The sequence below is a fragment of the Microtus pennsylvanicus genome, chromosome 6, assembly GCF_037038515.1.
Source record: "Microtus pennsylvanicus isolate mMicPen1 chromosome 6, mMicPen1.hap1, whole genome shotgun sequence".
Lineage (NCBI taxonomy): Eukaryota > Metazoa > Chordata > Mammalia > Rodentia > Cricetidae > Microtus > Microtus pennsylvanicus.
In genome coordinates, this window is record NC_134584.1 from 72589613 (window position 1) to 72733791 (window position 144179).

The 144179-nt window shown below is 40.8% G+C and overlaps 1 protein-coding gene, 1 long non-coding RNA gene and 1 pseudogene across 2 annotated transcripts; 1 reads left to right on the forward strand and 2 right to left on the reverse strand.

Annotated features, from left to right (window-relative positions):
• Nucleotides 1-13026: 13026 nt before the first annotated feature.
• Ell2 (elongation factor for RNA polymerase II 2) lies at nucleotides 13027-82024 on the reverse strand. The gene is made up of 12 exons (XM_075976442.1): nucleotides 81753-82024; nucleotides 64905-64952; nucleotides 40492-40613; nucleotides 35037-35200; nucleotides 28577-28836; nucleotides 23492-23616; nucleotides 23310-23394; nucleotides 21227-21794; nucleotides 19142-19208; nucleotides 15710-15881; nucleotides 14690-14734; nucleotides 13027-14609 (listed from the first exon to the last, which is right to left on the reverse strand). Exons 1-12 carry the CDS (start codon nucleotides 81897-81899, stop codon nucleotides 14493-14495), a joined length of 1920 nt encoding a protein of 639 aa, XP_075832557.1. The 5' UTR covers nucleotides 81900-82024; the 3' UTR covers nucleotides 13027-14492.
• Nucleotides 82025-94516: 12492 nt separating this feature from the next.
• On the reverse strand, nucleotides 94517-94637 carry LOC142853215 (small nucleolar RNA SNORA24; annotated as a pseudogene).
• Nucleotides 94638-95896: 1259 nt separating this feature from the next.
• On the forward strand, nucleotides 95897-129089 carry LOC142852872 (uncharacterized). The gene is made up of 3 exons (XR_012911011.1): nucleotides 95897-96000; nucleotides 125712-125814; nucleotides 128926-129089. It is a non-coding gene; the product is annotated as an uncharacterized LOC142852872 (long non-coding RNA).
• Nucleotides 129090-144179: the final 15090 nt, after the last annotated feature.

A 144179-nucleotide genomic window follows, 5' to 3' on the forward strand; every position in this document is an offset into this window, starting at 1 on the left:
AATTTTGTGAGCAGTAAGAGCCAAATTTGCTCCGCTGACTCATCTCCAGTATTTGATTTAGCAAGCCAGGAGAATCTCTTTCCTTCAGAACTCAGCGGATTCGCATGTACTCACACACGCCAGGAACGCCAACCTCAATGAATACAAAGTCCCCAAACACTAATGTAAAGACATTCTGTACCACAAAGGATCGTCTGGAGGCATTACCATCCCTGACTTCAAACTCTACTACAGAGCTACAGTATTGAAAACAGCTTGGTATTGGCATAAAAACAGAGAAGTCGACCAATGGAATCGAATAGAAGACCCTGACATTAACCCACAAACCTATGAACACCTGATTTTCGATAAAGGAGCTAAAAGTGTACAATGGAAAAAAGAGAGCATCTTCAACAAATTGTGCTGGCAAAACTGGATGTCAACCTGTAGAAGAATGAAAATAGATCCATATCTATCACCATGCACAAAACTCAAGTCCAAATGGATTAAAGACCTCAATATCAGTCCGAACACACTGAACCTGATAGAAGAGAAAGTGGGAAGTACTCTACAACACATGGGCACAGGAGACCACTTCTTACGTATAACCCCAGCAGCACAGACATTAAGGACCTCATTGAATAAATGGGACCTCCTGAGACTGAGAAGCTTCTGTAAAGCAAAGGACACTGTCACTAAGACACAAAGGCAACCCACCAACTGGGAGAAGATCTTCACCAACCCTGCAACTGACAAAGGTTTGATCTCCAAAATATATAAAGAACTCAAGAAACTAGACCGTAAAAGGCTAATCAACCCAATTATAAAATGGGGCATTGAGCTGAACAGAGAATTCTCAACAGAAGAACTTCAAATGGCCAAAAGACACTTAAGGTCATGCTCAACTTCCTTAGCGATCAGGGAAATGCAAATCAAGACAACTTTAAGATACCATCTTACACCGGTCAGAATGGCTAAAATCAAAAATACCAATGATAGCCTTTGTTGGAGAGGTTGTGGAGAAAGGGGTACACTCATCCATTGCTGGTGGGAATGCAAACTTGTGCAACCACTTTGGAAGGCAGTATGGCGGTTTCTCAGGAAATTCGGGATCATCTTACCCCTGGACCCAGCAATACCACTCTTGGGAATATACCCAAGAGAGGCCTTATCATACAACAAAAGTATATGCTCTACAATGTTCATAGCAGCATTGTTTGTGATAGCCAGAACCTGGAAACAACCTAGATGTCCTTCAATGGAAGAATGGATGAAGAAAGTATGGAATTTATACATATTAGAGTACTACTCAGCAATAAAAAACAAGGACTTCATGAATTTTGCATACAAATGGATGGAAATAGAAAACACTATCCTGAGTGAGGTAAGCCAGACCCAAAAAGAGGAACATGGGATGTACTCACTCATATTTGGTTTCTAGCCATAAACCAAGGACATTGAGCTTATAATTAGTGATCCTAGAGAAGCTAAATAAGGAGAACCCAAAGAAAAACATATAGGCATCCTCCTGAATATTAACCTTCAGCAGGCGATGAAAGGAGACAGAGACAGAGACCCAAAATGGAGCACAGGACTGAAATCTCAAGGTCCAAATCAGGAGCAGAAGGAGAGAGAGCACGAGCATGGAACTCAGGACCGCGAGGGATGCACCCACACACTGAGACAATGGGGATGTTCTATCGGGAACTCACCAAGGCCAGCTGGCCTGGGTCTGGAAAAGCCTGGGATAAAACCAGACTCTCTGAACATAGCGGACAATGAGGACTACTGAGAACTCAATAACAATGGCAATGGGTTTCTGATCCTACTGCACGCACTGGCTTTGTGGGAGCCTAGGCAGTTTGGATGCTCAACTTACTAGACCTGGATGGAGCTGGGGGTTCCTTGGACTTCCCACAGGACAGGGAACCCTGATTGCTTTTCGGGCTGGGGGGAGACTTAATTGGGGGAGGGGGAGGGAAATGGGAGGCGGTGGCGGGGAAGAGACAGAAATCTTTAATAAATAAATAAATTAAAAAAAAAAGACATTCTGTACCTAAAAGGGTGAAGGATAACCTCTTATTTTTTTTTAATTACATTTATTTACTGGGGAGGTGACACATGTGTACCACAAAGACAGCAGAGGGCCTTGCACTCAGGCCATCTGGTTTAGCTGTAACTAGCTGTAAGGACTGGACTACCTTGAAAGCCCAAATACACTCTTAGGAAAGAAAGATTGTTCCAGAAAACAGTTTCTTTTGCATATTTGTCTACATTCTCAAAAGAAAAAAAAAAGGTAACTCATGCCCTCTATCACTGACCAATATCCCCACCATCAGGCAATTACTTAGGTAAATGTTTTCTCCCAGACCCAGGGCCATTCACCCTGTACTGATTTTTCATCTCATCTCACCCCGAATACACTAGGAATTTAAAATCAGCTTTGAATGAAAATACTAGAACAAATCTGGATTTGTAGATATATTTTACTTAGTTTTTGACTGCTTTTCTATTAAGATGGCCTTTAAATTGTTGATGAATTAAATGAAATTAAATGAAACATGGAAAGAAATAAATGAGAAACTCAGTGAAAGAAGACAGAGAAAAGAGAAAGTAAGGTAGGAGTAGCGGAAGAGAGTGAGGACGACGAAGCCATCAGAGTCACGACAACCACGTTAGGAAAGGTCTCCTGGAAAATGTCCTCGATGGAGGGAGGTCAGACGACAGAGAACAAAGTAGCCTTTAAGCAGGGGGCTAAATAAATGAAATTAAGTAAAAAGAAGATGACAGCTGATACATACAGCCCCCTGCCAACCAGGGATAATGGTTGTCTGAAATGAGAGAGCAGGATAAGGAAACAAGGAAGAAAGCCCAAAGTAAAATCAAAACTCCACTGAAGTCAAGTGTGCTACAGCTGTGCAGATAAGAGGAAGCCAGAAGGGAGACACACACTAACACCAGTCAGCTCTGACGCACGGAAACAATACAAGGATTGGTGACTGACTTGGCGAGAGCAAGCTTCATGGAAGGGAAGAAGAACAGGTTGATCTTGTTTTCTGCTCCCCTCCCCCAACAGAAATAGTCAGCAAAGGGAGAGGAGGGCGTAACAAAACTTTGGTAAATAATGAGTTAAAATAGTCTCAGGAAAGGGGAACACAGAGTACTGGGTCATTTTAAACACAGGGCAAAACGAACACATCCAGAGTCTTGGTTAAAGAAGCAAACTCATTACTGGAACCCTAGACTATAAACACCACGCGACATGGACATGTAATGTGGTACAATCCAGAGACACAAAGCCTGTGTAGGAAGGAAATGAAACAGCCTCCATTTCTCCCTCTGGATTCAGTGTAGAGCTATAGCTCCAGAAGTTGCCAAATTCAAGAAACAATCATAATCTTGTCTTTTCTACTTCCCATGTATATTAGGTTTTTAAGAGATTTTATAAGGCAAAGTAGGGCAGAGACAGGACAAGGGGTCAGTTATTAAATGTGAAACACTTAGAATCACGGAATTCCTCTGAATATTGTTGCTGAGAATTCTAGAGTTTCACAATTAGGGCCAAATAATCTAAAACTCAGAAACGGCTATCACATTAAAACCGGCTATAACTCATTGGCATATAGGTGTTGGAAAGAATGAACCAGGTCATGAGGAAATATCAGAATAATGGGCAGGCATTGCTGGTAAGTGAAAACTTGCATTTGATATCTTATTTGAACAACAGAAAGAAAACTCATGGATGTGTTTTCTTGTCTGCTGCACTGGAGTGGGGGATTTCTGCTTTTACTATGTCCAGTATAAACTGTTTGGATTTTTGCACAGTGCATTTCCTATCCTTTTCTGTTTGTTCTAATTCTTTTCTTGTTTGAGACAGGTCTCTTGATGTAGGTCTGGGTGGCACGGGACTCACTATTAGGACTGGGCTGGCCTTGAACTCACAGAGATCCACCTGCTTAGGTCTCCCAAATGCTCAGGATTAAGGGCGTGTACTACCACATCCCACCTAACCTCTCAATTCTTAAATGTTATATTAGAGAGTCTTTTTCCTTATAAAAATTAATTTTGTTTCTTACATTTTTTTTTTTTTTTGTTTTTTGAGACAGGGTTTCTCTGTGGTTTTGGAGCCTGTCCTGGAACTAGCTCTTGTAGACCAGGCTGGTCTCGAACTCACAGAGATCCGCCTGCCTCTGCCTCCCAAGTGCTGGGATTAAAGGCGTGCGCCACCACCGCCCGGCTTGTTTCTTACAATTTTTAAAACTTTTATAGTCACATAAATTTCCTTCTACCTCTCCTCTCCTCAACCCAAGCCATACTCCTTGCTTTGAGCCAAGTTCATGGCCTTTTCTTTTATTGTTACATGTGTATGTGTACGACCTAAAACTACAACCTGCTGGGTCTGTTTACTATTGCATGTATGTATTTGGTTTCAGGGTTACCACTTAAGTGTTGGGGGTTCTCTTCTTCCCATTAGTTCCCTGTAGTTTTCTGTTTAGGGGCAGGGCCTTCCATGTCAGCATGTGTTATTGTTGAGGTCTCATAGGCAGACCTTCCAGGTCGAGACATGACCTCGAGGCGGACTTTTTAGGCCTCTGGCTTTTATAGTCTTTCCATTCACTCGTTTGGGATGTTCCTGAGTCTTGTGGGGAGCTGTTTTGGACATGGATCAACTGGGGCTGTGCATCCCAGGGTCAGTTGCTCTCTGCATCCGAGCAGCTGTGGCTTCTGTCTGCTGCAAAGAGAAGCTTTCTGATGAGGGCCCTTTAGCTGGACTTACCTGTGGATTTAAGGATACATATTTCGAATGCAGTTAGGAATTATATAAGGTTAGTGAAGTAGTGTTAGGCCCTTCTCTAAGATACATGATCTCATTAGACCTGGATGGTTGGCTAGGTTTCCATTACCACAATGATATCCCTCTGTCCCAACATCCTTACATCCTTACATCCAATTAGCGGCTCTTGGTCACCTCCAAGATATAAGTGCTACTATTGCACCTTCAGGAATATCCCCATGCTGGCTACTGTTGTGGCTCATGGGCATCACAGTGGGGAAGACTGATTCCCTCCCTCTCAGCAGATTGCACAGCACCTTCTCATATTGGGAAGGCTTGTCGCAGGGAGGAAGTTTCTGGGTCATAGCTGGTCCAGAGCATATTTTTATCAGCAGACTAAAGAAGGCAGAGGCCATGTTTTAATTTTATTCTAGAGTACTATTGTCATGGGCTGGGAGTCAGAAGAGAATCAGGTCAAACTATTTTGCTTAAGAGTTCTCTGTTGGCTCATTTTCTGACCCTATCCTGGCCGAGTTGCTGGGAGACACTCAGGACCTGTTGTCCAAACTTGAACCTTTTGCCCTGGCCTGCTTTTGCTGTCACATAGTGCTGTGACCTGATAGGCCTCTCGTGTCATTATTTGGTTTCTAGCATAAGCTTTCCCTGGGCATTCAGTTTTGATACCTGGTAGTTGTTTTCTCTTGGCACTGACATTTGGATTGCAACTTTTGGATAGCGTTTTGAAGGCAATGATTATGCTTTGTGTGTGTGCGAGCATGTGCGTGTGTGTGTGTGTCTCTCAGTGTTGCCGTAGGGCAATTGTGTCATGTTTAAATGATTTTTCCATTAACGGCGAGAGTCCTATAGACAAGACATCACATTTCTCAAAGTTGATTACTGTCATGTTTTCTTCCTCTTGGCCTGGGGTAGGCAATCAGAGGCAAGACAATGACTAGGCATATTATAGACTGCTCTATGGCATTCAGTCCACAGTTCCATACTTTCTTCAGAAATAAGAGTTCTGAAGAAAATAAGAATCCAGAAAAAATAAAGAAAACTCCAGAAATAAGAGTTCAATTCTACTATTTATTTTTTAATTAACAAAACACGTGGACATAGGGCTCCCAACCCAGCCCTAGAGAGAGGGAGGCTGAGGGCTGCTGTGGACCCAGTAGAGAATGCTTCTCTAGCTCGAGTCTGTAGCCCAGGTATTAGGTGGTAAACTAGTGGCTTTCATCTTGGGTCCCCTCTCTCTCCGTTCCTTTGATTACTCTCTTCATATGAGGACCCTTGTCTCAGTTCAGGCAAGCTGAACATGGCTACAGCTGTGGGGTCAGTCAGGAGGCAGATTCTCTGGACAGGTCAAGACTGGAGGCAGCTGCAGTTCCAGCCAATAGTTTGACTCGAACCTTTCAAGTGATGTTAAGCTAAGCTGTTTATAGAGTTCGGATGCTCGGCAACCACTTGGGATAATAGATGCTAAATACATAGCCACAGCCATGTGTTTGTAAGTACCTAGGCATTTGTGGACAACAATCACAATGACAATAGAGAGGCAATTTCAGAAATACCCCTGTAATCGTCATCATACACAGTCATCTCAAACTTTAGGTCACCACTGCACCAGACCTCATAAGACAAAGGAAATGGTACACTGACCATTCTGGAGTTTCTTTGTGATTCAACTTTCCCTTTTTCTTTTTAGAGAAAGAAAACCCAAAGAAGTACACAAACTATTCCTTTTTAAATATTATATAAAAGCTGTGCATCTTTAATCTCCTGCATAGGGTTTAGAAAAGCTAACAATGAATGCTGCCAAGTCATAAATTAGTTAAGAAAATGAAGACATCACGAATTACAGTTGTGGGGTGAGAAAGCATGCCACTTACTTGAATATGAAGGTCGGTTATGCTGGAACTGAACACACAGAGCAAACATCAAGGCAAATGAGCAGCGATGTAGAGTTGTGTTCAAAGCCGAAGGGGGTTCCACCCACAATGCTACCAATGTCAGCAGCAGTGACCATACTTGGCACCGAAGGTGGAAAACTAGCCTGGCCATGGTGAATGCATCTCACTTCCAGGCTGGGCATGATGGGGTGGGGTGGCGAGGTGGAGGTAGACATCTTAGAGGGCTACTCGCAACCCGTGGAAGAGGGATGCGCTTCCAGAAGAGGCAAGTGGTCACCCTCTGGGAGGAGACATAGCAGTGAGGAGACTGTGGCTCCGAGTGTAGGCAGGATGGTAGATTTCGCCTCTCCCCAGAAAAAGTTTACTTAAGTTTTCCCTGGGAAAACTTCATGGAGGAAGCATGCTGGTGGCCTGTGAGATGTTAGTGGGTCCTGCTTTGGGGACCGCCACCAAACCAGAGGACAAACTCTGAAAGCAGGCTGACAGGAACTGGGGTCTAGTTGAAACACTTGCCCTGTATTCTTACCTGCCACCCACTCATCCAGTAGGACATTTCTGGGCCCATTTCTTCTTTATAGATCATTCTGCCTCACACTAAAGATGGTTTAAAGCAAGAATCAACTGATGCCCCTGGAAGACTGTTGTCAAATGGTAAATAAATACTGCCATTTCCTGTCTTCTCTAACCCTTTGGCATTTTTTTTTCTTTTCTTTTTTTTTTTTTTTGGTTTTTCGAGACAGGGTTTCTCTGTGGTTTTGGAGCCTGTCCTGGAACTAGCTCTTGTAGACCAGGCTGGTCTCGAACTCACACAGATCCGCCTGCCTCTGCCTCCCAAGTGCTGGGATTAAAGGCGTGCGCCACCACCGCCCGGCGCATTTTTTTTTTCTTGCTTGGTTACTTGAATCCTATCTACCCACTAATAACAGAATCACTCAGATGACCTGGCTACTGATAGCAGAGAGAGCTGGTGATAATTTTAACTGTACAGGCATTCTCTTTTTCTATGTGGCCTAGATTTCTTGTTCTAACTCCAGAAGTGTCTACCCAGAGAAGGTAGCAGCAGAGCTGGTTGCTCTCACCCAGTGGAAGACAGGCATCACGACTCTCCCTGGGAAAGAAAGTCGCCAGCCTTCCCCTGCCCAGATCTATGTGAAGCCTCTTGGGCCAGTTGAGATTCATTGACCTATTAAAATGATATCAATTTGGAAACTTTCCTCTGCAGGAATTAGCAACACAAGGACACCTGATAAGAACCTCCAACTGAAATGTCTGGCCCTCAGGAGAGAAGGATTCACCTTTCTGGCTTTACTTCCCCAGGAATGCTGAATAAAGGCGAAGCAGCAATAGAGGAAAAAACACAACAGCCAAAGGGAAAGACCTGCCACGACTTTTGCTAACAAGAAGTGAAATGGATGGACAGTGGGTGCTAATCCTCTCTCAAGCACCTGCCCTCAGCTTCCCGCCGCTCCCTCTGCGAGGCACGCCTGTTCCTTCGTCGCTCACCAAACCTACTGTGTCACACTTGCTCCAGCTGCAGTCATTTCTCATAACTCCCATTTGCCTTATTCAGTGGTGTTTTCCTGCTTACAAACACAAAACGGAGAAGCACATAAATACTCACTGAACACAGCCTAAACTCAACAACTATGCAACAAGGCTTATCAGAGGACTTCCTGACAGTCTTTGTTGTTGTCCCAAGACAATTGACACCATCTACTTCTGTCTAATTCCGTAACAGAAGTCAGACCCTGAACCATGCAGAGGGCTTTGCAGAGGATATATCCCTACCCTTGGCTTCTGGGTCCTCTCATTGGTGTAAGGAACACAGGTGAAGAGCCAGCTAGTGCCAAACACTTCCTAAAGGTCTCCAGAGAGAGCAGAAGGCATGCTCTTCCTTACTACAGGCGAATGGAAGCCTCTTTTTTGACTGGTGACTCCTTAAGCTGGGTGAGGGACTCTGAAGGTTGACGTGTGACTTATGCTTGATGTAAGTCTATAGTAGAGTTGGGATACATCTGGGAAGTTGCTGTGTCCTCAGTGTCAGGGTCAGAGTGTTAATCTAAGGGCGATAACCTAGGTATCATCGCTCTAGTTTACACAATAGTCTAGCTATTTAAAAAGAGGCGCTAGATGTCTAGGTTCCCTGTTCCCCAAAGCCAAGGACTGTCTATGCATGGGGGTGGGGTAGGAAGGAATGGGGACTGCTGAGGCTAGCGAAAGGAGGGGCTTGGCCAGAGGTCAGAAGCCACAGGAAGGTTTGAGATGCTTAAGAACTTGACAGCATTTGGAAGACACCAAGGCCACTTTCAAAGGCATCACCCAAGACCTCTCTTGCCCTATGGACCCCATCTGCCCTCTTCCTTTCACCCCGCTGCAAGCTGGATGGTAAGAGGAAAGAGGATGCAAGAATTGTGTAGCTGTTAGCCTACAGCTAGCTGAAACTGGAAGAGAGGGGAGGCTCTAATTGTAAACACAGTGTAGAGTTTTGGCTATTATACAAGACTGTACTGACGGCACTGAAATGAGACCCATACTACAAGAGTCTGGGTAGCTGCTCTGGAGAAATTAGGGAACCCACCAAGGGTGAGAACAGGTAACGCTGCTTTAGATGGCAATATTCAGTCATTTCACTTCAATGCTAATCTATCCCAAATCGTGATATCCTAAATTGTCAGAAAGCCCAAAGTTGAGACAAATTGCCATGGGTCACATGTTGGCAATTTGAGAATTAAGATTCGTAGCAGGGTGCAGGCCTACAAAGCATTTCAACTGCTACCCAAACTTTTGGGGTGTCACTTTGCAGTCTTTGTTCTGAGCTGGTGGCCTTCTTACTATCTGTAAGTCTTCATCCTTCGTCAAAGACAAATACGTAATGCTGAGATATGCATATGAACAGAACAGAGGAGTAAGGTTGTTCATTCAGACAAGAGAGGGAGGAACAGGCAAAGGCAGTATTGGGCTCCCGCAGGAATAGAGGCTTGTCCATAGCCATCTCTGAAATGAACTCAGTGGGGTTGTACATACAAATAAAAGATGGAAAGGAATAATTCTCAAATACTTAACAAAACACATAGAGAAAATTTACTAGGTTCCAGGTGTCCCTCTACATATGTATTATCATAACAACCACTGAACTACCTGTCCCGTTCACAGGAAGAGCAGAGGGTCTTCTTCACTTGATCACAATCTGTAGCTTCTGAGTGGCAGAGCCCGGATTCTAAGCCACCCGTTTAACTTAACTACATGCTCTGCACCACATCAGCTGATGCCTGTGCTTATCTGCTTCTTATACCACCTCCGGTCTGTGTGCTGGTTTCCAGCAGCGGCCGCACCCCTACCCTCCTGGCTGCTCCCCTACCCTCCGGTTTGTGTGTCGGTTTCCAGTGGCGGCTGCTCCTCTACCCTCTCATCTGTGTCGGTTTCTAGCTGCGCTGCTCCCCTACCTGGGCCTCATGTTGTTTGGCCATGTGCTGTCACTGAACTCCAATTAGTTAGAAAATGAGGGAAGTTTTGGTGACTGTGAGTACCATGCTCCTCCATCTTCACCCTTACAGAAGCACCACAGTCCTTCTGTTATCCTCAGTGTCTACCACTTGGAGGGCCGAGCAAGTGACAAATGGAAAAGAAATGTCAATCAAAATGCATGCTGAATTTAAAGAAACCTCTCTATAGCTGCTGTGACTATGTTGGAGAATTGGTGTACCATTTTTAGACTGCTATCTTCTACCACATCCTTGAGAAACAGGAGAACGCTATTGAGAGAAACTATTGGGCCAGCTAGATAGCTCAGCAGGTCAAGGTGCTAGTTGCCAAGCCTGATGACCTAAGTTCAATGTCTGGGACCCACATAACGAAGGGAGAGAAATGATTCTTTAAAATTGTCTTTTGACTACTACATGTGTAGCTGTGGGTACATACACATGTGTATATGCATATACATAGACATAAATATGTAAAAGGCTAATTTAAAAATTCAGAAAATGAAATCAGAACCTATATGCAAGATGCAAGTTGTGGCCAATGAAAAAAGAGCTCAAAACATTTCATTTCAGATTCCAAAGGAAACTGGAGGTATGAATGCAGAAATTGGAAAGAGATTCCCCCTTTGAAAATATTCAGTTAATCACAGCAAAAGGGAAGTGCCACTGTGACCAATGGCTACATCCCAGCTCTGAGAAGGCAGCAGTGGGGCACAGCCACCTGGATGATCCAGTGGACCCTTGGCAGTAATTCACATCCTTTCCACTTCAATGGTAAATATGACCTCAGTCAAGAGTCTGCCTTGCTCGTTTTTCTAGAATAGCATTAATGAGCATTTCTATGCCAGGCCCTAAGCCAGGGGCTGCGGATACTAGAATGATCAGGACAGTCTCCATTCTGTTTTAAACTAATTCTTATAAAACTAGTATCCAGTCATAATTGTGACAAGCGTCATGAAGGACAGACACGGAATCAAGCAAGACTTATCAATATGGAAAGTCAAGTGGAACATCAGGATGAGGACTCAGCAGAGCGAGGAAATGGAGCATAGAGCTAGCGGTGCAATATTTGTTTAACATGGGAGTGAGAGTGGAGAGGCCGAGCAGGGCAACCATGCAACCCAACCATTAGCTGTAAACCCACTGAGGAAATCATCAAAAGTGAAGGACAAGCAACAAGTCCTAGGCTGGCTAATACAAACCCGCCAGCTAATCATGTGGGCTCATCTTCAAGAAGCTCTTTCCTGTACTTCATAGACCTAGACAGGGAGTACTTACTGTCCATTTGCACGTTCCCATGTTGTACTAATAGTCTAATTAATCATAGTAGGGAAAACCAGCCTGGTGGGTCAGATGAATCAGGCAGGAAGAAGCTGACCAAGACCGGTCTCAGATGGTAGAGAATTAGGCACTCATGAAACGTCAGGGGCCCCTGCGGCCACTGCTGTCCTCCCAGTGCAGCCTCGGAAGAACAGAAGCAAAAGGGCAGTACAGATAGGCCAAGCCCCTACAGAAGGGCAGTACAGATAGGCCTAGCCCCTACAAAAGGGCAGTACAGATAGGCCTAGCCCCTACAAAAGGGCAGTACAGATAGGCCAAGCCCCTACAAAAGGGCAGTACAGATAGGCCTAGCCCCTACAAAAGGGCAGTACAGATAGGCCTAGCCCCTATAAAAGGGCAGTACAGATAGGCCTAGCCCCTACAAAAGGGCAGTACAGATAGGCTTAGCCCCTACAAAAGGGCAGTACAGATAGGCCTAGCCCCTACAAAAGGGCAGTACAGATAGGCCTAGCCCCACAAACTCAGACTTCTGAGCTCCACTCTTCAAGCCTATTCCTGCCTTTTCCTCTTTGCAGCCAGTTAAAATGGATTTACTCTTGTCTGGAAAGCAATGTTTCCACAAACATCTATATTTTCTAATTTTGGTGGCTTTGGCTACTTTTCACTGAATTTTCCTAAGTTTTATGTAATGAAACGTCCACCATAGTTTTACTTTAGGGCTGAGGACAAGAGGTAAATGTTTAAGACAAACACAAAGCTAGATGTCTGATGGTGATGCTGACCCTCGTTTATTTTTGAGGATCCCTGCAGACTTGACCAGCATCGCTGTTGACACAATAGTTGCAGGTTTTTAATGCCAGTGCTCAACCGAGGCCTTTCCTTTCTTCTGCATTCTCTTTTTCAGAAAACGTTTAGAAGCTACAGATTCAGCTGGGTAGTTTTATGCCGAATCCAAACTGGGTATTTGCTAATTTCAGATCTCAATATTAAGGGACTTAAGACTCAGACTTCACCCAAGTAATTCTCATACATCAGGTTGCAAATGTCCCTGCAGGAACTGTGTAAAAATGCAGATACCTGGGCCCTACCAAGAGACTCTAGTGTGGGTAATGCAAGCCATTTAAGAAGCCCACTTTTGAGAAACATTGTTCATAGCAAAACCCAGCAGCAATCTTTGATTAAAAGGCCACCATTTCACTAGAGTATTCCACTGGACTCTGTATGTCCCCCAAGAGAGACTGACTCTACTGGGTAATGGGAGGCCCCAGTTTAGCACAGCTAAGCTTCTTCCTTTTAACTCAAAAGTCTGAGATAAATTTCCATTTAATAATGATTGTACCAATATTGAGGTAAAAGAGCACCAGGGATCTCAAAGGAATTCTCTAGACGGACCATGCTACACAGAAACGGAATTTGTGCAGTGGCATCTGAGTTGCAGACTGAAAGGTGGTCTCAGTGGTTACAAGGCCTCTGCACTTCTAGTACATTGGCCGGTCTTTCCAGTTAATGTTTCAGAAAAACTCCAGAGGAGAAAGTTCATCAACAGATTCTGCCACATGACCTTAGTACTAACATTTTTAGTTTACAGTGATACACAACAAAGTTACTTTTTTTTTTCGGATGCTGGAGACAAACATCTTTATTAAAGATACTACCAAAATTTTGGCAAACATTTCAAAACAGATTTGTAAACATAATGCTTCCCTTTTCAACCGGCAGCACTTTGAAAAGACGATACAAGACAACACAACCTGAATCAACATTAGTTCAAACTCCTTATATTTTGACCACATAACTTACGTTCCCACATGATAAGACAAGAGATAGTTTAAATCAACGTTAACAGATAAACTCCATGAAATGAAAGTTTGTGCTGTCTGATGAATCACAGTATGTTATGGTTAAATATTCTACTATTTTTTATATTCCTGGTATCCAGGATGAAAAAAATCTTTAAATATACATCTGATGTAGGTAATAGCTTCTTTGCATATCTCTTTCCAAAAATACTTTATAGCAGTATATAAATAGGTTACCTACACATTTAATTTTATCATTTTGCCCCAAAACTATAGATCTGTTTCATTTTTAACATATAAATTTTTTGCCCAACATTAATAAAGCTGACAAACTGTTGAAATGGAAATGCTTTTTTTCTTCCACAATAGAAGTAGCAATTTGACAGAAACAAACAAACAAACAAACACCAACAACCTACGGTAACACTCACCAGTTGTTTAACCTGAGCGCCTGGCCTACTGAGTATCAGCTCTTTACCTTCATGCAGCTCACATCCACATCAGTTCTGCAGACATACAAGCTGAACACACATGGTAGGCCACAGTGTACTTCCCATGGCTGTTAGCGCAGGGAAGCAGTGTAGCTACTGATTAACCACACAAGGTACACACGAGCAAACACCTTAAGGCAGCCATTGCAATGGGGGGTTTAATTTGCAGGGCAGATTTAACACTCTTGAGCCAGTCAGCCCGCATGTATGTATGCATGTACGTGCATAGAAAACTACACACACATTCACACAACTTTCTATTTTTCAACCCTCCAAAACAATGTTTTGATTTTTTTTTTAAATTTTGTGCAAATGTCTAAATATCCTACCATTTAAGGCAAAGAGTTTGCATTAGGAAAGGTCAGAAAATAGGCTTGTGAAAAGCATTTCACCTTGCACATTACTGTTTTGTTTTAAACATAAGCAACTCAAGTGTGGACACTGCATCCCTGATACCTAAAAAAAAAAAAAATCATCTCTAATGACAAACACAAGTTTTCAAGGAAAAATTGATTTGAAGTATAGACACTGGATCCCCAATATTTAGAACATTGCTTCTATTAACAAACAAGTTTTGGGGTGGGAGGAGAACGAGAAAAAGAAAGCAGCTTCACAATTCAGGGAAGCAAAGTAGAGTGAAGAGAAAAAAAAGGAACTCAAGTTCACTAACACTGAAGCTTCCACAAGCAAGTCTCATCCTTTAGAATCTAGAGCAACTCATCTGGAATTTTAAATAAATAAGTTTAAGTTTATTCACATCTTCTGGTTCAAGCAGAGTTCTAGTGCCATGACTCTGCTTGCTGTTGGTCAAATTCACCTATTAGTCTTTTGATGTGAGCCAGCTTGTTATGAAGATACTCGCATCTGTATTTTTCTTCATGGTAATTGGGACTGGACTGCAGACAAAGGAAACAATAAGGAATTAGGTCACAGAATTTACAGTGCTTCGCAGGCCAGATGGCACAGTGGTACCCACCTGCTTGATCTTCTGATATTCTTGTAAGACTTCTTCATGAACATTCTGCAAAATTAAAAATTAGAAATGAGAACATAAGGCCTCGGATGGGGGGTGGGGCAGCACAGTATCTAACAGGCATCTGGCAAGGTGTGGGCAATACTGATGAAGAGATGTAGCTTGGGACATTTTCACGTTAGGCAATTTGGCAGCAGTTATCAAAATAGCAAATGCAAAATTGACTCAGCAATTCTATAAGTTCTGCACGTCTACTTACCTAAGTGTATGATACAGACAGATATAAGATTAGCAGCTCTGTCCAGCAAAAGACATTTCACACTACGGGAATGCCTCCCAGGCAGTACAAAGGATACCAGGGATGACAGGGGAAAAAAAAGCAACCAAAAACCAAAAAACCAAACACATAAGTGCTTTCTGAGCTGATTTAAAAATTCCCTATGAAGCATTACACTAGTGAAAAAAATCAAAGTATAAAATAATATGGGTAGTTTGATACTATCCTTAAAAACAAGACACAGAAAAAAAAAATGCCGGGCAGTGGTGGCGCACGCCTTTAATCCCAGCACTCGGGAGGCAGAGGCAGGAGGATCTCTGTGAGTTCGAGACCAGCCTGGTCTACAGAGCTAGTTCCAGGACAGGCTCCAAAACCACAGAGAAACCCTGTCTCGAAAAAGCAAAAAAAAAAAAAAAAAAAAAAAGACACAGTACTATATTTTAATTATTTAGTAACTTTTAAGATTTCTTCTAAATTTAATGAGACCAGGAAACACAATAATGGTTTAAGTTACTAGAATGTAACACACTGGTGTCTCATCCTATGTAGCTGTGGTTGTATGTTTTACAATACAGCATATATATATATTGGACACTCCCCCCCCCCCACTGTGCTTCCTTATTTAAGAACTATTTCAGTACATTTGTTTCCTAAAGCAGGACTGAGGCTGGTCTGCTAGGCAGCTTGCTCTAAAGCTAAGGCGATGGCCGGCAGGGAAGGTGAGAGTAGACAACCAGCCTATCTACCTGGTACTCTTTTGAACCCGGAGAAAGGCGTTTTCGTTGTGCATCCAGTTTAATGAATCTTCTGGCTACCGTCTCCATCCTGGCATGCAGAGCTCTATACTCATCATACTCAGCATTGAAGTCATCTTTGTAATTCTGGCGCTGCTCATAGGAGACAATAGCAATATATTTTCTAATAATAAAAGAGAGAGAAACAGAATAAATGGAGAGAAAGAATAAACCTGGGATGTCATCTTCTTGCATGTGTCTCCAGTAACTGAATGTCACTCTGTCTCTGGTTTGTTGCAAGGTCATTCAGAGAGCCTCAAGAGCGTCCATGGAGAACAACTGTGGCAATGGAATTGAAAGGGAAGCACACAACATGAAATGTGTTCTTCTAGGGTCAGTCCCCAACAATTTACTCCACACAGTGGAGGAGACCAAGCCATCTGCTCGCAGTCATCTCAGGACAGAGGTGCTTAATGGGTACCATGACAACAGAATGCCACATAGCCACTGAGCACTCAAGCCATAGCTGGACCAGGACCCCTTGCTTTGTGATAGAAGGTGCCTTTTAGACCCACGAAAAGCAGACATTTTCAACAAGGGGCTTCTGATTTGCTCTCTCCATTCCTTTCTTGACGTTTCTAACTAGACAGATTAAAAAAATTTTTTTTTGACAGAGTGAGGCTCTCCAGTTTTATACCTCCCTCCTACTTAAAGATAAAGAAGGATTTAATATGTGTACATGTAGTTGCCTGCATGAATGTACCACATGTGTGCCTGATGTCCATCCCATGGAATCTAGAATAGGGCATTGGCTCTTCAACAGGACTCAGACGGATGTAAACCACTTAACTTACGTGAATGCTGGGAACTGAGCCCTCGTCTTCTTGAAGGGCAGTACATGCTCTTCACCACAGCGTCATGTCTATAGACCTCCCTTTGGGGATACCCAGGCTGGCCTCCATTTTACCCTGTAGCTGAGGCTGGCCTTGAAATCCCCATCATTCTACCTCTACTTTTTAAGTGCTAAGATTACAGGTGTGCGCTGCCACACACAGAGGGTTCTTCCAGCACTTTCCAACACTAAGAAGGCCAGCGCCGTGCTGCTTAGTCTGATTTACTGTCTTAATCGATGCCACAAATTTGTGACTGGTCTTAGAATCTAATCAGTGAAGGCCATCTTCACAATACGCCAGGTGATTCGGCAGTACATCAGTTACAAGATCATTTTAACAGTAGAACAGGCAGTATCATTAGTTCCCAGTCAGCCTTCTGTTCTGCCCTCTGTTTTCCTGCCATGGAAGCCTCAATTTCTTTGATTATTTTGGGTCAAAATTGAGATGAGGCAGCTGGTGGGAGCTGCAGGATGCATGCTGAGGCACACACTTGGGCCTTATGGTGGCAACATCTTAGAACTGGGGCCTCTTCCAGACGGTTTTATATAACCCTACCAGTTTTATTTAAGTTGCTGTGTCACAGATGCCTTTCCTGGGAAAGTGGGAAAAGTGACGCAGTGTGCAAACCGAGCGTCCTCATTAATATTTTTATTTCTGCTGAGTTAATACAGTGTGGAGGTTGGGTCTTTCTAAGTGTAACTGAGGCAGTGGCAGTGTTGATGACCTAAGCTGCCCTGCTGGTCTGAGCTGCCAGCCACACTGGAGCATCTCACAGCGCCAGAGGAAACCCCGAGGGCGAGTGAGGTTCCTGGGAACAAGCATGCCGAAGACCAAGCCAATCTTGAAACTCAGGTTTAAGTCATCATTTATTTCACTTTCTGAAAATCTGACCTTTACTATTTTATTTAATAACCTAGTTAAGGAAAACTACCAACTAGGCCAATAATTGTCATGCTCTTTGATACTGGCATTTTAGCAGTCAATATTTTTTAACAAATTCTTATGATTTTACAGTTGGTTTTTAATGTGGTGAAAGAGTAAAAATGTATAAATATGGGATAACTTACAACCACATAAGCAACAAGAGCACTCTTAGGATATAAATTAGTAATACTGTAGTTACAAGTGAATTATTCAAACACCAATCATAATAGGTTTTACTGAGTCTCCTTTTGGTTTTCTTATGAGGTAACTTAAGTTCTGTGTTTTAGAAGTGTTCTTGTTACTTTTAGAAAATAGCTGTACTGGATGGTATAAAAGTTAAATTTTTAGTTTGGGTAAAATACATTGCTTTTATTTAAGCAAATAAAGCACATGACAAGAGAAGGGATTTGCGGAAGCAGAGGAGCAACACTTTCTGCTGAAAGACTACATTAATACATTAAGACTAACCTAAACATTTCATAAATACAGTTATGCTGGCAAACACAGCAAAAGCTTTGAGTTCATGGTAGAAGTTTTAGGATACGCTATTAATAAAAGGATTTAAAATCTATCAGAGAAGAATGCTGTGTGACTCCAGGGCTCAGCTTTCAGAAATCTAAGGAGAAACAGGGGGGTGAAAGGGTGAAAGCCGTCAGCAGTGGGTCTGTGGGACTGTCATGGAAGACTGGCTTCCTGGAGGATGCTTACTCTACCGCAGACGGCAGAGGACTTAGGAAGGCTGTTCAGGTTCCTGTGAGCTGAGGGTGATGATTAGCACCATGCTTTCCCATCCTCCAGCAAGTGCAGCTTTCACACTGGTGTTAGGCTGAAGTGACAGCTTTGAAAATCTAAAATATTCTCTTCTGTGCAAGAAGCAAGGTAAAAGTATCGCCTAACTTTGCCCTTATGAGATGGCGTTAACAGAAAAGCTTAGATTATATCTTCATGTTCCATGTTGTACCTATTTTGCAAATTTGTTTCATTTTGAAAGCTATCTGATATCAGAGCTTTTGATTTTCCATGCCCCACCTTTCCAGGCACTTGCAATTTAATAATTTTCTTCTTACAGAAGCCTTTGATTGTATGAAAAAGCTAGAATTATAAGTCCAAGTTATAATTTCTGTGATAAGCAGTTACAAGCAACATTCCTAGCTCAGCATTTAGCAACTTGTTGTCACAAGAAAAACATACCTAGTACTAAAATGAAATAACTTTACTATTCTTCTCTCCTAAAATTGAGAAAAGACCTTTATTTACATAGAAATGAAATTATGCCTGCTCTGTACTGTTCAGCATGGAGGTTCAGGCACTCTGCAGCACTGTGGGCCCCTCTAGGGGTTATGCACTGATGGACTATCAGCTTTGCAGGCTGTGATGCTCAGTCTGGCCCTGGAACAAAGACAAGCCTTTCTATTCTTAAAAACCAACTCTGCTCTGAGCAGGGAAGGCACAAGCTGCCCCTTAAGACAGTGGTGGACTGTGGACAGCAGGCTTAAGGGCGGCGCTTCAATTGCAGAAGATTCTATTTCTGGAATTTCTTACTTTTTTGATTTGCAAATTATGGGAAAAGAATTTGCAAACTTTCTAAAATTAAACAGCTTACTCCATTGGCAGACAGAAAACTTACATCAAATAATCTGGGAGTTCAATTGTTGAAGAAGGCTCCATGGAGGCAGTGCAACCTTCTTTAACTCCTATGAAGGGGGAAAAAAATCAGTGTTCATCAACCAGTATGGTTATCAAATGCCTCTAACTTTAAAATAGATTAGAAACATCTGGACAACTTTTCCTCAAATTCTTTCCTTCCACCTCAGTAAGCAACAGCAAGCAAGGGATACAATCGAACACAAACAATGGAGCCTGTGACCAGTGCCAGGAGAGCTGACGCCAGGCGTTTACAGCACCCTGGCTACTGCAGAGTCTGCACAGTAAAGGAATTCCATCTTAACCCAGGGTCGAGCTTCTATGCTTTCATCAGCAGTGTGGCATCTGCCTAGCAATTCCAAGACTGTGGTGGCAGATGCAGCCAGACAATGGAAGGTAACATTTTACACCAGCATCTACTTTTCACGAGATCCAAACAAGGCAGGAGAAATAATAAAGTCTACAGTAGCCGCCTGTTTGGATCACTGTATTTTTACTGCCACCCTTTTGGAGCCAGGCAGTGGGGCTGCATAGGAAGTTTTTCCATCAGTTCATAACAAGGTGTTAATGAATGTGGATGAACACTCCTCTCACCTTTGGTTCTTACAGTACTAGATAGAGGTCAGGGAAAACAACAAAAAATGTTGTAGTTATTCCTGACCATGCTGTTAAAAGGTCAAATTCCTAGGACTCCATTGTTTAACATACAGCTTCCAGGGGCATTGTTTAAACATTTCATTAAGGTATTTTTTTTAAAAAGCACACTTAATAACTGAAACTTTAATTTGCTGGCAAAGCATATACTCACTATAAAACACATGTGAATATCTGAATTTTTAAATCGTTTGAAACATAGACTCAGTGGGCTCATTGTTCACTTATATAACTTTGACTCAGGCATGGCCACACAAGAGCCTGAGTCTTCAAGGAAGAGCATCAGGGAGAGAGTCCTTCTTCCTTGCCATAGATGGCGGATACAGAGGATGATAGGTCTGGATCCACTTGGGATGATCACACTTGGTTCTGAAGTTTTTCTACATACCACAAATGAAGGACGTAAAGACATTAGGCCTGTTTTCCCAAGTCTCTAGCCCCGAAAACACAGTTTCTGTGGTAGTCTCAGCATACTGGAATCCAGTCCTCTTGGTACTAGGGTGACTCAGAACCACCCCTAAGGGTGGGAGTGTGGAAGAGAGAGTACCTAGGAATCTCGTTTATTAAATCCAAACATGAAATTTTACTTCATGGTCCTATCCTGACTTGACAAACTCAAGTACAAGAAGTAGTCTAAGTGGGGGGAAATAACTCACACTTGGGCCATTATCCACTATTATGCTGTTCTACACACTTCAAGAGATGGGCTTTGCCATGACACACCCAACGCAGGTCAACTGCGTCTTACTCTTAAGCCCTCCTCTGCAAACTTCGCTAAGAGAAAATAATGAAAACTTCCATTTGGTAGAAATGGTCAGTTAAACCCCAGGATTTCAAGCCTTCGGTGTTACGAGAAAGAGAGGGAGTAACTAGAAATGTCAGTTTCCTAACAAAACACCCTGGTCTCTATCAGCTAGGAACCTTGTGAAGCAAATGATGACGATGTGGGCTTGGCTGCTTTACAAAGAATTTGACAGTCTTTCCATGCTAATATTAACTACAGCAGGAGCACCTCTGGCTTCTCAAAAAAAAAAAAAAAAAAAAAAGGAAAGGAAAGGGGCATCGCTGTTGCCTATTGTGTATCTGTTTCAATCAGTTCAAGAATGGGATGTACCTGCTACACTGAGGTTGTACAATATGACAGAGAAGGACAACGCACCAAAGGGGGATCTTTGGAGAATGGCAGTCACTTTAAAATGCCATTATAAATCCACATAAAGAATTCATGTTTAATACTTGCTAAAAAGACTGAAGTGACAGCTACAAGGTGGAAGAAAACCAGATGCTACAAAAGCACAGTATTAAGATTAATTCAATAGAAGGTCAATTGCTTAAAAAGGATTATTCTACAGAGCATCACCTACAGCTCATGCTCCCCCAGTTCATTTTTACTCTTTAAACAAATGTAAAATACCTTCACTGGGGTTCGGACTGGAGCTCCTCAGCTTGGCAGGTTCTTCTCTCTGAAGGTCTTCCTCCTTTTCCTCCATTGTCTCAACGTCATGCTTTTTTATTTGGTCCTTTTCCTTGTGTTTTTTAGACTTCTTTTTGGACTTCTTGTGAGACACTGGTTGGTTTTCTTCCATAGGCTTTGGACACTTTAGCAGAACTGAGCCAGGGGGCAAGGTTTCCAGACAAGTCCTAGAGGTATATTTGTCTTGCTGGTCCTCAAAAATGCTACCGTTTTGACTAAAACTGTCCACAGGTAGGTCTTGAGTCCCCCGGCCTTCTGGAGTGCTAGGGGAATTGGAGTTGGAATTTACAGTCTGAGGAGGATTTGAGACAGGCAGGTGGGTTGAAGGCAGTGGTGAGGGCGTGGGAATGGCTGCAGCTGCAGGGGGCGGTAGGAGGCCTGCAGAAGATTTTTCACTGGTGGGATTCAAATGGCCATTTAATGTTGGTGGGACTCTGTTTGTCAGGTGAGATATTCGAGCTTTTTTGTTCATTAAAGGATCAATGAAATCGGAATCCAATGGCCGTTTCTGGAGGTGGGGGAGGAGAAGGATGAGTAGCCTTACTCATCATACTATAAGTTTACTCAAAAAAGAACCTCCCAGAAAACACGTGCGCGTGCACTCACTCTCTCTCTCCTCTCTCTCTCTCTCTCTCTCTCTCTCTCTCTCAGAACCCCAAGCAAACATAAAATCCAGTTTTAGTTCCTCTGTCAAAAGAAGAATAGGGGAACAGTGCCCAAATAGTACTTTTATATCTTGCAGGCTCCTCTCAGTCCCAGAGACCATTCTGATTTACGTGCATTAGACACTCACATCCTCCATGCTAGCGCAGCTGTCCTAGTTCCAGTAAGTGCAGAGAGAGCAGTTTGCACCATCTGACTCTGTGAGCACTAGTAAGGCTGGCAAAGGGCAATGGACACACTCTGATTGGCTAAAGCGCTCCAGTTGTAAATATGTTGACTGCCACTTATGTCTTAACATCACACTGTGAACTAGCTCATCTTTACACTCATTTCTCTAAATACAGCTATCATTTTTGAAATGTCATCTTAATTTTTCACTGTACATATGTGTTCATAATGTTGTAAACTCAGTCTATGAAGACTGGCTCATTAAAATGAGGTAGATATACTTATAAATCTTGCTTTATTTGCTCATCCCAGTACTCGCAGTAACACTATGTAAGTTACAAAGGAAAATGAACAATTGAAAAGTATAAAATTACAAGCCAGCTATATTTTGTACTTGAACTTAAAAAGAATAATCAATCTGTTAATTCATTTCTGTTTCACTTTAGTATGGAGTATGTAATTCGATCAGAGATGAAATAGCTTCACAGTAATTGTCATTAAAAGTGATGTCTCCACAGACTCCCAACACGTGAAACTGGACCAAATCATTTGTCGTCGGCTGTGCAGGACCCTCACAGTGATATCCAACACTCTGAGACACAGCTAGCCTCTTGCTGTGCTCCCCAGACATCTGTCTGCTTCCCCCTAGGTATGGGGGTGGGGTAGGGCACTCAGAGTAGGGGATCTCCCTGAGACACCCCAGTGAGAAGCTTCTAAACTAGAATACGGTCTGATTATGAGTCTTCTGATTACTGTCAAATTGAAAAAACTTTAAAGAAATGCATTTAAAAACTGCTACCACTTTTTAATTTGTCCAAAATATATTTTCTACAAGAATGTTCCTCCAGACACATTTCAGACAAAATCAAATATCTTCAATTTTCCATATAACCTGAGAACTGGATGTGTATGTGTCTTCTAGTTAGAGACCAAACTGAAAAGCAGATAATTTTACAATAAATTTGAATTTTAAAAGTGGCAAGCAAGGTCTACGCATTAAGCCCTTTGACGAGCAAGGCAGCACCGTGTACAGCATTCTAAATGAGGTCAAAACGGCAAGTTTGGCCAGGACTTAGCTCTGGGCTTTGGCCAGATCATCTGTGCGGTTTCCGTCACTTACAAATTAGAGACTGGCTGGCTGACTGCACTGAGCTGCAGGGCAGGCCGAGGGTTTTGTAACTTCCTGACATACCTGAGGAGATGAGGCAGCATCTTTGTTGGAGCTCATGGGAGACTCTGACCGGCTAGTGCCAGCATTCTGAGACGGATTTAGTTTCCTGTAAGGGAAATGCATTTTCCAGGTAATAAAGAGGACTTTGACCAGAATATTACTTATCTGTTCCATTTGTAAAGACAAAGGGAGGAGGGTCTGACCTGGAGAGAACCGATTCCAGTGTGCGTCTGTCTGATTCACTGTAACCCGGCCAGTCTCGCTGCAGGTCCTTAAACACATAATCTTTTAAGGTATAGGAGAGGTCCTTAGGATTCAGATTGGCCACCTGGAACACAGTGCAAATGGCGTGTCAGCTATTTTTGTTGGCTATATAAATCATTTTTCTGATTTTCCAGGGAAGATACCCAAAGGACCCCACATCCTACCACAGACACTTGTGCCTAACGTTCACTGCTACTGTATGCCTACCAGAAAGGAAATGAAGCCAGTCTAGCTGTTCACCTACTGAGGAAGGGATAATGAAAACTTTTTTAAAGACATAACATGCGCGCGCACACACACAGAGTTTTATTCAGCTGTTAAGAAAAATGAAATTTGCAGGGAAAATAGCCTCAGAAGACAACCATCCTCATGTTCTTTCTTGTATGTTTTCTTGAACGTTTGATGTTTGTATACATATAATTTTGTGCGCTAACACATGCCATGGCACTCATATGAGGACAACTCTGTGGAGTCAGTTTTCTCTTACACCTTCGGTGTGCTCCGAGGACTAACTCTAACAGCCAGGCTTGCAGAGAAGCACTTCTACTCACTGACCAGCTTCCAGTGCCGCAGAATCACTATAAAATTCCTTGGTCACTTCTATTTCAGCAGAAATCAGGATCCTAGATGGCAAGTAATCACTTCTCAACCAGCAGCACAAAGTGTCTCTACAAGTAACTACCAATTTGTGATAATCTTGCTTTTTATTTCTTTTGTGATAACTAATTTTATTTCTTTTATCTGCCAGCTTTCCTGAAGAACTGATTATTCAAGATCCTTGAAATCACCTCAGACCAATAAGCAGAATCACAAACTAAAGGCCCCTCAGACCTTTGTTAGAGAGCTTATTCCCAAGAGAGATCTCTTCCAACCCCTAACTACAGTCTCTAGAAATGTTCAGGTCAATAATGTAGTCACTTCACAAATCTATGGCCAAACCAAAAGCACTAAAAATTTTTATTGACAGCTTCATACTTTATGAATTCTAGTCCTTTTAATCCTGCATTCTTTTTTCTCCTCCCTCTCAACAAGTTTCCCTCCTACACACCAAAAATACTTAAGGCTAGGGAAAAAGTATTCCTTCCATAAGTTTGGGGATGGTCTTTTCAGTAATTTGAGTTCTTGTTGTGTCTTTTAAAAAGTTTGTCAGATTTAACAGTCTGTCTCATATGAGAACTAATGTAGTATTAATGTTGTCATAAGGCAGCCTTTCAACTTTGTAAATAAATGCATACAAGATGCAGTAGGACTTTCTTTGAAGTGGAATGTACAGACAATGGCTTTCCTTTTCTCTGACAACATACAAACTGACACCACTTCCCCTGCACAGTCACCTCTTGAGGTCTGTGAGGACAACCTCTGGTCACTTCCCTCCCCTGAGGGCCTTTTCTACGGCTCCTATGCTCATGCCTTTATATGGGGATGCACTCAGTAACTTCCTCTTGCCCTGTTTTCTTCTTTTTTTCTCCTTCCTGAGTTCACTCATTAAAATTTACAATGCCCAATCTATATGATAATCCCTAAATGTATGTAGCCCCAAATGTCCTCTGAATACTTATGTGCACTTATGAACACATCTATTGGATCTGTCTAATCAACATTTCCAAGGAGAATCTCAGTGGAGCTCCTGGCTACCACACCCTCACACCTGTCTCCTTTCTGCACTTCTCCAATCAGTAGCTCAACATCCACTAACAAACTGCTCTGGTCAGAACTTACCCAGAAGCTCAGGCCCTTTTCTTCTCTTCATCTCTGTTAGGAAGGTCTTCTCAAAATGTAGCTCTAATCTACGAAACCAGCTCCACCAGACCAAGCTGTCAACATATCACACCTTGATTTCTGCAGTAGACTTATTTAAGTATTTGTTCTCTTCCGTTTTCAACCCTTGTGCCATTCTTGACACGAAGGTGAGCGTTCTTTTTGAAAGATCAGATTACAGCATATTCTTGCTTAAACTCCACTGCTACTTCCTATCTCTCTCAGCACAATCTCCTTAGCCTTGGTCTGCAATGCCTTCTGGGATTTAGTCTCTTCCCTTTCTGCCAGGCTTCCAGAAATGATGACTCTTCTTGTCTTTTGCTTTTCTTTTTTTTTTTTTTGGTTTTTCGAGACAGGGTTTCTCTGTGGTTTTGGAGCCTGTCCTGGAACTAGCTCTTGTAGACCAGGCTGGTCTCGAACTCACAGAGATCCGCCTGCCTCTGCCTCCCGAGTGCTGGGATTAAAGGCGTGCGCCACCACCGCCCGGCCTTGTCTTTTGCTTTTCATTTCAGCTAAGAGATAACCATCCAAGAAAGAGTTTCCCTAAACTCACCTTTAGTAGTAGATTTCTTGCCTAGCCCCTTGTAGATATACTTCAGAAGGCCAGGGATTACCACATGGTGGGGGAACATGTTATCTGCTATAATCCAGGCGCCCTGTGTTCAAAGGGGATGGCCCCATATCCTTCACGTAAAATTATATAGATTTAAAGTATCTTCCATATACTATAAACAACCTCTAAGTTACTTACAACAGCCAATAAAATATAAATTTATATACAAGGTTGTTACATACTATTGTTTGAGGAATAAAGTCTACATATGTTCAGTATAGATGCAATTAAAAAAACTGCAGTCTTCAATTAGTTGAAGTCATAAATATAGACCCCACTGATACAGAGAACCAGCTGCACTCAATGGACATATGAATGAGCAATGAATGTGAGCTTGACACAAAAACCCAAAGGTTAAGATTCGGGTTAATTGAGTTGTTTTGAATTTTTTAAAAAAGGCTTTCCAGGAAAAGTCATTCTAAGGAAAAGGAAGCTATACGTTTGTGTATCAACTTAGTGGCAAACAGTTTTAAATAACATCTAGCACATTAATAAGTATTTTAATATTTTAATTCACAACATTCACAGGGTACTCAAAGAAAACTACAATGTAGATAACAAATCAGCAAAAATACCCACTGGCATGGGTAAAACAGAACTGATCATTAGCTAGCATGTTGGTGACAAAATAACCATTTTTTTTTGATAATTTGCTTATTCTGTTACCTATTCCTTTCCATGCCAGTTTTGGTTAGTTTCATGAAGCAGAAGTCATGGTAGCTGTTTAGGATAAGGAATGGACACGTAAGAACTGGTTTCAATCAATGTTCTTACTGTGTGTCCGTTTTCTTTCTTCTGAAGATGAAATGATATGAGGCACATAGTACGAGCATCCCAAGTGGTGGGTGCTCCGGGCCTCTGTCTGTTCTCACTGGGCTAGTGGTTTTAGCTCACTCTGAGCATCCAGATTACTCGAGGGTTATCCACACTGTGCTCACATTTCTCTTTCAGGCACTTCACTGGTTTGTGTGGGGAGGAATCTGCCACAGGCAGATTAAAAAGATTTTTGGGATATTCAAATATACAGCCAGGATGAAACTGTACTCAATGATTTTTCAAAACAAGCTGACCACTAACTCTCGTATCCAAGTGTTCAGGGTCAAATATATCCATTTTAAGATATGGCTATCTATACTCCCAGCATCACAGAGTTACTGCCATGTACAGTGGTAGCTTCTATGAGGTTACTCTCCATCATTTTGCCTTATTTCTCTTCTACCTTAGAAGGTAATCAATATTTTCTGTAGATGCATTTACCAATGAATTTACCATGTATTTTGTGATATGCAACCTGACTCTTCCCTCAACAGAAGACTGAACTAATACACACTCTCATTCTCATTCATTCTCCCTTTTATCCTTTCTCTTTAGCTTTAATAAGGACTATGCGACATATAGATTAAATAAAGATCCCTCCAAATGACCAAGGGATTAGCTAATCCCAACCTGCAGATGATGGTTTTACTCTCTTATAACATTATAGCACTATGTTTTGAACATAAGCTAAAACTTAATGAAACAGACTTAAAATTGTATTTCGTATTATCAAATAAAACATGGAATCTTAAAAATGATGAAATTTAAGAACAACTTTGAAAATGTCATTACTTTTTAAGAAAAAATAGATGGAATTGTTTAAGATAGATCTGAATATCAATTTATATTCATCACCTGAAGTATGAAAAATAAAGGAAACCATTATCTGATAGTTCTTTAATGAGGAACAAATGCCTACTTCACACTGTAGTATGTATATATAAAGTAACTGATCATAGCTACTCCTGAAATACTCATCTCCATTAATAAAGGCAAGTGACTGATCTTGCACACAATGGCCAAAAGATACAAGGTAATAAGGGCTCAAAGAATATGGGAGTAACCGCACATTCTAAACGATTTACTAGGCAAAAGTATTATTGTGCCTTATACCAACGGAAGACCAACAGAGGACATCATACAACTTTGCCTCTATAAACCAATGAGATGTAGGCAGTATATATAGTCTAGGTGTCTTAAGATGAAAACAAACAAAAACTTCCCCAGTTCTTAATGAAATTTTGGGAAAAGGTTTTAACCAAATGAGGATAATGTTCACATTTCAACCAGCTTTTAATGAAATGCTTTAAAAAAGATGACTTAAGCTGGACATAGTGGTACATACCAATACTATGAGCAGTCAGGAGGTGGAGACAGGACGATCACCAAAACTGAGTTTAAAGCAAGCCTGAGAAACTTAGCAGTACTCCATCTTAAAACAAAACAAAACAAAGCAAAACAAAAACAAAAAAACAGCCCATGATGCCCTAACCTAATAATATTAAAGAGTTATATTTATACATGAAGTTCCCCTATCTCAAAAACAGTGACAATATTAGCAATAGGCAGAGATTTTATATGTTGTTTTGAAGACAGGAGCCTACCCAGGCCAGAATTCACTCTGTAGCTCAGGATTATCCTGAACTTGTGATGGTTCTCCTGCCTCCACGTCCTGAGTACTGCTACAGGCATGTTCTGTTTATGCGGTACTAGGGATCAGACACAGAGTTTAAAGCACACTGAGGAAGTACTCTGCAACTAAGCTACACCCATAGCCATCATGTGTTCTTAAGTGGATCTCCTCAAAAGGCACACACAGAAGCCTAATTGTCCTTACCTGTTGCAGAATTGCTCCCAAGGAGTTCTTGTCCTTTTGATTGACACCATCTTTCTGCAGGCGGGCAAGCAGCTCAGGTTTCTTGTAGGCTTTCAGCGCCAGTAAGTGAATGACCCTGTCCCTGTATGGCCTCTGAGACACACCGCTGCTGCCATGAGTCTTCCGAATTGTATTTGCAGGGTTCATGGGGGTTGACCTTTTCCTCTCAGGCACTGCATCTGAGGTGGCTTGAGGCGCTTTCCGAATTTGCACTCTTTTCCCTGAAGTCCAGTGGGGAAGACACTGTTACAAATCTGTGCGCTAGAATATAAGGAGCATGTCAGCTTCCACAACCTAATTTAGGTAACTTTTATGTCCAGAAGAAAGAAAGATCATTTTATTTCAATTTTTACCTTAAAGAAACATAACAACAGAAAGTATTCTAACAGAATTCCTATAATATGGAGCAGGAATTTTTAATAGAATTATTTCTTAAAATTAATATGTATTATAGATGTACTTTTGTCATTTAGCTATATGTGGATAATAATCAGTGATACAAACAACAGAATAGAAAATTTTAGATTGTTGGCTATTTGATGACGGGCAAAAGTAAAGTAACTTCAATGCTTTCCTGTGTACTTCACAGTATTTAAATCTGCATGTAATGCATCACTTATAAAAAAGTGAGTAGAACCAGGAACTCATATACCAAGAGGACATTGCCTCAAAAGCACATGGAGACATACATGCCAGACTTCATAAGAAAACACATTTGACAAAGCCAAGGATGTAGTTTTATAAACCCATAAACACAGCCACCACAAAGAGCACAGAACATCTACAAGGTGACTACTGGAGATGGTCTTTTTGGTGGGCAACAGCACACATGAGGAGTAAAGTCAGACCAACTGACCAATCAACCGACCCACATTCTCAGAAGAGAACACAAATCCATCTATCTTTAGAAACCACACAAGCAGGTCAGATAGGCATGGGAAACAGCACAAGAAGGCACCCCATACCCTCAGGGCCAATGTCACTGTGTCGGTAACATTTTCTGCTTGGACAGAAGACCAACAGTTGGTAACTTCTAGAGAATGTGTGTGTGTGTCAGAAGTGACCCGAGGACTCTGTACTCAAATCTATCCAAACAGAGCACCTCACTCAGCCTCAAGTGGGACAGAAAGCAGTATGGATCTCTTTTTACAGTTCTGAAGTAGAATCTCTTAGCTTCTTTACCCCACACCATAGCCAAGGCCACTCCCTATTGGAGAGGGAGAACTGGGGTGACGCATCATCTAGGGTGACTTCACCAGGAGCAACACCGAAACGTAGAAATGACAGACAAGTAAAAGCCACTCTCATGAGCTGGGTGCACAGATAAATCGGCTTCAGGAGCTCTGCTTACTAGTGTTTCTGTCCAGGCTGGGCCCAGACAAAACGTAGATATCATCCTACCTCATGGTTGGAAAACTTCTTTGCAATTTGAACATAAGTGATGGCAAGCCTCAGATGAAATTACTGCACAATGAAGGAACACAACACTACATGGGCATTGCCTCATGATAAGGAAAACTAATCATGTAAAGTTTTAAGAGACGATTTAAAGCTGTTTTTTATATATTTTATATTTTAGAAAAAGTTGGGTCAGATGGAAAAAGACTAATATTTATCATGTACCGATTATGGTGTAGTGAAAGAAAGGCTATGTATCTAAGGGCTTCATGCCAGTGATTTCTTCAAGGTAAGCCTTATCTCCGTTTCACAGTTGAGAAATCTGGGGTTTTCAGTGGGGGATGCTCAAAATAGCGAAGTGCTTACTTAGCACGGTGGGCAGGTCCATGGTCACACCCAAATCGCCTTACGTGTCCCTCTTCGTGGGAAAGGCTTTATGAACGAATGCCTAATGCTTTCCTGTTGTTTCAAGTGGGGCTGTAAGCTCTGTGAGGGCAAGGCCGTGGCTGCTTTCCACCAGCAGAATGAGTCAGTGTTAAGACTGCAAACGCCAGCAAGCCAGCAAGCACAGAGGCCAGAGGCTGTACTTTCCCACATTGCAGACTGCCAGTTCGAAGACACATACAAATCTCTAACGCAAACCCTTTAGTCTATCATTTCTCAGCTGTGGCAGTGTTAACATCACATTCTTTGATTATTCAATAGAAATTTCTGGGGAAAAATAGGGTCAATGTCGTGAAAATTTAGGAAATACTCTAAATTCCACACTTCTGCCCTGCCTGCCAATTTCTGCAGAAAGCACTCCTTAACTTCTTTCCCAACCACGCTGTCATGTAGAAGTCACTCGGCCCTTGTCACGCCGTTTCTACCTCATTTACCTCAGCTCCTTGTTCTCAAAATGGCTCCCAGGGGTTGCTGGGTTTCCTCTCACCCTCCCAGAAGGAAGCACAGGAAAAACAAAGGAGGCTAACAGGCCCAAAGAGGGAAACCAGCATGAAGGTGGTTACAAGAATGGATTCTGATGAGTGAGTGAGAGCACAAGTGGGGCCTAGTGCTGGCTGCTGCCTCTTCCCAGTACACCAACGTCACCTAGTGCTGGCTGCTGCCTCTTCCCAGTACACCAACGTCACCTAGTGCTGGCTGCTGCCTCTTCCCAGTACACCAACGTCACCGTTCTTTCAGTCTGGCTGCTGGGTGACCATTCCTTTCAAATGATTGAAAGAACAACACAACAGTATTGGTGCCGAATTACATTTAAACATCACTTGCCTCTGTCTCTCCAAACCTCAATCCAAATCTCCAATCTCTCAATCAGGAAGGAGCTCCAAGACTCAGGAAAGAGAGGCTACAGATGAAGAAAACTTCATGATATAAATACTAACAGAATTGTAATGCTAAAGAAAAAGAAAGTAAAGAGGAAAGATTTTCAAAGAAGGCAGGGCAGCTGTATTTTTTTTTTTTAAATATTTGCCTCAGAAAGGCCCTTTTTAATAAAACCTGTGGGAAAACCTAATTCTCTTTCCAGACCCAACTGCTAATCAATTCCCCAGGCTCTTTTCTATACAGCACAGTGGTACCAACAGAGTCGGCTAATCTAGGACTATACCTGAGTAACTGTTACACTTACGAGTCCGTCTCCAGTTCCTCCATTTAATACCAGATGGTAAAATTATTTATTTATCCTTCAGCCAATGGCTCTGAGTCAAAAATATGACAGGAAAATGTTAACATAGCCATCAGGAAGAAAGTAGCAACTATAATCATCTTCTATCCTACTTTTCCTGCTTGATGGAAACGGGCTAACACCTGGGGCAACAGAGACCAAGGTGCAGATACTATCTACAGGGGAGGGTTAAATATATAATCTATACAACAGCCTCAGCTGGTACCATTTGGCACCTGTGGGACTTTTCAAAGTTTCAGTACACACACACACACACACACACACACACACACACACACGCACGCACGCACACATCCTCAACAGGCCTGAAAATGTCAGAGCTACAGCACACTTCAGATGTTCTCTAGTTTGTATAATTCCTTTTCTAATATTTGAGAACAGTAAGGTAGCCAATGACTAGTTCCATCACTCAGATATACTAACTCATCAAAAATAAGGAAGGTGGAAAATTGCGAAGACAATCATAGATATTAGATCTGCTGGGCTATTTTATATACCTGCGTAAGTATCAAAATATACAAAAATGGTAGTTCAACAAAATTCCAGAATTTAGGTAGGCATCAAAAGGTGGGGATTAGTGACTTTTCCTTATGAAAAATATGCTAATGTTCACCACTGACACAAACATAAAGAGCAGAGATGAAGTGTTACTAAAGAAGATGCCACGACGTTGTCTAAGTAAAAGCATCCCCGGTTCCTCTCCAGACAAACAGGATTTGTTATGTTTCCCACTGGAAAGTTTCAGAAGCTCACAGTCCAGGAAACTAGGCAGATGACCCCTAGATCCTAACAGTTCAGACTTCATCCCTTAAGCATGGCTTGTGTGGCCTAGCTCAGCTGGCAGAGGCCCAGCCTGGCACCGCGCCACACCACACCACAGCAGGACCAGCGTGACTCTCGTCTGCCTCCACCCAGGCTCACACCACTGAAAGAAACCTTGTTCTGCAGGTACCTATGTTGGCAGAGGTGAGTGTCTGGTGTCATTTTACATGGTACAGTCAATTATAAGCTGAGCGGTAACTTGCTGTTTAAGAACAAGAATACATTTTGTTCATGAGGACATGCCTATATTATGATTATTATTTTTTTCTGAGCCCAACAACTTGATGTGTAATATGGAGAGATAGGCATAACCTACTTCATAGGGAAATCATTGACTGACACTTTAAAGAGTTGAATGAGCCAGGTATTACAAAAAGTAGGAAAATACAAATGAGCTGCCCAGCAGGAAAGGACCATGTTGTAAATAACAGACGATAAAATGCTCGAATGTAACATATCCAGGTAGAATAAAAAGTAAACAAAACAAAGTCCAATGGGACCATAGGGTCTTCAGAGTTGATCTAGCTTAATTCTGTTTGGTGAGGAACTGGAGGCAGTCCAGATATTACAATACGAATAACTAAAAGGTTGTGACACAGGCCATACTAAGGAAAATTAAAAGGAGCCTGGTTATGTGACTCAGAGAAAATGCCCAAGGAGGTTAATGACAAGATTTAAGATCAGAGAAGAACACTATATAGTGATAGTTGAGTGGTCAAGGAACTGAGGACAAAACTGGGAAGAAAAGAATAGAGAGGACACACCATAGGATGGCAGAGATAACGGCAGGGCTCTGATGAGAGGAGTGAGAAAGCATTTTGTTTAGTTCAAGTTTGATAAGGCAAGTTACCCCTAAAGTACATGTAAACTATAATCCCTATAAGAAAACTTGTAAGCTCTAAAATTCCTGGTACCATTACAAAGTTAGAGGGATTCCAGATGTTGAAATGTTTGTCATATGAACTAGATATGCGGGCCCATGCCTGTAATCCTAGCTCTTGAAAGCTCAAGGCAGGAGGTTTGCAAGTTCAAAGCCAGCCTGTTTGATAAGTAAAGTCCAGTATACCCTGGAAAATGGTGTGAGATTCTCCAAAGCCAGCTAGCCAGCCAGCCTACACTCCGCACAAGCTAGCTGCATAAACTCTAAGTGGACTGACTTACTCTCCACACTATCAAAACATACAACATTCATCATGAACACAGGAGATATCTAAGCACCAACCATAGGATGAGTACAGTAGTTTTTGCTGGTTTTGGGTTCCCAGCTAGTTATATTAGGGGAAAATCATTTTGATGATCTGAGTTCCTACAATTGCTTCATTGTTTATAAAATGGTGGGATTAGATTAAAACAAACACTTTAAAGACAGTGATAGTTAATTCACATTTTATAGTAAAAATGTTAAGCGGAGGAAAAATGTTATGGACTTAAAAATAATTTTGAGATTTAGGTTATTAACACAGACAACTAATTAAGTTATTTAATAAGGAGAAAGGAGAAGAAAGAAGGCTGCGGACTGTTACTTCACTCCACAGGAAAGGGAAGGGAGAAGTCTCATCGTTGGTAACAGTCCGAGTCAGGGTGCTGGGTCCTGTGGGTATAAATGTCTGGGGAAGCCAGGAATTGTTGTTAAACCAAACTAAATGTATCTAAGCTGAGCACCAAGTCCCAGGAGCATTGGCTTTGTTCCAAAGACACTTATTAAAGGCACTGGTGGAGTCTCTCAAAGCCAAAGGCAACATAGCTGGATCAGCAAGGAAACTGCTTTTGGAAACATTGACATTTCCAAATTACTATCTGTTCATCACTTCTACCATGGTGATTTGAGCACAAAGCTGGCCATCTCCACTCTATCTGTCCTCACTGTGAACTGATCCCTGCTCACAAGACCCCTGGCTGATCTGGTCTTACTTCCCTTCCATCAGTTGACGATAAAGACAATCAGGGTGGGAGAGGGTCTTAGTTAACGGGCAGATGAGGATGAGAGGATCACAATTGTGACTAGAGAATCATCATCCTGCTGCTTGCCTGTGACACTCCACCATAAGCTCATTTTATACTTTTACAATAAAAATTCAGTACCGTATAATAATCCTGTAAAAACAGAAGCAGAATCTACAACAATGAGGCTATCAACTTATATTTGTCTAAGAGATTTTGATTATAAAAATAGCTCTATAAAAGTACAATCAGGAAACACACTGTCCATCATTGAACTTAGATCATCCAACGATGTAAAACACAAAAGACCACTGCCACAACCTCATTTGGTATCATGACCAGACCCCAGTATTATGAAATAATAAGTAGACAACAGAAAGCTCAAGAATTCCAAAAGTAATAAAACTTTACAATATGTTTTTCAACTTAACCAGCAGTCTGAAGAAAAAACATGACTTTTTTATGTACTGAAAATTAATTTCTGTGTTTCCATCCTTAGTATTACCAGTATTTACCTACAGTCATCTTGAATTAGTCCAGTCAACCAGTGTGAAGGAGAAATATGTCCATACAAACCTACATATGGTCCACCGGGTTTGATAACTTTGGTGCTTCGATTACGGGATTCCTCCTCTGCCTGGGTCATTCTTTCTCTTGTCATCTGATAGGAGTCATTTGTTGCACACACTGTAATTTTATCTTGTATAAATCCCAGGCAATTGAGCTGGGAGGCTCCAGAGCTGTCAAGTGAGATAGTGGCTTTGTTAGAGACGACTACCATTTTTCACAATAAAAAAAAAACCAAAAATTTTATTAAAACCTAAAATAGCTTAAATAAGTTAGCAGTCCTAAAATAACTGATACTAATTTTAAAACAGGATTATTTAAAATGCTTATTTATTTATTTATTTTACATTATGAATAAAATGGGTAAAATGAGCTCCTGGAGACCACATCACACTTTTAAACACAGTAGGGCGAAGAGCAGCAGTCTAGCAAGCCCTGAAATTCTACTTTCATTTCATCAACTGTTTTAACAACTTTCTTGCTACAGACATGAGAAACACTCAAAACCTTTTTTAGAGAAAAGATAATGTACATGGTTTACAAAGGACAATGGAAGACCTTCCCACGATTCTTTTTATTTCCAATAACATATTAGTAGTATAGCTAAAATTTGTAGAAGCTATATTTATCACTTTTCTACATAGCAAACACTAAGAAACCAGTGGTTCTTGCTGAAACATAAAAAACAAAATAAAACACCAGAGCATGCTGGGTATTGTCCCTGACTCCGGAATGACTTGTCTGAGTAACATGGAACAGTTTGAATACATTGCAACCCTAAAACCAGCAATGTTAATCTTTAAATGTAACGGTTATTTAAAATGTTTATGTTCTTATATTTAGAACTAATATTTTAAAGAAATACTATACATCTTCAAAGTAAATGGGAAATATGTAGTGAGGGTCGGCACTCCTACTTCTCTACTTCCAAACTAAATTGGAAACAACTTTGCTATGATATTAAAATGTTGATTAAAAATTTGGAAATTTTGCTAAAAACTCTCTCTATAACTACTATTATTTGAAAATGGTTAATTCATCTCATAAATGTAGGGCAGAACAAAACCCAGGACAAAGACAAGGCAGACATGGTATCTCCTTCAAGGAGCTGCTTCTCTAATAGGTGACAAAGACAGGCAAAGGGGACAAAAGGCAAGAGATGGGGACTATCTGAAGGGACACTTCACTTGGCCCTTCTAGAGGAAGTGGTATCTGAGCAGATCATAACGCCGCCTGAACAAGAGGGGAGATGGGGCAAAGTATGCCAGAGGGCTAACTACCTTGTACAGGCCCAGGCTGAGCATAAGACACAGAAACTGCAATAGATATGAAGCTGAGGATAGAAAAGTGTATCACACAGGGCTTTGGGGCCATGTTATGGATTCTGAAGAGAATAAGAGACTGAAAACAGAGAAATAGCTCATTTATGTTATAGGAAGACCACAAAAATGGAGAACAGCCAAGCAGGAACTGGGCTGCAAGAGTGAACAGTAGGAGACCAGTTTTTAACTATGCAGATGAGCCAGACGTGGACTGGTGTTAAATCCGCGAAAGGATTAGACACAGAAGTGGAGTTTGAACAAGAGCAGAGTAGTCAGAGATGTGAGGGAGGCAGAACTGATGGGATGTGAACAGTGACAGACATGGAAGGAAGAGGGGAAAAAAACAAAATAAAGATAGCTGATGTGGGAGGTGATGTATGCTGTGAATATGCTTTCTTGCCATTGGCTAATAAAGAAGCTGCTTTTGGCCAATGGCTTAACAGAGTAAAGCCAGGCTGAAAGAGATATATATAGAGAGCGAGTAGGCGGAGTCAGAGAGAAGCCATGCAGCCGCTGCTGGAGCCTGCCAAAACTTTGCCAGTAGGCTACAATGATGTGGTGATGCACAATTAATGGAGATGGGTTAGTTTAGGCTATAAGAGCTAGCTATTGGCCAAACAGTATTGCAAATAATATAGTTTCTGAGTGATTACTTCATTGTCTTGATAGCTGAGAATGAACAAGCATCCTCCCCTAACAGATAGTGTTCAGGTCGCCGGTCGTAAGGACCCACCTACTGCATTCAAAAAGGGCAGGTTAAGGGATAGGTGTGGAAGACTTCGAAGAAACAAGAGTCTTAGGAGACAGCAATTAACATGAACAGGAAGAAAAGAATGACACTGTTGCCAAGGATGCAGGAAGCATTCTGCCCTGTAGAAGCCACTAGGACAGCGACTTTGTGACAGCAGTGTAAAGTGGCCCAGAGCTGAGAATTATAAAGCGCTGTTTTAGGACAAGGAAGGGCACAGCGCACTTGAGGGAGTAGTTGGTGTGAGGTGGTGGGGGCTGAAGCCAGGCTCTCGGTGGACAGGTGCATGAAAGCAGTTCCTGTTTCTTGTTAAACAGGGAGACTTGAGTATCTTTGAATACTGATATAAACCAATCAAAGAGGACCAGGAAGGAGGTTTAACTCCCAGAAGAGAGAAAAAAAGAGTCTGAGTTTTAGCATATCTCCCTCCTTCTTAGGAAGGAACACACACAAAGTGAGAATGATGACCTAGAGATCTTAAGCAGTGCTCCCCTGTGAAGGACGACAGCTTCACTCCACAGAGTTTTTTCCTGGGTTACTGAGAGGATTTCAGCTCGCCTGTAAGGTTGTTCTTTGTTTCTGTTTGGTTGGGATCACTGTTTCCCACACTTGAGTAGACATCACTCTGTGTCTTTAGCTGCACATTTTCAATAAGCTTGTGCATAAGTACATTTAAGGAGTCTTTGAAAGGTGATTTTTGACTTGAAATTTCCTCCATCTTCTACGTGAGAAAAATTTTGAAGGTGTCCAGCCTGTGCTGAGGAAGTCTAGGCCTTTGAAGACATGGCGTTACCAATCAAGACTAGAAAGGATGGAGCAGATGACTGAGAATTAAAAGTTTTAAAGACAGGGTTTTTCTACATAGCCTGGCTGTCCGGGAGCTCAAAGAGATCCGCCTGCCTCTGCTTCTAAGTGATGGGATTAAAGGTGTGTACCACCACACCTGGTTGAGAACCAAAAGTTTTTAGTGCTTTTGTTTTCTGGTGGAAAAGACACTAACATAATTGTCTGAATTTTCTCACCATTCTTAAGTTTTCTTAAATTTCTTAAATTTATAAGTAAGTACAATACAAATAAATACACAGTGTCTATGTTATTTAAGGATAAAACCATATTACTTATTTAAGTATGTTTTACATTAAAACTTTTATTTTGTATGTGGGTGCACGTGTGTGTGTATGCCATGGTGTGTGTGTGTGTATGCATGCACATGTGAGTGTGTGTGCCATGGTGTGTGTGCGTGTACATGTGCGTGTGCACATGTGTGTGTGCCATGGTATGTGTACGTACATGTGTGTGCCATGGTGTGTATGTGTGTACATGTGAGTGTGTGTGCCATGGTGTGTGTGTGTACATGCACACGTGCACATGTGAGTGTGTGCCATGGTGTGTGTGTGTACATGTGTGTGTGCACATGTGAGTGTGTGCCATGGTGTGTGTGTGTACATGTGAGTGTGTGTGCCATTGTGTGTGTGTGTACGTGCACACGTGCACATGTAAGTGTGTGTGTGCATGTGAGTGTGTGTGTACATGTGTGTGTGCCATGGTGTGTGTGTGCACATGTGAGTGTGTGTGCCATGGTGTGTGTGTGTACATGTGTGTACATGTGAGTGTGTGTGTACATGTGAGTGTGTGTGTACATGTGTGTGTGCCATGGTGTGTGTGTGCACATGTGAGTGTGTGTGTGTCATGGTGTGTGTGTACACACATGCATGTACATGTGAATGTGTGTGTACATGTGAGTGTGTGTGTGTACATGTGTGTGTGCCATGGTGTGTGTGTGCACATGTGAGTGTGTGTGTCATGGTGTGTGTGTGTACACGCATGCATGTACATGTGAGTGTGTGTGCATGTGTGTGTACATGTGAGTGTGTGTGTACATGTGTGTGTGCCATGGTGTGTGTGTGCACATGTGAGTGTGTGTGTCATGGTGTGTGTGTGTGTACACGCATGCATGCACATGTGAGTGTGTGTGTACATGTGTGTGTGTGCGCGCCATGGTGTGTGTGTGTGTGTACACGCACACGTTCACTCGCGTGTGCAGTCAGAGAACTTGGGGAGTCAGCCTCTCCTTTCACTTTGGGTCCTGGAAACAAAGCTGAGGTTCCAGGCTTGCCAACAGCACTTCCATACACTTAGTCAAATACACATACTTTATGAAAGAATATAGGATTATGATGTGACATGGTTTTGAAGGAAGAACAACTTTTTCATGTGGTTCCTCAGGGCATAGAGTTCAACTCAAGTCCTTCAGTTCTCTTTTTGCCCAGCCACAAGCTAACACATTTATATAACTATGGACAGGTCACCTGTTAAATCAGACCCCGAAAGCTGGTGTTTCTACATTCTACGGTAGTGCTATCCAGGAGTTCCCTGCAGTGGTAGAAATATCCTCTATCTGTGATGTAGTAACTGTGGTGACCACATCTACGTTGTGAGACCATAAAATGTTAGTGAGCTTAAACAATGAAATTTTAAGTTTTATTAAAGTAATTTTGAAAACTGAATATCACAACCACAGGTAGCCAATAGATATGGAAGTGAACATAATATAAAAGGCTATATAACCTATAATGGATGCAGTTCATACCAAAATTTTATTTTAAAGCAACACTTAAACATGGGCAGTTTAAGTCAGACTGGAAGAGCAACTGGGAGCTTTCAGGAAGGTGTCTTGGCTCTTTCAGCCTTCCTTCTCACAGTGGCTCCTACAGATTCAAGCACCATATGCAGATGAGTCACAGACATGGACTGGTGTTAGTATTGTGCTCCAGAGTCAAAGCCATACACTGGGGGATGGATACCACCAACCTTCCATCTTCATGGGGCAGAATACAAATTCCTGCTCAAGGGTTCCCACTTTCCACAAACAAACACAGCAAATGGCTCATAGTTTTCTAAGTCAAAGTAGGTGAGGGAGTAATGGCACTCTTTCATTCTTCTTTTATTTTATGTTAATTTTTTCTTATATTTTTGTTGGAATGAATGGTGTCCAGCAGGCTGTGCAATAAAATGAGAAGAAAACTCTCAAGGCAAGACTTTATAGAGCAGAGGCCTAGGAAGAAGACATGCAGGACACATATTTTTCTTCCTTACCATTACAAAAATTCTTGGGTACAATATAAGATAGCCTTACTTAAATACAATTATCATTTTAAAAATCTTCAAAAATTGATTTTAATTTAAAAACTCATTTTATAATACTTTTGAATTCTATAACTTTGTGATTATACTCCAGTGACACACACAAGTTCTAGTATATGACAGATGGTCAATATGTTTAAATAAATGAGTTGTATAATTCAAATAGATAAACATCAAGGGACTAGTTGATTAAAAAGTAAGCATCTGAACTGGGAAGTGCCCCCTGTAGCATGTCCTGGACAGTACTTACCTGGAGAGTGTTTGCTGGATGCAGTCAAAGCTGCCCTGAGGGTTATCTTTCCCCACGTTGGACAGGTAGAAGTTAAAGTTGTGGACTTCACTGAGGGGATCATTTTTGGGAATTTTGACAAGCTAAAAGGTGGGAAAGAGAGAAACACTTCAGTGCTTATGAAATTCTACCTTGCTGGTTGTCCAAGTGAATCATTCATTTCTATAGCATTTAAATGACCAAATAGTTCAAGCAACCTGACAGACATGCCTGTAACTCAGCACGATCTTGCTTCATTTCTGCCCTTACATGTGGGTAAAAATATCACTCCTGTTCAGATATGAGCCCTGCCTAACAGCTTCTAAATGGTCAATCTAATCTTTTGCTGTCTTAATACACATTTAATATCTTTAGTTCTTACTTTTTTGAATAGTATCTTTGAAGAATAACTAGCAGCACAGGCAAAAGTTCAGACAGCCTGGAGCATGTCTTGATGTCCCATGATTCCTTCATTTAATCTCATGCGTATACAATAGGGTCAACAGTCCACAGAGGTCATATTGTAAGTCCTGCCCAGACTGAGTCCTGGGCAGCAACTTTCAAATGGGCAGACATGGTTTTCTTTCTATTTGTTTTTGAGATAGGGCCTCAAGTAGCCAGGCTGGTCTTCAACTCATATAAAACTGAAACAGGCTTTGAGTCCCTCACCTTCCTGCTTCTACCCTCCCAAGTGATGGGGTTATAGATAAACATTTGGCCAGGTTTTTTCTGAGGCCTTGCTCAAGTTATTGTTTCCCTGCTAGGTGAGAACAGAAGACCTATTAGTAAGGATTCCTTCTGATACCCAGTGTCTGAATCAGATAATACTTCCTGTATATAGAAGGAGCTCAGTAAATTTGTGTCAAGGAATTAGAATCTTCTATCAATTCTACTAATATACACTACTCTTTCACCAAGAAGTTTTAGCTAACTTACACCTTTAGCTCAGATATCTAATAAACATAGTGTAGCTCTACATCTTTTAAAAAACATTAACTTTTGCATATGCATGTGTACGTGCATGTGTGTGTGCTATTATCTCAAATTGGAGAATCCCATCACAAAAATATTTTGCATGAAGTAATCACTGTGCACACTACTCATCATGTTCAGGTTTGTTCTAAGGTAGATATAAGAGACTTTCATATTATGATCATGACCAGAATAGGAAAGAATCACAATGAAAAATACGTTTGTATAACTGGCTCCATGCCTTCATGGAAGGGTTTGAAATTTATTGCACACAGGTTCAAATGGAACAAGCAGTGATTTAGCCATTCCTCTAAGAGGTCTGGGAAGATATTTCTGGCACCTAATGGGAAGTCAGAGATATTGACAAAACCCTACAGTGCACAGCCTCAGCAACAAAGAATTGGCCAGACTGAGAAGTCAAAGGCCATACAGAAACTTTGGTTAGAAACAGGTAAGTGGACGTCTTTAAAGAGAAATTGGAATTCAGAGTCCATCGATTTCTAAATAGAAGAGAAAATTAAACTTTTAAAGAAATAAAGTATCTATTTCAAATGAAAGGAATCACTTTACTATTTGAACCCTTATTTCAATTATAACTTCCAATGAGACAACTGAAGAGCAGGAAAGATAAGCAAGAAAATATGAGCCACAGAATAACTAGATATTCTTAAATATGGCTTATGCACACTTTTTTCTTTTCTTTCTCTAATTGGAAGTTACAAAACTTAAGGTATTCAGCTAAAAGTTTCAAATAGATCATGAGTCCTTAAAGACATTCCCCTGACTAGAGGAAAGCTTAAAATACTTAAAATTAAAATTGAGAAGCTTCTCTCTCACCAAGGATGTTCTTGCTAGATTGCTTCTAAATTAGGCCCCAGAACTGATTTCCCATGGTAGTCAGTTACCCAGTCCTCAAGGTTGACCCTAAAGTCTATGAAAAGCAGTACATGCTCTCTCCATACCACACTGCTTCCTGGGTACCACCAATTTGAAGGCTGGTTCCTAAGAAAGTGAAAAGAAAGTGCTATCCATATAAACAATGGGACAAGGTCCCTGGCACAGGGGAATAGAGCATATTCTCAGTTCTGCTGCGATTCTACCTCTCTGTAATGGCTCTGAATTAGAGAAGGTCTCAGACCTACCCCAGATAGGGCCTTCACTGAATCCTCCCAGTTTAGTCTTTTGTTCCCCCACCAGCTCTAATTGTCATATATAGCCTGCCATTTCCAGTATGTCAGTTTTTCTGCTCAGGGGCTATGGTGCTATGCAAACTTGCCAGTTGTAGACCTAATTTCATTCTTGAGGGCACACTTAGATACTTATATAAATAAACTGCATCTAATTTCTCCCTTGAGAATAAATACTATTAGAAAGTATTAATGATTGCATAATTTCAGTTTCTTATTTAGAATTAAGGGTATAGAAATGTATCACCATATCCAGATAATTGGAAAAGTAGTTATTACTTTTCATTCCAAAAACAAGAGACTAAACATCAAAGACTTAGGTCCACAATCCACAACCTTCCTTCCCAACTGCAGTCTGTCTTTAATAAAAAGCTACGAAGAAAATGTTCCAGGAAACTTTCGGACATTCATAATTAACAGAGGCACTGTATACCATGGTGTGTTAAGTCAAGGCTCTAATTATTCAGATATAGGCTCAGGCATGCGGCAATGGAGTACTGTTAAAAGGTTATTTCAACATCACTCACAAACTTGCTCCCTCAAGGACCCAGGGCAGAAGCGCGTGCACATACTGCCCACACTGCACACATGCACACATGCACACGTGCACACTGCACACGGATATTTGCTTATCAGCAGTTGACACCTGTGCTGCAGAGGTTCCCCATGGTTAAGTAAAATACTTTCCACTCCATATGGGATCAAAGTATATGCTAGATTAAAACAAAAACAGTAAGGCCTTTCCATTTAATTAAATGTTTTATTTTGTGGATATTACAAAAGTCTTAAATGGCAGTGCTGTTCTTTGACAGTAATTATATGAGCATCCTAACCTTTTCTGCTGCAGTGATATAAATGCATGATGAGACATTTGTGACCCAGCAGTGCCAGTTTGATATGGCAGTTCTTGGAGTTGAAACTGAATCACAGGACCAGGGGAGACCAGGTCATTTTTTCAAATGTCTTCATTATATAAATTAGAGACAAAGAGGATCAGTGAGCTGTTTGAAGTTATATTCATATTTAAAATCGCCACCCCTATACTCTCAGACCACTTTCTCTGCTTCGTGGCTGCCTGAAACACTCATTAACTTGTGATATTAACGTATTTTTTATGTTTACGGCATTTCTTCCTCCACTAGAATATAAGCTGCTCAAAGAAAGATGCCTTTGCGTGCTTGTGAATGCACTGCCAGCATCTTACATGGTGCAGAGCACAAAGCAGTATTTGCTAAGTCAGTAAAAATGTCGATCAGTGTCTCAGGCAGAACTAGAACTGGTGTCTGCTCTCTTTCCACCAGGGCTTCCAAAATATGCTGGAAAGTTTTATTTAAAAGGGGGCACCTAGCCGGGCGGTAGTGGCGCACGCCTTTAATCCCAGCACTCGGGAGGCAGAGGCAGGTGGATCTCCGTGAGTTCGAGGCCAGCTTGGTCTAAAAAAGCTAGTTCCAGGACAGGAACCAAAAAGCTACGGAGAAACCCTGTCTCGAAAATCAAAAAAAAAAAAGGGGGGGGGCTTCTATCTTCAAATAAGTTTAGGAAATGCCAAGTTAAACAAAATGGCTATGCTGGCTGTAGTGTGACCTAGAAGTCTACCTCTTCCAATCCTCCAGTACCTCAGAAAGTCAGCATGTCTCTTGGTACCATCTGACTGCTCTGCTTACCACTCCGCTCTACAGTGTCGAGACTGAACACCAAGCTTAAATACAGGTGAAACTTGCTGGAAGCATGTAAGCATTAGAATTCGCTGTTGCTTTCAAACTCTTCCCGAACTTTTATTGACTCTGATTTCCTAATAACATAGAAGATAGTTTAGAGATGTCTTTTGAATGCACAATACAGGTCCCACAGTACTGGTGCAGAATCGGGACAGAAAATAGAAACCTCAACCTGAAAGCCACAGCTCTGATGAGGGTTTCTGTTCTCACTCTAGGCCCAACACAATAGGTTTAGGGAAGTAAAGAAATGGCCTCAGAACAACCCAGATGTACAAACCAATGTGGGGCAGAAAAGTAGGAAGTAGAGGTACCCATTTATGACAGCAGAAAAAAATGAAGTCTAGAAAGACAAGGAAAAACTAAGGCAGGGGCTGGAGAGAGTCTAACACACACCAGAGCCATCTGAAAGCTCATGACAGACACTTTGTTGATGAGGGTAGTGGAAAATGTCAAATGCAGCCAGCACAAAGAAAAATCCTGGAAATTCTCCCAAAAGTATATCAAGTAGCAATAAACATAAAAAATTAAAGATAATATAAATCCATTTGCTTCTTTGATTTAACCCTTAGCAAGATGTCTGCTAAGGAAGGGAAACAGAAGAGATAACAGCATTCTCTTCTAGTCTCCGCACACCTCACCTCAAGCCAGCAAACCCTTTCAAAAGGGCAGCAGCCCCAAACTGGGTGATTCCTAGCTTAACGCTCTCACACTTCTAATGTGTTCTTTATAAGCTGTCACCACTGTAGGGGAAACACTGATTAATGGTAGTATTTACAACTCGTATTATTTGTAGAACTATAGTTTCATTAATCTATTCCACAAGTACTCAGTGAGGGCTACTATGTTGGGTACTGTTTAAATTTCTATGGCATGCTGCTGAATAAAACTAAAATCTCTGCCATTGTGTCTATGTACAGACATCTATAAGTGTGATGGTGGTGGCGAGGAGTGGGAGACAGGGAGCAACAGAGGGCAGCAGGACTCCTAGACATAAGAACTGTGAGGAATGAGGAGAACTAAATGACATACATGGTCTTCTGTCTGAAAGAACGGAACCTCTTCAATGTGTGCATAAATATGAACATCTGATCACTTCCTTTTTTTTTCCTTCCATCAATTTTTTTAATCTTAAAAGTAATGATCAGAGCCGGGCGGTGGTGGCGCACATCTTTAATCCCAGCACTCGGGAGGCAGAGGCAGGCAGATCTCTGTGAGTTCGAGGCCAGCCTGCTCTACACGAGCTAGTTCCAGGACAGGAACCAAAAACTACGGAGAAACCCTGTCTCGAAAAAAATCAAAAAAAAAAAAAAAGTGATGACCAGAATCCACTTACAAGCTGGGCATATATCTTAAATACAACTGACCATTGTTGGTTTCACCAGCTAAAAAGGGCTTCAACACCAGTTCTGTTATGACTCACTTTGCAGCATCATGGCTAAAATTACTTAGAAGACACCAGGTGGCTAGGAGTAAGTTGGTTAGTCTCTGGGCATTTCCAGGAAAAACTGGGGTGGGGTAGGGTAGGCAGTTATAGTCAGGGAAAAGATGCAAATAATAGATATTGGAGGCACACCAGGGTAAAGCTGTGTGGCCTAAGGAGCATGAGAGAATAAAAACATTTTATTTAAAAATGAATGGAAATTAGAGCCAAATACTAAAGCAGCTTTTGAAAAAAAGTGAGAGAACCATGGGAAAAATCTGAGTGAGTTCTTTGTTCAAAACGCAGTAGTCATGGCTGGACTCTACATGAAGAGCCGGAGAGCAAGAACTCCAAACCTCCAGCAGTTAGTTAGCTCAGGACTCTCACCGCTCTTTTTAGAAATCACCTTAAACATCTAAAAACATAACAGAGGATTGATGCCGACATCGAAGAGAACGGAAGTCTCTTCACATCCCTGAATCGTCTCTGTAGATACTGAGGCCACTGTTATCTTGACGACTCAGCCTCCACTCCTCTTCTCAGACACCCTTCATGTTCTACACGTTCTACTCCTCCTCCCTGATGATTCCTCAAGTGTGTGCTCTCAGCTATCTCCCCTGCTTTGGTTCAAAGCCTCTTGTGCTTTTTGACAATGTCTTTCAGCTTCTATTTTGATCCCTTTCCAATGCCATCCTTAAATCATTCAGCTCTTTCCCCCTACATCGCTAAGTTTTTAAATGGAAACTATTCTCATATGCCAGTCTGAACACAGCAGTCCACACAGCACAGCACTGATGTTTTCCATCCTGCTCCCCAGCCCCGTCCGTGCACAAGTGAAAGAAGCAGGACTGGGCCTCACTCTCAGAGGCAGTACTGCTAACCAGAAAGCACTGGGCTCCATCCCTACTTCTTGTTTACCTTGTAGCAATATTTCTCTTACTTAGGACTCAGTGCAGGTCCTTTTCTCCTTAGGGAACCTTGCTTTCTATAGGAGGTGGGCTCAGTTGCTCCTTTCCTGGGTCCCCACAGTCTCCTCACCCTTTCCTGCTGTCTTTACTAAGTTGAATACTGAGTACTGGTTTATGTCTGTCTCAACAGACTGAGTTGTTTAGAAGCAAGGGCCATGGACACTGTAGATACCTCATAATACTTGCAGGATTTATCTGAAAAAAAAAATGCCAGCGATTTAAAAAAAATCACCAATGAATTTGAAATAGCTCCCTTAAGGGTCTTTGGAAAACCAGGATGCTCCAGAGAAGACACAGAGCGAGGGTAGAGATGCCTGCTGTGAGGCACCAATGTCAGGAGGAGGAAGTTTTTAACCTCTTCTGCTATGTTTAGCTCCAAAACCTGGGGGGAAGTGGCTTCTTGGGTTTGTGGTGCTCAAATTTATATTGCACGCTTGTCTTTTAATACAAAGTATAGTTCATCTTTACTAAATGCAGAAACTCTGGCCTCACCAAATTCCATTTGAAAACACTCCTCAACTTCTTAAAAACACACTGCATCTTAAAGGTCTCAGGGAGAGACTAAACACTTCTCAAATGAGGCATTCTCCTGGTAAACTATAAAGCAGAAATTGGTCTTTTGAAAAGATAGTTTGTTTAAACAAAGCTCAAATCTGAATTCTATAAGGAAAAAAAAGTTACACGTGATCCAAATCCCCTCAGGTCTCTTCTCTTCCTGTTCTCCTGGGGCCCTGAGGGAAGCCACACCAGCCATGCCAGGAGGAACTGCAGGCAAATACTGGCGGACCTCGGGTTTATGCCTGGCAGTCACCAGCAGTGGTGTAAATCTAGTGGAGAGACTGGGACTTGACAGGTGGGAGCTGCCCTCAAGATCAACAGAAAGGCTGGCATTGGCCTGAGATTTTGCAAAATGCATGGTTTCAGTTCAATTCAATCAACATCACCACGAAAATTTGTATGCTGACTAATATAAACAACACGGGGCTTGAAGAAGAATATTTCCAAATTGAAATGGAGGGGTGGCTAGCTCTTAATTCTGTGTTCCACTCTCAATAGCAAGACTTTTTCTTTTAAAGCTATTTAGATTTTTAAAAAATAATCTAAATTTATTTTTTAATAAATGCGCATGATGGGACATGTCTTTGATTCCGGCGCCCATCCTCCCAGCTGTGTGATGGAGTTGGTTGTCCTTACTCTCCTGCCACCATTGCCACTCCTTTGCCTCCTGACTTGACTCCTAGAAGCAGGCTGACCTTCTGGCCTTTTAAATTTTTAAAAAAGTAAATGTAAAAGAATGAGGTCAACTAGTTGTTCAGTTATTATTACTATTTTAATATACATTTCTGAGGTTGACCTGTTGGCCTTCATTTTTTGGTTTTCATGTTTCATGTATCAAAACATAATCCTAAAGATGAAGCCTGCTAGTATTTGAATTTTTATAGATCTTTCTCCAAATACCTGCTCCGAAAATAATAGATACATAATTTTACAAGATGTATTTCTATTTAATTTTCATGAGTCAAAACCACATATTAAACCTATGAAGGATTAAGAACTATTTTTGATTTCACAGCTATGGATACAGAACATCAAGTATTAAATGAGAGATTGGAGTCCTGATTCCTAAAGAGCCTTAGCAAGCCTGATAGAAGATGGAAGTAGGAGAACCTGTCAAACCTCCAGATAAGTTCATTTAAGACTGTGCAGCCATGTGGGAGGGGGGAGATCACTAGCTTTCTAAGTTTGTTATGTTCCTTTAGAGGAGACAGCCATCAAAGGAGAGTGTAGAGACCCAAGCATGTTAAATTATTAGGACTATAAATAATGGTATGCAGAAATGTCAAAACAGTAAACTATGTAAACAGTTACATAAAGCACTATAACTATTTTTACAATTACTGAAATAGGGTAATTATCTCAAAAAGTCTCTTACATTATGAACATAAAGATTATCCCCACTGTTTGGAGGAACATGAAGAATTACAAATTGCAAACAATTCAAAACCACCCCTTTTGGTATTATCAGATGGGGACTGACAAACATCTGGTGATACTTCTTAGCATCTAAAGATGCTACAGCCAGGCAGTGGTGGCGCACGCCTTTAATCCCAGCACTCGGGAGGCAGAGGCAGGCGGATCTCTGTGAGTTCGAGGCCAGCCTGCTCTACAAGAGCTAGTTCCAGGACAGGAACCAAAAGCTACGGAGAAACCCTGTCTTGAAAATCCAAAAAATAAAAAAAAATAAAATAAAGACACTACAGTGTTTATCATGCGGCAGATCACACTGCTAAACACACTACAGTGTTTATCATACGGCAGATCACACTGTCAGTTTGTAAAAACTCCTGAAAGCACTAAGAAAAGCTGTGGGCCCGGAACCCAGCACCCTTCCAGGGAGTCACTGAAAACATTCATATCTTTTGATCTAATGTGTTCCACATCTCTGAATCTACCCTAAGGAAACAGACAGGAAAATAAAATGAATGACCGGGCGGTGGTGGCGCTTGCCTTTAATCCCAGCACTCGGGAGGCAGAGGCAGGCGGATCTCTGTGAGTTCGAGACCAGCCTGGTCTACAAGAGCTAGTTGCAGGACAGGCTCCAAAACCACAGAGAAACCCTGTCTCGAAAAACAAAAAAACAACAACAACAACAAAAAAGAATGCCCAAGGGTGTTCCTTATTCTTATAGCAGAAGTAATCAAAGAACAGTTAAGTGGGTGATAGTATATTCACATAATAAAAGGTTAGGCAGCTATTTCAATGTAACCTTTACTATAGAAAAATGCTTCTAATATAGCTTTAAAAATAAAATATTTAAAAAGTAATCAATAAATATACTGCCTATGAAAATTTAAAATTTTATTTACTAGATTTTTTTTGTGTGTGTTTTGCTTTTTAAGATGAGGTCTCATGTAGCTCAGTCTAGTCTCAAATTCACTATGTAGGTGAGGTTGGTCATGAACTCCATATCTTCCTGCCACCAACCCCAAGTTCTAGGATTACAGACATCCACCACCACATCCACGTGGCTCTGCAACTTTTAAAAACATGTATGTGAGAATGGAAAAAAAAACAAAAATAAAAAGACTAGGAGAAATCCAAGCTAATTTCTTTGACTCTTGTCTCATCCTTCTTCTTGTCTATACTTTATAGTTCTAACACGTCCATTCGCTTTCTTTCTCAAACAGAAACAAAAAGGATGAATAAAAATAGATTCTAGACCATCACTATGAAATTTGTCCTTCATGACTCAATCAGCTTAAATATTTTGAAAGCTGCATTAAAAAAAAGTGTCTTCAACTGTAAAATGCTGTTTCTCTAACATCAACCTTGGACTTCCAAGTCTGTTTTCTTCAAGTTCCCTGAGGAAGACACAGAGTACTACCTTCCCTGAAAACAGGAAACAAAACTGCAAGCATCCCAAGAACTGTTTTTCTACAGCCAAATAAAGAACTTTCAGACAGCTGTGGCAAAGCAAGTCAGCACATGCTCACTGTCAGATGGAAATGGAACCTCCCTTGACAATCTTTGAAGACAGACTTACCAACAGAGAAAACCAAAAGTATCTACTTGAGTTGTACAGATGTGCCCAGTATTGGTTAGTCGAGTATTACTACATTCATAATGTGGCTACAATTTCTGTTTCCATTCTGATATATCCCCAACACAACACTGAATGACTATGCAGGACTATCAGTTTTTGGAATATTTCAGAGACTGCTTTTCTTTCAGGGGGTGTATGGAGCAGGCCAATTTAACTCTTAATCACTTTCTACTGAACTGAGTTTGATAGCCTAACTCTGCTAGCACACCCTCTCTGCAAATCTAACCAATGCTGCAGTTTATTCCCTAATCTGTCTTTTCTACGCTGAACACCCCACCCCTCGGTGGCCCTCACAATACCACTGCCCCAGCCTTAACTCAGAAGGCACACACCTCTCCTCCCACACCTTTGATAAGGCTAGCAACTCGGCATGGAAAGGGAACAGAAAGGAGGCGTTCTTCACTGATAGATGACAAGGCAGCTCTGCGAGCGGCCGAGGAGCACATAGTCAGCTGTGTCTAACTACAGACAGTCCTCAAGGCTGCCTTCTCCATCCTCCTTGGCAGCTTCTTCTCTTTTTTTTTTAAACCTTTATTATTCAGCCTTTTACCTAGATTTTCATATTAAGCCTGACATCTCAGAAAATTTCTTTTGTGTTTGTTTATGGTACATTTAGGAAATAGAGTTAACAAAATTTTGAGGCCCTCTATTGAAATATGTTCTGGTTTTCTTTTTCACTTAACCCACGAAGGTAACAAATTACATTTAAGTTAGTAATACCAAGGGCAAACTTTAATTTACATACTTAATTCTACAGCAATCTGGGTCTCCTCTGAGGTTCTGCCTGCCTTTCCCTACCAAAGGTAACCAGTACTGGGCCTTCTGCTGTTCTCACTGTGTTTGCTTTTTAATACTTTTATCGTAAGAAAAGCACGTGATATACCTTTTGTCTATACTCGTTAGATAAAAGTGACATTACCCTATGTGGTCCTCTGCTCTCTTGGCAATTTCACTGCCGTGTTGTAGAGCTATAATGATGCGCCTAACTGTTGTGTATCCCAACACTGAGTTAGTACACACCCTAGTCTGTTGTGTATCCCAACACTGAGTTAGCACACCCTAGTCTGTTGTGTATTTCAACACTGAGTTAGTACACACCTAGTCTGTTGTGTATTCCAACACTGAGTTAGTACACACCCTAGTCTGTTGTGTATCCCAACACTGAGTTAGTACACACCTAGTCTGTTGTGTATTCCAACACTGAGTTAGCACACACCTAGTCTGTTGTGTATTCCAACACTGAGTTAGTACACACCCTAGTCTGTTGTGTATTCCAACACTGAGTTAGCACACACCCTAGTCTGTTGTGTATTCCAACACTGAGTTAGTACACACCTAGTCTGTTGTGTATTCCAACACTGATTTGCACACACCTAGTCTGTTGTGTATTCCAACACTGAGTTAGTACACACCCTAGTCTGTTGTGTATTTCAACACTGAGTTAGTACACACCCTAGTCTGTTGTGTATCCCAACACTGAGTTAGCACACACCTAGTCTGTTGTGTATCCCAACACTGAGTTAGTACACACCTAGTCTGTTGTGTATCCCAACACTGAGTTAGTACACACCCTAGTCTGTTGTGTATTCCAACACTGAGTTAGTACACACCTAGTCTGTTGTGTATCCCAACACTGAGTTAGTACACACCTAGTCTGTTGTGTATTCCAACACTGAGTTAGTACACACCCTAGTCTGTTGTGTATCCCAACACTGAGTTAGCACACACCCTAGTCTGTTGTGTATTCCAACACTGAGTTAGTACACACCCTAGTCTGTTGTGTATTCCAACACTGAGTTAGCACACACCCTAGTCTGTTGTGTATTCCAACACTGAGTTAGTACACACCTAGTCTGTTGTGTATTCCAACACTGAGTTAGTACACACCTAGTCTGTTGTGTATCCCAACACTGAGTTAGTACACACCTAGTCTGTTGTGTATTCCAACACTGAGTTAGTACACACCTAGTCTGTTGTGTATCCCAACACTGAGTTAGTACACACCTAGTCTGTTGTGTATTCCAACACTGAGTTAGCACACCCTAGTCTGTTGTGTATTCCAACACTGAGTTAGCACACACCCTAGTCTGTTGTGTATTCCAACACTGAGTTAGTACACACCTAGTCTGTTGTGTATCCCAACACTGAGTTAGTACACACCTAGTCTGTTGTGTATTCCAACACTGAGTTAGTACACACCTAGTCTGTTGTGTATTCCAACACTGAGTTAGCACACCCTAGTCTGTTGTGTATTCCAACACTGAGTTAGCACACACCCTAGTCTGTTGTGTATTCCAACACTGAGTTAGTACACACCTAGTCTGTTGTGTATTCCAACACTGAGTTAGTACACACCTAGTCTGTTGTGTATTCCAACACTGAGTTAGTACACACCCTAGTCTGTTGTGTATCCCAACACTGAGTTAGCACACACCCTAGTCTGTTGTGTATTCCAACACTGAGTTAGTACACACCCTAGTCTGTTGTGTATTCCAACACTGAGTTAGCACACACCCTAGTCTGTTGTGTATTCCAACACTGAGTTAGTACACACCTAGTCTGTTGTGTATTCCAACACTGAGTTAGTACACACCCTAGTCTGTTGTGTATCCCAACACTGAGTTAGTACACACCTAGTCTGTTGTGTATTCCAACACTGAGTTAGCACACACCCTAGTCTGTTGTGTATTCCAACACTGAGTTAGCACACACCCTAGTCTGTTGTGTATCCCAACACTGAGTTAGTACACACCTAGTCTGTTGTGTATCCCAACACTGAGTTAGTACACACCTAGTCTGTTGTGTATTCCAACACTGAGTTAGTACACACCCCAGTCTGTTGTGTATTCCAACACTGAGTTAGTACACCCTAGTCTGTTGTGTATTCCAACACTGAGTTAGTACACCCTAGTCTGTTGCTGTTCTTAGTAGTGACGCTCCCTGAAGGAAAGGCATGTTCTCCACAGCTGAGAAAGTCCATCAGTGCAGCTTCATTTCAGAACCCTCTTTTCTATATCCACCTTCTCTTTTTACTAGAAAAAAAAGTACCTTGGAGTTGCCTTTTGCAAACCCTTTTGGTACAAGTTTCTGGTGATGATGGCAACCAGACAGCTCCATTTTGGCAGAAGGCTGGCAGAGTTATGGGAGAGCTGACAGAAACAGCTCCTACACAGCGTGACCCAAGCTCATCCACCTCAATTTTGAGTACGACTTCTCCATTCAACCGAATACTCAAGCAACAAACACAGAGCTATCCTTGACTTTCTCCTCTCCACTGTTCCCATTTACCTATTCTCTCATCAGCCAAATCCCGGGAATCTTGTCCAGCAGCTATTGGCAAAGCATGCTGAAATGCAATCTGACCCCGTGATTCTTAGACTAAAACTTAAAAAACAGATGATGGTCTCCTGCAGGGTTTGAAAACCACTGGGTGTAACCTCCTAGAAGGCAGTGACATTAGTTCAGTGGACTGGGACTGAGACTCTCTTTTTATTTATTTATTTAGTATGTGGGTATTCTGTTTATATGCATGTCTGTGTACCACATACATGTGTGCCTGATGCCTGCAGAAGAGGGCATTGCAGCCCCTGGAACTGGTGTTAGAGATGGTTGTCAGCCCCAGGTGGATGCCAGAAACTGCAATAGCAGAGTTAGCTCCTAGCTAAGGTGCCATCTCTCTAGCCACACCCTCCTTAGAAAAACTCTCTTTTTATTTACTTACAGGATTCTTTTTAAATGAGAGAGAATATAATAAAAAAAAAAACACGGACAATGCAGGTGAGGTTAGGATAAAATAAATCTCATGCACTGGAACTTCTGTTTCGGCTTCATGAATGTGCACATCCATGTGTGTTAAGACCTCAAGGTAACTGTTTTCTCTTGGTGCACGGTCATGTGTGTGTCATGTATGATTGCTTATGTGCCTTATATATGATATTTGACTGTGGGGCCAGGTCTACATGGGCATCTTCCTCTCTCTATCACTTTCATTTTTTCTTTTCTTTTCCTCCTCCTCCTCCTCCTCCTCCTCCTCCTCCTCCTCCTCCTCCTCCTCCTCCTCCTCCTCCTCCTCCTTCTTCTTTTTTCTTTTTTGGGACAGCATCTCTCACTGAGCGACATTTGCTGGACATGGAGAGCCCAAGATCCCCATACATCCCCCCTTCTAGGGATAGGGTCACAGATGTACACTGCCACACCTGTATTTTATGTGTCAGAGATCTGGTTTTAGGTCTGTCTTACAAAGCACAGACTTCACCCATGCAGACTGTTTAATATTAATGTGAATAATTTGTAAGTATGTTCCAAAGAAAATCATCTGCAGATATAGCTTCCTCCCCGTAGAAATAGATGACAGATATAAATCATCTCCTTAGAAAAGTCTATATATTGGCATACATATATATTCTTATAGTGAATCCTGCTATCATAGAAAACCGGAGGAACGGTTTTCAAAGTCCAGATTTCCAGTCCTCATCACAGACCTCCAAAGAGAGTGCAGACAAGTAGCACTGGTCTGCACATCGGAACCTTCCATCCCTGAGAAGGGGCGCCACCTGCCACACCTATTTCCACTTTGCTCATGCTGTGAAAGCTCAAGTCCTCTCACCAGTCAACTCATGGTGGCCCTTTGAACTCAGTTCCAAAAATGTTTCCCTGATGTCTTCCTGACCACCCCTCTGCTCCTTAACAGCTGGACAGCGGTCAAAGAATGTGTGTGTGAATGTGAGAATAAACATAAATATTGAACACTTATCACAGAAAGGTAGTGATGAGAACAGATGCCGACACCTGAAGGCAGCCAGCCTCCTCCACCAGATAATGGAACAAGTACCACCTGTTGGCACTTCAGTACTATCGACTCTGAAGCAACAGTTCATATATCAGAGAGAGAGAGAGAGTCTCCATAGCACTGCTGTAGCAATTAGACAAGAATAATATATGTAAATTGCTTAGCAGTAACAAAAAATTATAAAGATATTTCTTCTCTTTAAATTGTCTAGCTTTAGCAACAATGAGGAAACAGCCCAAAGATGAAATCTTACTCATAGCTTAGACACTTGCACTGCACTGTTAGAGGAACCAAACCCAAGAGTCTAGCAAGCTGGGGAGGAGTCACGATTTGATGGAGAGCTACAAACTTCGAGGTGTCCCCAAACGATGACAAAACAAACGAGCTGCCGCTGCTAAGGCAATGCATTCTAGTTCATAAGACTTACATGTTCAAATCGAAAGCGCACACACACCAGAGCCAAAGCCCAGCTTCCTTTAACGTGTAAAATGTTGTTTCAAGTAAGATCTGGGGCACTACTGTTTTATTTTTATTTTCCTGGATTAATTTTTTTCTTCAAATACAGTTCTTAAAATCTTGTCATACATGCACACAGGGCATAGAAAGAGGCCAAAACTGCTATTTCAATATTGCTAATGGTTCCAATTTAATTAACTATATATATATAGGACCACCGGTGCCACTGAAGGACAAAATTACTCTTTCCAAGCTTTAATAACTGAGTGCTATCTAAATGATAGTATATGAAACAGATGACTCAATTTCATAAATTTTAGTGTTTAATGGGAAACAAGATACAAACCTCAATGCTATCAATGACAAATTTTGTCAGCAAAGAATGTATTCCATGTATTCCAGCGAGGCAAGAGAGCCGCACCTGAAGGTCCCGTTTGCGCGCTCGCACTGCGACACTGGGGCCTGCATGTTGCTGACAGAAGGCTGGAATTACTCATTTATAGCATCTGTGACCCTTCAGATCAGTGAAGAGCAGAGCAGGGTGAGCACCCCTCTCCACACGTGTGCTTTGGGGACCTATCTTACTGGACCCCTTACTGAGGTTTCTGCAAAGCTATAGTCAGAAAACACTGTCAGATAGTTCCAAGGCCCTGAAGACATGGACAGTCTTCCCACTTCTGCCATTCTGAACTCCTGGCACTCTCTCTGTGTCTCACAAGCCTACGATAGCAGCCGCACTATTGCTGTGAAGACACTGAATTTAGCTTACTGCCTCTGCTCATTTAGCAAGCCCAGAGGCTAGTCCTTATCCAGAAAGAAAAGCAGGGCAGAGACGAGTGGCAACATAAAATTAGAGAAGCTGGTTAATTTACAATAGCTTCAAACTATGATTTCATTCATTGGAGATAATGAGTGTCTAGGGGCAGTTCATATTCTTGGCTAAAATGAGATTTTTTTAAAAAAATGTTTGTGTGCATAAGTTAAATAATTAACTAACCTTAGACAGTTACCATGTAAAGAATTGTAATTCAATATAAATACTAAAATAAATGTCTCTATGTATAAATCACTATAAAATCCAAAATGTTAAAAAAAATACCATTCTAGGGGAATATAACTTTAAGGGTCTTCTAGTATTAGTCACATACATGGACAAGAGTATCAGGTCCTCAGCAGCAACTTCTGGGCAGACTGATTAGACACAATCGTGCGCAAAACTAGCGGGCTAGCCAAACCAGAAACAGCAGGGGAAAGAAAGCATATCATCTAAGAGGAATGGCAGTGCTGGGGATTTATTTTTGTCTTTGCTGCTTGTTCCAAGCTGATCGTTATCTTTGCTTTCCAGGTACCAAGTCGGGAAGGGAAGGGCTGTCTGCGGGAAGCATATTCAGGGTGGGTTGAAATTGCCTACTAATTTCAAATGCTGTGTAATTTAGCCTTTTAAACCCAATCTTCTCCCCAGGCCCTACAAAGTAAAATAAATAATTAGCAAAGTATTCCTAAATGTTATGCTAAATTCAGAGCTTAAACAAAAAAAATTTTTAAAATCCAAACCTCTGTGCTTTGGAGTTAATGACTCTACTGTAAGAATTCCTAGCACTATCCAAGCATTTTTTTTTTTTTTTTTTTTTTTTTTTTTTTTGGATATCCAAGCATTTTTAACGTCACCAGTTAAACCCATTCAGGAGGTCACGTTGTGCCTTTCTGGGAGGCATACATTTAGAACTTGTTTGGCTGGCTTGTTCTGTCTTGAAAAAGTGATGTGTGACTGTGTTTCCTTCAGTTTACAAAATACATAGTATATAGAAAATGTTTTTTTAAATTTTCAACAGTTTTAAGACAGTTTCTAAAAATTGCATATGCAAAACTACTATCAATTATAGCCTCTGGAACTGGTCAGGCAGAAAGTAAGCAACTAAATAGGCCTGTTAGCAATCTCAGGATAAATAACTGAGTCAGAATGGATTCCTCAATCTCACACCCTGACAGTGTTAATATAATTTCTCATTTTCATGTGGCAATCACTCCCTGGACATCAGTCCTTGGAGTCACAAGCAAATCAACTGCAATGGCACCACTGCCAGCAAATGTGGCCTTTATTTGCTGTTGAAAATCTTGCTATTTCAGATTTTACCCCAATTATCACATTTCTCACATCTATTTATGTGTGTAAAATGTTGTGCGACTACACAGTTCTTAATCAGGCTTTTAGAATTTTATATGTTTATTGCCAAGATACAACGTTCCTTTTTCTTTTCTTTTTTAAATACAATACCTTGACGAGTCGCTCACGTGGGTCTTGAACTCTAAATTCTCCTGCCTCAGCATCCCAAATGCTGGCATTACGAGGTATACAGCATCATGTATAGCTGAAATATACCATTTCTGAACCCACAAAAATCTTTGTTTAAAGTGTTGATTCATAGCAGTCAGAAACAAAGCCTTGTTATTGACAGTCTCTACAGAATAGTTCTTTCTATAGAAGTGCTGTGTGAGGGTTCTGGCTAAATCCTTTCTTTACAACTAATCCTTTCCTAAGTATTAGCCTGCACGTGTTTGTCAGCTAAAATTCTCTAAAAGTAAGACCATGTCTTACCTAGCTCTATATTCCTTCACACTAACCCAAAGCTTAGGCATGCTTTATGTTTTGGAAGTCAAAGTCAGGATCTCAAGGTCCAGGCTAGCTTGGGGAGTCTGGGGAGACCTCACAAAACAAAAAGATAAGCTGAGCAGGTGGCTGAATGCCTGTAACTCCAGCACTGGGTGGTAAGGAGAAGTTGGAGGACTCTTTCAAGTTCAAGGTCAGTCTGACCTACACTAAAAGTTCCAGGTTAGCCTGGGCAACACAGAGAGGCCACATCTAAGAAACCCAAACAAACAAAACATAAAACACCATAAAACCAAGAAGCAGGCAGAGTAATAACTTACTCTACTAACTGTCAACTAGGCACTAGTTTGTGAAATAAGTGTTAGTTGTCAATTTTATCAACAGATGACTGTGTTAAACCCTGACTGAACTTCCCAGAAGCACTCTTTTGGAGCTCTCCAATGCAGTGGGAAGAGTTTGTCACCTGCTACATAGCTGACCTCCACTAACCGTGTTCTTAGACGTCCAATCCCCATATCCTTCTCCAGGTTGGTTTTCCCACTTCGCTGGAACAGATGTCCTTGGAAAAGTCACCTGCTTCACTTGCAGTGTTTAGAGGAAGAGAGAAGAGAGTGCTGCTTTCAGAAAGCTTACTCGACTTTGGAGATGCAGCTTTTGGAAACTGGTACACTGTGTTGTCATTCTACTCTGAATCCTCTAATCTCAAGTAACCTTAAAATTACAAGTAGGTACTCCAGGTATGGATTAGACCCACACTCGAGAAAAAAAATGAGGATATTTTTAGTTGATGGAATTCAGTTCCTAACATTCATGAACTTAGATCAGAACCAACTACTCCCCCTAAAGAAAACATCCTCAGTTGAGCATCTAACATCCTGTGTGCCCTTTCCCTCTATGGGAAGTCCTATAGAGATGACTCTGAAAGACACAGCCTTCATTTTCTGCTATGAAAGCTACTGCCCAGCTATAGATGTGAAACCCAAGTAATCAATGACTTAGAATTCCACCCTCTAACAGCATACTGCCATACTTTAATGTTTCAGTCTGTATTTATGTAGAAGTTAACATCAACCGAACAGAACATGTTCAAACAAACGGAAAAGCAAATAGGCTTAAAAGCAAACTGCCAAGACCAAAAGTCTGACCTTCTATAGACATTACCAAAGTGGGAAGATCCTGTAATTAGCAATGAGAATAGCATATCCATGCAAACTCAGTATGAATTTCATCAGGCGAACAGGAACTATCTGTAACACAATATGTTCACTTTTAAAAGGGTACTGAACAATGTTTCAGTACACTTCAAATTTGCTTACAGGTGGCAGGATCATGGCAGGTAAGGCACATTTCCAATCACACTTGATGGAAAACGACAACATCTCTCACTAAGGAATAGTATCTTTTGTGGGAAATCTAAATTTAAACCTTCCAATTTAAAACCCTAAATATTTTCCACACAGGAAAAGTCTGTAAGCATACTTCTAAAGGGTTTAAAAAGCAATCAGCACAGGCAATGTTAAATGATCAGAACTCTAAATAAAAACAGAGGAGCACTGTATAGAAGACCCTCACAGTTATGGCTCTGCTTATTCCCTGTGGGCTGTGCCAACCCACTCTCTCCCCTGTAATGAGGCTTTGTTTTTACTAAGTCCCAAAGGGCTGGGGAGAGCTCTGCAAAGGGAAGGGGGAAGGGCAGATGGAATGCAGCTGCAGGCTCTAAAACAATGCTGAGTCCATAATTTTGTTCCCAGGAGAATAATAAAAGGGACAGGGTGTTGATGAGATACAGAGAGCGAGCAAGGTGGAGCCAAACATCCCACCCTCAGTCTACAGTGTGTTCAAGCTCCTTCACTACCCGAAGATAATCTGAACTGAAAGCTTATCTGTTAATCTGTCATTTTACGACTAAGTTAACTTTGGTGGCAAAGTATATTCAGGCAAGGGACACAGTGGTAGAAGCAAAGATAAGTAGTGGGGAGAGGGTTGGACACATGGGCTCGAGGATAGCTGTGCAGAGGGGTAAGGTATTTGGAAAAGAAAGCCCAATGTCTGTCTATCTCTTCTGTAAACTGCCTGCTTTGTGGTACCCAGGACCCTCTAGAGTAAGTAAGAGGTAGACTGTAGAAACCCAGTCCTCTGTGAAGACTGCATGTCTGAATTGGAACCAGAGTCTGGTAGACCCAAGGATTTATTCCCTATCATTTAGCCTTTGTCTAACTTGGTGCCTCCTAAGAAAATGTCCTTTACTTGCTTCTTCTTAGTCTGAGATCTCAACCTAGTTAAAGAGAAAATCAGGAGAAGCGGCAGTCGCCGAGAGCAGTGGCCCTGCCAGCTCTGAGCAGCACAGCTCCGACTGCACCTGATGTGCTGCTCTCCCCTTTCCTGGGAAGCCGGAGCTCTTCAGGCTCTATGACTCAGGCTTGCCAGGGAGCTTTCCTTCGAATATTACTGATGCCATTAAAATCTGCAGGGAACTGCAGAAGCCTTAAAGAAACCACTGACACAGCCTCAAGTACAGCATCAGTATGCTTGTTTCAATTAGGGCCCATGCATGCACACTTAGTTACTAAGGAGGAAGAAAGGACTTCATTGTAAAGCTGTCATATAGAAGCAAAGCTGACACCCATACAAATATCCCCTTCAAGTAAGCATTATACAAAAGACTCAGTAGTACACTGAACGATATAATTAATCTGGTTCCAGAGATTTTCAAATTATAAGGTTTGCAAAGACTGCGTTTATTCACATAGGCACATTTTCATATTTCTGATATTACAAAAAGTCACAAGTATGTAATTTACAGTGATCAAGCTTATGACCTTCTCCTTGAGCTTGTCTTTTCTCTAGAGGCGCTATAAAATCCACTACTAGATAATCCAAATGACCATGCTATATAGCTAGCATATAGGAATAGAAACACCTATTTAGTTTGTTAATCTTAAATATCAATAGCAACAAGTAAAAATAATACTAGGGCTGAAGAGACGGCTCAGCAGTAGAGAGAGCACTTGCTGCCAGGCACCTACTGGTGGCTCACAAGCATCTGCAACTCCAGCCATCCTCTTCTCACCCCCGAGAGCACCAAGCATGCATGTGATGCACATATATAAACACAAGCAAACATTCATACACGTAAATAAAGTAACAAATCTAAAAACATAAAAAGGACCACTAACACTTTACCTATAAAGCTAACTATCCATTAAAAACACAAAATTCATAGGTCCACTTAATTAAAAGTTATATATTATGCTGATTGGTTTTGGTACCATACCACCTCCAAGCTACCCCCAAGTGTAAAATAAGACAGACATACAAAACTGCCTATATTAGCAAAGCTCATTCTCTACATATACATTTACTTTCCTACTGTGTCACATTAAAAGATTAAGCACATAGCTACATTTTATTAATATGAACAACTGTAGTACTAACTTGCATAGAATTGTTTGGTTGTGGTAAATACAATATATTTCCATAAAGCCATGATGTTTAATCTTCAGTAAAAAGGTTCAAATGCAAGAAACCCTATAACTGTCTCTGAATTGTGTTTTCCATAAAGATAATCCAAGCACCTTAAACATGACGGAAGATCCCATTTAGTCATGAAGCTCACAAGAGACGTGATGGGGGAGTGTCATATATCAATCTGTTGATTTCCTTGGTTAAGCAATAAAGAAACTGCTAGGCCCATTGGATAGGCCCACCCTTAGGTGGGTGGAGTAAACAGAACAGAATGCCGGGAGGAAGAGGAAGTGAGGTCAGACTCCGCAGCTCCGCTCTCCGGAGCAGACGCAGGAGAGACGCCATGCTACCCGCTCCAGGGAAGACGCACGCCATGCCCCAGCTCCGACCCAGGATGGACTTAGGCTAGAATCTTCCCGGTAAGCGCACCTAGGGGCGCTACATAGATTATTAGAAATGGGCCAGAGCAGTGTTTAAAAGAATACAGTGTCCGTGTAATTATTTGGGGCATAAGCTAGCCGGGCAGGGCAGGCGGCTGGGGTGTTTGGGGACGCAACCCCGCCGCCGCCCCTACTACTACAAATGACGCCCAGACGTGTGGCTAACTAAACCCACTTAAAAAACCTGAGAAGGCTTAAAAATAAGGAAGAGAGCATTTAACACAGATTTTTGCTGTTTGTTGGTGGCGTGCTGTAGAGAGATTTCCTGATTCTGCAACAGCAGCAGAAAAAACGCTGTGTCATTTCAAAGCATAGCTTCCTGGGGCTGTGCCACCAGTGCGAACTCTGGCTTTATGTTTGTGTTCCCGCTTGGGATCTGAAGGAGAGTGCTCTGAGACCTTGACGATGACTCAGAGCTCCCCGCCTGCTCCTGGGCAGAAGGCAGAATCAGGCTTAGGCAGGCGGAAGAGCATGGCGGATTCCTGCCGCCATACAGGGACGTGTTTTCAGACTGCGCAGTGCTCTGCGTGTCAGATTTGGATGTAACTTTGATGAAAAGAATTTCTGTGCTGCATGCTCAGTCTCAGAATTAAAGTGCTGAGTGCCGCTCCTACCTGGTAGCCCCAAGAGGCTTCCTGACTCAGCTTTAGCTGCAAAACCCTGCAGCTCATTAAGAGGTCCTGCCACGAAACACTTAAATGGTGTTGACGAAAAGCTGAACGCATGCTTTTTGGTTTTCAACCTTAGCAAGAAAAAAGCTGCGCATTTAAAATTGCCGGCTTTCTGGGCCATCCTGCCAGGGCAAACTCTGACTGTTTGAGGCAGGAGGGCCGGCTACCGAGAGAGGACTTGAATGTTGTCTGTTGTAGCTCGCTGGCTGGCAGGGACCTTGAAATGCTATAAACATGGCTGCAGCCTGTATTTCCGCCATGAGGCTGGAAAGCTAAGGAATGGACTGGATCTAGCTGGCAAAGCCACGCCTTTAGTCCTACTGATATTGCTTGGCAATTTAAAGGCTCTTGTGGTCAGAAAAAGAGAGAGATATACAGTAAAGAGAGATTCAAAGACAGAGAAAATTTCTGAATGGTTTAAAGTGTGTTAAAAATATATGCAAGCTGAAAGTTGAAGTTCTTAAAGCAAAAAACAAAAAAAAAAGGAAGAGAGTTGTTGTGTGTACACACCTTTAATCCCAACACTTGGGAGGCAGAGATAGACCTCTGTGACTTCAAGGTATAGTAGCAAACACCTTTAATCCCAATGCCTGGGAGGCAGAGACAGGCGGATCTCTGAGAGTTCAAAGACAGCCTGGTCTACAGGTCAAAGATATATGCTCAAAAAGCAAAAAGTTAACCTAGAAATGTCACAGCTTAGATTCTTAAGCGCCTAGTGATTTAAAGGCGCAAATCAAAAGTGCTCCTGGATAGTAAAAAATTGCAGATTCACAATAGGACAGATTCAGACCACTGAATGAGTCACACTGTTCGATGAATGTACGTAGGCTTGGGACAGAGAAGAAAAAGAATATAGAGAATAAAGTTAATGGTTTTAAAAAAAAAAAGGTAAAGTCTTTAAAGAGACAGAATAAAGTAAAGTGATAGAGTAAAAATAAGCCGCGTAAAGATGAAAAATTCACAAAGAGTCTGGATTATGTACATTGTGTTTTCTTTAAAATTTTTGACTGTGAAGGAGCTAAGTACAGAGAGACATTTCATTATATGGGCTGCCCAGTGGAACCAGAACGGATATCATGAGGGTATGACTTCAGAATTTGGATCTAAGGATATGATACTTTGGAAAAGAGATTCTTCTTTTGTTTTCACAGAGGATGAGACTCTATGGATTTCTTCTATTCCGATTTGGTATGATGGACCACGTCCTCCTGAAGGGTTGCTGTGAACATCTTCAGAAAATTGCCTTGCTCAACTGCCAACTGAGATAAACCTGGCACACAGGTTACACCCTAAAATCATTAACGACGCCCCCATTCAGCAGGAAGCAGTTTGGAGAGAAAAAACTGCGCCCATGTTCCCAAATATAGTTTATAAATGTTCTTTTACATTTAAAGGGGGAAATGATATAGGTATGAATAATTTGCATTGGTATGGATTTTAAGGTCAATTTTGATATATGTATAAATGTTTCTGATGTAACTTTTACTTGATAACTGTTTTGTTATATGTAATTTTGCTATGTTAAGGTTAAAGCCTTCTTTTTTTTGTTTAAACAGAAAAAGGGGAAGTGATGGGGGAGTGTCATATATCAATCTGTTGATTTCCTTGGTTAAGCAATAAAGAAACTGCTAGGCCCATTGGATAGGCCCACCCTTAGGTGGGTGGAGTAAACAGAACAGAATGCCGGGAGGAAGAGGAAGTGAGGTCAGACTCCGCAGCTCCGCTCTCCGGAGCAGACGCAGGAGAGACGCCATGCTACCCGCTCCAGGGAAGACGCACGCCATGCCCCAGCTCCGACCCAGGATGGACTTAGGCTAGAATCTTCCCGGTAAGCGCACCTAGGGGCGCTACATAGATTATTAGAAATGGGCCAGAGCAGTGTTTAAAAGAATACAGTGTCCGTGTAATTATTTCGGGGCATAAGCTAGCCGAAGCCGAGCCGGGCAGGTGGCTGGGGTTTTGGGGGCGCAGCCCTGCCGCCGCCCCCTATTACTACAGAGACGTAACCGATTATACAGAGAGTAAAGTGATGGGAAAATTTTAAAGCTTTGGGTATATCAGACAATTAGATTGTTTTACTAAACTGATAGTACTCACCCCTTGGAGCCCCTGGAACTGAATTGAAGGTCGAAAAGGAATTAAATTCTACAAAAAAAAGAGAAACAGATAAACTTTAGTTACTATGACAAATAACTAAATAATTAAACCTAAAATCTATGTGTTTTCTTCATCTCACAATATGAAAGAAAACAGTTTTATTACATGCCGACTTCAACATGTAACCACATTAAGAAGTGTTGGTGAGCTGCTCCCATTTGTACGGTTAATACAACCAAAGAGTAGATTTGGGCACTGTAGCACTCATGACTGCAAACTGACCGACATGATCTGCAAGAAAAATACACTAATTCAGTCTTTCAAAATAATTCATAGTTTCCTATTTTTAAAAGGAGTGGGAAAAGGGAAAGGAAAATCTGAGGAACTTTGAAAAAAAAAAACACTCAACAGAATGCCACAAATTTAAAAATTTAAATATCTAGGAATCAACTGCATCTCCCTCTCCATTGCCTGTGACTAGTTTTTACTTAAGAGTAAAAAAAGGCTGCCTTTTTTCTCCTTACTAGGAGAGTATAATTTCTTGTAGCATTTTGTCACAGAGCTGTGCATTTGGAGGAACAGCTAAATTGGCAAATATTAGCCACATTTCCAGGGGTCCCCAGGCTATGATCCAAGAGAAGGCTTTCGGAATTATCAAGAGAGTCACAGGGAAATTGTAGACTTGAACAGTATTTAATAGGAACACATCAGCTTGTGAAATACCTTTCATTACCTTACATTTAAACCCAATGAACAAAAATAAAAGTGGTATCTGTCTCATTTCTGCCTGAACTAAAAAGAGAAGCCTCGTGAGGCCCTCCCTTCCACACAGCGCACACAACTTCTATTCTTCCCAAACACCTTTGCAGATTTGTGCTCATCAGGCTTAAAAAAGAGTAAAGAGGGTAGGAAGAACGTATTTTCTATCGGTGTGGGCAAAACTGAATATAAAATAAAATGGTGTTGTTATTTACAAAAAGAAAACAGAGCTGGAGAGATGGCTCAGAGGTTAAGAGCATTTCCTGCTCTTCCAAAGGTCCTGAGTTCAATTCCCAGCAACCACATGGTGGCTCACAACCATCTGTAATGAGGTCTGGTGTCCTCTTCTGGCCTTCAGACATACACACAGAATATTGTATACATAATAAATAAATAAATAAATAAATATTTAAAAAAAAAGCCGGGCGATGGTGGCGCACGCCTTTAATCCCAGCACTCGGGAGGCAGAGGCAGGCGGATCTCTGTGAGTTCGAGACCAGCCTGGTCTACAAAGCTAGTTCCAGGACAGGCTCCAAAGCCACAGAGAAACCCTGTTTCGAAAAACCAAAAAAAAAAAAAAAAAAAAAAAAAGAAAACAGATAATGTCCCAGGGAAGCATCACAGCTGGCACTGGTATTTCAGGTCTACCCCCAGAAGGCAATATTTAACTTCAGATTTAGGGAAAGAATCATAATGCTCCCAGTGACAAGTTCACTCTTGGTGTAAGCAAAGGAAGTTCTTTAAAAATGAAAGTTAAAAAGGTAATTGTGTATTTGGAAAAAAGCACAATCAATGGTGACTCATTCTAATTCAGAGGCTCTCCTGAAAACAGCAAGGTATGGATGACTCTGCTTCCAGTTGAATCTCACCCCAAACTATCTTCTACGGCCAACCTTCCTCCTCCTGAAGTAAATCAGCCATGGGCGCAGATTTAGGGTTGCCCTGCAGAGCATGTTCCCAAGTTCTCAGCATTTCTGTCAGTCCTGGACTCCCCTGACTACAGTACTGGGCACTCCCTTGGAGGCGGGTCAGAGCCGGTCCACTCAGACTCACCCGCTGCAGCTGAAATTCTCCATCAAGTTCACTAACTGTTCTGTGCCATTTAAAAGCAAACTCTTTTCAAATTGCTGACTTCTCCTCTGCACGTTCGCTCTTCCTTGTGCTAAGAGATACCAGCCCTTATTTCAAAAGCCAGAACCTGCCCCTTTCCTCATTCTAGATCAGCCCCACCCTGCAGGCCTGCTATACTGGTGTGATGACAACTGGATCTCTTTTCCATTCCTCAGCTGTCTTCCCGAAGATGGCTGCTTATTACTGCCTACAGGACAGTCATTAGAGACCTGTGGCAGCAAGCATTCACCGACTGACAAGCACTAACATAACTCCCTGACCAACCTGGCAACCTTCCGACTTTGTCTGGCAATGGCTTCTTGGCTTGTGAGGCTCACAGCCCCAGAATTAACTTACAGTTCTTCTCACTCTCCCACATCATATTCTGTTAGTTACTTGCCATTAGAATCACAGAATTCCAAATACAGAAGACTTAGAAATTACAGTTGATATTCTCCCCTGCAACCCTGGTCCTTGTGTTCCATTAATAACTAAGCTGGTAACAGAACCTAGGGACTTAGCTTTTTTTCCCCCTCCTTTTCTCATACATATGTGTGTCCTCCGCACACATCTGCTGGGGGAGATGTGAGCATGGGGACCCAACTCCCCAGGAGTTCACAGTTTTGAAGGGAAAATCCTGAGAATGATCAAGCACTAGGTTAAGTTTACCAGGAAACAAAGTAAGAATTACAAGGAAGTAGAGCCTGTGACTTGAACGGACACCTGAGAGGCTGATGAGGAAAGACAAGCTCAAGGGCAAGAGTGTCTTCAGGAAACGAAGGGCAGATCTGCAGCAGAGAGCTCGGAGACACTGGGGACAAAATGAAGGACAGAAACTCTGACTCCTGCCTGAGCTCTCCTGCCCTGGGTATGTCTTTGTTTTTAGTTTCTGTCTGCCACAGAATAGGTAAGACAAATTTCAGATTTCAAGGTCTCTGCTCAAAAAATGCATCGCCCTGTTAAATAACCTTCTTCTAAACTTCCTCCTTACTCTTTCACCAATGATGTCTAAGCCTGTCTTCAAGGTGATAACAATTAGAGGCTTATACTTTTCTGAGTAAGAAAGTGATCTGAAAAGAAGGAAGGAAGGAAGTAAGTTGTTGAAAGAAGTATTTTTTTAAAAAAGAAAGGCAGCTTTTAAGACATAGGAAGAAAGATGGATTAGGGTAGGGGAAGCCTGGGAAAATGGCTTTGAAAACAGCCCCGATGGGATGCTTTAGAATACTCTGAAAGTGGTGATAAAGGACTCAGTTAGTCTGACTTGCATGTGATGCCAACAGGATATGGTGAACCCACAGACAGTCCCAGGAGGAATGATAAGGTAGGTAGGTGTGTTGATAGTTTGAGTATCAGTCACCAGAGAAAAATGGTATTAAGGTGGCTCCAGGGCTAGCAGTCATCCACAACAGTCGGTCTGCCCTAGAGTCCCTCAAATTAAGCTTTTAGTCTCCTTTGGCAGTTCATGGTCCATTTCAGGTATGTATTACCTGGCAACCAAATAAAGGCCTTCTTCTCTACCTCTGAGTACTCAGATGGCTAGCCAGCCCCCTCAGACACCACTCTCAGCATACCTCCCATAGCCTAAAGTGGTTCTTCCCCACTGTCTGCCAAAGCAAAGTGAACTTTACAGACATACACATACTTATTATCATGAGCATTCCAAACTAGGTTTTCTATCAGTAATTGAAGTTCTAAAAGTAAATGCTGCTTGGCTGGGTGGTGGTGGCACACACCTTTAATCCCTGCAGAAGCAGGTGGATCTCTATGTTTGAGGCCACCTGGTCCACAAAGGGAGTTAGTTCCAGGACAACCAGAACTACACACAGAGAAACTGAGTCTCAAAAAACAAAAGCTGCTCTAAGCAGTTATTTCAAACATGCTGGTTCTTTGTCCACATGGACTTTTATTGTTTGTTTTGTCTAGTTACTAGTAAAAGGGCGATGTTCAGGGCTGGGAGAAAGGCTCAGTGGGTAAGGTGTTTACTGTGCATACATGAGGGCCTGGATTCAGACACTCTACATCCACAGAAAAGCTAGGCATGGTCATGTGTGCCTGTAACCCCAGCACTTGGGAAGGAGACAGCTGATCCCAGGGCCTGACTGGCTAGCCTGATTAACTCCAACACCAAGCTCCAGGTTCAGTGAGCACTTCTGCCTCAAAATAAAAATAAATAAATAAATAAAACAGAAAAGTAACTAAGGAAGACATCTGATGTTAAAACTCTGGTCTTACACACCTACAGGGCAGAGCTGTGTGGTTGAGTGCACACACACACATGAAAAGAAGTACTGCTCAAATCACTGTATATTTAAAATATAAAGCCAGAAACTGGTGGTGCAGCCACACACCTTTAGTCCCAGCCCTTGGGAGGCAGAGGCAGGTGGATCACTGAGTTTCAGGCCAGTCTGGTCTACACAGTGAGTTCCAGGCCAGCCAGAGCTATCCAGAGAAATACTGTCTCTAAATAATACATAAATAAAATATAAAATGTGTCTGAAGTAATAAATAAAATATAAAATATAAGTCAATTTTAAAAGATATTTCTAGGTGGCCCAATATTAAACAGCACACATTACAATAATTCTTAACCCATTCAATACATTCCTGTTTGGTCTCAAACCCCAGACAAAGGGCCGAGGTGCCCTTCCAAAAATCCCTCCGACCACACTACTTACAAGGTCCTCCTAGTGGGCATGCCCCCACCCCCATCCTGAACTCTCTAGCCCAGGGACAGGGCTGCTCCTCCACATAATCCAATCATTTTGCTTGCCCTCTCTTTGTACCTTTGGACCTCCAGGCTGCTGCACCTGGGTCCCCTGCCCCCACAAAGCTCAGGGTCATGTGCACTCTGGACTCTCCCAGTGTCCCTGTGTCTGGTCATGCTCTCCCATAGGTTTATAATAAACTTTCTCCTCCACAATAACTAGTCGCAGTTATGTTTGCTCCTTTTTTCATTCAATTCCCATTTAGGAATGGGTTTTGATGGAGCTTCATTCTTTGTTGTTTAGCTTTTATCAAATGTTTGCAGCAAGTGGCTCTTCTGAAAAAAATAGGGCAGTGGTTCTCAATCTTCCTAATGCTGCGACCCTTTAATAAGTTTCCTAAAATTGTCATGATCCCCCAACCACAATCTACTTTCATTGCTATTTCATAGCTATACTTTTGCTGTTATGAGTTGTAATGTAAATATTTTTGGAGCTAGAGGTGTGATAAAGGGTTGAGAACCACAGCTCTAGGGTTCTCATTTGAGCAATAAGAAAGACAGTAATCTGATGTCTACATGCAGCCAAGAAGCACCAGGGCAGATTGGAAACAGCAAGAAAAGCTACTTTTGACATTATTTAGTCAAAAGATTTTTTTTAACCACTTAGAAGTTTCACTGAATTTATCCCTTAAGCCAACCCTGTACACAGTTTACAAAAGAGACTCAAGTACAGAAATGAAATAGAGCTGCGCGGTGGTGGCGCACACCTTTAATTAATCCCAGCACTCGGGAGGCAGAGGCAGCCTGGTCTACAAGGGCTGGTTCCAGGACAGGACCCAAAGCTACAGAAAAACCCTGTCTTCAAAAAACAAAACAAAATAATAATAATAAAAAAAAATAGACCCCAGCTTCTAGGTCATGACCTCTCATATGGGATTGTGTAATTGAATGTGGGGGAGGGGTACAAAAATCTGCAATAGTAAAAGGTTTCTGAATGTTCAGTGATAAAAATGATTTTCAGTTATGAAGATCAAACTCATTTTGCGTTGGAACACATGGCACATGGTAACCTCGGCTCTGAACACAAGGCAGATACATTTCCGGGCACTGTGCGTGCTCTCACTTCTCACAGTGCCAACAATGGACAGCACCTGAAAATCCCAGCTCACGTTCAAAACTGCTGCATGCTAGGAACTGTACTGCTTTAGTGTATACTACAGCAAAGAGGTTTTCTGCTCTGACTGAAATGGAAATGTTTAGTTACAGACCAAGAAGACACTTGATTTGGAATTAGGGTAGATTTCCAACAATTTCTAAGACTTCCTTAACATACCCTCATCATTTTGTACTATGTGCTCTAGGCACTGACAATCTTAAAATACAAATACTGGACAACTCTGAACAACTTTGAAGATGTCTACATCCTGCAGTATCAAAGTTCCTGCCAAGATTTTAATTCTTTGTGTAAAAACAAGATACCCAATCATACATTAATAAAAATAAATGATTGTTTTAATAAATGGTAAAATTATATGTATACAAAAGAATTGTCTTAAAACAAAAAGTAGATTTGTGTATGATTTATCATCAATGTTTGATTAAATACCTATTTTCATATTTAAATACTAGGGGCATATAAAAAGGTTTTTGACAAAGAGGTCAAGAGTAGAGAAAGTATAAGAAACCTGGTGTGGATAGGGAACTCTTCCTGTTTACCATTTCAGGTTAGTGTTGCAACAAGATCTATGACATATATGTATATATGTCCATATATTTCCAAGTACTCAAAATACATCAGAGCCATTACATAATTATATAATTTACCACATAATATACTAAGTGACACCTGGTTTCTGACATGACCTGCAGTGACAGACAGAAACAAAGTTCAGGTTTCTTGGGAGTTGAATAAAAATGTCACAAACACTCTTCTCTGCCTCAAACCCTTCACACCAGTGTCACAAATCCAATCTACTATTTTCTCGTGAGTCAATCCAACCCCAGATGGGAGAGAAACCCTCTTTTTACAGATTTGGGAAAAACAAGACTATGCAGCATTTTAAGGAGTAATTTCTTTTTAGCTATTAAGCTAAATTACAAAAAAAGAGTAAAATAACCAAAACAGAAGACAAAAAAGCCACCCAAATCTGCATAATGCAGTCCTTGTTTTGAAATAGAGCTTTTGAAATACTTAATGCAGACCTAATTTAAAAAATACATTGTCCTAAATCTTAAGATTTTAAACAGCTCTAAGTAAACATGGAAGGGTCTGAGCTGAAAAACCAGCCAAAATGTTACTGTGACCCAGACTTCTCCAACAATACTTGAAACATAATCCCATCATTTCCCCTCAGGAACCGAATGTTGGCTTTATAATTGTATAATAAGCTTAATGCCAAATATAACTTGTCCCCAAGAATCATGATTGCTGGAATAGAAGTAGTGAAATAGAACAAGGTTAAAAGATCTGTAGCAGCTAAGTCACAATGAGGAGCTGAACCTGGGCAAGTTTATGATCATATTCAACGTTTTAAAGACCATGCTGGGGCTGGGGCCAACAGGCCATGGGGAGAAGAGTGGAAATGCAAAAACCAGCTGCTGGTCCAGGAATGTAGTCCTAAGAGCAGTGAAGGGCCTAGCACTGCAACGGTGGTAACGGCTGCAGTCAGATTCCAGGCATTTTAATACTGACAGGATTTGATGATAGATCAAACGTACCAAAAAAAAAGAGGAGACAAAGAAAGAGCTATGAGTTAAGTTCCAGACAACTGGAAAATGTGGTCATTAATGATACGGGGCTCATTCAAGTGGTACCAGATCAAGAAGTGAAATCAAGTCAGAGGGAAGGTGGGGAGTGGTGAAAAATCACTAAAACTAATTGTGTGAGTGTGCGAGCTGTCAAGAACGATATTTGATTACAAATTTGAGGTGCCTATTAAATGTTGACAATTAAAAAACTAAAGTTGAGTAGCACTTTCTTGTCTTTAAGGTTTTTTTTCCTTTGTTGATTTTTGAAGACAGGTTCTCAACAATGTCTTGGAATTATGTAAACCAGGCTGGTCTCAAACTCAGATCTGCCTGTCTCTGCCTCCTGAGTGCTGTAACACCATGTGTGGCCAATAAAGTTTTCTGTTGTTATTTTTGTTGCCATAGTTTTGAGCTAGGGAACTTGCTATGCAGACAAAGTTGGAGTCAAGCTTGTGCTGATCCTACTGCCTCTCTGCTTGTGTGCTGGAATTACAGCCATAAGCCACCACACCCATCTCAAAAAGGTGTGATCTGGAGATAAACATTTGCAATTCATTACTATAGAGCTGATATTTAAATCCTCAGAACCAGACAGACTCACCTAGAGAGCTGGGACTGAGATAGGCAGAGATGATCTAAGCAGACAACGCTCAGCAGAGGACAGAGGGAGGGAAATCCTGCGACTCTGACAGACATGGTCGGCTGAATGGAGTGCCTATCTTCCTAGACCGCCTTGATCGTGGGAAGACAGGGATGGAGATGTTTGGACCTTGGACACCTGGTCAGGGACACTTTCAAGGGTGTGGTAAAGACAGCAGGCTCAGCAGATGACTAGTGAAGACACCACTCATCTCCACACACATACTTTCTCCCGTCAACACAGACGTGCATGCGTACGTGCATGTGTGTGTATTTACACACGTTTGCTTACTTCTAGGAAATGCCAACCACTTTGGTGATGGCAAGAGCTATCCATGTCCGGCTTAGTTTCATACCTTCAGTAACTCGCCCTGTGTCTAGGCAAGTCAGACGTGAATAAAAATGTTTGCAGAATGAAAACAATATACATTTGGTAGTTGTTCCTATCTCTTCATCTGTTTTTACTATTTTATTATTAATTTTATTTATCTATAATTAATTATAATTAATATTTTAATATTTTATGAAAAATCCAACTGAGTTTTTATGACACGGATATCTTTCCTGATCCCTTGAGGTAGCATGGATTCTTACACGGAACCAGAAGCAATGATACTATTACCTAGAGAGACACACACAGGCTGGTGAGATGGGCCATTGGGTAAAGGTACTTGCCACCAAGCCTGACAGCCTAGATTTGATCCCTAGGACACTTGTAGTCAAGGAGAGAACTGACTCACAAAAGGTCTCCCATGATCTAAGTGTGCCCTGTCATACTCATATCCACACATAAATATATAGCAAAATACAACAAATAGATATAATAAAAATTTAAAGATATGCTAACAGTTAAATAACCAGATAAACATTAAATAAATAGATATAATAAATATTTAAAGATATGCTAACAGTACCCAGATAAACATAAAAGTCTCTAAGCCAGTGGTTTTCAACTAGAACCGAACTGGAACTTGACAGAGCTGGCCTTGACTTCTGCCTGCCTCTGCCTCCAGGGTGCTGGGATTAACGGTACGTACCCCCACACCCAGCTTCTCACCTTTATTTTTAAATATAGAATATCTATCTAGTCAACTAATGTTTTGATTACCAAACAAAAGACGGATGAATTTTTTTTTTTTTGTTTTGTTTTTCGAGACAGGGTTTCTCTGTGGCTTTGGAGCCTATCCTGGAACTAGCTTTGTAGACCAGGCTGGTCTCGAACTCAGAGATCCGCCTGCCTCTGCCTCCCGAGTGCTGGGATTAAAGGCGTGCGCCACCACCGCCCGGCTAAGACGGATGAATTTTCACCAAAATGGTACTTTACTGCCTTAGCTCCCCTACCTCCTTACCACCTCCAACGCAGGCTCCCATTTTTTTTTTTTTGACTTTTCCCTTTTTAAGACTAAGGATACCCTGACTATTAGCAATGCTAAGAAATTCCAACTTGCTCTTTTGCATTGAAAATCTTTTTAAGGTCTAGTGATTCTGTTCATCTCTAGTAAATACCAATAGACCAGTATATGTGGCCAAGCAGAGACTACACAATCATCTCTGGCTTGGACTCCATACTCCTTCCTTCCAGGCTCACATTACAGTCATTCTGAACGCCAAACCCAGCATTTTAAAGGCCCTTAAATCTCCACTCAGTCTCCCCATAGCATGAAGAACAAAGTCCTAACTACTCAGTAAGGTGATCAGTCTGCTCCAACCTGCTGCTGTGCCCTTAACCCAGCTGGTTTTTCCTCCCTCCCTTTGGCAATTTGACGAAGCTGCCCCAGCTTTTCTACCACTGTTCCTTATTTACCTATGATACTTGGTCTCGTGGAGATGTGGTCCCCGAGACCAGTTTTAGTTACTCAAAATCTTAATGCACAAGTCCTTTAACACACAAGGCTTTTATTTCTAAACTAACAACAAAAAAGACTGCAGGAAGCAGAGAAATCCATGCTAGTCTAATGAAGTAATTACTATGAAAGCCAAATGCCCGAGGAACAGAGGTCAATGCAAGGTGCTGATTTGACTCATGAGTTTTTAAGTAGCGTGTAGATTAATACGATCTTCCATGTCTTCTGTTACACTGTCACAGCAATTTGAGAGAGGCTTGGATTATGATGGCAAACTACTAGTATAAACTCTTAAACCAGTGCTTTCTGAGGTTTACTCTTACTCACAAGAGCCCTAACACCACAGCAGGAACTAACTACAGATGGTAGAAATTTAGGAAAGAAAAAAGGACATTTTTAAAAAGGTGAAAAAACATGAATAAAGCAAAGACAGAAAAAGGAGTTCTGTCTGGTGACCTGACTTGCATTATGCTATGTCTTCTAGCTTTAATTTGGCAGTAGAAACATAGTCATTAATTTATTAATTAGTTTCCAGACTGGCTTTTCTACATTTCTGCTTAGGTCACGGGAAATGTTCTACACAGCTGTGTGCCGTGTAAGGGATTCAAATTTGGGGATCTATTACGTGCTTTTTCTCTATATTGTAAAAGCATAAATACCCATCATACCATATTTTAGAGCTATCTTTTCAAACATTCCACATATGTTTAGCCCAAAATGGCTGGATGATGGTGCCAACTCCAGAGTCTTATGGTAAAGAGATGATTCACTGCAAATTGTCAAACGTGACCTAGTCTGACTTCCTGTGGCCCTATCACCAGCTGCCCAACAAGCGTGACAGCACAGCCTTTGTAATCTTCCCAGAGTGGGAAAGGAGCAAAGGGAAGGCTGAACCTCGGGACTCTCCGTGGTAAGCCTCCCTAGAAGCCACTCCAATAATTCTACACTCCTTTTAAATTCTTTTCTTGACCATGTTCCAAGCCTTCACATACGATCTTTTTCTCTCCTCCCAATCTGGGTGCCATGGTTCCCTGGCTATCTTACTTTTCTTCAGGGTGGAGCACTCTCCTTCGCACTGAGAATTAACTCAGCATTTGGATAAACATTTCAAGTAGTACAGAACTGGGGCACACAGTTGTCTCTCTCTGATTAGAAACTGAAAGCATGCGAAGATCAAGTCCTGACTGAAGAGGGTCTAACCACACTTCTGAAGCCAGACAAATGGATCTACAAGAAACCTCATGGTTAGCTCAATAAACACCATCTGGCAACACTGGCACTGCTGTGGCAGCTGGCGAAGAATGTCTTCTGGATTTACAAAGTAGACGGCTGAAAATACATAGACATAATTATTTGGGAGCAAGGAGGAGAAAACATGGGACAATCACTTTCTGTGTGTGATGATTATTTTTATTTTTTGCACCTTGGTGTTTTGTCTGCATGTGTGTCTATATGAGGCTGTCCAACCCTCTGCCACTGGAGTTACACAGTTGTGAGCTGCCATGTGTGTGCTGGGAATCGAAACTGGGGGTCCTCTAGAAGAGCAGCCAGTGCTCTTAACTGCTGAACCATCTTTCCAGCCCCCTATTTTCTCTGCCTTAACCCACAGTGAATTGATTGCTGAAAACTTTATTTGGAAGAAAAGTCTTAGGGTAGAAGGCTGCCCTACCACCTGTTGAAGCAAGAACTAAAAAAAAACAAACAAACAAACAAAAAAAGTCAAAACAAAAAACAAAGATCAAGTAACACATTACCTGGACCTTTAAGACCATGTGTTTTGATTAGAAATAATATATAATTTAAAAAATACAGATAATGAACTTGACTCAAAATTAAGTACACTTGTAAAAAAATTTTCAAATTTAACATTTTTCTAAAATGACAAATCAAGGCAAAATAATAATCAATAATAATAATAATAATTTTAAGCCAATAGAGTTGACAAAAGAAAAGGATTAAAGAATTAATGAATTAAAAGGCAACTGCTCCCTGATCTCCCAAACAGCCATGTCAGACTTTTAAGCTATAGCTGGAAAAGCAAAGTAATATTTGAGCCAACCACTTCCGAAGGTTTTCGTTTTTTGAGACAGGGTTTCTCAGTGCAGCCCTGGCTGACTCAGGACTTACAGGACTGCAGACCAGAGTGTCCAGGAACTCACAGAGATCCACCTGCCTCTGCCTCCTGGGTGCTGAGATTAAAGGCTTGGGCCGCCCTCACCAGCTGGCTACTTCTGAAGCTTTTAGCAAACATTTTTTTTTTTTTTTTTTTTTGGTTTTTCAAGACAGGGTTTCTCTGTGGCTTTGGAGCCTGTCCTGCAACTAGCTCTTGTAGACCAGGCTGGTCTCGAACTCACAGAGATCCGCCTGCCTCTGCCTCCCGAGTGCTGGGATTAAAGGCGTGCGCCACCATCGCCCGGCGGCAAACATTTTTATGAAAAGCTGAGGGAAGGGAGTTACAAGTTCAAGGTGTGCTTGAATTACCAAGTAAATTCAAGGCCAGCCCTAACAAGTCAGTAAGGCTGTGCCTCAAAACAAAAAAAAAAAAAAAAGGAAAGGAGGAGACTGAAAATAGTTGAAATGTAGCTCAGTCGGGAATGGATTATTTGGCCTAGCACACAGGAAGTCCCGTGTTTGCAACCCAACACTACTTCGAACAGCGGGTGGTGCCACCAGGCGCAATCCTAATACTTGGAAGGTGAGGGCAAGAGGACCAGAAGTTCAAGGTCATTGTCAGCAATTTAGCATTTTCTAGGCCAGCCTGGAATGCATGAGATTCTTTTTCCAAAGGGTTCAGTGGTAGAGTTACTTGTCTAGCACATGTGAGGCCCTACATTCAATGTGTTGGGCTCAACAATAACAAAATCTAAAGCCAGGATTTTGAGATTCATTTTATTATATAAGAATATTGCCGGGCGGTGGTGGCGCACGCCTTTAATCCCAGCACTCGGGAGGCAGAGGCAGGTGGATCTCTGTGAGTTGAGGCCAGCCTGGTCTACAAGAGCTAGTGCCAGGACAGGCTCCAAAGCTACAGAGAAACCCTGTCTCGAAAAAACTAAAAAAAAAAAAAGAATATTAACTGGGCGGTGGTGGCGCACGCCTTTAATCCCAGCACTCTGAGAGGCAGAGGCAGGCGGATCTCTGTGAGTTTGAGGCCAGCCTGGTCTACAACAGCTAATTCCAGGACAGGCTCCAAAGCCACAGAGAAACCCTGTCTACAACAGCTAATTCCAGGACAGGCTCCAAAGCCACAGAGAAACCCTGTCTAGAAAAACCAAAAAAAAAATAAAAAAAAAAAGAATATTATTAAAATGTCAAAAGAAAGAAAGTATATTAGTAAGGAAGTCAGCTAAAATGTATTTTAATCATATATATAGTTTGACATTGGGGGAAATATAAAATCATAATAAAAGCTCTTCTCACATATGCTGAGCACAGGCAGACCACACAGTCACAGAGCACAAAGCTGTAATTTATGAGGATTTGCTTCCATGCCCTTTTACTTCAAAATCATCTAGCTAAGTTTAGACAAAGCTGGACAGCTTAGAGATCTGCATTAAAACATCTACAGTTTCTTTAAATCATGAAAATAACTTTCCAGTTGGTATTTCCCATCTAAGCATGTTTGAAAAGGGCTCCAGTTTCACAGGGAGAGAAAAAGCCACAACTAGCACTCCTTCCACCTGGAGCTCTCAGCAAGCCCAGCCCGGTTACAAACATCCTCAAGGTTCTTCCTGGAAACAGGAAACTGGAACAGGAAAGGCGAAACTTTGAAGAGCTGTGATCTGAGCAAACTAAGATGTCACCGTGTCCATCAGAGTCCATCTCCATGAGTCCTGAGAACCCAGAGCTCAGAGCATGTGCTCGGTTATAGCTACAGAATTATAGACTTTGCCTAAATCATAGCTTCTAAATTCCTAACTCTGCTTCTATGAGGCTCCATGCCACGTGGATTATTTAGAAGAATAAATCAAACAGATAAAACAATGTGGACAAAAAGAACTCTTGATGCTTAATTTAGCAAATAAAGTTTGTTGACACTTTTGGCCCTTAGAAAGTCATTAAACATCCATCTTTTATGAAGTCAAAGCTTCTTGGTAACTGTTTTTCACTGAGTGCCCTCCTCTACTAGTACAGGGACAGTAACCATCCCCAAACCTTTCCCTTATTATCCACTGCAAACCAACAGTCTCAAACTGCAGTTACTATTATGGAAAGGGTTCAGGCAGGTGCCCACTGCTGGCAACTGTTACTGTGCCAGATGGAGAACCCTGGTCACCCAGGCCAGCCCATGGGAGGCTTAAGCTGTGTATTCCAGAGAAGCCTGCAGGAAGGGTCATTAGAGGAGAGCCTTTAGTGCTGCGTTCTCTTCCACTTCCTACAACAGGCTTGTCATTTCCATCCTAGGTAGACTCCATTTCCCAAGCCTCTTAACAGGCATTTCTTTTTTTAAAAAAAGAAAGTATTAACTAAGTGACAAAGCTAAGGACAGGAGCTGTTTAACTCAGGGAGAAGGCGGTGTCCAAAAGAAAGAGCTAAGTCAGCTTATTCAACCACTCCCACCCGCTGCATACCGCTGTTTCTACCCCAGTTTTCCAGGAGAATGGGAATTCCAAGGCTTCACATTTAGAAGAGTAGAGACTGTGACTGATCCAATCCACTAATTTACATGCCAGGAAAAGAAAACGAGTGACGGTAACATCATCACAGACTTCAGCGTTTAATTAAATAAATGTTAAAAAATAAAAATAATAAACTGAGTAGAGGGTTGACAGAGAAGTAATTTTAGATCTGGAAAGATACTGACATGGAAACGGAGGGGAGCTGACCACTTGAAACACCCACAGAACTAAACTTGCCTGTGGAAACGCCAGGCTGAAGTGAAGGCCACACAAAGGCAAGAAAAGTCTCCCTTCTAGGACTCCAAGAGACACACAGACCCATGGACACTGGGGCTTCTCTGTCACTTCAGTTATCATGGGCACTATCTTCTCTTTTCCTCAGTTCCCTATAGTGTGTGGTGCAATACCACTGTTTAACTGTACAGTTTGCCTGCCTTGTCCCAGGAACTGGAGGTGACTTCCTGCCCCACTGTGCTGTGGCCTTTCCTATCCCCAGGTTGGTTTGGTTTATTTTCTAATTGAGGCCTGGGCTCCTCTTCTTACATCCCTGACCTACCTTCTTCCCATTGTCATTCCTTCCTATGCCCTTCCCTTAGAACCCACAACCTTATCTCTCCATCTTGTAGGGCTGAGTTTCTCTCCACTGTCAGCCTCCCCCTCCCCCCTTATCTGGCTTTCCCCAGATGGGCCTCCCACTCCAAGCTGGTGCTGGCGTCTTTCTTGCCTGTGAACCTGTGGAGAGTAGCTACAGGCACGTTCAGTTTGGCATTTCTTCTATCTTTCCGTGTCTTTCCTAGTGGCTGTTACACTGGTTGTTCTCCTAGTTATATCTGAGGTATTCTCCCAGGGCATTAAGAAGGTATATTTTTCTCTGTGCTTCTCCCTGTTGCCCTCCCCTCAATCCCCCACAAAACCTGTGACTATTTTTCACCATATGTTTCTCTGTGAAGAACATTGTCCAACCAATTCTTTGGGAGCCTCCCAAGAGTACGCTCTGAATCTTGCCTTTTCTGTTTATAAATACCCTGTCATGTGAACTCATGTTCTCCCATGATGTACACAATTGTTCAGGCCCTCCTCCTTGTGTATGCATGTGTGTGGGAGCCTCTTGAAGCTCTGATGGCCCAGGTTTCTGCCTCTCTGGTGACTCTGCCTAAGACTATTTTTCACTGTATGAATTTAAAGTGCCTGGCACTAGTGGGAGCTCAACAGATGTTAATTCTTTTCTCCACTTTTATCTAAGTATGTGAGGTTTAAGTTGGGTGTCCCTCTGCGGAACTGTGCCTGTTTTCTGAGATGCACTGAGCTATTTCAGAAAGCCCTGCGGGGTGTAGCTCTTTCTGTCTCTGAACAAAATGTCACTGGTCCCACATATGGTATGCCTTCCCTTCGACAAAGTGTCCACTTTTCGGCTACCTACTCCACAAAACCCTACTACATGTTCAAAATTGGCATCCTTGTACTCCCAGATAGTTAAATGGCTTTTCGGTGTTCCCCCCTCTTTCAGTGTGAAAGTATTCCTGGGTTTGGAACTGCGGGTTATGTGCCTCTGAGCCTTTTCCTTTAGTAGTAGAGACAGGCGCTCCGAGTATGGTATGAGTGAGACAGCGCAGGTTTCTCTCCGGGGCCCTGGAGGAGACCAGAGTCTCGATTCAGGATGCCGTGTCTGCCCGCAACCTTCGGGCTCGCTCCTTTTCTATAAACCGCGAGTCAGCACCGGACGCGGCGAGCCTTTCGGCTTTGCCGAGCTTCCGAGAATTCCTTTCCCCAGAACCTGCCTTCCTATTCCCGGCTCCAGTTAGTGTTTGAGTTTCTCCCCAGGATGTGGTGCCGGTTTGCTGCCACGCGGGACGCGGTGCGTCTCGGGGAACCCACCGCAAAGCGCCAGAGTCCCGGGGAGTGCAAGGTGTGTCCCCCTCCCCCTCCCCGCGGCTCCCGTGTCCCGGCCTTCCCGAGTACACGGTGTACACTCCCGCCTACACGCGGGGTGCCAGTACCTCCAAGTCCCCGAGAGTACAAGTTGTGACCTCACCCCCACGAAGCGCCGCTGCCCCTCGCTCTGCCGCTTCGCCGCCCCTCGGCGTTTCCCAGAAAACTCGCACCGCGGGCGGCCGCCTGCCCTTGCTCCTTTACTGGTAGCTGCGCGCGCCCCCTCCGTGGACCAAACCAGCCAGGAACCCCGCGGGTGCCGTCGGAAAGTCCCGCAGCGGCGGCGCAGCCCAGGCTGGACCGACCCCGCCGCCAGGGGCCGCCCGCCCGCGCCCTAGTCCCCCCCGGCGTCGGCGTCCCCGGCAGCTCCGCTCCGCTCAGCTCCGCGGGCGCCGAGGCAGCAGCGGCTGCCAGCGCCCCACCGGTGCCGTGCCAGGGGCCGGGCAGAAAGCGCAGTGGCCGCCGCCTCCCGGAGCGCTCCCGGCCCGCCGCTCACCTTGTGGCTCTGGTAAGTCTCCAGCGCCCGGATCGCCGTCTCGGTGAGCTTCACATGCAGCACGGTGATGTTGTCCTGCCCCAGCCGCCCGCAGGCCAGCCCGTAGCGCTGCTCCTCCCGCAGCCCCGCCGCCCCCCCCGCCGCCATCTTAAACTCCCCGGGGTGCCACCGCGGACGCCACTCGGGCTCCAGCCTCCACTGCGGCCACGGCTGCTCGGGCTCCTGCAGCCGCCGCCACAGCTACGGCCATCCCGCTGCTGACGTACTGTCATAGACTGCGCGCAGCCAGACCTCGGGCTTCCACGGCTGCCGGCCGCCCCACCCTCGCGCCGCGCCCCGCCCTGGCCTCTGCTCATTGGCCTGGATCCGCACAGAGCCGCCCTCATTGGCCGCCCTTCACCTCGAGGGGGCGGGGCCTAAAGTCGCCGGAGTTTTGCTCCGGACGGGACGTCCGACAGAGGAGAGGCTGACGTCGGGGTGACGCGCCCAGTTAATCGCATCTGACGTCACGTCTCTTCTTGCCTCACCCACGGAGATTGGCTGAACTGATTTGGGGATCCCCTGCTAACTGGGCGTCAAGGTTACCAGGTCTGGTTGTCCCAGTCGGAGCCCCGCCCCTTGCAGGCTAATAGTGGGCCGAACGCGGTGTCAGGGTCTACCTGCCCCTGTAGTCCGTGGGGGTGGTCCCCAGCCGGCGCGGGTGAAGGCAGGACCGATGACCAAGTACGGATTTTGCCTTCCGACAGCTGCAGAAGCTTTGGACCTTGATGTGCCCCTGTGGAGCGGACACAGTAGGCAGGCTCCAGAGCTTTTCCTTAAAAGGAAGTTCGGTAGTGGGGTGGAAGAGACGAAACTTTATTCCAGAGTTGAAATTACTGTAGTCTTCAGTAGCTTCAGCACAAAATGATGCCAGAGGATTAAATGTGTTTCGTGTGGTAGGCATGGTACAAGAAATAGAGTTGAACATCAAGGTCTTTCAAAATCAACTCATACATGCATGTGGTTTCATAGGAACAGAATATGCACTGGCACTCACCATATGATTAGGTTTATGACTTTTAATGGGGGCATGGGAAAGCCATGTTGGGGGTTTCTTCTTTCAGAGGGCCTTAGAAGAGTAGAACTGACCGTGACCTCGGTGAAAAGAAACACGGACACCGCCCATTCTCTGAATCTGTTTGAGATCCGCACATTTCATTTGACAGGGCTGTGAGAAAACCTGGCTAGGCTTTAGGCTATGAGAAGGTCTTATTGAGGTTAAAAGGAGGAGGTAGGGGCCAAAGTGTAAGGAGGCTTGGCTTACTTTCCACTCCGGTTTATGCTGTGTCTGGGCATGGCTAGAGGAGGGTGCCTAAGCCAGTCCTGTGTGTGTATAGATGAGACAGGTTTCCCTGAGAAAGTCAATTAGTTGGGTGATCAGAAACACAAGACAAGGTCGGGATGCAATATATGAGAGGATATTAATAATAATCATGTTAAAAAAGCATGGACACGACACAATTGGTAAGCTGCGACTGGGGCGTGGACTGTGGAGGAGCCTAGGCAGACTGGGTTACAGACCTAGCCCCGTCTCAGAAAACAGCAGCAACAAAATAGAAATCAAGACAAACATTTGAAAGCAGGGATAGGCATTCTGTGAAGATACTCTTTCGTTTTTCTTTTAAAATTTGAGACCTTTCATTATTCTCAGTTTGTAAAACTGTCTTTTAAATACAGTTGGGGCCATGATCTCTTTTGATTCTGTAATCACTCCACACCTGAGTAAATCTCCTTTTTTTTTCCAGACCCTCAAGCTTTCTATGTGTGTACTGCAAGTCTCAAAAGGAATTATCTTTCTCTAGTATAGAGACCGAATAAAAGAATGGGATCAAGTCTAGCCTCATCAGGAGGGCCACTTTGTAAATGATTCTAATTTCAGCCCACTAGCATTGGCTCTGTTAACATGTGGTCCAGATGGTGTCAGTTCCCTTGAATTCACTCAGTAAGGAAATTAAGGCAAAAACAAAGGATAAATTACAAAATTTACCTTCACAGGGGAAAGATGAAAATACCTTCCTCAAATACTTCATATTTAAGTGAAATATAGTCTGAAAAGAAATTCTGGGTGAACTCTTCTTTATTCTTGTTTCCTTTCTTTCTATAGGGAAGAACTGGGCAATATCTAAAGCCTTAGTTATTTGGGGTGGAGTGAAGACGGAGATGGGGGAGGCTTCACTAGAACAAGTTAAGCCTGCATGCCACTGCTTTTCCGGTGAGGGTGGGTAAATCCCCGCCCACAGAAGATCCTAACTTAGTCTCCTCTTACTAAGAATTCTGATGACATCCAAAGGATGGGGGAGTTGTCAAATGTCTAATTTCTGCCCCATATTCTAGTAGCTGATTATTTTCTTAATTTTAGGTAAATTTTTCTCATTTGTTGTATTATTGGGAATCAAACCTTTTAATGGGTAATATGGTGTTGTAGGAAGTTAATGTTTATTTGTATTTCCTTTTCCCCTTTTGAGACTCCCAACTGGGGTGGCAGTAATCTCCATGAGCAATGTCTAACAGATTTCTTAATTGACTATGCTGGCCCAAATCATGCGGTGAAGTTGTGCTGCCCATAAAGATTTGAAGGAGGCTGACGAAAGTCACCCTTTGGGATAGTTACCCCCGCATACATGTTTTCTGTATCTTTGTTCAGCTTAAAGAGTCATTGAATGCTAGCTAAGTGTAACATGCTGTGAAAAATTGAAAAATTAAACCTTACAGTTTTCAGGGGAGTTTTTTTTTTATAAATGTGAATGAACCAACACACAGCAAAGCAATTAGAGAATTAGTAAATGCTAATTTGGATATGTTGGTGATTAGCTTAAAGATGCAAAAAAAAGAAGTCCAGGGAGGTTTTGTGGGGGTGCTAAAAACTTTTAAGGTATCTTGAGGGCCAAATAGATTCCTGATAAGTAGAGGTGGTACAAACAAAGAGACTCCAACAAAATTACTGTAATAATCACTCTAGATAAACCCATTCATTTTGTGAATGAGGAAACACAGACCCTGTCAGTTTCAAAGCAACATTCCTAACATTAATTGGAAGAGATGGTTCTGAGTCAGCTTTTTAATCTAGTGCCTCTGTGCACCAAATAGATAATGTTGAAGAAGGCCACCTTAGTCCCACAAAATGAGAATGGGAAGTAATTTGAGCCAGGGCCTACCATGGCTTTGATGTGTACCTGTGTAGTTCAAACAGAGAGTGCCCAACCATTCAAATTTTCTGGCCTTCTCATGTAGGAACACCCCTCATCTCTGGTTGCTATATATTTAATGATTATTTTCAATGTCTTTGTTATCTTCAGAACCCATTTGGTGCCCACATAATTGAAACAAACCAAACAAAATGCCCTAAGGATGGTGGTGCTAGAGTATGGTAAGGTGGGGTATTTAAAGGCCTGATCATTTCTTTGTCAAACAGATTATTTTAAGTGAACTTGAAGGGGCTCAGTGTTGACAGATTTGATTTTTAGGCAAAGCTAGGAGGCATGAATTTTTACGTGAACCTTTTGATTTTTATTGGCATCTAACCAAACATTTTAATGTATGTTCTCTGTACAGTAAAGTCTTTGAATAGGGCATAGTGACACGCCTGTTATTCCAGCACTTCAGAAGCTGAAGTAGGAGAATTAAGAGCTCCAGGGCAGGTTGGACACTAGAGTGGGCTCTTACTTAATAATTTCTTGTTAGAAAGGGTTAGGGATGGACTGGAGTACTGTATAGATAAAAAAGAACCAGAGGACTTGAACTGAGTTGGGTTTTAGCAAACATCTTGTATTTCTGTAGATTGTATGTTTAGCTCCCTCTTAGATAGTAGGACACTGGGATTGGTTTGTGCATACCCTGGGACAGGCAGCCCTGCTTCCTCCCACAGGAGAGACATCCTTCTCTGACCATCATCCACTATATTTAGTCCCCAAGGCTCCTTCCTCCGTTTAGGACAGTGTTTGATCTTGGGGTATGGAAAGTTGGTTAACCTCTAGGTACCCGATCAGCCACACAGCATCCCTGAATTCTCTTCTGTTCTATTCCTTCCTTGAAACTGGGAGCTGAGTAGCAATAGTGTAGATGCATGGGGCTGTCTTTATTCTTTTTTAGATCTATCAAACACAACAGATTCTTTTCCAGAGTTCTAATATTTTGTTTTTTTTTTCCTAACAGCCTTGTAAGCTGTTTACTGCTCTATCAGTAGTAGGACCCGGGGGATGGAGTCAATCAATGAGGCAGACTAAAGTCTCGTGCAATAGCCAACTTTATTCAGAGCACCAGGCAATTTAATACTCTTGAGGGTTAAGAAGAGTCACGAGTGAAGTGTGTAATCACAGGCAATCTGAAGGGTGGTGGGCAAGCCTCAAACAGCAAAAACATGCTTTTTCATGAAAGCATATAAACAAACAGCACCAGCCAGTGATAAAGAATAATCGGAAATGTATTCCTATTCACCCTACCTGGGCAGGGCCTGAGAGTACAATCCACGAGCAGTTCTGTGTTTTTGAGGAAACTGAGGCCACAAGACTGTTTTTTGGAATTTTTTTTCCCCCAAACACTCAGAAACCTCATGCAACATAAGCTTACTTTGCTCTGATTTTTTTTTCTCTTTTCTTTTTTGTGTTTCCTCATTTGAAGAGACATCTTTAAGAGGTTGCATGTCCTTTGGAAAGCAAAGTCATATTTTATTATCTTGAATACCACCACCACAACAATACTAACTCCTGTATTGATAAAGAGTGCAGTTTATAATGCAGTGACCAACAATCTCCTCTCACATGATAATTGCCTTTTGGCTTTTCAGCAAAGCCCCAAATGATGTCCAATGGATTCTAGGAAGAGTGCTGAAAAGTTGTTCACATGTTTACAACTAAATTCAAGATTTAGGTAGAAGGGGATGTGCTGCATGTCTGTCCAGCTTTCCACATCTAAACCTGCTCACAGTGAACACACACCATCAACAACAGGAACAGGGACTGGATGGAGCCCTCAGGCTTTCCTCAGACTCACCACCACCAGTCTCTGCTGAGAATCACGGTCATGTCCCACTGTACCAGGCTTCCTAGCTTATTTCTGATAAGGCTTTATAGCTTAAAAGTAGTATATATATATGTTTTTCGAGACAGGGTTTCTCTGTGGCTTTGGAGCCTGTCCTGGAACTAGCTCTTGTAGACCAGGCTGGCCTCGAACTCACAGAGATCCGCCTGCCTCTGCCTCCCGAGTGCTGGGATTAAAGGCGTGCGCCACCACCGCCCGGCTAATATATATTATCTCTGTATTTCTTTCTCCTAGAACTTTGTGAGTTAGCTATTGTTCTAGATTTTCTGTACTTTTGAGATAAGTGAGACTCGGAGAGGTTATGTATGATTCACAGTCTGAGTAACAGAACCAGGCCAGATCTCAAACTTCATTTTTTCCAGTAGAGCAATCTCCTTTGGACATGGCTCTGAGGTCTGAAGAGGTAAACTGAGCATGTGCTATTGGACCCTTATGGGACACATTGGGAGCTGTTTTTGTTGATACTCTTGAAAGACCCTGAATCATCTGAACCATCCCCTTTCACCTAAACACTAAACATACTTCTAAATAGCAAGAAAGAAAAATGTGATCCATTCAGTTTTGATGACTTTAGTGAGATTTATGAAAACTAATTCTAATTTTTGTGTAAGGCATGTATGATTTGTGCTGCATTGAAACCTTTTGTGTAATAAATATGCAGACTACATACAAGGCCATTTGAAAAACTCAAATGATAATTCAAAATTAAAAGATTATAGTTGTCATATCTTTGCTTATATTGCATGTCATTCATACCCTTGATTTATTTGACAATGTGTACTTCCATAATGTCACCTGTTCCCATGGGAAAATGCTAGTTACTTTATTACATGATTCTTGTACTTACTATGGCAGAAAGTATGCAATATTTATAGCTCACTTATAAACTTGGAAGGTCTTTTTGATCCATTTTAGAGGGTAGAATCACAGCTGTGGTGGGCTACATTTTATTTTCAGTCATTCAAATACTGATTCAAGTATTTGATCCTTGGTCCTTTATAGTGTACTGTTTGGGGACCTTTGCTATTGCTTGGAATTTTGGAAATTAAACAACACAATACTTTTAGGTTAGAATATATTTACAGAGCTAGAACTAGGCAGTGTAGTCTCTGGGAAATAAGCCCCAAGGATAAGGCTTGTTATGCAAGAAGTCCTGTATAGACATCAATTAGTGACAAGGCAGAGTATTTCTAGATGGCTAGAAATCATCTAGCTAGGCATGCAAGCAAAGCTTCATGGAAGAATTAGCATTGGAATGTAAAGCTTGTGTTATGGCTTGGAGCTAAGCATCCTCTATGGGCTCATAGGATTCAATGCTGTCCCTAGCTGGTGGTGATGTTTTGGAGAGCGGTGAAACCTTTGGGATGTAAGGTCTAGTTTGCTAGAGGGTGATATTCTGGTTTCCTTTTTGCTTCCTGACTTTCTAAAATGTGAGTCAGCTCCTTCTAAGAAGAAACTACTACTATGCAGAGAGAGCCAAGTGGGGCACCATGCTTTCCCACCACAAGGATTAGTTGGTATTCCCTCAAACTGTGAGTTAACATCAACTTCTCTCTCCTTAGGATGCTTCTGTCAGTCGACTGTCACAGTCACGAGGAAAAGAACCATTGAGCATTGTACCTGTGATAAAGTATTAAAACACTGAAGAGTAAGGATGTTAGGAGCTAGTGGGCGATGGTGGGGAAAAGACAGTACTTTGGACCAGGCAGTGGTGGCACACGCCTTTAATCCCAGCACTCCGGAGGCAGAGGCAGGTGGATCTCTGTGAGTTCAAGGCCAGCCTGGTCTACAAGAGCTAATTCCCAGACAGGCTCCAAAGCTACAGAGAAACCCTGTTTCAAAAAAACAAACAAACAAACAAAAAGGACAGTACTTTGGTCTAACTGGCACATGAGACACATGAAGGTGCTTGCAAGAGACTCTGTATAGAGTTTTTCTATTGGCTTAAGGAGCACAGACTTGCCAGGAAGTGATGGCACATGCCTTTAATCCCGGCACTCTGGAGTCAGAGGCAGGAGGCTCTCCAAGTTCAAGGTCAGCCTGGTCTACCATCTGGGATTCCATCTGGGATAGCCAAGGCTGTGTAGAGAAACCCTATCTTGAAAAACAAAACAGATCAACAACAACAAAAACAGGAGTACACACTTGTAAACAATGGGATCTAGTGGAGGATCCGGAGTTGGAACTCCCTAATTGAAATTGGAGATGTTCAGGGGGGTGAAGAATAAGTAGTGGATGAAAGAAGCCAAGTTAGGAAGCAAACAGAATGGACCCCATAGTTAAGTACTGATAATGGGAACAGAGAGGAAGAGGAGGTCGTGAAAGACTCTAAGATGGTAGGAATGGCTGGATTGCCCGGGCTGTTTAGGAATGACAGGTGAGTATATGCCAGAAATTACTATCTCCATGTTTAGTTTCCTAGGAGATTTGATAGGAAAAAAAAAATCCAGAGAAGAGCTGGCTATATTAGAGGTACTGTTGGACTCCGTGCCTGGCAAACATTTGAAAATATGGGTCTAAGACCTCGGAATCTTTCCCTTGGAGTAATAATAGTGGTGGAATTGAATAAGTTTTCTAAGGGAGATGTTGAGGAAAAAAAGATGGGAAAGGAAAGAACTGGAAAGTCTTCTCAAATTCCAAGCCCCCGCTAAGGACGAAACACCTCTCTTCTATTTAGAGTTATGGCATATGGACTGCTCATACTGGCACAATATTTGTTGCCTTTGGTGTGTGTGGTGCCTCTTCCTCTCTGTTCCCATTATCAGTACTTAACTACGGGGTCCATTCTGTTTGCTTCCTAACTTGGCTTCTTTCATCCACTACTTATTCTTCATTCCCCTGAACATCTCCAATTTCAATTAGGGAGTTCCAACTCCAGAGCCTCCACTAGATCCCACTGTTTACAAGTGTGTACTCCTGTTTTTGTTGTTGTTGATCTGTTTTGTTTTTCAAGATAGGGTTTCTCTACACAGCCTTGGCTATCCCAGATGGAATCCCAGATGGTAGACCAGGCTGACCTTGAACTTGGAGAGCCTCCTGCCTCTGACTCCAGAGTGCCGGGATTAAAGGCATGTGCCATCACTTCCTGGCAAGTCTGTGCTCCTTAAGCCAATAGAAAAACTCTATACAGAATCTCTTGCAAGCACCTTCATGTGTCTCATGTGCCAGTTAGACCAAAGTACTGTCCTTTTTGTTTGTTTTTTTGAAACAGGGTTTCTCTGTAGCTTTGGAGCCTGTCTGGGAATTAGCTCTTGTAGACCAGGCTGGCCTTGAACTCACAGAGATCCACCTGCCTCTGCCTCCGGAGTGCTGGGATTAAAGGCGTGTGCCACCACTGCCTGGCCCAAAGTACTGTCTTTTCCCCACCATCGCCCACACACACCATCTTCCTAGCTCGACGTTACTTGCAGTTGCTTGCATAAGACATGTATTTCTGGAATAGAAGAAAAAGGAGTTGGATTCATTACTACTCTTTAGGCCTTATGGTTGTTTGGTACACCCATAGAATGTTGTCTTGGCTTTGCATACCTCACAAATATTTCAGGCAACAGTTTGGGAACTTAATGGCTCTTTGATCTGGAAAGAGTGAGTACTTACCAGGGTGAGTAAGCAGACAGACCAATTACCACAGGTGGCTTAGTACTAGAAGTTTGAATTGAAGGATTCTCTAGGAGATGATGAACAGTTTGAAGCTCAAGCGATAATTTGAAAATATTTTTAGTAAAAAGCTTATTTCTATTAATATCATACTTTTTCTGAGTGTACAATAAATTCTATATGTACTAACTGGACCAAAATTTCACTTCAGACCAACTAAATTTTGTTGGACTGGGAGAGGAAAGGAAGCCATGTAGCTCCAGGCTTCCTATGGTACTATGACTGCCTAACACTGAAAGTGATGTCACTTTGAAACTGCTTTAGCAAATTCATTTTAATAATGTCTACTTAGCAGAAATGTGTCTAGGACTCTATCATCTGAGATCCCAGAAGCATGGCCACTGACTAAGAATCAGAGGACTTTGGTTTATGATTCTGTTCCTCTAAGTCCTACCCTGACCACATGACTTCTGTTATGTAAGAAAATAATTCTAGATGATTTAAAAGCTCATTCAAATTTGAACTGCAATATTTCTCAATATCTCTCAACTAAACCAATGTAAACAACGCAAAAGGTGTAAGGTGTGATTTAGCTGTAAGGAGTATTAGGTTCCACCAGAGGTACCCACATTTCTTAAAAGTAACAGTCTAGAATATTGATTTATTGTGACTGTGACCGAGGGGAAGCCCTGAGGCTGAAGTTAGCAGATTATAGTAACCTTCAGTAGTGTAGACAGCCAGGCAGTGTGATTTTACTTCATTGAAAAGTGCTTTACATAAAGAAGATGTCTGACTTAAGTAGATTTTGATTTGCTAAGTATCTTTGCCTCACTTTTAGTTTTTTTTAAAACAATTCTCTCTTGTGGCTTAAAAAAATTAGTATATTTTATGTTCTCACTCTGACTATAGAGATTTGAGCAGATTGATTTCATGATCATTTTCAATGTTTGACAAGAAATACAGTGGACATTTACCTTAAATGTGGAGGAATTTTGGGGGGTTTTATATGGTAACTATCCCAAAAGTTTATTATAAAATATTCAAGTACTGGCCGGGCGTTGGTGGCGCACGCCTTTAATCCCAGCACTCGGGAGGCAGAGGCAGGCGGATCTCTGTGAGTTCGAGACCAGCCTGGTCTACAGAGCTAGTTCCAGGACAGGCTCCAAAGCCGCAGAGAAACCCTGTCTCGAAAAACCAAAAAAAAAAAAAAAAAAAAAAAAATATTCAAGTACTGGAATAAACTTTTCAAATTGATTTGTAATTTTTAAATGGTAAAGGTTCTTCTTTGGAGCATATACTTTTTATAATTGACAATGTTAAATGTTTCTACCCCCATGCCATTTCTTTAGTTATGGTTATTATTTTTGCAATGAAATAGTGTTTGTCTTAAACAGTCTGAATTACAGTCCACTGAGGGAAGCCAAGGCAGGAATTCAAACTGGTCAGGAACTTGGAGGAGCTGATGCAGAGACCATGGCGGAGTGCTTTTTACTGTCTCAGGCTTCACGACTTGCTCACATTGCTCTCTTATAGTATCTAGGACCATCAGCTCATGGGCAGCACCTTTCACAGTGAGCTGGACCTTCCCCCATCAATCATTAAGAAAATGCCCTACAGGCCTGACTGTAGCCTGATGCAGGCAGTTTCTCAGTTGAGGTTTTCTGCTCTGAGATGTCTAGCTTGGGTCAAGTTGACAAAATTAGCCTACATAGCCACCAAAAAGTTTCCTTGAAAATGTACTATCTATTTGAGTTCAGACCATCACCCTGCCAACCCTTAATCTTTAAGTAACCCCCATCCCATTTTATTCTCTGATATACTGTTGCCTTTTCCAGTGCAAACTGAGACAGGCAGGATGGCCTTTTCAATAAGCACAATGCACTTGAGATTCACCCATGTTGCTGTATGCACCTGTAGTTTACCTCTTATTGCTTGTTTAGAAATAGTTTTTCATTTTTCGTGTGTGTGGATACGGTTTGTATGGTGGTTAAAGGATATTGACGTTGTGTCCAGACGGGGGTATTAAGTATAAAGTTACTATATACTTTCACTAATGGTTTTCACTTGACTATAAATATTATTTCTCTTGGGAACTTATCTACAAGTGAGCTAAGTATTACAAGCATGTATTTGGCCTTGTAATAAACTGCCAATTTTCCAAAATGTTTGTACCATTTTGCATTTGATGGTTTAAGTTTCTCTGCAACCCTAGCATTTGGCAACTTAGTTTTGTTAGGTTTTTATTTATTTTAATTGTCTTAGAACAATGGTTCTCAACCTTTTTAATGCTGTGATCCTTCAGTACAGTTTCTTATGTTGTGGTGACCTCCAACCATACAATTATTTTGTTGCTGTTTCATAACTATAATTTTGCTACTGTTATGAATCATAATGTAAATGTCTGATATGCAGGATATCTGATAGGGGTCGTGACCCACAAGTTGAGAACCACTGACTTAGAGGATGCTGAAATAATTTCAATTTAAACCTGGGTTGGTACGTGGCCCAAATAGCTTCTTTCTTTCTTTCTTTCTTTCTTTCTTTCTTTCTTTCTTTCTTTCTTTCTTTCTCTCTTTCTTTTTGTTTCTTATAGTGCTCAGCCTGTATGTATGCCCTCTGCCCAGAAGAGGATACCAGATCTCATTACAGATGGTTATGAGTCACCATGTGGTTGTTGGGAATTGAACCCAGGACCTCTGGAAAAGAGCTTAGTGCTCTGAGCCATCTTTCCAGCCCCTAGAATTACTTTTTTGTTTTGTTTTGTTTTTTGAGACAGGGTGTTTCTCTGTAGCTTTGGAGCCTGTCCTGGAACTAGCTCTTGTAGACCAGACTGGTCTCGAACTCATAGAGATCTGCCTGCCTCTGCCTCCCAAGTACTGGGATTAAAGGCGTATGCCACCACCACCCTGCCAAAATAGCTACTTTAGATAGTAAACTATATCCTAGCTTGGTATGGAAATAAATTGTAACCTAAACTAAAAATTGACCTTTGTCAGTGCCTTTGGATTGGGGGTGTGGTGCTGGCTAGTTTTATGTCAGTGTCTTAGTTAGCTATGAAGAGATACCATGAGCACTGCAACTCGTATAAAGGAAAACATTTACTTGGGGCTGGCTTACGGTTCAGAGGTTTAGCCCATTATCATCGTAGTGTGAAACAGCAACATGTAGGCTGGAGGAGGAGGCGACAGTTCTACATTTTGATGTGCAGGCAACAGGAGACTGTGTACCACACTGGGCAGAGCTTGAGTGTATGAGACCTCAAACTCCACAGTGACATACTTCCTCCAACAAGGCAATACCTATTCCAACAAGGCCAAATCCCTTATAGTGCTACTCCCTATGGGACAAGAATTCAAACTCATGAGTCTACAGGATTCTTACCTATTCAAACCACCACAGTTAGCTTAACACAACCTAGAGGTATCTGAAAAGAGAGAACTTCAATTGAGAAAATGCCTCCGTAAGATCTGGCTGTATGGCATTTTCTTAATTAGTGATTTATGGTGGAGGGCCCAGCCTATTGTGGGTGGTGCTATGGGTTCTATTAAAAAAAACTAAAAACAAAACAAAACAAAACAAAAAACGGGTTGAGCAAGCTATGAAGAGCAAACCTGTAAACAGCACCCCTCCATGTTCTCTGCATCAGCTCCTACCTCCAGGTTCCTGCCCTGTCCTGACTTTCTATGATGACCAGTAATATGGAAGTTTAAGCCAAATAAACCTTTCCTCGCCAAGTCTCTTTGGTCATTGCGTTTCATCACATCAAATAGTACTCTAAGATAGGTGGTTCAGTTTGTTTAATTTGAGGCAGAGTCTTCCTATGTCATCCAGGCTTGCCTCAACTTCCTGTTTCTCCTTTCTCAGCTTCCTTTGTGATGCCATTGTGGTTCTGTAGCCTTAAAGCCAGGATTAGAGGATATCAAGCAACTAAACTCAGTCAATCACACACTGCAAAAGTTAGTCACTTTGATCAATCAGGTTGTTCCTCCTCCTCCCTCCCCCTTCTCCTTTTTCTTTCCTTAGAAAGACTTTAGTAGTATTTTTGAAAAGCATTCCCATATCCTGGTATCCCACAGGTTTTTAACAGTAAAGATGGTTACTTGTGCAAATCAGAATCTGATCCATCTAAGTGGGGACAGCCTTGCCAGTAAGCAAGAGCAAGTCCTTCCATGAGGTTGTTTCTTTATGCATATTATTACTTTGGCTATGAATGTCACCTGCACCTGTGGAATAATGTGTGTCTCTACAGCCCCTTTTCTCGGCCATGTAGACTTTGTTAGATTTAACTGGTCTCAGTGTTTCTTTTAAGAATAGTAGTGTCTCAATTGAGGCCTCAATTTGCATTTCCCCAGGGACTAAAGCTACAGAGCTGGTTTCATGTCTTAACTTACCATGTGTGTCTCATTTTGAAAACTCTTCACATCTTTTGTACTATTAAAAAGTATTATATCATTTAAGTTTTGATACACACACACATACACAGACACACGCACAATGCATAAGCACACATGTGCGCGCGTGCGCGCGCACACACACACACACACTTTTTTTTTGTCAGTAAATGTCAACATTTGTCCTGGCTTTGTGCTTTTATTTTTTTATTTCTTAAAACTCTCTTTGGCAAGGCAAGCTTGATTTTAATTTTGATGAGGTTCAACTTATCATTTTTTTTCTGTTATAGATAATACATTGGTGGTATGTTTAAGAACTCTGCCTAGATGAAGATAACAAAGATTTTCTTATGCATTTGTTTCCCTCCAAGTCTTTGAAGTTTCCATCGGTATTTAACTCTGTTGCTCATTATGAGTTAATTTTGTACAAGATAGTGTCTGCTTCACTCTCTGGCATTTGTCATTGCACTGTTTGTTAAAAAGACAGTTCACTGAATTACCTTTGCACCTGTGGCAAAAATCCATCGACCAGTGTCTGCGTGGGCCTATTTTTGGCCTCAGGGCTCTGTATTGACCTGTGTGTCCACTCTTTGTCAGTGCTACACAATCATGTTTATTGTAAATCACTGCTAAGAAGATGTCTGTGAAGTACTTTAGCCAATTTTCCTTTCAGTCATCTTAAGCAAATGAATTATTTCTCAACAATTTTACTGTCTCTTAAGTTCAACTTAGACGCTGATTATAAACCTAAAATAAATGTTAGGTAATCTTCATTTCCTCCTTTATTGGGTAGAGTGAGACCTCAGCTTCTATGGTATTTATGTTGTGTTTTCCCAAATCAATATCAAAACACAAAAAATTTACAGGAAAGCCATCTACTAAACTCCCCTTTCCAAAACTTCCCTTGAGGGCTTCCCAAGAAATGGTCTCCTGTGACAGGCGCTTGCGTCTGCCTAGCGGCCAGACTATGGTAATAACTTACCAGTCATTAATAAGCAGCTTCCTGTCGGATTGAGTGGCCGTTGGTGGCACCCAGCTGTGATGACTCATCCGGCTTAAGACCGCGTTTGAGAAGCGATGTTTATGAGAGTGGGACTGAATGATGTCTGATTGGGAGAATTTTCTTTATAAAAGTGGTTTGATTTCTAGTGCTCGGGAAATTGAACTTCTTGTCTTCATAGCAGGTATGCTCCAATTTCCATTATGTGTGTGAGCTCAGTGAGTATGGAAATGTTGTTTTCATCATGTACTGGCTGTTATTTTCTCAAAACAAACAAGCATTGCAACTTTTTTTTTTAAAAAAAAAAAAGACAAGAAAGGTACCTTTTGCATTACTCTTTTTTTAAAAAAGTAGTTTCTAAGCTTTGTGTTTTCTCCCCAAATCACAAAATTTCCTACTCAGGCAGTAATCTTGGAGACTGTGGGAAGTTCCTGAGCTCCTCAGACGATAGGTCTGCCTGCATACCTTAAAGGTATGCCTTTCTCTCTGTTTTATTTTGTATTTGTCCTTTTCTTAGCTCTGACAGGCTTAGGTATAGTATTTTAAAAGACAGAATATTTGTTTGGGAGTGGAAATCTTTATAGTCAGGGGACAAACTGTTATAAATACACTGAAAAGAGCAATACTGAACCCTATGTTTTAAAATGTTGGTCAGGAAAGAGGTACTTTAAAAAATTAGTTACAAAAATAATATTTTTTCTTACTTTAGAAAAGATGAATGAGCATTCAAAGGAAAGAGCCTGTGATTAAGCTCAGAAGAGGGCACACGTTGAGCCCACGGTCATATAGGGTTAGATGGGCTAGGCCAGGTTTCCTCAGCACCTCTATGGCAGTCTTCAGGACATAAATAACGATATCCCCAGATAAAAGGAAATTAAACTGCAACGGAACTGTTTCTAATACTAAGAAGTACTGGTTTCCTGTGGGCAATCAAAGTTCTGTTAGAAAAACAACACTTTCTAACATTTGGTGATAATGAACGATTTTTAGGTGTGGATTGTCACCCTTCGGCAGAGGTTCTTAGACCTTACTATACACGAGGGTCACCTGGGAGCTTGTTAAAATTTAGATCCTTGGGTCCTGGTGCTGAGAGGGTTAGCAGGTCTGGGAAGTAGCCAATAATCTGCATTTTAATCCCTTGCTTTCAGCACTTTTAGTTGTCACATTTCTCAGACAAATTCTTTTGCTCTTACTAAACTTTAAATGTTGTATTTCATTTAGTTTAAGTATTATGAGACTTAATGACTGAATTTCAGGTTTAACAATAACTAATTTAAAATTCTTAGGTATAAACTAAGACATAGTATTCAATAAGTATTCAACACACAGACTTAAGCTAGACTTTTTTCAATTAGAAATTACTAGTTAGACAATTTCTACTTTCAGGTTATCTGTGCACCCGCAGATAGGATTTGATAAGTGTATAGCCCAGGCATAGACACCTAGGGAATTTCACAAGGTTCTTTTTTAATCAGTTATTACCTTACTGTGCCCTTAATGATGTTACTCAATATCCTATTAGGTTAGTTGTGAATTTAATAATTGGTCCCCTGATAATAGCCAAGGGGTATCAAACTGTGTTGCTCCATTCCATAATGGTCATGCTGGAGACAAGACAGAAGTTGCTGCTTTCTACCCTGTTTTCTTTCTAAAAATAAGGCACACTCTCATATGACATCTTCCACAATACAACAGGAATCTCTAAGGAGTTATAGGCCTCTATCTCAGGAATGTACCCATGACCTACTTTTAAAAGTAATTTGAAGATGCTGCCACACGTAATGAAAGCCTAGACTACCCACTAGCTGTTCTGAAGAACTAGTATGACATTAATATTATCTGCCACATCAACAGTTTTAATCCATTTTGAATAGGGGTTTCACTTCCCTCTGTTGTTACTTAGACTAGATGAAACATATCTAGTGTCTGAGTCAAAGCAGTTGCACAAACCTGTGTAAGTTGTTTCTATACGTATACAACAGGTGTTTGTTTGAATATGAAGTATCTCCTAGAAAGATACTGGGTTGCAGCCTTGGACCCTAGCTAGTAGGTCCAATAACTGAGAAGTGAAATGAGAGCTCTGACTTTGTCAATGGATTAACCCATTGATGGATTTAAAATCTGGTGCCAATGTTGAGAAGTAGTGGGAAGATTAGGAAATAGCTACTAGGGTCACACACTGGGAAGATATGCTTTGTCCCAGGCCTCTGTACATCTGCTTCTTTCCTATGGTATTTCTCCAAGGAGAGTGAACATCCTCTCCCATATGTGCCCACTGCCATGACATTCTTTGTCTATTGTCCAGGCCCAAAGCTATGGAGCTAGTAGACCATAGACCAAAGCTCCTGAAGCAATGAACCAAATTACATCTCTCCGTTTTCAACTACTTTGTCTCAGTTGATAATAGCTGACAAACCAGGACTGAAGAGACATCTGGTTTGTTAAGAGCACTTGATGCTTTTACAGATTACCCAGGTTCCATTCCCACATACATGGTACCTCATTAAAAAAAAAAAAACCTTGTAACTATTTACAGGGGATCCCACCCTTCTGACCTCCATTGTCACTATATGACTGTGGTACACATACATACATGAGGGCAAGGCTCTCATATGCTGTGGGACAATTTTATCTTTTATCTTGTCACTTGTATTATTTTTAATGCTGATTGGCCAGTAGCCAAGCAGGAATTATAGGCTGGGCAACCAGGCAGGAAATAGAGGCGGAGCAATGAGAATGCTGGGAGGAAGGAAGCGCAGTCTACAGTCGTGACCCAGCCTCAGAGAAAGCAAGATGCGACTGCCTCGCTGAAAAGGTACCAAGCCACTTGGCTAACTCAGACAAGAATTATGGGCTAATGTACATTGTAAGAATTAGTTAATAAGAAGCCTAAGCTACTGGGACAATCAGTTTATGATTAACGTAGACCTCTGTGTGATTCTTTGGGACTTAACGGCTGCAGGAATGGACAGGACAGAAAACCTCGGGCAATACTCATCACACATAAAATTTTAAAAAGTATTTTTTTTTAAATAGCTGACAATCCTAAAAGGTAATCAGATTTGCTGACCTGGTATTTATATTCAGAATTCCTCAGTCAGCAGAAAAGAATCCTAAGAATCTTTCCCTTGTAGAAATGAACCCAGTGCTCGTGGTTCATTTATAAATAATACTTGGCCTAATAAAACATTTCTGGATTTTTGGAATCCTCAATTTGCACCATTTAACAGTCTTTTGGACTGTGAACTGAAGAGGTTCTGTTCCTGCCAAGGACTCATTCCTAATCACTACCAGCAACACAGTGCTGACTCAACTTTAATTGGCTCAAGGTGTTTCTAAATAATTGATCTCATCTATTGTATTTGTGCTGGTGACTTTAATAAAATCAATCTGTGTTTTTTAATGTTATTTACCCATAGCTACATCTTTGTTGAGTATAAATTCTATAGCATCAGCAATTGTGAGGACTGCTGAGGCCCTGGGAACATAGGCTGAAGGACCCTGGAAAATAGGCTGAAGGATGCTGGGAATATAGGCTGAGGGACCCTGGGAAGACAGGCTGAAGGGCTCTGACAAGGTAGGCTGAAGGGCCATGAGAATGGATAGCCTAATCTAGGTGCCATAGAGCCTTTGTGTGATGTTGGATCTGTTGTCCTAGAGGGGCTAAGAAAATTTACTTTGATAAGTCTCAATTCATCTCAAGTAAGTGGAGGTGACAATAGTCCTTATGTCATGGGTAAAGCATTAATGATTATCATATGCAAAAGCATTCACAACCATTGGCTAATGTTGGGGAAATAGATACTAAAGGGGACTCCCACATAGCAGAGGCTCTCTTCTAGAAGCTTGATTAGGCACGAACCACACCCAAACACCTGTTTTCACAGAGAGATCCTTTATTAAGCAGGGAAGAAAAGTTAAAGAGGCTGCTTTCTGTCTCAGCCAGAAAATAGCAGCAAATGACCTTGCAGGGTCATTCTTACAAAGAGAAAAAGGGGGGAGGTCACTGTTACTATGAACTAGGGTGCAGTGGCAAAGGAGATAGGGGACAACGGAGAAGAGGGAGGGGACAAAGGAAAGGGCCAGGGATATTTATCTCTGGGAGACAAAGGACCGCCCCTGAATGGAGAGGAGATAGACAGGGTATGTAGGCAAATATTGGTTAATAAAGGTAAAAGGGGAAACCTGTGTTAGGATCAGGTGTTTAATTTTAATTGGGCATGTTAATTAGGTGAGCCTAATGGGGCTTCTGATTGCTGGACCTTGGTAGTCTGCATCAGGAGAAAGAAGCACTCAAATAAGGGAATAGAACTTGGTGCCAAGGCTTAGGAATATAATCTTAACTGTTTTTTTTTTTTATCAAGGCAGAGGGAATGGGGGAGAAGGGCAAGGCTGCCAGAGCCACATATTCTGTGCTCCTTCAAATACCATACCCAAAACATGTCCCAAGATTTTGAGCAAATTAATTTGGGGTGGGCTTAGGCATTGGCATATCGTATAAACTCTTACATGGCTTTATTATGCAGTTAGGTTGAGAATCAGACTGGGGTCTCAAATTCTAGGCGAATAGATACTGACATGGATGTATATGCTTATGCTTTTGTTCTTTTATTAGAAAATAAAACTATTTAGAACCGTTTGTGTTATTAAGTTCTGTTTAGAAAGCATAACACATTAACAACAAATGTACACTAGCTCTACTATAAAGTATGGAAGATTCATTACTCTTAATGCACACACACACACACACACATGCCTGTGTAGGGATAAGCACACGTGTATACGCATGTGTATATGCCGGAGGACAACCTTGAGTATCATACTCAAGAAATTCATCCATGTGCTTCGTAATAGGGTCTCCTGTTAGTTTGTTCTCAAACATTAGGCTAGTATGGTGTGACAAATCTTTGCCTGGGGAGATTCTACACACACATTTATTCACCCCAGCTAGGGATTCCATGACAGACCAGAGTACTTATACCATTAAAACTCAACTTGGTGAACCAATGAGTTTTATTGGGGGTTATTTACAGGAATATGGGTGAAAGGTTACTTATGGAAGTATGCATGAGAAGTTGCTTCCAGGAGCACAATAAAGACAAAAGCATCGCCGGGCGGTGGTGGTGCACGCCTTTAATCCCAGCACTTGGGAGGCAGAGTCAGGCGGATCTCTGTGAGTTCGAGGCCAGCCTGGTCTACAAGAGCTAGTTCCAGGACAGGCTCTAAAACCACAGAGAAACCTTGTTTCAAAAAACCAAAAAAAAAAAAAAAAAAAAAAGACAAAAGCATCAACAGAGCCCAACCCCAGCATGGGTGGTTGATAATAAAAGTAGGGAACCTGGAGCACACTGCACAGTCTGCAGGCTGCTCAACAGGCTAGAGAGTGCCTTCTCCAGGTGGTCTAAAGCTCTCCTATGCTGCCGGCTAGTTTCTGCTTCTCCCACGCAGGTGGTCTGGTCTTGCAGTGTCTTTGCGGCTCTGCTTCCTTCAGTCTTAGAGGGACGCTCAGCTTCACTCTGAAAGAGGCCTTGTGAATCTGGTCAGTTTCAGGGACTTTTTGAAGCTTTTATGGGTTGTTTGCTTTTCTGTTTAAGATGCTTCCCTGTGGAATGAAATGTTTCAGTCTTAGAGGATACTATTACACAACAGCTAGACTGGTTGACCAGGGATAGTAAAGTTCCCAAGCTTTGATGTTGTAGGAGTTATTTATGTGCTACCTGGTAGAACTCAGGTCCATGTGCTTGTGAGGTAAGAGATCTTTCCCCCTGCCTCTACCTCCTGAATGCTGGCTGTAAAGGTATCCACCACCACACCTGGCCGAAGCTCAGATTTTTAATGATTTTAAGTCACGCAGTTTTTCAGTTCAAAGCATGGTAAGTTTTGTTCTTTAGAAACTTTAACTCCCTATCCAGTAACGTCATATAGAAATGCATAGCCTCATATTGAATATGATTTGGATACTAAAATCAGGCATGCTCATGTGGAGCAGAAGAGCATCTTGATTGAATGTTTGGAGTCTGGTGAGTTGTAATGAGTTGGGTTACTGGGTGGCTAGTTAATTATGCTATTGAATGGATTAACATTTTCAAATATGGGGAATGAATTCACACCTAGCTTTATTGCCTTCTCCAGCAAATTGGCGGCAATATCCAAAAGATTGCAGTACATTTCTGAAAAAGTACAAATGTGGTTCATACTAAAGAATAATGGATTTTAGAAGCTTTGGAGCCCTGCCAATCATGTAATGTTGATAATTTTTTTATAGACAAAGTAGAAAAATGAAGTAGAGAAAAAGCACAACAACCCAGTTACCTGAAACTGTTGTTGGCTGAGGTTTCTGTCCCACCTGGTCCTACAGCCATTTGGTCCCAAAGAAACACACAGAGGTCTGCATTAATCACAAACTGGTTGGCCTATTAGCTCAGGCTTCTTATTAACTCTTAAAACTTATATTAGACCATAATTCTTGTCTGTGTTAGCCACGTGGCTTGGTACCTTCTATCAGTGAGGCATTTTCATCTTGCTTCCTCTGCATCTGGGTTACAACTGCAGACTAAGTATTTCCTCTTCCCAGAATTCTTTTGTTCTCATCACCTGCCTCTACTTCCTGCCTGGTCACTCTGCCTAGGCTTCTTGCCTGGCTACTGGCCAATCAGTGTTTTATTAAAACAATGCAATATCAGTGACAGGGTACAAGACCATTGTCTCACAGCACTCTATAACCTAAAAAGTCAGCACTAAGAGCATTATATACCAGTTCTTTCTAGCATGCATATATTATATATTATATGGTGAGATTATATACACATATGCAAGAAGTTAGTCTTCAGGTCATAGTACAGATGAAAAATTTTAAGTATGCTATTAAGATATTTTCTGATAGTATTGGTTTTTTTTGTTTTTTTTTTTTTATTCGAGACAGGGTTTCTCTGTGGCTTTGGAGCCTGTCCTGGAACTAGCTCTGTAGACCAGGCTGGTCTCGAACACACAGAGATCCGCCTGCCTCTGCCTCCCCAGTGCTGGGATTAAAGGCGTGCGCCACCACCGCCCGGCGATAGTATTGTTTATAAAGCAACATAAGTTTTGAGTTTTATCTTTAGTGTAGTATGCTAGATAATATCAACTCAAGATAAAGAATGTAAGTAAAAGGAATAGTGATATTGCTTGGGGCAGAAGAACAGGGATACTTTGCTCCCTCCTTCTATTTCTTGGCCTAAAACCATACCTTGTGTTTTAGGTACTTTTCGTATTGCTGTGACCAAATGCTTGACAAAAAAGAGAGGAAGGGTTAATGTTGGCTTACTGCTTGATGGGTATAGTCCACCATAGCAGTAAAAGCATGATAGGAGTGTGAAGAAGGTAGTCACACAATGTCTACAGTTAAGAAACCAAGTGAAGATGTGCTTATAAAGGAGATTGTGTTGAGTTCAAGGGAAAGGCATGTCAGTAGGAGCATGAAATACATGCTCACATTGTTTTTGGTAGTCAGGAAGCAAGAAGGAGACAGGAAGTGGGCCTGGCGGTAAAATCTCAAGATCTATCTATAGTGTCTCATCTACAGTAAAGTTCCATAGCTTCTACACCCTACACCTTCTAAAACAGTACCGTCAGCTGGGTCCTACAAGAGACATTTCATTTTCAAACCACTTTACCCTGGGAGATATTAAAGAAGAAGTATTGGGTATCTTCACTGTGTGCTACCCGATGCCTTTAGTAACCTCTGGAGACCAAAGATATTCACGAATGGGACAATCTCCATGCTGAATATGCTATATATCTGGTTTGGAAAGTAGGTAAGAGACCGTCCCCTCTCTACTAATGGCCAGGAGCATGCCATGTTATTGCAGATACACAGATTGGTGATCCTGTGTATTTCCCCGAGATGTCTGATACCATTGCTTAACTTCCTAGGACTTGGTGTCAGAAGACATTTCTGGGTAAGGACAGGAAAAGATCACAGTTGTAGAGCGCTGGAGTACAGGGACAAGAGTCGCTTAGACACCCGCTCCAGCAAGACTGACGTCTGTCAGTGAATGACAGCTAATACCTTTAAAATTTGGGTTTGGCCTGTCTCAGATATTTTCTACTAACAATCGTATCGTTTTAAATTGCTATATCCCAACATTGATCTCAACAAATTTTATGTTGAACATATATAAAGGCTAGTAAATGGTAAGACCTTGGTGTACAGACATAGACTTGTTCAGGTCTTTAGCCTGCAGTAAAGACTAACTTTGAAGCACAGGCAAGGGCCTCTACGCCATTGTGATTTATTCATCTGTAGTCAGACAATAATAGTAATTCACCTCATAATTTTCTGAAGAGTCAGTAAAAGAGTCCTCTTAAGATTCTTGACTTGAACTATATAGATTTAGGTATTCTGTTCATCGATTCTTATCAGTGATAAATTGATACTTGGTTATCCTAGTAAATTCTGATAGAGCATGGGATTTTAAGGGTATGTGGTAGCCCCAATTTTAAATTAAATAGAAAAGAATGTCTTTCTAGCTCAATGGCTAGTGACATTTTGAAAACATAGGAGTTAAGGAAATTTCCAGCTCTGGCCCTGACTAGCACTACCTCCAGTATCCATTTTCTTTCTGGACATTAACGCCAACTGATGCCAACTTGAGGAAGGCATGTGGGCATGGAGCCAGAAACCACCCACCCTCAACTATTTCATAATTAGCTGTGGTCACTTTTTTCTTGGCTTTGCATTTGTGTTTGTATGTGTGTGTGTGTGTTCAGGTGTGCACATGACTGTTCTTTGTGAAGACCAGAGGTCAACTTGGTTGTTGTTCCTTAGGTTCCTTTATTTTATTTTTGAGACAATAACCTGGAACTCACTCATTATCCTAGTCTGATTGCCTGATGAGCCCCAGAGATCCACCTGGATATATGTGCCAGTACACCCAAATTCTCATGTGGATGCTGTGGATCAAACTCATATCTTCATATCTGTACAGCATGTACCCCAGCCTAGGGATCGTACTGTCTGGCATTAGAATGTGTACACTTCTGTTTTTCCTCATGAGAAATTATTTATCTCAATTTCCTTTTTTATCTTTATCAATTCTGAAAATAAGGACATTGTGAAAGAACAGCCTCTACCATACAGGCAACCTTTTAGACTAGGGCTGTCTTCTTCACCCTGTCCACTGTCCACTGCACTAGATTGTTATATGAGTGAGAAATAACCTGTTTTGCTACCATGATCATAATTTGGATTGCCTTGGATATAGCACAATAAATAAGATTGTATCCTGATATATTAGGGTCATATTTAAAGGTATTAAATACTAATAAATATTTTACTAAGTTTCTCTAGTAACTGTGAGTGCTGGCAAACAAGTGAACACAGCTTATGATTGGGGCTGTGGCTCAGTAGAGGGCTAGCCTAGCACAGGTTGTGCTTCAATCCCCAGCACCAAAAATTGCAAAGAAGAAGTGAAAGCAGCATTAGTGTTCCAAATATTTTTACTGTTCATTTAACAAAATATAAGTTTTAGAGAGGGGTCTGGAAATAGGAAAAGCCCTGCTACTTCACTGTCTTTAGCACTGAATAATTCAGTAATTCTGAAATAATTGATATGCCACCTTCTTATTTTACAATTATATTTTGCCTTTTAATTTTAAAATAACTAAACTGTGAATGTAAATGCCCCAAATGTTAAATTATTTGTCAGTGAATGTTTGATTTTATATTGCAAATCTAAGTGAATCAAATCTAAGTGATTTAAAAATAGATCGTACTTGAAATAAAAGAAGTTAGACTAAAGAAATACATATGATCTATAGATCTATCTCTCTATTCATAAATGCCAGCCCTAAAATCTGGAGCTGGGGTTAGCAGTTAAAAGCACTTACTCTTGGAGAGGACCAGGTCCCACGTGGTAGCTCACAAGTGCATGTAGGTCCAGTTCTGGGTATCCCATGCCACTCTGGCTTCTTCCTGCATGTACACAGTGCACATAAACTCACAGAGGTACACAAACTTACATATGGAATAAATAACAAACATTTAAATAACAAACTTAAAATCAGGAAGTGTTGCCGGGCGGTGGTGGCGCACGCCTTTAATCCCAGCACTTGGGAGGCAGAGTCAGGCGGATCTCTGTGAGTTCGAGACCAGCCTGGTCTACAGAGCTAGTTCCAGGACAGGCTCCAAAGCCACAGAGAAACCCTGTCTCGAAAATCCAAAAAAAAAAAAAAAAAAAATCAGGAAGTGTTTACAGATGTATGCATACATGGTAAAATTAAGAAAGTAGAGGAACTACTGGCAGAAAAGGAATAGTGGAGGCCTTTGGGAAGGAGTCTGTACAGAGTGGAGATCAAGAATTGGGAATGAGGGATTTCTAGAAGGGTGGCAATGTTTTACAGTTTAGTTTATGTGCTGATGTTCAGGAATTTACTTTATTGATCTGTTCACTACCTGTGCATATTTCACAATGATAACTATTTGAAAACATTTCGTAGCTCTGCATATATATTTATGTGAAATTTTAAAAGTCCACATACACAGAACTATTTTTAGACTGTAAAAATGTGCAGTAGGAAAAATTTATTCTTCTACAACCATATGTTACTTTACTTAAAATAGCTCTTAAAATATTGCATGTAACTATAGACTACTCCATTTTTATCTACTTCTATGTTACTTACATTTATTCATAATCATAATCATGTTACTATAAAAACATGTTCTCAGAACTTGTATACATGTTCATATGTATACACACATGTGCATTATATTCACATACACCTATGCTTTTGAAGAATTCTGGGATATCACTTCCAACAGTGGCCACTGCTATGCACATGTGGATAATGCTTTGAGAGAGGAAATATTTTACTTTGTATTACAGAGATTTCTGATTTGTCTGAATATTTTCTTTAACAATGTATGTTACTTTTAAATTTACAGCATATTCAAAATGCAGTACATTTTGTTTTCTAGGAAGAATTTTTTTGAAGGAATAAAAAGGAGTCCTTTTAGAAATATATCAGTTTTGGAGGGGAGAAAAGAGATTGTAAAATAAAAACCTCATCACCTCTGTTCACCCCTTACATGGCAGAGCCTCTGACAATGGGCCTATTGAAACCTTTGAATTAAACCACATGCTCTTTAACACAGAGTATGGCCAGTAGAAAGTATTCAAGACCATTTGTTGAGTTCACTGGAAAACAGTACAGTGGTTAAATAATATGTGACCTATTAAAATTTCACTGCTTGCTATATTTCAGATTTTTTACTTTTTTTGTGGGAAGGTTGATGTATAGAACATGATTTATAGAAGGCAAGTGACTGGTTTCTCCAAAATTGGTTTCTGTAAAAGTAAAAAAAATAAAAACATTAACCCTTTGGTTCAGCTAGTATTTTAATACTATTCAAAAGTGCACAGATATTTTAAACTATTAATTCATAATTATATTTTATCCAATTGTTCAGAGTCAAGACCTAACAACCAATCAAGAAAACTTGAAGATCAAATATATTTTAGGGAGATGAGCTGCTATTAATCAAAGGTTTGCTATAGAAGTTGAGTAATCTAGGTATCTTACCAGTTACTGCTGGTGACTGCAATGTGTTGGTAAGAGGTAGATGTGGGAGGGTCTTCTGCTTTGTGTTGATTTCATTGGTTAATAAAGAAACTGCCTTGGCCTTTTGATAGGCCAGCCCTTAGGTGGGTGGAGTAAACAGAACAGAATGCTGGGAAGAAGGGAAGTTAGGCAATCTCTTCTCTGGGGCAGATGCCATGCCTCTCCCTTCCAGGGCAGCCACCATGGAGCCAGCCACCAGGTCAGACCTGCTGAATCTTTCCCAGTAAGCCACCACATCGTGGCGCTACACAGACTATTAGAAATGTGTTAATCAAGATGTGAAAATTAGCCAATAAGAGGCTGAAACTAATGGGCCAGGCAGTGTTTAAATGAACACAATTTTCGTGTTATTATTTTGGGGCATAAGCTAGCCAGGTAGCCAGGAGCCAGGCGGCAGGAATGCAGCCTGCTTCTCCTTCTACAGAGGTAATCTTTTGTAACAGAAACAGTTATATGGATACAAAACTGAACTTCTTACCAGAATAGAAAGTCTTTGGAATAATGTCCAGTGCCAGTATAAAATTACCTTGCCCTAAACACTAGCCAACAGTGCTTGCTGAGGACTTGAACTGTGACTGTGAATTGAGAATATTTTTATCAATTACATAGCATAATGAAGGTCTAGTAGATTGTAAGCTGTTAATACTATTATAAAGTAGTAATATTTTTATAGAGATTATTTGGTGAATTGTTAATAATTTGAATATGCTAGGATGAACGAATAATTATTTAATTCATTTTATTTGTTCTAAAACGTTTTTACGTGGCTACTGAAAACTTTAAGATAACATATTGTGCTTAAGTATGTATTTCTAGTGTCAGAAAAAGATTGAGTTAGAAGAAATCTAAGAGTAAATAATCTGTCCTCCCTTACTTCCTAGAAAGGGAATGAACCTTCAAAGTGAAGAAATTCTTTGTTCAAAGGCAAAAAACTGGTGGGGAAGAACTGAAATGTTGGCTATCCATCCTCTGGTTCTTTGTCTTGGTTCTTTAGCAATTCCTTTAACTTCATGATTCAGGCAGTAGTTTAAAATCTGGGAAATCCTTAACAAGAATTGGTAGTAGAAAATTATACATCTCTGTAAACTCTGCGGGTCTGTATGAATGTTCAGAAAGAAAAGGGAAGTCTAAGGGATAAGAAAACAAGATTTAAAAACTAGTCATGGCTTAACAGTCAAGCCTGTTGGTTACTCCGTAGCCTTTTCAACTACTCCCTTCTTCACATCTCTGCTCTTCACTCTGGGGGTTGTTTTATTTTTACATCACTAAAGAAAAGCCAACAATGAAATTGTTTTGAATCTGCAGCTGTAGATTAACCACAAATCTGCTCTTGTTTTGTAAGCAGCAGGCTGATGAGAAGGATTGGTGATTTTGCTTTAAGAAAATGAAAGTTCTGCCTTCTAAAGACCTCTTGTCGACAGACAAGAATTTCTTGCTTTGCAGATTTCTTCCTTCCTAGCTCTTAGAGCTGTACTTGTCAGAGCATATCGTTAGAATGCAAGTCCATTTAGTTCCAGAACTATGTATGAACACAGACTCCATACTGGAGCAGCTGGGCTGAGTTCTTGAATGGAGAAATGTCTTCCCCAGCACATTTTAGAGCCACACATCATTCCTAATGATATTCTAAAACACAGTTGTTTTTTATTTTTACCCCTTTATTGTATAAGAGAAAGAGCTGGTCCAGGGGTGGGGTTTACAGCAGCATTTTCTATTTTGATGACAGTTTCCTCTAAGCATTTGCATCTGTTGACATTCTCAGTCCTGAACTTGAACCAACGGTCTCTAACCAAAAACGCAAGTGGCCTGTACACAACAGGGCTCCAGGCATAAGTAAATGCTGCAAATTTTCTCTGTTGAACTCCTTAGTATTCTCATTTTCTTCTCTTATTTCATCACCCTCAATCACTTTGGCATCTGGATCAAAGAAACAATCTGTCTTAAAGATTGACATCATTTTTTTCTAACCACTTTTGTAGGACAAGTGAAAATGTTAATAAAGGACTTTTAAACCCATCTTCAATGTGAATACTTTCATTTGTCTGAATTCTGACACCTGCTTCTGGCCTAGAGGCTAGTTCATTGGGAGAGTGCATAACTAGCAAGCACAATGACCTATGTTTGTTTTGCAATACTGCAAAGCATGAAAGAGCAAAACAGAATAATTCCACTTATGTTAAAACAACAATTATAAGTACTTCTTTGTAGTAATAGGGGCGGCGGCGGGGCTGCGTTCCCAGCACCCCGGCCGCCTGCCCGGCTAGCTTTACCCGAAATAATTACACAGACACTGTATTCTTTTAATCACTGCTTGGCCCTTAGCTCTAGCCCTTACTGGCTAATTTTGATATCCCAATCAACCCATCTCTAACAATCTGTGAGCACCGGTCTTACCGGGAAGATTCTAGTTCAGAGCTTCATCGCATGTGTCTGCCCAGGAGCCGGGAGCATGTCTGCTCCCGAGAGGAGAGCTGTCGGGTCTGACCTCACTTCCTCTTCCTCCCAGCGTTTTGTTCTATCTACTCCTCCCACCTATCTTCTAACCAATGAAATGGGCTGAGGCAGTTCCTTTATTAGCCAATGACCTTCCTCCATCACTTCTTAGGTATAGGGTTATATACACTGGAAGTAACTTTGACAGGATGAATCAGAGAAGCATTTGGGACACTTCAAAAGACCTTCAGGAAGGCAAGGAGGGGAACATACGATGAGCTAAGAAGTCTGGGAAAAATGGAGCATTGTTACATCTAGGAACAATGGAGTGCTTCATGCCATTAACCTGTGCTGCTCTTGGAGGCCTCTTTTGCTACCTGGTCTTCTGGTTCCTCAACTGAGCTTTCCTGGCTTGTTGTGGTTTGCTGCCTTACATTTCAGAAGCCAAAATATCTACCTAGAAGCTTAGACTCCACTGTGTAAGACACAGAAATAGCCATTAAACCTGCCACAACAGGCTATGAGCATTGTAACATAGCTGGAGCACAAGAAAAAAGGAAATAAAAACCCTTAAAATAGCCTTTATAAGTATGATAGAGGTCCTTTAAAAGGGAATAAAAAGTCCCTTAATGAAATTTATGAAAACACAAATGGTGGAAGGAAATTAATTAAATAGATCAAGACCTATGAATAGAAATAGAATCAATAAAGAAAACAGAAACTGAGAAAATCTAGTTATGAAAACTTTAGGAATTCAAAGAAGAACCTCAGAGAGAATGAAGAGAAGAATAGAAGAAATAGAAGAGAATTCCAGGCTTTTAAGACATGATAGAAGTAATGGATACTTTGGTCAAAGAAAATGTTAAATCTATGAAACTCCTGGCATGAGACATCTAGAAAATCTAGGATACTTATGAAAAGACCAAATTTAAGAATAATAGAAATAGAGGAAGAGGAAGAAATCCAGCTCAAAGACACATAAAATATTTTTAACAAAATCTCCTAACCCTACAGGAAATGCATATTAAAGTACAAGAAGGATACAAATTCCAAATAGACAAGACCATAAAAGAAAGTCTTCTGGACACATAATAAAATACTAAACATATAGAACAAAGAAATAATATAATAAGCTTCAAAGTAAAAAGATCAAGTAACACATAAAGGCAGATCTACTAGAATAACACCTGATTTCTCAATGGAGACACTAAAAGCTAGGAGGGCCTAGCTACAGACTGAGAGACACAGATGCCAGCCCAGAATATTTTACCCAGAAAAACTTTCAATCACAATATATGGATGAAATAAAACATTTAAGTAATTTATTATCTATAAATCCAGTCCTACTGAAAGCACTAGAAGAAAAACACCATTATAAAGAGGTTAACCCCAAATCAGCAAATCAAAAGAGGGGAAACACCATCAGCAGCAGCAGCAGCAGCAGCAGAACAAAACAAAATCAACAAACACTTCTTATTGATATCTCTCAACATCAGTGATGTTAATTCCCCAATAAAAGACACAGAGTGACAGAATGGATGCAAAACCAGGATTCACTCTTCTGTTGCATCTAAAAAATACACCTTAACATCGAGGATAGATATCACCTCAGGGAAAAAGATGAAAAAATATTCCAAGCAAATGAGCATGAGAAAAAAAGATGGTATAGTTATTTTAATATCTAGCAAAATATACTTCAAACAAAAACTAACCAGAAGAGATAGGGAAAGACATTACATGTGCATCTAAGGAAAAATCTACCAAGAGGACATTGCAATTCTTAACATCTATGCACCGAACACAAGGACACCCAAGTTTGTAAAGAACACTACTATATCTTAAATCATATATTGATCCTCACACACTGATGATGGAGGAAGGTCATTGGTTAAATAAAAAGAAACTGCTTGGCCCTCATTAGTTAGAAGATAGGTGGGAGGAGTAAACAGAACAGAACGCTAGGAGGAAGAGGAAGTGAGCTCAGACTCCACAGCTCTCCTCTCCCGGGTAGACGTGATAGCTCTGCTCTTTGAAGCAGATGCGATGGAGAAAGCCACCAGGTCAGACATGCTGAATCTTTCCCGGTAAGACCGGTGCTCACAGTTTATTAGAGATGGGTTGATCGGGATATCAGAATTAGCCAGTAAGGGCTAGAGCTAAAGGGCCAAGCAGTGATTAAAAGAATACAGTGTCCGTGTAATTATTTCGGGGCAACAGCTAGCCGAGCAGGCGGCTGGGGTGTTGGGGACGCAGCCCCGTCGCCGCTCCTATTACTACACACTGATAGTGGGAGACTTCAATACCGAACCCTCACCAGCAGGTCATCCAGACAACCAAACAGAGCCATGAGGGAGCTAGCTGAAGTTAGGGAGCTAGCTGAAGTTATGGACCTAACATATTCACAGAACATTTCACCCAAAAGAATATACCTCTACTCTGTGCCTCCTGGAACTTTCTTCCAAATTAACCACATACTCAAACACGAAGTCTCAACAGGTACAAGAAAATTGAAACAACACCCTGCATCCTTTCAGATTACCACTGGTTAAATCTGGATGTCGGCAACAAAAAAAGAGACATAAATACACACATCTATGGATACCTGAATTTTTATGAAGTCAGAAATACACACTTGAAAAATCTTCAACAAATGATGTTGGCCAAAGTAGATGGTTGAAGTAGAAAATGCACATAGAGCCATACTTATCACCCTGCACAAAACTCAACTCCAAATGGACCAAAGACTTCAATATAAACCAGGCACACTGAACCTGATAGAAGAGAAAGTATGGAGTAGCCTTGAACTCACTGGAACAGAAAAAAGATTTTCTGAATGGAACACCTTAGTACAGGCACTAAGATCAGCAATAAATAGAACTTCATGAAACTGAGAAGCTTTTGCATGGCAAAGGACGCCATCATTAGGGCAAAACAGCAGTCTAAAGATAGGGAAATAGATTTTTACCAAGCTACATATCTGATAAAGGGCTAATATCAAAGTACATAAAGAACTTGAAAAACTAGATATCAAGGAAACAACCTAATTTAAAAAAATGGAGTACAGCTCTCAACAGAGAACTATCAAAAGAGGAAACTTACATGGCTGAGAAACAATAAGAAATGTTTTTCATCCTTAGCCATCATGAAAATGCAAATAAAAACTACTCCGAGATTTCATCTTACATCTGTCATGATGGCTAAGATCAATAAAACAGTGATAGCTCAAGCTGGAAAAAATGCTGAGTAAGGGGAACACGTAATTCTTCATTGCTGGTGAGATTGCACATTTGTGCAGCTACTATGGAAATCAGTGTGATAACTCCTCAGAAAAGTGGGAATCTATTTACTTTAAGGTTGAGCTATAGTACTTTGGGCAAGTAGGCAAAAGATGCTTTACAGAGACACTTGCTCAACCATGTTCGTTGCTGCTCTATTTATTATAGCCAGAAATAGGAAACAACCTAGTGTCTCTCAACACAAGAATGGATAAAGAAAATATGGTAAATTTATACAGTGGAGTATTATTACTCAATCATTAAAAAATGAAATTGTGAAATTTGTAGGTAAATGATTGCAACTAGAAAAAGTCATCGCACATGAGGTATTCCATATCCAGAAAGACAAACTTGGTACGTATATACTTGTATGTGAATATTAGCTGTTAAATCAATTACAAGCTAAAATCCATAGAACCACAGAGGTTAGGTATAGTGTAACAGATTAGGGAAACAGAATTCCCTAGGAAATGGAAATAGAAACAGTAGTTATGGATGGAGGAGTGGACTGGAATACTGGAAGAGACAGCAAAAATTAAGGGCCATTTGAGAGGTAGTATGGAATCCTAATGCAGTAGATGCTTCCTTAAAGATATACATATAGTAAAACGATCTAAATGAAATCACCAAATAATTGGGGAGACAGAGCCCTAATTGGACATCTCATGTCATCAAATGGAGCTTGCATTTCTGGGATTGGGTTACATATAATTTAGTTGTTGGCCTTAGGAGTTCATTTCATGGGAACTGCTAAACAACCCACGCTGTTGCCAAGATTAAAGGTGTCTTCCCTACTGACAGCAAGGTCCCACTGCTTAAGTCAACACCTACACAACTCAGAGAAGTTGAGCGAGTGCCATCATAGAACCTTCTCCCCTATGTGCTAGGGTCTTTGGTACAGGAAGGTGCTCTGTACAAAAGAAAAATGTAAACATCAACCCAGCCACAAATTCTTTGATCTACAATGATGTAATGCCTGTTCAAAAAAGAAAAAATAGTAATAAAAAGATTCTTAATGATATTCTGCTATACTCATAGATCAGTGACTTGCTCAGCTTCCTCCTGTAGCTGATCACAAGTACAAAGATTACCGTCAGACATCATGCAGAGAGTGGGAGACCTTGGGATGCTCAGTCCTAAAAGAGATGCTTTCATCAAATCCTTGCCCTCCCTTGCAGAAGAAGGCACAGAAAGAGTGTAAGAGTCAAAGGGAATAGAGGACACCAAGAGAACAAGGCCTATTAAATCAACATGACTAGAACTTATATGATCTCACAGAGACCGAGGCAGTATGCATAGGGTTTACATGGATCTGCACCAGGTCCTTTGTATATGTATTGTCTTCCAGCTTAGTGTTTTTATGGGATTCCTGAATGTTTGACCAAGTGGGTCTTTAATTCTTGTGCCTTCTCTTGAACCCTTTTTGTTTTTCTTTTTGTCCAATTCCGATGTGTTAGTTTTTGTTTTATCTTACTTGTTTTATTATTATCCCTCAGAAGCCTGTTTGTCTTTTTTTTTTTTCGTTCCTTTTTCTTTTTTCCTTTTCTAGATGAGGTCTCTCTTTATGTAGTGCTGGCTATTCTGGAACTTGCTTTGTAGACCAGGCTGGCCTCAAACTTTTAGAGATCTGCTTGCCTCTGCTTCCCAAGTGCTGGTCATTTTTTTTTCTTCTAGATTTTCTTGGGTTTTCAAGACAGGGTTTCTCTGTGGAATAGCCTTAACTGTTCCAGAGAAATTTGGTTAGCAGACCAAGCGGCCTTGTTTTCCTAGAGATCTGCCTCTGCTGGGTTTAAAGGTGTGGGGCCACAACACCAGGCTGCCTGTTTGTTTTCTAATGAGAGACAGAAAGGACAGGGAGATGGGGGTGAACTGGGAGGAGTAGAGGGAGGGGAACTGTAGTTTGAATATGGATTATATTATGTGGACAAAGAAATATATTTTCAATAAAAGGAAAAAGAATCACAAAAATATAAGTACACATACAATAAGTGTTGAGGACCACTGTTTATGAAAATATCAGATCTTGAGAGGGACTGATGTGTTTGTAAAATCTAGAAATTATGTATATATATCCATGAATGGGCAGGTCACTTAATTTCCTTAAACTTTGATTTTCTTATCTGTTAAATGAGTACATATATATACTATTGACAAAGGTTTCTGTCCACCCTAGTCCCACGGCCGTTCAGTCCCAAAGAAACATACAGAGGCCTGAATTAATTATAAACTGGTTGGCCTATTAGTTCAGGCTTCTTATTAACTAATTCTTGTATCTTACATTAACCCATAATTCTCATCTGTGTTAGACATGTGGCTTAGTACCTTTATCAGTGAGGCATTCTCATCTTGCTTCCTCTGTGTCTAAGTGAGGATAGCAGACTGAGCCTTTCCTCTTCCCAGATTTCTCCTGTTCTGATCTCCCTGCCTATACTTCCTGCCTGGCTACTTGCCAATCAGCATTTTATTAAACCAATACAAGTGACAAATCTTTACCGAGTACAAGACCATTGTCCCACAGCAGTATACCTCCCTCCAGGTAGCTGTATAGCAACATTAGGGCTTTCCAGTGAATAGTGGTCAAAATGAGTCTACAGCTATTCCACCTAATACAATAGCCACTTGAAAATGTTTAAATTATACAGTCAAAAATTGGTTCTCAAGTTTCACTTAACAAATTTCAAGAGTTTATCAGTCACAGGTGGCTAGTGGCTACCACAGTGAGCAGTCCAACACTTTCGTATGGGAAAATCCAGCATTTCAGCTTCTTTACGTAACCAGCAGACCTTCTGGTTTGGGCAGAGACATGAAGGAAATCCAGGAGCAAGGCTCTGTGCAAATACTTTTGTCTCTTGTTCCTTTAGACCCATAAATGAGTTTACCTGCGAGTAAGTAGGCGGTGGGAACATCCAATCAATTGAGTACACTCTGATCTGGCTCCCTGCCCCATTTCTGAGGCCACACTTACCACTTTTGCTGTTTGGTAACCTTGCTAAGGTGGAGCATTAACTTCTCTGCTGTTTGTTCCTGCCAGTGGCACTCTACTGTGAAGCTGCTGTGTGTGTGCGCTTGTGCCTGTGTGTGCCTCTGTGTGTATGTGCCCATGTGTGTGCCTGTGTGTGTGCGTACCTGTGTGTATGCCTGTGTCTGTGTGTGTGCCCGTGTGTGTGCCTGTGTGCGTGTACCTGTGTGTGTGCCTGTGTGTGTGCGTACCTGTGTGTATGCCTGTGTCTGTGTGTGTGCCCGTGTGTGTGCCTGTGTGCGTGTACCTGTGTGTGCCTGTGTGTGTGTACCTGTGTGTATGCCTGTGTCTGTGTGTGTGCCCGTGTGTGTGCCTGTGTGCGTGTACCTGTGTGTGTGCCTGTGTGTGTGTACCTGTGTGTATGCCTGTGTCTATGTGTGTGCCCGTGTGTGTGCCTGTGTGCGTGTACCTGTGTGTGTGCCTGTGTGTGTGTACCTGTGTGTATGCCTGTGTCTGTGTGTGCCTCTGTGTGTATGTGCCCATGTGTGTGCCTGTGTGTGTGTACCTGTGTGTGCCTCTGTGTGTATGTGCCCATGTGTGTGTGCCTGTGTGCGTGTGTGTGCCTCTGTGTGTATGTGCCCGTGTGTGTGCCTGTGTGCGTGTACCTGTGTGTGCCTCTGTGTGTATGTGCCCGTGTGTGTGCCTGTGTGTGTGTGCCTGTGTGTACCTGTGTGTGTGTGTGCGTGTGCCTGTGTGTGCCTCTGTGTGTATGTGCCCATGTGTGTGCCTGTGTGTGTGTGTGTGTGTACCTGTGTGTGTGCGTGTGCCTGTGTGTGCCTGTGTGTGTGTGTGCCTCTGTGTGTGTGGTGGGAAGTGCAGGAGGAAGAGACAGATGTTAGAGCAGCCTGGCACTGACAGGAAATATCACTATCAGTGGAAGGGAAGGCAATAAATAGGCGTACTTTAAATCCCATCTTTGATATTTACTCCAATTATTTGGTAGATCTTCTATTCTAAAAAGTCTTTCCTACTTGTTTTTTTTGGTTTGCATGCAGTGAATAAGAACACAGGATTCTGAAGTTTAAACCATGTTCTAATATTGGTTTGATAAGAGGCCTGGAATGGTTTTCTTAACCTTTCTAAGAATGGTCTCTCCATCTCATAGGATTACTTACGAAGTGTGTGTGTGTGTGTGTGCATCCGCATCCTTATATGTCCTAATAATTATATCCTTATAATAAGGCTACTACTGTGGAAGTTCTCTTGAATTAAAAACATTATTTTAAGATTAAGTGTGTGGTAGTGGTGCATACTTGTATGACTAGCACTTGGGAGGTGGGGGCAGAATTAAGATTTCAAGTTTAGCTGTGGCTTCATAGCAAATTGGAGGTCAATGTGAGCCACATCTGTCTCAAACAAACATACACCAGATAAAAAGACAGAAAAGAAAAAGATTATTTTACTGTCAGTTGGCAAATGCTGTGACACTTTCACCGAATACTATACATAATCTTTTACATATTTCTAACAGGAATTTAAAGTGTATTTTAAAATCCAATGTTCTTATCCTTTTGCCTGTCTTTAGAACAAGGAGGCCTATTTCTCCCAGAACATTTATAGCTGCTGTGTTATATAACCCCTTCACTATGCTACTGTACTTGTTTAGTTAAGTGTAGCCTAGCAGCTGGGGAAGTGTCGAAGTCTGGAGAGCAAGCAGAGGCTGATTAGAGTCACTGAGTGTTAGAAATTGCTAATAGAATCAAGCAGTCTCAAAAATAAGGCTGGTAGAGACTCCTGATGTAATCTGCCTCACACTTGTTTTGTCTCCCAGAAAGGATGTTTTTGTTGGCAAAACCACTTTGTTATTTTTTAATACTAAAACATGGCATGGCCTTGGGATTTTAAATGATTTATGTATTTCACACTATTTTGTAACATGTGAGACTGTGTATAGTACCTTAAAGCACTAAAAATCAGCTATCAGCAAGTCGGGAAGCTGTGCTTGTTCAGATAGTTGTTTTCCCAGCTGAAATAACACAGCAGATTGGTGATGTTTGAACACTGTTAATTGCTGAATGTTCTTAAACTAGTAAATAGGCCTGATTAACTGGAAGCCAAATACTAACCCAAACAGACCAGAGCACATGTGATAAGATAACCTCCCTACTAACATTAAACCTCTCTTTGTGTCAGTTTCCAGTGGTGGGAAATGTTAACTTAAAATGTTTTGTTTTCCATTGAGGAAAATGTTAGTCATATGAAAAGCTAAAGTTTTAATGTATGATTAGTAGTTGGTTGTTAGCAGTGCCAGCAGAATAGCTTTAGTTCACAAGGGCTAACAACAAAGATTAGTTTTCATCTTAGAAACCCAGGGTTTACAGTTCATTCTGTACCTTGCCAGTTTTCTTTGGGAAATTACAAACAATAACAATTTAACCAAGGAACAAAGAAAATGTAATTTGACTTCTTTATGAAATATTTTATATCTCAAGACTAGAAAATGTTCTACAGCCAGGTGGTGGTGGTGGCGCCGCCGCCTTTAATTCCAGCACTTGGGAGGCAGAGGCAGGTGGATTTCAGACAGAAGGAGTTCCAGGACAGTCAGAGCTATACGGGAAACCCTGTCTTGAAAGAGAATAAAACTCTTCTACTCACACTTTCAAATAATCGTTGGAAATATAGCTGTGAATTGTTCAGGTTCCAGAACATTCATGTTAAGATGAGATTTGAGATTATGTTTTAAGTAAGCATTGATGTGTTGAACCATGCTTATTCTTTCAAACTTGAAACAGAGGCTAGACAACAAGCGTATCCAGAATATAGTAGGGTGTGAGGGAATGTCAGGGTTAGAGTATTGCCAGCTTACCCTTTTAGCTTAAGCAAATGTTTTAAACTCTTTGTGTTTTATATTGATAATGAAATTTATTAATAATATATAGAGACAAACTAGTTTCCTAAAGTACTTTCTGGACCGAAAATTCAATATGCTTAATTCTTAAAAATTTGATAAAACTTACTTCCTCAACTCGCTATTGGAAAAAAAGGAAGTGGGAAAATCAAAAACTTCCAGAAGTACCATAAGCTACAGCTAAGGAATCAGATATTTTATTTTCCAGGCTTTTTGTCAATGCTTTAAAAAGTTAATGTTGAAAGCTGGCAGGATGGCTCTTGCCAATAAGCCTGATAACTTGTCTTTTAACCAAGAGACCTACATGGTGGAGAAGTGAGAACTGATTCCAAACAAGTTGTCTTCTGACTTCAACACAAATACCATGGTATATGCACCCACACTCAACCTCCCCCTGACAAGTAAATGTAGTTTTAGAATAGAGTTGAACTTAAATAGCACATACATATACTTATTACATTGTTTAGAGACTGTTTATAAACATTTAAAAAATGATTGTGAATATCAGCATGCATTTTCCTGTTGGACATTTTCATGATATCCTTTAAAAATATCACAAGACTGAGCTAGTAGAGCTCATTGGTAGAGCACACACACACACACACATTTATAAATTTTGGTGGATATATTTGTATAAGGGTCACTCTTTTCTCCGTCTCAAAGCATCATTTCCATAAACTAGGATCACAGGAGTAGAAGTGCCAGGTCAGAAGGCTGAAAATGTTAAGGTCCTTCTGAATATGCTTCTCCAGGGAACTAACTAAACTGTACCATAAAATTATGCTATGGGGACTGGAGAGGTGACTCAGCAGTTAAGAGCATTACCTGCTCTTCCAGAGGTCCTGAGTTCAATTCACAGCAACCATATGGTGACTCACAATTATCTGTAATGAGATCTGGTGCCCTATTCTGGCCATGTGGATAGAACACTGTATATATAAATAAAGAAATCTTTTAAAAAATTACACTACAGGAAAAATACCAATTTTACCACAATCTGGACAACACTGAATGATTTTACCAAAAAGGAAGGCTAGGATTTGAAATGAATTGAACAGGAAGCGATTTATTCCAGATGGCTAGTTTGTTTCTACTGAGAAGAGCTGTGGTCACCCAATCGGTGAACTTTAAAGCTGCATGTTGGCTCGGCAGACTGTGAGCATGATCCGAGGGTGCCTAAGCATAATAACCCCATCCTTTCATCATTTTACTCCAGCCACCTTTAGTAAGTATTTGAGGCAATGTTAAATTCTACTTTCAGAAATGGGTAAGACAGATATTGCTGAGTTGCCCCATTCTAGATGAAAACTAGAGACAGAGAAGCTACAAGCAGTCACTTATGGTACAGGGGAGCAAACAGAAGCATAGGGATTCCCCTGAAACATTCTTGCTTGCAAAAGTGGGGAAACCTAAATAAAACCCGAAAGCCAGGGACAAGCTATTTAAGTTATCTGATTTCATTTACCATAAAACTATGGTACTCAAAACTGTGTATTATTGACAGAAATGTAGCAATGAAATAGGATAGCTAGTTCAGTACTAGATTTCACACCTCTAGGGTCACTGGTTTTCAACAATTATGCCAAGTTACCCAATGAGGGCAAGAAGAATGTATAACAAAGTATTCAATCAACCAAATAGCTGTATGGAAAAGTAGACTTTGGTCCTTCAGCACTTAAACAGGCATTAACTCAAGATGAATTAATGCAAAAGGTAAAGCTACATTTATGAAATTGGGTTAGACCAGTAGTTCTCAGAAATTTCTTGACCCAAAGTCAGTTCCCAGTGTGTGGAGATATATTTGGTTGTTACAGCTGATAGCAATAGAATGCAGTGACTAGAAACACTGCTATATTCTGTAAGGCATGGGATATCCTTCTAAGAAAGTTCAAATGTCAGTAGTGGCAACTTGGAGAAAGTCTTGTTCAAGAAACAATTTCTTAAGTGAATAACAAAAATTGTGCATTATAAAGGAAAATAACTGATAAAACAGGAAAGTTTAAAATTTTTGTTCTGTGAAAGATACATCAGAAATAAAAAAATAAGGGACCAATAGGGAGGAAATATTTACAAATGTATCTGACAAAAATATTTGCTTTAAAATATATAAAGAGCACATAAATAGAATAATAAGGAAAAAACATTATAAAAAGTGGTTTAGCTAATAGTTTATTTATTTATTTATTTATTTTGGTTTTTCGAGACAGGGTTTCTCTGTGGCCTTGGAGCCTGTCCTGGAACTAGCTCTGTAGACCAGGCTGGTCTCGAACTCACAGAGATCCGCCTGCCTCTGCCTCCCGGGTGCTGGGATTAAAGGCGTGCGCCACCACCGCCTGGCTAGCTAATAGTTTAGAAAATAATATATACATATGTGCATTAAGGTGATGAATAGGTTCTTATCACCACTCATCAAAAAAATGCAAATTAATGTCATGATGTCACTGAATATTAACCAGCATGACTACAATAAAACATCCTGACAAAATGAAGTGTTGAGAAAGATGTGGCCACTGGAATGCTCAACTTTGTTGATAGGGTTATAAAATGGTTGAATTACCCTGAAAACTACTTGATACTGTCTCACACAGCAAGCAGATTCTACCTTACCACTAGCTTATAGAGATTGCTCAAGGAAAATGAAGAATTATGTGTGTACAAAGAGCTGCATGCCTGTTTTTATAACTACATTTTCACAGTAATTTAAATAGAAACAAATTAATTGGCTAAAGGATCGGCAATTTCAACATACTATTTGTAAGAAAAACAAACGGAGATATTGATGTACAACAGTGATAGGGAAATTTAAAAGTGATAGGGACAAATTTAAAAGGCTAAGCTGAGTGAAGGAAGGTGCAATATTCTATTCGGTATAATTCTGCTTTCATGAAACTCTAGAAAAGGTAGAAACTCCCACTCCCTCCTGAGTTCTGAGGTCACAGGCATGTGTCAAGCTCAGCTGCTTTTCATAAACACAAGAGTGTTGGTCTCAATGGTGAGATATGGGAGGGAGAGGCTGGCTCCAAGGAATGGCTTTGCTGCTTTCAGATGGGTGGCAGAGGCAAAGATTCTGCATTCAACTAGTTCTTGAGTATAAATTAAGGTAATACTAAAACAGCACCTCAAAATTGGTTGAGCAATCCTAAACTTCTAGTGGTAAGACCCAGTATTTCCTCTATGATAATTTTCCTATTCCTGGTAAGTCAGTATCATCTTCTTTCATGCCCTCATTCACAGTGATAACTATTTTCACAATTCTGATAATGTTATAATCGTTTGTCTAGAGGCCTATTTATTCTAAAATTTACTCATAAAAATATCAACACTAGGAAGTTTATAGAAGGGCACCCTGGCATGTAATTACACTGAACGAAACAAAGACATCTATTATCAGGCTGTTATTCTTATTTGTGATGTGAATCTGAGTCTCTCATGCCAGAGACACCATGACTATGATAACTCTTATAAAGGAAACCATTTAATTGGGGGTGGCTTACAGTTCAGAGGCTAATCCATTATTATCGTGACAGGAAGCATGGTGGCATTCAGACAGACATGGTGCTGGAGAAGGAGCTGTGAGTGCTGCCTCTTAATCTGTAGGCAGCAGAAATGAATGTCACTCTAGACCTGGCTTGAGCATTTCAGTCCTCAAAGCCCTTCTCCTACTGTTACACTTCCTCCAATAAAGCCACACCTCTTAGTGGTGCCACTCCCTATGAGCCTATGGGGTCATTTTCATTCAAACTACCACAGCAGTGATTAGCAAATCCGGTGCACACAAGAACCACCTCTAGCATTTATTAAGATATGCATGTATATATCCCTGTGCTCCTCTAGCATATATTAAGATATATATCCCTGTGCTCCTAGACAGATATTCTGATTCATTTTGGCTGGACTGGGACTCAGGATTATTCATTCTAATAACTTAATTAGAATTCATATGTAAGCAATTCAGAATGCAGCTGGTCTACAGACAGCTCTTTTAAAACACTGGCCTGTACTTGAAATTCTTACATATAATTCAATCCCTATTTATTCATACTCATCAGTGTTTGTCTAGTGGTACTGGGTAAAGTATTTGCTTAATGGCTCAATGTATTGATAATAAATAAGTGGCAAACTGTATTCATTATGGTAATTAACACCTTGGTGCTGCTCCAAAATCTCTAAATGCTTTGGAACCAAAGAAACAAAATGATTACAGTGCTTTAGGGTACAGCAATGTAACAGATTATCTAAGGGTTGGCTGCTGGGGCAGTGAGTTCCTACTAAAGACTGGGTTTGTTTCCTGTGAACTGTATTCTGGTGTTAGGTTCACATATTTACCAGAGGAATATTATAGCATCTGTCAGACATATTTGTCAGACACTAACGAGAGTGTCTTTTCCAGAGCCTCTGCTTAGATTTCAACAGTACTTGCCCCCCTCCTGTTCATCTCGCCTTCTTTTCTCTGACACTAACTCTGTGTATCAGGAACTTATATTTGACAGAAACAGCATTTGTGAAATAGAACCTTTTCACATGATTATGTGTTAATGATACAGAGATAATTTAATGGTACAGAGATAATTTAATCACAGGGTTCCAGATGAAAACCTAGTTATTTCTCTTAGCTTCTGTTCGTTGTCTTCCCAAGTCTATTTGAATAGCCAGGTGTGATAATAGGACTAATGGAAGGCAGACGTAGCTTGGTATGACTAGACACTGTAGGTATGAAGACCCTCAGTTCAAAGCATCCAGAGAGGCTGTGTCTACTCACTGACTCTGTTGATGGCAGTCTCTTGCTGCCCATTGATACCATGGGAGCTTTGACTGCCGTGCACCCTCTTCTTCGCTGTCTTCTTTGTACTTTCTTGGTCTTCCACTACCTGTATTCAGGAGGATCTTACCATTTGTGGAATTTCCATTTTATAGTTATTTTACCAAAACTTGTTTCTGTCAAAATGTCACTATTTTGGTCAAGGTACTGAGACTGATTAAGAGTTCTGTAAAAAGATGAGTCAGCTTCTGTCAAATGGTCATGTGTCTCTCCTTTGAATTGGAGGACTGCAAAATATATAGCATGTTCTGGGGACCTCTGAGAGATGGGATGGGCAGGGAGTATTATCATAAGGGTCATAAGGGTGAGGAGAATAGAGAGATTTGGAAGTTGGTACTCTGTCCATATAATGGAGTACTAAAAGATAATGAGAGAACTGCCTCCAAAGGTTAAGGAAGGTCAATGATCCATTTACTTGACTTTGTAAAAAACATTTCTAGTAAAATGCCTTCTGCATATCATACAATACCCACTTAACTTATAAAATTCTATAATTTTGATAACTTTACCAAGTGGCACAACCATGCCCATATGTAGTTTTAGAAAATTTTCATCCTCTCAAGAAGAAACCCTTATCATAGCTTTTCTCAGTTCTATATCTGTGTCCAGGATGCTACTGCTCTTCCGGTCTATGAAGCTGGCTTTGTTGATATTTCTCTAGGCAGAATCACACAGAATCACACGATCTGTGTATCGTGTTAATGAAGTTCATCTGTAATAGTTTATTGTTGAATAGCTGCATAGGTATATCTAATTCCTGCTTTTAATACGTGGTTATTTCCAGATTGGGTATATTATGAATAATCCTGTTGTAAACATTCTTGTATTAATATTGGTACAGATGTATACTTTTAAAAATTTTCTATAAATACCTAAGTGGAATACTAAGTGGAATTACTAGACTATTTGGTAGTTTTACAATTAATGTTTTGCCACTCAGATTCTATCTTACACCTGGAAGAATGGCCAAGGTCAAAAACACTGATAACAACTTATTCTGGAGAGGTTGTGGGGAAAAGGGAACACTTCTGCATTTTTGGTGGGAATGCAAGCTGGTACAACCCCTTTGGATGTTAGTGTGGTGATTTTTCAGAAAATTAGGAAACAACCTTCTTCAAGATTCAGTAATACCACTTTTGGGTATATATCAAAGGATGCTCAATTGTGCCACAAGGACATGTGCTCAAGTATGTTCATAACATGTTTGTTTGCCATAGCCAGAACCTGGAAACAACTTAAATGCCCCTCTACACAGCAGAAAAAAAATGACATCTTGAATTTTGCAGAAAGATGGATGGAGCTAGAAAACATTATTTTGAGTGACATAACCCAGATACAGAAAGACAACTATCACCTGTACTCATTCATAGTTAATTTTTAAACATAAATCAAAGAAAACCAGCCTACAAATCACAATGCCAGAGAATTTAGACAACAATGAGGACACTAAGAGAGACTTACATAGATCTAATCTTCATGGGAAGTAGAAAAAGGTAAGATCTCCTGAGTAGATTGGGAGCATGGGGACGTTGGGAGAGGACTGAAAGGTGGAGGGAAGAGGCAGGGAATAGAGCAGAGAAAAATGTAGAGCTCAATAAAAGAAGAAAAAAATGTTTTGAAAAACTACCAAACTCATTTCAAATGCTTGAGTATTCTTTACATCCCTGTCAACAATTTTTACTGTTTGACTTATTTACTGTAGCATTTTAGTGTGTATATATTGTACTACCTCATTCTTGTTTTCATCTTCATTTCCTTAGCTAAATGGTATCGAACAACCTTTCATATCTTTATTAACCATTATTCAAGTGTATATTTTCTCTAGTGAAACATTATTTGTATAGTTTGTCCACTTTTTAAAAAAGGCATGCTATAAGATTATAATGCGCTCCCATCCCAGGCACTGGAAATTCCCTTCAAGTTGTTGGTCATGGGATTGCAAGAGGTTACCAAAACAATACGGCTGCTGCCATCGGTTGCCACCCAAGAACCAAAGGAAGAAGGTAAGATACTATTGTTGCAGACATTTTGCACATAGGGTTTAGAGAAATTGAGCTGGAACTGACTTGGAAGCTTCCTCTATGAGGAATAACTCTAATACTAAATGAATGCTATGAAAATTGCCAAGGAAGAGAAGTAATCAAAGGTCCTACCCAACTATAAAGACTCTGAGCCATAACAATGATTAGCTTAGTCAGATTCACCAATGATGCCATAGTGGCATTTAATATCTTAAATTAACCAACAGCCATCTAATTGTACTTCAAGTCTACTCAGTAGAATAGATTTCATGCCTAATGTTATAAACCTAGCTATTTTCCCATGGCTGATGAGGTCTTTGCCTTAAAGGAGAGCCTACAACTACTGCTTTTTCAAACCAGTATAATTTCTAAGTGCATTCTAATATTCACTATTATACCCACAAATAATGGTATCTCTCACTCTTCATCAAAGAAGTTTCTTTTTTAAATAGGTAGAAACCATTACAGAAATTCATAAATGGTAAAAATGCAGAGAATGCCCAACTGACCATAGGATACTCAGCATCATTAATGCATCTATAATAACAACTCCTAAGACCCAGGGAATATCACAGAAGAAGGGGTAGAAAAATTGTAGGAGTCAGATGACCAGACATCTGCTATAAGACAATGTCTCCTATACACGAGAAGGAGCTGTACCCTTGAAATATCAACAAAATAATCACCTAAACAAGACCAGCACAGGGACAGTAGCAGTTGACATGCCAGCATGCATGGGGAAAATCTCACAAGGCCCTACTCCTAGATGGAGATCTACACACAACTAATTGCTGCTGGGGAAGGATTAGGTCTTTCCCAGTCACAGGCCCCTTAATAGGTTTTGCAATCCTAAAGGGTCAGCATTAGTAAACACATGTATGTGTGCACAACACTAAAAGGGACTGGGAAGGATGCATCTATAAATTGTGTTTGTGTGTGTGTACCAATTTTGAAAGGAGTCATGAATTTGAGAATGGGGAGGCATAGAAAGTTTTTGGAGGGGTAAAAGGAAGAACAAAAATGTAAATAAAGAACAAATGTATAAAATTCTCAAAAAACTTTTTAAAACTAAAAGTCATAAAATTTCTTCATATAATTAATTTTTTTAAATATATATATATTTATTTATTATGTATACAATATTCTGTCTGTGTGTATGCCTGCAGGCCAGAAGAGGGCACCAGACCTTGTTACAGATGGTTGTGAGCCACCATGTGGTTGCTGGGAATTGAACTCAGGACCTTTGGAAGAGCAGGCAATGCTCTTAACCTCTGAACCATCTCTCCAGCCCCATTCATATAATTATTTTTAAGATATAGGATATGTGGTTTAGGTTAGCCTGGACTGCCCTTGCATTGCTCTTGAATGCCGAAAAGACAGGCATGCGCTCTGTACCACCACGTATGTACTTGCAAATATTTTTCTGCAGTCTATTGATTCTCTTTCTTATTTTATTAACTGGTGTCTTTTGTAGTGGAAACCGTTTATATTTTTATGGGTTCTAATTTATCTAGAGTTTTATAAAATATATTTTTGATGTTGTATCTAAAATACCTTTGTCTAATTTAAGGTCACAAATGTTTTCTCCTGGTTTTCTTTTCTTTCTTTTTCTGTTTAACTCTTATGTTTAAATATTTGATCTGATATACGTTTTAGTTAATTTTTATGTGTGGTGTGAATAAAGGCTTTACATTCATTTTTCTCAATATAGAATTCCAGTTGTCCTCCCATGTGTCACAAAGGGGATTCAGAACTGGGTGCTTGGCTTGTGGTAGGCACCAGGGATGTAAAGGTGAATAACAATTTTCAGTTACAAGCAGCATCTTTACATACAGCCAGGCACATGTTCACAGTCCAGGAGATCAGAGCACAACTCAACACTGGTGACTTCAAAAAGAATGCATCTGAGTTCAAAAACAAAATCAAGGGATTGACTTTGGCATCTGCATGGAAAAGACATGTATATATGAGGTTCATATACCAGTGACTTCAACTTCTTTATTTTCTTAACATAGTAGCTGGCCATTGTTTATTTTGATATATATTATATATTAATAGAAATTCAAGTATTGATGTTTGCTAGTAAGTTCACACTGGATATGCTTAAAGCTATGGCTACAATTGTGTCTTTAGAACTAATTATCCCTCACATTGTGCATCAAAACATGTCTTCTATATCGACACACAAGGGCTGGAGAGATGGCTCAGTGGTTAAGAGCATTGCCTGCTCTTCCAAAGGTCCTGAGTTCAATTCCCGGCAACCACATGGTGGCTCACAACCATCTGTAATGAGGTCTGATTCCCTCTTCTGGCCTGCAGACATACAGACAGAATATTGTATACATAATAAATAAATAAATATTAAAAAAAAAAAAGAAGACGTGTGCTCCAAAACTGGCTTAATGGATGAACACTAGATTAGGAATCAAGAGACTTAATCTTTGTGCTCTTGACTCATCATCATCTCAGATGCACCAGACCTAACACCTCAGATCTCATTTGCATTCAGTATAAGAGTTAAATATTTTTTCCTTGTTTGTTAATCTTTTTTTAAAAATTTATTTACTTATTAAGGATTTCTGCCTCCTCCCCGCCACCGCCTCCCATTTCGCTCCCCCTCACCCAATCAAGTCCCTCTCCCTTGTCAGCCCAAAGAGCAATCAGGGTTCCCTGACCTGTGGGAAGCCCAAGGACCGCCCACCTCCATCCAGGTCTAGTATGGTGAGCATCCAAACTGCCTAGGCTCCCCCAAAGCTAGTGCGTGCAAAAACCCATTGCCATTGTTCTTGAGTTCTCAGTAGTCCTCATTGTCTGCTATGTTCAGCAAGTCCGGTTTTATTCCATGCTTTTTCAGACCCAGGCCAGCTGGCCTTGGTGAGTTCCCGATAGAACACCCCCATTGTCTCAGTGTGTGGGTGTACCCCTGGCAGTCCTGAGTTCCTTGCTCGTGCTCCCTCTCCTTCTGCTCCTGATTTGGACCTTGAGATTTCTGTCTCGTGCTCTGTCTCTGTCTCTGTCTCCTTTCATCACCTGATGAAGGTTAATATTCAGGAGGATGCCTATGTTTGTCTTTGGATTCACCTTCTTATTTAGCTAGATGCCTTCAATGGAAGAATGGATGAAGAAAGTATGGAATATATACATATTAGAGTATTACTCAGCAGTAAAAAACAAGGACTTCTTGAATTTTGCATACAAATGGATGGAAATAGAAAACACTATCCTGAGTGAGGTAAGCCAGACCCAAAAAGAGGAACATGGGATGTATTCACTCATATTTGGTTTCTAGCCATAAATAAAGGACATTGAGCTTATAATTTCGCGATCCTAGAGAAGCTAAATAAGAGTTAAATTCTAAGATCATTTCTAGACCCAAATTCTGTTTGTTCAGTCAACACTTATTGAGTACTCACTGTGTGCCTGGCAGTGTGAGCTACTGCCGAACAGAGGTAAGATAAAGAGAGAGGAAATAAAATAACAGGGTCACATTTTGTGCTTGTTCTTTGATTTTCCAAATCTAGAAATGCACATTTTTATTCAAAAGTGATTAATTGGGGAGGAAGAAGTAAATGTCCCAAGATGAGCTCATGGGACATATCTGCAGGAAAGAATTTTGATTGTAGACGTGGAAACTGAGAATCCATGTGAGTGTTAGCAGCTTTTGGAAGACAGTTCTTCACCCTGGGATACAGAGGTGTGTTCATTTCCCTAAGAGGTGAGGGTAAAAAAATAAAAACTGGCTTTCAATTCCTTTTATTGTACTAAAAGCATATATTTCTACCTTTCCACCAAAAGAACAAAGAACAAACTTAACAATATTTTGTTAAAAATAACTTCCTCTTACTACAGTATAGGAACGTAGAGCTGACATAAGTCAACTTCCTAGTATCCATGCCAAGACTTTGTCTTTCAGATTCTGAGTTACCTTCTTGAATATATTTTTAAAAAATGTGGCAGCACCTTCAAATTTGTGCCTAAATATTCCAGTGATCTGTTGTGTGATATGCAGATAGTGAGTCTATGGCTTTTGAAAATTTTTGATACTTTGGATAGAGTTCTCTCTATAATTTTGCCTGGCTTACCTCTGAGCACACCCGCACCTGCCACACCCATGTTACCTTTCCTTGGTAGTAGAGAAGTTAGGACAGTAGTTAAACTCTAAATCTATAAGTAAACTAAGATTTCATTACTTCCATGTAACTATAGAATCTTGGTTTGGCAAGTGTAAAATTTAGGATCAACCATTGTTTAAGTGTTCTTATATATGTCTTAATTATGTATAACATGTTAAAATGCTTTGCTTAATCTATTAGTCCAGATGCTTAGTTGCACATGATAGAAATCTCATTCAGATTACTGAAGCAAAAGTCATATTTGTTGTTGGCTCTTTTAACCACAAAGTCGAGGTGTGGACTTCCCTGGATTTAGGCGATCTCTTAGAATCCTGGTTCCTGTGTGATTCAGTTCAGCACTCCTCTAGGCCTCATCCTCATCCTTGGGCAGCTACTCTACATTGATACTCAATGTTTACACAACAGCTCCAGACTTACTCCGTGTTTGCAAGTAAATCAGGAGACTCTTTGGAAGAAGATGTCACCAAGAGACTGTGGTCAGTCCAGCTTGAGTCCTATGCTTACATTTTGTACCAGTACTCATGAAAAATAGGAGACTGGCTACTCTCAGAACCTTCCCAGTTCTTGAAGCTAGTAAAAAGAAACTTTGACAAACTCTTCAGACATACAAACTCTTCAGGCACAAACACAGGGTGTTCTAACATGTAGAAGATGCTGTTAAAAACCTTTAAATGAACAACACTGGTGTTCCCTGGCCAAAAAGGTACATTTTTTTGCAAATAACAGTAGAATTATTGCATTGTTTATTATCTCAAATATTATAGTCTGTGTAACTCATTCAATGCTTAATCTTTTTTTGCAATAATATATGAAAGCTTTCATGTAATTGACATACATTTTATTGATATTAATTTTCAAATTGTATTATTTTATGAATATTCTCATTGAATTTTCTTGTATAAACAATGACAATTTCATAATAAAACTACAAATCCTAGTGAGAGACATTATTAAACAACCTTCTCTGATAACTTAGATCTGCTTATGGTCATTAGTTCCTGGAAATTTAAAAAGAATTTGAATGGAATTTATTTCAGTGCCTTGTTGAAGACTAAGGAAGGACTTTAGTAATCACAGTTATAAGCCTCCAGTAAACCACACTTCAATGTGCAGAACATTTTCATTCTTAGATTGTGACTCTGATCAACTTTTAGAAATTGTGGAACATATGAAGGAAAGAATTACACTCATGTATTTTTAATAGCAAGTCTATATACAATGTTTTTATCCTTACCAATTAGGATAACAACCACTTTTAGTACCCCAAACCATGTCATATGTACAGATCCAATGAACTTCTAAATAAACATATTAGAAATCTTTGCCTGTCAAGGACGAGTAATAAAATGTAAGTTGACCTGTGTGGATGCAGATGAGAAAGCTGATAACCAGCTCAGGTGATTAGGCTTTCTTCACATGACTTTATTATTTGGCTGGAAGTGCTATCCCTTCTAAAATTTTATTTCACAGTCATAGACAGGCGGGAGGAAGGATGGAACAGCAATCCAGTTGGAAGTGACACACTGGATCCTCATGGCTGTGACTGAAAAGACATTGTAGGACAGGGCTTCATGACGTTTCAGTCTTTTAGGAGCAGAGAGAAAGGCAGCGAGCTTTCAGATAGACCAGGTCAGTGTGATAGGTAAGAGGACAGATCATGTTACTGAAAACATTGAAAATACAAGACAGAACAGAGCAGTAGCGCCATATAACAAAGTGGTTTCCAACAAGAATTCAACAATCCGTAATTCAATTGCAAGGACAGAATGAAGAGTTTCAGATGAGAAAGCTTGTCAAATATCTGCTTTGAAGCTGTTCTTTGAAATGCACAGAAACCAACGACTTAAGAAAGACCAAGTCCTCTGCTCAAGACACAGGGATTCAACACAAAGATCTTCAAGAAAATGTCACAAGGCATCAGGTCTACCGGGCTACAAGTGACCAACTGAAGCAGGAGACCAGAAATTTCATGAGGCTGTGCCATTCCGAAGTGACGGCAGTGTGGTGAGTCTGATGGTGCGTGTCAAAGAGTATGAGAACCTGGAGCACCAGTGAATTAAGGAATTTTAGTATACATATAATTTAAAACAGCCTAATAACTAGAAGAGGTACCGGTACTGATAGAATTGGTTAGCCATGGGAAGGATGCTTAGAGACGGATAAATGAAAGTACCAGATTCTGGTACTGTTTGATTATGTCAACAGTTATATCAGTTATTTTGATTAAATTTAAAATGAAGGTATCGTTGAAGTTGTTCAATATAAAACAAACTATTTAAAAATATTAACAATAGGAAAAATAGATATATAGAAAAATTGGTATGGAGTATATGGGGCATACTCTCCACAATTTTACTGTAATTTCTAAACTGTTATAAAAAAGAAAGTTGTAAGACTGGAGAGATGATGGCTCAGCTGTTATCTCACAACAACCACAAAAGAATACAGTTGTTTTTTTAAAGTCAGAGAAATAAGAAAATGAAACAGTATGACGCACGCAGCACATGATGCATTAAATTTAACACAATAAATTTAAAGAACATTAACATGTATTATATTCTTAATACATATTGCCTGTACACATATATTTCAAATTAGTCAATATTTCCAATGTTAAATTCTTATTTTTCACAGAAACATAGGCTTTAAAAATAATATCTATGCTTAATTAATTGGCAGACATTTTTCCCATTAGTGGATTAATATAACCTTGGGTCATAACTATTCATTTTCCCATGTCCAGTCCCATTCCAGTATCTTAAACCCCCTTAGTTCTGTCATAGTGGTTGGGGAGGGCATGGCAATGAGCTTGAGAAGGGCTCAGCCATATCTGCGAAATGTGCTCTCCGTGGCCTGTAGAGTCTGGTTTCTTGCCTGTTCTTATTAGCGATGGCCTGCTGGCGCAGTGAAGGAGGAGACTGATGATGAGACTAGGAGCATAACGTTGTCCTTGGACTTCAGAGATCTGCGATGCCTCTTCTTGCTGTCATCAATACAGACACAAATGAAAAGCCCAATGAAACCCAACCATGCTGAACACGCAGTGCACTCTAGCACCTTTTAGAGGCAGTTTTGCTGATTTCCTTATTTCATGTGGTTCTGAGTCCCCTTTATATGTTTAAGTAGTAGAACTTTCAGGAAACACCTCACATATTCTCTTTTCTCTTGGCAGAACTAGCAAATGGAAATGAGAGCCCAGAGTAGCTAAATATTGAAGCTGTAAGAATGTATTGTAAAAGCCCTAATTGGCATAATACACTATAATTTTCTTGTCTTTTTTGGCATCACCCATGTTAAATCTTGTACTTACAGTTTCCCCCAATTACATTATTATCAGATATTCTTGTGGGTTTTAAAAGGTGATTTTAATATCGTGTCTTCCAGTGAGGAAGGCTAGAGAGTTACATCCTGCTGACCATACTGCCTAGGTCTGAGATGAACATGTGGCTTATTGCAGACCAACAAGAAACAGACCAAGGATTTTCTTGCCATCACTGGGCCAAGGACCTTAAAGTCACACAGAGGAAAACCGTGTTGTGACATGGAGTAAAAGAGAGAAAACTTAGGTAATATTGCTTCATTGTCTCATTCCATTTGTATCTCTGCTTACAGTGAATTTTTGATCATGTAAGCTAATAAATTTCCCCTTTGCTTTACATGGGTTTAAATTTGACTTCAATTTAACCCAAAACATTGCTTAGTAACATGATTACCAAGTCCATAGGCATGAAAGTGTATGCAGTGAAGTCGGCCTGTGTCCTGAGTGCTCAAGCGAAGTGTTGCTACCAACATGCTCTTGCCTTCTTTTGGGCCAGAAGCAGTGCAGTTATCTGACCATGGACCGGAATCTCCGACACCCACTCCTTCACTGCAAAGTGTGAGTTTTTTGTTCTTTTTTTTCTGAGAAAAGTGATCCATTAAACTTTCAAAGCACCTTAGATGCCATAGCCTTGTTCCCATTATACAGAAAGAGAAGGAGGATGAAGAGAAGGAGAGGAGGAGAACCAGGAGGAGGAAAGAAGAGGAAGGAGGGAAGAGGGAGAGAGGAAGAGAGAGAAAAGGTCTAAAATGTACTATCTTACCTTTATTTCCAAGATTCTTATAGGAACATTGCTAGCCCTCAGTAAAATAGTCACTACTTTGAGGTACCAGCAAATAATTGTATTCTCAGAACAAGAACACTTTCTCAGGATGCTATTCATTGACTCTTTGTTAAGCTCAGAATCTTTATTATTTATTAATTTCAAAATAATTCAGTAAATTGTGTGTTACTTTCAGAGTTTACTGAGTTTGTCATGATGTCTGGATTTGTTATGTTATTTGGATATTGGTTTCTGAAATGCAAAATAAATTTGCTAAACTTTCTTCAGACAGAAAGACAGACAGATAGACACAGACACACACACACAGGGGTGGGAGAAAAAAAGTCCTTTATTTCCCAGGATACCCCATTTATTTGTATTTAATAAACTAAACAATATTTTATATTATGTATTTAATCATATTCTTTTAATTTTTCTATTTTTGGTATTTTTTTCCCATTTTTATTGATTTTTATTGAACTCTACACTTTTCTCTGCTCCCTCCCTGCCTCTCCTCTCCCTCCTTCAACCGACCCCAAGGTCCCCATGCTCCCAGTTTATGCAGGAGATCTTGTCTTTTTTTACTTTCTAATTCCCATGTAGATCAGATCTATGTAAGTTTCTCTCAGTGTCCTTATTGTTGCCTAAGTTCTCTGGGATTGTGGTTTGTAGGCTGGTTTTCTTTGCTTTATGTTTAAAAACCAACTATGAGTGAGTACAGGGGATAGTTGTCTTTCTATGTCTGGGTTACCTCACTCAATATGATGTTTTCTACCTCCATCCATTTTCCTGAAAAATTCAAGATGTCGTTATTTTTTTTCTTCTGTGTAGTACTCCATTGTGTAAATGTACCACATTTTCCTTATCCATTCTTTGGTCGAGGGGACATTTAGGTTGTTTCCAGGTTCTGGCTATGACAAACAAACCTGCTTTAAACATAGTTGAGCACATGTCCTTAGGGCACAATTGAGCATCCTTTGGATATATACTCCAAAGTGGTATTACTGAGTCTTGAGGAAGGTTGTTTCCTAATTTTCTGAGAAATCACCACACTGACATCCAAAGGGGTTGTACCAGCTTGTATTCCCACCAGCAATGCAGAAGTGTTTCCTTTTCGCCACATCCTCTCCATCATAAGTTGTCATCAGTGTTTTTGATCTTGGCCATTCTTACGGATGTAAGATGGAATCTTAGAGTTGTTTTGATTTGCATTTCTCTGATGACTGAGGATGGTGAACATTTCCTTAAGTGTCTTTCACTCATTTTAGATTCCTCTGTTGACAGTTCTCTATTTAGGTCTGTACTCTATTTTTTTTTATTGGATTATGTGATTTTTTTTGGTGTCCAATTTCTTGAGTTCTTTGTATATTTTAGAGATCAGTTCTCTGTCTGATGTGGGGTTAGTGAAGATCCCCCATTCTGTAGGGATGTTGTTTTGTCTTGTTGACTGTGTCCTTTGCTTTACAGAAGCTTTTCAATTTCAGGAGGTCCCATTTATTAATTATTTCTCTCATTGTCTGTGCTGCTGGGGTTAGGAAGTGGTCTTCTGTGCCAATGCATTCAAGTGTACTTCCCACTTTCTCTTCTATAAGGTTCAGTGTGGCTGGCTTTATGTTGAGGTCTTTGATCCATTTGGACTTGAGTTTTGTGCATGGTGATAGATATGGGTCTATTTTCATTCTTCTACATGTTGATATCCAGTTATGCCAGCACCACTTGTTTTTCCCATTTGATATTTTTTTGCTTCTTTGTCAGGTGTTCGAAGATATGCGGATTGATATCCGGGTCTTCTATTCGGTTCCATTGGTCCTCCTGTGATGGAGGAGGGTCATCTTTCTATCTGTTGATTTCATTGGTTAAGCAATAAAGAAACTGCTTGGCCCTCATAGGTTAAAACATAGGTGGGTGGAGTAAGCAGAACAGAAGACTGGGAGAAAGAAGCTGAGTCAGGCAGTCGCCATGATTCTCCCACTCCAGGCAGACGCAGGTTAAGATCATTCCTGCTAAGCCAGCTCTTGGGCTACATAGATTATAAGAAATGGGCTAGTCCAGGTGCGAGAATTAGCCTAGAAGAGGCTAGATAGAAATGGGCCCAGCAGTGTTTATTTTTATTTTTATTTTTTTTGGTTTTTCGAGACAGGGTTTCTCTGTGGTTTTGGAGCCCCAGCAGTGTTTAAAAGAATACAGTTTTTGTGTAATTATTTCAGGGAATAAGCTAGAGCTAGCCATGTGGGCGGCCGGGTGCCGGGGACGCAGCCCCGCAACTCCTTAATACAACACTCCTGTCTGTTCTTATGCCAATACCAGGTTGTTTTCAGTACTGTAGTTCTGTAGTAGAGTTTGAAGTCATGGATTCTGATGCCTCCAGAAGTTCTTTTATTGTACAGGATTGTTTTGGCTATCCTGGGTTTTTTTTTTTTTTTTTTTTTTTTTTTTGCTTTTCCAAATGAAGCTGAGTATTGTTCTTTCGATGTCTTTGAAGAATTTTGCTGGGCATTGTGTTGAATCTGTAGATTGCTTTCAGTAAGATTGCCATTTTTACTATATTAATTCTGCCTACCCAAAAGCATGGGAGGTCTTTTCACTTTCTGGTGTCTTCTTCAATTTCGTTCTTCAAAGACTTAAAGTTCTTGTCATACAAGTCTTCCACTTGTTTGGTTAGAGCTACTCCAAGATATTTTATGATATTTGTGGCTATTGTTAAGTGTATTGATTCTCTGATTTCTTTCCCAGCCCTTTTATCATCTGTGTGCAGAAAGGCTACTGATTTTTTTTTTGAGTTAATCTTGTATCCTGCTACATTACTGAAAGTGTTTATGAATTGTAGAAGTTCCTTGGTATAATTTTTGGGATTGCTTATGTAAACTATTATCTCATCAGCCAACAGTGAGAGTTTGACTTCTTTTCCAATTTGTATCCCCTTGATTTCCCTTTGGTGTCTTATTGCTCTAGCTAGGACCTCAAGAAATATATTGAATAAATATGGAGAGAGTGGACAACCTTGTCTTGTTCCTGATTTCACTGGACTCTCTGGGAGTTTCTCTCCATTTAGTTTTATGTTGGCTGTTGGCTTGCTGTATATTGCCTTTATTATGTTTAGGTATGTCCCTTGTATCTCCAATCTCTCCAAGACCTTTATCATGAAGAGATGTTGTATTTTGTCAAAAGCTTTTTTGGCATCTAATGAGATGATCACGTGGTTTTTATTTTTCAGCTTGTTTATAAGATGGATTACATTGACAGATTTTTGTATGTTGAACCATCCCTGCATCTCTGGGATGAAGTCAACTTGATCATGGTGGATGATGGTTCTGATGTGTTCTGATTCGATTTGCCAGTATTTTATCTAGTATTTTTGCATCAATGTTCATGAGTGAGATTGGTCTGTAATTCTTTTTCTTAGTAATGTCTTTCTGTGGTTTGGGTATCAGGGTACTTGTAGCCTCATAAAAAGAGTTTGGCAATGTTCCTTCTGTTAGTATTGTGTGGAATAATTTGAGGAGTATTGCTATTAGTTCTTCTTTGATTTTTTAAAAATTTTATTATTTATTTATTAAAGATTTCTGTCTCCTCCCGCCACCACCTCCCATTTCCCTCCTTTTCCCCCAATCAACTCCCCCTCTCTCATCAGCCCGAAGAGCAGTCAGGGTTCCCTGCCCTGTGGGGAGTCCAAGGACTTCCCACCTCCTTCCTGGTCTAGTAGGGTGAACATCCAAACAGCCTAGTTCTTCTTTGAAAATCTTATAGAATACTGAGCTGAAACCATCTGGTCCTGGGCTTTTTTAGGTTGGGAGACTTTTGATGACTTTTTCGATTTCTTCAGCAGTTATGGGTCTGTTTAATTTGCTTATCTGGTTTTGATTTAATTTTGGTAAGTAATATTTATCCAGAAAGTTGTACATTTCCTTTAAGTTTTCCAATTTTGTGGAGTGCAGGTTTTCAAAATATGACCTGATGATCCTCTGTATTTCCTCCATGTCTGTTGTTATGTCCCCATTTTCATTTCTGATTTTGTTAATTTGGATATTCTCTCTCTGCCTTTTGGTTAGTGTGGAATAAGGTTTGTCTATTTTGTTGATTTTCTTGAAGAACCAACTCTTTGTCTCATTGATTCTTTATATTGTTTTCTTTGTTTCTATTTTGTTGATTTCAGCTCTCACTTAGATTATTTCCTGCCATCTAGTTCTTTTAGGTGAGTTTGCTTCTTTTTGTTGTAAAGTTTTCAAATGTTCTGTTAATTCACTAGTGTGGATTTTTTTCCAGCTTCTTTATGTAAGCATTTAGTGCTATGAACTTTCCTCTTAACACTGCTTTCATTGTGTCCCATAAATTTGGGTATGTTGTGTGGTCATTTTCACTGAATTTTAGGAAGTCTTTAATTTCTCCCTATATTTTTTCCTTGACCCATTGATGATTCAGTTGAACATTGTTTAATTCCCATGTGTTTCTCAGTTTTCTGGAATTAGTATTGTTGTTGACTTCTAGTTTTATACCATGGTTATCTGAAAAGGTACATTGCGTTATTCCATTTTTTTTGTATTTGTTGAGGTTTGTTTTGTTACCGAGTATGTGATCAATTTTTGAGAAGGTTCCATGAGGTGCTGAGAAGAACATATATTCTTTTCTGTTTGGTTGGAATATTCTATAGATGTCTGCTGAGTCTATTTGAGTCATAACATCTGTTAGTTCTCTTATTTCTCTGTTTTTGGCTGATTGACCTGTCCAGTGGTGAGAGGGGAGTATTGAAGTCTCCCACTATTAGTGTGTGGGGCTTAATGTATGATTTAAGCTTTATAAGTGTTTCTTTCACATATGAGAGTGCCCTTGTATTTGGAGCATAGATGTTCAGTACTGAAATTTCCTCTTGATCGATTTTTCTTGTGACTAATATGAAATGACCTTCTTTGTCTCTTTTGACTGATTTTATCTTGAAGTCTGTTTTGTTAGATATTAGGATAGCTACACCTGCTTGTTTCTTAGGTCCTATTGATTGGTATATTTTTCCCAACCCTTTACTCTGAGGTGATGTCTGTCTTTGAGGTTGAGGTGTGTTTCTTGTATGTACAAAAAAATGAATTCTGTTTTTGTATCCAATCTGTTAGCCTGTGCCTTTTTATAGATGAGTTGAGTCCATGTACATTAAGGGATATTAATGATCAGTGATTGCAGTCTCCGTTAATTAGTTTTCATTGTTGGTGATGTTAATTTGTACGTTTTCCCTTTCGTTGGAATTTGCTGCTATGAGATCATCAATTGTCTGTGTTTTTGTTGGTGTAGCCATCATCCTTGGGTTGGAGTTTTCCTTCTAGTATTTTGTGTAGGGCTGGATTTGTGGCTAGGTATTGCTGAAATCTAGATTTGTCATGGAATATTTTGTTTTGTCCTTCTATGGTGATTAAAAGTTTTGCTGGGTATAGTAGTCTGGGCTGGCATCTGGAGTCTCTTAATGTCTGCATAATACTTGACCATGACCTTCTGGCTTTTATTGTTTCCAATGAGAAGTCAGGTGTAATTCTGATAGGTCTACCTTTATATGTTACTTGGCCTTTTTTCTTTGCAGCTCTTAATATTCCTTCTTTACTCTGTATGTTTAGTATTTTGATTATTATGTGGTGAGAGGACTTTTTAAAAAAATATTTATATTTATTTATTTATTATGTATACAATATTCTGTCTGTGTGTATGGCCAGAAGAGGGCACCAGACCTCATTACAGATGGCTGCTAGCCACCATGTGGTTGCTGGGAATTCAACTCAGGACCTTTGGAAGAGCAGGCAATGCTCTTAACCACTGAGCCATCTTTCCAGCCCATGAGAGGACTTTTTTATTCGGATCCAGTCTATTAGGTATTCTGTAAGTTTCTTATATCTTCATAGGCATATCTTTTTTTAGGTTTGGAAAGTTTACTTCTATGATTTTGTTAAACATATTTTCTGTGCTTTTGAGTTGAACTTCTCCTTCTTCTATATCTATTATTCTTAGATTTAGCCTTTTCATGGTGTCCCATATTTCCTAGATATTTTGGGTTAAACTCTTGTTATATTTAATGTTTTCTTTAACTGATGGGTCCCTTTCCTCTATTGTATCCTCAGCACTTCAGATTCTCTCTTCCATCTCTTGTATTCTGCTATTCATGCTTGAGTTTGTGGTTCCTGATCGTTTTCTCATGATTTCTGTTTCTATAATTCCCTTGGTTTGTATTTTCTTTATTGCCTCTATTGCAGTTTTCAAATCCTGAATAGTTTCTTTCATTTATTTGATTTCTTTATCTTGGTTTTCTTTAAGTGATTTGTTGATATCTTTCAATTTTTTATTTTTTTCCTCCATTTCTCCAAGGCAATTTCTCATTTCCTTTTTTAGAGTTTTAAACATTCTATTGAAGTTATTTTTTAAGTCATGTTTTTCTGCTTCATCCATATTTGGTTGTTCGGGTCTTTCTGTTGGAGGGTCTTTAGGTTTTCCTGGTGTTGTGTTGCTCTTTGGGTTGTTGCGTGTGTTCTTACCTTTTCTATTCATCTTTTCCTCTAATAGGTGTGGTTGGGGTTGTCTGAGATTCTGTTGAATAATCTTCTAGGTGCCAGTAAATCCAAAGCGCAGATGGTTGTTTCCTGTGGTACAGTCAGTGTCACAGTTCTAGTTACCCCGTTGGTTACTCTGTGTTCCTGGAGATATCTCAGTGCTCCTGTGCTTTTCTCTGCTCCCTTGGAGTTTGCTGTCTCAGGCTTACTTTGCCCTAGGTTGCCAGCTTTGTCCTGTTTCTCTAATACTGGCCTGGAACCCCTCCTGCAGAAGTCCCTGCATTGGAGTTAGACCTGGAAAGGTTTCTGGCTCTGGTCTACTGCCTCAGAGGTCCCAGACTTGGGTACACTTGGACCCATAGAAGACTTGCTTACACCCTCAGAGGTCCCAGACTCACGCTCAGACCCGCAGAGGTTCCAGGTTACTGCCTATTCCCTTTGATGTACCAGACCAATGCCTAAACTCAAAGAGGTCCTGGCTCAGGCCTACTCCCTCTAAGGACCCAGACTCATACCTGTCCCCACCAAGATCTCTGGTTCCTGCCTATTCCCTCAGAGGACCCAGGTTCACTCACACCCAGACTGGCAGGGATCCTGGCTCAAGCCTAGTTCCTGGAAGTCCTAGACTCATGCCCAGACCTACTGGGGTCCTGGCTTAGGTCTACTCCCTTGAAGGTCCCAGATTCACCTCTGGACTCTCAGCGGTCTCTGGCTCTGGCTCACTCACTCAGCAGTTACTCCCCTGTACTTGTTATGGTAGAGACTGATGACTCTGGATCTGCTCGCTGGCTTAGTTTTGGTCCACCAGTATCATGGGACTTAGTTGGCTCCTGGGACTGGGCTTGCTCCTGGCTTCTGCTCCTGGTGGAAGTTGTTTCCTCAGGCCCCCTCTGTCCTAGGTCTTAATCACATTCTTATAATGTACTTGTTTCCTTTTTTGACTTTTTTTTACCCTAAATAAATAATTATGTTCTGAGATTAACAATTCCTCTTCAGAGCTTCTTGTTTCTCAGATTATTCAGCTTTTAATTTGTCCTAAGCTTATTTACGGCTTAATCACCTCCTATGTAAACAGTTTTGGGTAAAGTCTGGTCTAGAATTCTTCCTGTCCTATGAACTCATAAAAATGTATTTTTTTTCATTCTAATCTACCCATGATCCATAGACACTGATAGCACAAATGTATTCATAGAATGCTTGATCTTTTAAAAAAATAATTCCTAAATCTTGCTGCACCTATGACTCACAGTTCCACGTTTAAAGTATTTTGAGATGCTCTGGTCCTAAAGTGAATCATGGGCTCCCCCTGCATCCTGGTTCTTGCTATCTTTTTGTTGTAGTCAGGGTGTGTTTGGTCAAACTGCCTGTCTCTGGCTAATGCATAGAAGCAGCAACTGTGCCATTTTCTGCCTCTTTCTTTAGAGGTTTTGCAGACTTCTTTTACCACTGTGTATTTCTGTTTCTGTAGGCTCAGGAGAGTGACATAGGAAGTACATCTGCATGTCTAAATGGAAACTGGAGCACTAAAAGCTGAAGCCAAGTCTCTTCTCTGGGCCCAGCTTGATCAGCTGACCTGTGCTGGAAAGATAAATAATTATTAAATCTAATGTGGCCTAAGACAGCATTTTGTGATAACTGATCGACATGATAGCACCCACAGATATAATTATAGAAAGATACACAATGAGATGCTTAGCTGTGCATCCTGCTCCTTAAAACCCAGGTTCCATCTAGTGTACCAACAGAATAATTTCTTTCCTTATTGATCTGATATGTATTTTTCTTTCTTTATAGCAATGCAAACTTACATGAATATATAATCACACACACACACACATACATACACACACACACACACACACACACATACACACACACACACACACACACACGATATGTTTAGTGGTCTGGAAGTCTGGCTCCCAAGCCACTACCCAGGGTAACTCAGAGAGGACTTCTCAGGAGCAAAGATTGAAAGATTTCTATAATGTCTTTATACACAATCTGAGGGTCATTTTCTTTTATTCTTCATTCTAATTCTCTTGTCCCAATTGTCTATAATTCTCTAGTTCTAATTCTTTAGTTCTAATTTTATAGTTCTAAATCTTTGGTTATAATTTTCTGTTCAATTCTCTGTTCTAATTCTCTTAATTTTATGTTCACCTAGTTTAAATACATTTTTCCAGGACCTTGAGGCAGTAAGAAAAAGAGCTAAAAGAGTTACATCTCATTGGTTATAGGACATTCCTGGGTAAATGATAAGGAACTGAGACATTTACCATGGCAATGCAAGGTTTCAAGGTTTCAAAGGTAAGACTGTGGGCAGAGGTTGATTGAGACAAGCTGCAGAAAGATCTGTACAGAGAGTCAGATCTTATCAGTCAGATCTGGCAAGTGAAGAACTGGCCTGATATTTTTAGGCTACTTTGGGTTAATAACTTTGGTTAGACATCTGTGACTTTGACCTTGTGCATATCTGTAAAGCTTTTTCACTTATAATCCATATATAGAAACATTTAGTCAAGTTTTAACTTGCTCTGAGGTAAAAATGAGATAACTGTGTGTAGCTTGACTAAAAGGGAAAAATAGGCTTTTAAGTATCTTACAATCCTCATGGGGCAATAGATCTATAGTTATCAAACATATGCCAGTATATTTTCTATATATCAAAAATATACAGCTTAATGAGAAGTCATCTTCCTGACCATACATGGACATATGTGCCCATAGAGTTGAGATGCAATCATAAGATTACATATATACATCACATGAGATAACACACTACAATGCAGGTATTGGGGGGGGCATCAAAACTGCTTTCGCATAAGTAAAGTTACAGACAGGAGCAACAGTTTCCAGAGTCAGTGGTCCCACAGGCCTTGCCTGGATGGGGTTCTCCTCCATTAGAGAATCTTTCCTTTGGTGGGTTGACATCTGAACACTAGTTGTCACCTATTGCAATCCCATAGCCTCCAACAGATATGCAAGAAGAATATATCGTCTTCACTCTTTTTTCCTCCAAGTTGCTTTATTTATAATGTTTTTGGAATACTTCCACACATAACACTACATAGAAAACATTCTTAGTTTTTGCTTTTGTAGCTGTGTGATTGTCTTATTTAGTGTTTTTATTGCTGTGAAGAGACACCACAGTAACTCTTATAAAGAAAATTTAATTGGTGTGGCTCACTTACAGTTTCAGAGGTTCAGTCCATTATTGTCATGATGGAGAGCATGGCAGCATGCAGACAGATGTGGTGTTGGAGCTGAGAGTACTACATCTTGGCTTGTAGGCAAGGAAGTTGACTAAAACATTGGGGAGTATCCTGAGCATAGGAAACATCAAAGTCCACCCTTATAGTGACTCACTTCCTCCAACAAGGCTATACTTACTCCAACAAAGTCATACCTCCTAATACTGTCACTCCCTATGAGATTCTGGGGGCAAATTACATTCAAACCACCACAGTGATATTATATTAGATAGAATCATGAAGGAATCCACTCATCCACTGATCAGTACTTGACTTGTTTTCCATATTTGTTTTAATAATGTATAAAGATATATGTAAGAATATTTGTAGGAAAAGTTACCTAGGATAAGAAATGTTCAA

Excerpts from the sequence above, each read along its gene's own strand:
- Ell2 (XM_075976442.1), bottom strand. The coding sequence starts at position 81,899 with ATGGCGGCGGGGGGGGCGGCGGGGCTGCGGGAGGAGCAGCGCTACGGG. Across the intron at positions 64,953-81,752 it reads AGACTTACCAGAGCCACAAG|AATTTAATTCCTTTTCGACC; the intron begins GTGAGCGGCGGG and ends TTTTTTTTGTAG. Across the intron at positions 23,617-28,576 it reads TGGGAGCAATTCTGCAACAG|GTGGCCAATCTGAATCCTAA; the intron begins GTAAGGACAATT and ends ACTGTGTTCCAG.